This window comes from Papaver somniferum, chromosome 7 (genome assembly GCF_003573695.1).
Source record: "Papaver somniferum cultivar HN1 chromosome 7, ASM357369v1, whole genome shotgun sequence".
NCBI classification, from domain to species: Eukaryota; Viridiplantae; Streptophyta; class Magnoliopsida; order Ranunculales; family Papaveraceae; genus Papaver; species Papaver somniferum.
The window spans coordinates 143089458-143233636 of record NC_039364.1 but is presented as its reverse complement, the minus strand read 5'-3'; the positions used below and the strand labels follow the sequence as shown (position 1 = coordinate 143233636).

Sequence of the window (144179 nt, the reverse complement as noted above, 5' to 3'; positions counted from 1 at the left end):
AAGTTATTGCATGAAAGGACATGTAGGGACCACCCAATCGGTACGTGCAAAATGACGGCGTAACGGAAGTTTTTCTTCCAATCCTACCAAACGGTAGAATATGAAAGAAAAGGGGCAAATTGTGAATACCAATATTCTGCGGAGCACGTGTCACGATCTTAGTGGCCGCATACATGATTAACTGTGTATCCCTCGCTATACAGAGAAGCCCGAGTGACAATTGACACCTTCGCAGATCTACTTTACCCCGTCCCAAGGAAGGATGCCTCGACGGTTGAGATGAGAAGAGTAAAAGCCTAGTATACAAGGAAGCAACTGGCGAAGGGACAAAGGTAGATGAGATATCCAATCGGCATTAAATACACAAATCTCTTATCTACACGCATAATCAGAGCACGTGGAGAAAGGCTATGTGGCAGAACCTGGTTGGCATGAGCTGGCGGTGAACGAAGGTACAACCTATACTGAGGTTGGAAAGTTCTCGAAGGAATGTGGGTCAGCTGAGGTGGCAAGATTCAACAGGATGAAGCAGGCGGTGAGCGAAGGTACCATTTGTACGAAAGGTATATCAGCATACGATGGACCCAAAGGTATCTGAGATATACCTGGAGCAGAAGGGGCTATAAATACCAAGCCTCACCAACAAACTAAAGGCATTCAATATCTAGGAGAGAAGATCTAGTCTTAAGATTATACCTCTTTAATGTTTATAGCTTAAGTATTTACTTCAACTTGACTTCTCTCTATTACTTTGGGAAGCATTTAAGATCTTTGTAACCACCATACTTAATACAAAACAATCACTCATTATCCCGTGGATGTAGACAAATGTTGAACCACGTAATATCTTTTGTCTCATGATAACTTAGAAGCTCTTACATTATATTTATGTTCTTTGTTATTATTGTGATCTTGAGTACCTCGTATTACTTAGCATTATCAGTTCAACAGAGGTATCGATACTACTTAGCATCTGATCCTCTGAGCTGTATACATTACATAGACTACGGGAAAACGAGTAGTCACAATTTCTAAGGTAATTGTAAATAGAATGAAGCCTCTTATGGAAAAGATTATATCACCTTTCCAAGCAGATTATGTTTCAGGAAGACTAATCAGCGATAATACAGTGATAGCTCAAGAAATTATTCATTCAATGAAGAGGAAAAGGGGAGAAACAGGTTGGTTAGCACTGAAGCTAGACATGTCAAAAGCTTTTGATAGGTTAGAATGGCCTTTCTTAATCAAATTTCTTTCTTATTTTGGATTCAGTGAAGATTTATGTGACTTAATCTATCAATGCATCAGTACTACTACATTGTCAGTAATGCTCAATGGCTCATCGTGTGATGATTTCTCACTATCTAAAGGTATCAGACAAGGTGATCCACTTTCACCTTATCTTTTTATTCTTGCTATGGAGTTTCTCTCAAGACAACTCTCAACTGCTCAAATGGATAAAACTATTAAAGGTATTAAAGTGGCTGCTTTATCACCAGTCATTAATCATTTGCTTTTTGCAGATGATTGCTTGATCTTTACTCAAGCAAATCTCTCTTCTGTCAACAATTTACTTGAGCTATTACAAAACTTCAGTACACAATCTGCGCAAGTTATAAACTTTGAGAAAAATGCAGTTCATTTCAGCAAGAAAACTAAGCCTGAAGTAATAGAGACACTCAGACAAATTCTTGGAGTTAAAGCAATGAATTCTAAAGAAAGGTATCTAGGATCCCCACTTATTCTTGGTCATCCCAAACAAGAATCTTTCAAAAGTATTAAGGAGAATTTTGAAAACAGGTTTTCTACATGGTCTTCCATCTCTCTTTCTCAAGCAGGTAGAGGCACAATGATAAAGCATGTGATTAACTCTGTCCAATTTATCAGATGGGTAATTTTAAATTACCAGCAAATCTTCTATAACAGCTAACAAGTATTGGAAGAAAGTTTTTCTGGGGATACAACAACAATAGAGGGCACAATCCAACTGCATGGTTAAATGTTTGCAGACCTGCTGAAATGGGAGGATTAGCATTCAGAGATCTGGAGAAGCTCAACTTAGCCCTTCTCACTAAACTTGCATGGAGAATATGCAATGAACCTGATAACCTGATGTAAAGTTCTGGAAAGTAAATACTTCAAAATAGGAGATATTATCCATCAAAAATTTTCAGCTAAAAATTTTTCATACACTTGTAATGGCATTACTCAAGGTCTTATAATTGTTCAACAAAATTACTTCATGGAAATAAATAATGGTAGAAAGACCAGAATATGGAAGGATAGATGGATTCCTGGTATGAACCATCCTCCCATACCTATGAGTGAGCATTTTCGATTTTATAACAGGGTTGCAGAATTATTTCTTGAAGACTCAGCTCAATGGAATGTTGGTTTACTGGCTGTTTTATTTGATGCTGATACTTCCCTCGAGATCCAAAGTCTTTTTATTCATAACAGCAAGGAAGATCAAATGCTTTGGATGCCGGCAAAAGATGGCAAATTCTCAGTGAAGAGTACTTACAAGATGTTAACATACAATGACAGAGAAGCTCAAGTTCATGGAGTTACTGTGAAGAAGAGAGTGTGGAAAACTCTATGGAACTGTAAAGTTGCTCAGCGTATCAAACTCTTTGCTTGAAAATGCATAAGAGATATTCACTCAACTAAGTGCAGAAGGGCTATGTACAATGATGAGCTGGATACTATATGTGATATTTGTGGGGCTGCTGATGAGACTATGGGGCACATCTTATTTGATTGTATACATGCCGGAGATGTATGGCGAGGTATCAACATCAACATAGATGCTGTCAGAGCAACCTGCAACTCAGTTTCTGAATGGGTTCTCTGCTGCTAACTCAACTGTTGATGATAAATGGTTGTATTCCCTTATGACAGGCGCCTGGGTAATATGGAAGGACAGATGTGACGTTGTTTTCCAGGTAGTTACTCTAAATCCTCATAATACCGTGTATAGAAATAATTACCATCTTGCTTCTCATATGCATGCTAATGATAACTAGTTATACCCTGAACTCAATAGTAATATAGTATCTAGATGGAAACCACTTTTAAAAGGCTTTGTTAAGTTCAACGTTGATGGTTCTTTTATTCAGTGTACTAACCAGTTTGGAACTGGCGTTGTAATGCGTGATCATACAGGAAGCTGCCTTGGAGTTCAAGGAACTCAAGGAAGTGGAGCTTTAAACCTAAAAGTTGTGGAGTGCATGGTTGTACGTGAATTTTGCAATGGGCTAAGAAAATGCAGTTCACAAAGATCCAGATAGAGGCGGATGCTAAATTTGTTATTCAATCTATCAACAGTCGTTCACTCTTAATACAATGTGAGAATACGGATCTAATAGAAAAAATCAAACATTTGATCTCTAGTTTTAGTTCATGTACTTTTGATTTTGTCAGTCGTGATGATAACCAAGTAGTTGATGCCTTAGCTAAATCAGCCAGGGAATATGGTGTATCTTTTGAGAGTTTTAACAACTTTGAAACTTCTATATGTAGTCTCCTCACCGGAGACCAGAATTTCACTCATTAATAATAAATTATTCAGTTATCAAAAAAATAAATAATTGGTTTATGATCCTCTTTCTTAGGATAGTTAAAGGACATGATATATATGGATTCTTATGGATATTTGTATGCAAAATATGTATGTTATTATCTCATATCTTTCTTAACACAAACCGCAAGAGTTTCATGGATTCTTATGGACAATTTTTTTTATCACAACATGCTATGCTTTTCCACCACCACCACCACCACACACCACCACCACAACCAACACGTTGGATCACCGCCGCCACCACCAACCATCACCGTCACCGTCACCACCATCAGCGCCACACACCAACCACCACCGCCCACCGCTGCCATCACCAACCATCAACGCCACCACCACACCACACATACCAACCACCACCGCCACCACCCACCACCTCAACTTTTTTTCTTCTTTTTCTTCTTAAGGGAATCATGATGGCCTTGGTTTTTTCAAATATATTACTAATTTGTAATATACTTCAATTTTTAAAAATCCAACTACTAATAGGACAATCCATTACAATTCAGAATCATATATCTATAAGAATCTTAAAGATTCTTTAAAAAACATCACAAATCCATCAGATTCGGGTATAACTAATATATCTAATTTTATCTAGATAAATCTTGATCCAATACACCACCGTAAAATTAAGCGACCGACCATAGTAATTAGTTCAAGGAAATACCAATTGGTCCTAAGAATAATATATTAGAGAGAGTCTAGTCCAATTGACCTAGTCAATTGTCTGTTTGGTCCTATTTGGTAATATAAATTATAGTTTGGTCCTAAAAATTATAGTTTGGTCCTAGGGTGATGTCATGGATGATGTGAATGTCATTTTGTAGTGGCAAAAATACCCTTTTGGGACCATTACATCATCCATGACGTCACCATATGATATATATATAGTCAATTATCAAGAGAGAAGATATTATTTTCATATTTATTTTCATATTTATTTTCTCTCACCTCCGTATTTTCAGATATACTTTCTCTCTCCTCTTTTTTCTTCTCCTCCTGCTGCATAAACAATGAAGATTGTGTGAGTTCTAGGGTTTTGATTTTGCAGAGATGATGAATAGGATTTGCAGAGATGATAAACGTCATGAGTATATCAAGATGATGAACAAGACGACGATTTTTTGACAAAGATTTTGTGTTTTCTCCCTGTTTTGATGCTGTTTGTGGTTGAAGATGATGATGAACACGATGAAGATGATGAAAACGATGAAGATTTATGTTCTTCTTCGTCACTGCTGCTGCTACTGTTGAAGATGATGAATTTGATGAATTTCATCTTGAAATGAACTATGTTTTTCTCCCTATTTTGATGCAGTTGTGGTTGAAGATGATGATGAACACGATGAAGATGATGAAAACGACGAAGATTTATGTTCTTCTTCGTCACTGCTGCTGAAACTGTTGAAGATGATGAATTTGATGAACTTCATTCTTGAAATGAACTGTGTTTTCTTTAGAAGATGATGATGCAAACGAATGAAGATAATGAAGATCTTGATTTTGATGATAAAGATCTTGTTATTGACGATGATAAAGATGACGGCAATTTTGATGTTGATGTTGAAGATCTTGATTTTGTTGTTGAAGATCTTTGTTACTGATGTTTGCTGCTCGTGTTAAATACTGTTGAAGACGATGATGTTTTGTTGTTGCTGTTGAAGACGAAGAAGAAGATGAAGTTGATGATGCTGCAGTTCATTTTTATGGATGAACTCTATTTTTATCAGGAGTTCATTTATGGAATGAACTCTGATTTATGTAGGTTTTTATCAGCAGTTCATTATGACGAATGACCTCTGGTTTGTATAGGTTTTTATCAGGAGTTCATTTCTGGAATGAACTCTGCTTTATATGTTTTTTTATTAGGAGTTCATTTTATGGAATGAACTCTGTTTTTTATAGGTTTTTATATGGAGTTCATTTCTGGAATGAACTCTGTTTTTTTAGATTTTTATATGGAGTTCATTTCTGGAATGAACTCTGTTTTCTTAGGTGATTTCTGAAAAAATAAGTAGAAATTAGTAGGAGTTCATTTTAAAGAATAAACTGCTACAAAAAAAAACTAACACAGAAAGGTATTTTTGTCCAGTTAAATATTTTTAAATAATTATGGACCAAACAATAAAGGCGTTTGACCAAAGGACTAAACATATACGGGCCCAGCTATAAAAGGACCAAACGATATTTTTACCAAATTAGTTTTCACTGCAATTAATCTATAAAATCGAAATAACCAAGCATTGACATGCGCTTGGCCTTGGGAAATAATAACTCAACAGCAGGTGTCGGCTCCACGGTCCACTCGCGCCCATGAATCAAAGGTCATTGTCATTATTCACCTGCTCGTAGGATCCTGTAGCAATTACTCTAGAAGCACAAGGGTATTTTCGTTCCACGTTATCAGTACAGTAGTATTTTCGTCCTTGTCTAGATTTTTCTTTTTCTTTTTTCACCAACACTTTTCTCATCGCTCCCCCTTCTCAGAGTAGCGTAGCGATATATTAGCCTAATCCATGGCGGTTTCACGATAAATAATCAGAAAACCCTCAGTAAGAAATCTCAGTCATCTTACTGTATATTCTTCAAATCTGTATATGTTACTTCATTAATGTCATCAATCTATTTAATCTCTTCTTATATTCCAGAACTTTCATATTCAGGTAAAATATTTGTTATCATCTCAGATTTCTTAATTTTTTTCCTCCTTCGCTAAATTAGGGTTCCTTCTTATTTTAGTAAACATTATGTTTTCTGTCTGCATGTGGCCTCGTTAGTTTTTTGCTTCATTATTTAAGCTATTCGAAAAAATAAATTAGGGTTTCTTTGTGATTGTTCTGGGCAGCATTGTTTCTTCTGTTGGGATTTATTTTGTTATTTGTCGATAATGCATGCATGATTTATTTACCTTCTCTCGAGACGATCTTAACTACATTGTAAGTTTGTTATGTAAACTGGACAAAAATGTCTCTAAGGATGTGAGCTAGGTCAAAATGTTAGAGCTAGTTTGGGTATAGTGTTTTTTGGAAAGTTGTTTTTTGTTATCAGGATTAGCTTGTAAAGTGTTTTTGTTAGATAACAACTTCAATTGGAAATTATTCTGGGATAAGCTGTAGCTTTTATGTTTATGAGTTTGCTGTTTATTTATTTTTTTATTTTTATTTTTTTATGATTTGTGTTTTTGAATTATACTTGATTTGGTGTTTTATGGGAAGATGACCAAGGTAACACGTTCTGGTCGCATAATGAAGGGCGTGAATGATGAAAGCAGCTCTAAGCAACTTGCTGATAAAGGTGTAACATCAGGATCTCCATCGACAGATACAGTACTAGCTTTAAGAAGGTCGCCTAGAGACACAACTCCGAAGAAGCAGAGTCCAGCAAGTACTCCAAGTACAAAGAATTCAGAAAGAATCGAGAAAAATACTCCACAGACTACTCCAAGTAAGAGGAAATCTGAGCGACTGGAGAAACTAAATATGCCGAGCCCACTGAGAAGATCTGATAAAGATGGCAGAAACCATTCATTAAGTGTATCAGGTTCAAAGAACTCGGAGAATAGTTCCTTAGAAAACAGAAGTGAAGGGGAGCGAGAGAAAACTGAAGAAAATACCACAGTGAAGTCCAAAGATGTGAAGGGGAATGCCAGTAAGAAATTGAGTGCCGTTAAGTACAGGGCATCCTTGCTCAAGACCCAGGGCAAGAAGGATAAGAACTCAGGTATGGGAACCAAGTGAGAGAAAATAAGGATCAGTAGACTTTAGATCATCAAAGCTTGTTCCTTCTGGTTAGAAATGCATCCATTACCATACTTACTTTTATAGTGATGAGAAGTGTAATTGTAACAGTGCTTTATATCTTTCCGGTTTCTGCTCAACCTTCAAATATTTTGATCATTTTTTTTTGATTGATTTTTTTAGATAAGAAGCTTAAAGTGCTCAGTGATTTGCCTCAAGGGGTTAGCGAGGAAACAGGAGTTGGTTGTTCCATGAAGGTTGAGCATGGAGGTCATCGCGGTGGAGTAAAGGTTGGGGAAGTGAGAGAAAAACTACCCTCATGCTTGAACACTGTTGAGCTGTCTGGATCTAAAAGGATAAGGCTGGAAATGAGTTCCAATAGTGTCCCCCTGGATGATGGAGTGATCTGTGCTTCTGCTTCTGACCCTGTCCTTAAGGTTACTTTGTTCATGTCCTCGAACATATTGTGCCGCTGTCATTTTGATATCTGATGAGTCTTTGTCCTTTTACGCACTTTTGACATCTCCGGAAAAAACAAACTGCATCTTTTAGTTTTTGAAACTAAACTTTTTGTACTCGCACCATCTTCTTTTCGTTGTATGAAATAGCATGTAAGTTGTGTGCAGGCACCGATAGTCACAAGTCTCCAGAACGGTGAGATGTCAGAGAGTTGCATCCAAACGGATGGGTCTGAGAAAGATATTCATGCTGCCCCTCGAAGAAGCATTGATAATACAGAGACTGCAGAAGTTTGTGAGACGTCGCTTGAAGATCAAAGGTATCATATTTTCTTCTCATGCTATTTGCTTTTGTGATTGCAGTTTAACTAGAACTCTGTTGTAAAGGTATCTTCTTGATTATAGGAATCCTTGTTTCCGCTGATTAAATATCTATTATTTACTTTTAAATGGGATCTCCACTCTCTTCTTTCAGAAATCCTGCACTTGATCAAGTTGTTTTGCCTGCCAGAACCAAAAACTTAGTTCCTTCAGAACTAGAAGAGGTAAATACAATTTTCGAATGCATATTTGTAGACATTGCAGGTCTAAGTTTAGTTGATATTATATCAGTCCTGTCTGCGTTCTACATTTTGGATCTTATTTCTCCATCCCTTCTTAATTACGTTGTATCAGGACGGAAGGAACCTCAAAGCCAGGGTTTGCAGAGACCTAGCTGAAGAATGCTGCACGGATGTACAACTCATGAGTTCTCCCAGGATGACGTCAGTAGGAAGTGGTGATAATGTTTGTGTCAGCTGCAAGTTTGGTGGAACGCTCTTGTGGGTAACCTTTGCTCAGTTCATCTTCAGTTAATTTATTATCATTTCCTTGAATACTGAAATGTGAAACCAGAGACTTCTCACTGGCAAGTGAAGGACATTTGTAAAACAAGCAAATAAAAACACTGATCTTTGAACACTTTTTAGCACTGAAGTCTAAACTCGTGCTTACTGAGGCTTAACCTTCAGCTACACTGATATATGATACATATTGCTAAATCAAATGGTTTATCAATTACAGTGATTTTTTTGTCTCTATCCTCTCTCTTTTTAGTCATTAGTTGAAGTATTAGTTGACCTCATATTGTTACCGTGGTACACGATTAAAGTTTAGATTTCAATTCCTGATTGTAATTACTTAGGCATGTACCCTAATATATCAATATGAGATGCTTCTAGCAAGTAGGGACACCCTAGCCATACTTATAGGTGAACCATTATAGCTGGTTGGTTACAGATGTGTGGGCATTTTTCTTTTTTCTTTTCTCTTTTTCTCTTTTTTTTTTTTTTGTGATTAGCCATACTTAGTCGTGCTCAATATACATGTTTTTCTCATGTATTGCAGGTGTTGTGACGGTGAGGGTTGCAAAAAAAGCTACCATCTCAAATGTCTTGATCCACCCCTAAAGAATGTGCCAATTGGTGTTTGGCATTGTGTCTTCTGTGTTAAGAAGAAGGTGGAGTCAGGTGTGCATTCTCTATCTGGAGGAGTGGGGTCCATTTTGGATGCCAGAGAAGTGGAGTTAGCTGATTCTGAAGGTATGAATGTAACTAATCTTTTTTTGTTTCAATGAAATTTAGTTGCAATAATGAATTATAAGTAGAATCAGGTGTGCATTCTGATTCTAATTATAATTTATACGTTAATGGTCTACATAGTCTGGTTGTATTTTGCAATAATGAATGTGTGTTGCTGCACTAGGAGTTCAGAAGCAGTATTTGGTTAAGCATAGATGCCTTGCTCATGTTCACAACCGTTGGGTTCCAGAGAGTCAGCTTCTTCTTGAAGCTCCAGTTCTTGTTGGAAAGTTCAAGAAGAACCAGGTACTGTGATATTAAGTTACAGTTAAGTTTTTTTTTCCATGCAAATGAGGTTTTCATTTTGATAAATGGAGAGGCTAATGTTTCACTCGGTACACTACAATAAGAATCATCCTTGTATTAAAATTGTTGGCGGTGTATTTGTCTTGTTTCACCCTTCAGGTTGTAAGATGGAAACCAGAATGGGCTGTGCCACAACGCCTTCTTCGGAAGAGATTGTTAATGTCACCAAAGCAGCGGGCGGAGTATCTTGGGGGTAGTCATAGTGACATCTTATGCCACTTTGAGTGGTTTGTGAAATGGAGTGGTCTTGGTTATGATGATGCCACTTGGGAGTTGGAGAATGAACCATTTTTGAGGTCAGCCGAAGCTTTGAAGCTTATAAAGGATTATGAATGTCGCCTTGAGAAGGCAAAAATGGCATCTGACCCTACTAGGGCAGAAAAGGTGGGTCACGTCTTACTATGAAAATACTTTTCTACATGCATGACATGAATCACTTGTACAAATCATTTTCAATCCACCTAATCATAACTCTGTATTAGCATGAAATATGTTGCTTCTTACGTATTTAAAGCTGCCAAGGTACAGGTATTGCAGGAAAGGAGAGGTTCCTTCTTTAAATTGTTGGAGTTGCCAGGGGAGTGTGAACTTGGACTTGATAATGACCATCTATGTTCTGTGAACAAGCTTCGTGAGTATTGGCACAAGGGACAAAATGCTGTTTTTATGGAGGATCAGGTAGAAGTTACAAATGATGTATTTGCATCCTCATGTTCTCTCTGGTTTATCGATGGTGCTATGCTTGATGTTCAATGTTTTTCTTGTGTTTGTTGTTGTTAGTGGTTGTAAGCGCCACTCAGTTTCTGGGTTCCCGTTTATATATATCATACGTATATTATTGTAGGTTGAAAACATAAAAGAAAGTCTGTCTGCAGGAGTGGGTTAAACGAAATCGCTAAGCAGTCTTATCCTCCGAATTGTCTGTGTATATATATATATGTTAGACTGAAGATCTCTTATCAGGTGGATTCTACATTTGCTCACATTATAACCCAATTGGCCTGTCTGCAGGAGCGAGTTATTAGGGTGATCTTATTCATCCTATCCCTGCAGCCTGTTGTATGCCGGCCATTTCTTATTGTGTCCACTACCTCTGCCCTTTCTGCATGGGAAGCTGAATTCCTGCGCTTGGCACCGTCTCTCGATGTTATTGTTTACAGTGGAAGCAGAGATGCTCGGAAGAGCATACAAATGCTGGAGTTTTATGAGGAGGGTCGTTCTGTAATGTTTCAAGTACTTCTGTCATCTCTAGATACCATTGTTGAGGTACTGCAACAGAAAACTTGGTGATGCATTTACCTTGTTATTGTTTAAAATTGTTTTTGATACCTAAATGCAATACATATCTAGTATTTACTGTTGCAACTTAATGCCATGTCCAATATATGTACGCAGAGGGGTTTCACCGGGGCTTCTTTCATAGGTGAGATGTGTGGGATAGCTTACTTCTGTGATCTTTTTGCAGGATATAGAATCACTAAATCGTGTCAGTTGGGAAGCAATCATAGTTGATGAGTGTCAACTTTCCAAAGTGTCAAAATCTTTAGAGAATATTAAGTTGCTAACCACTTACTTTAAGCTTCTTCTTGTCAATGGCCCAATGAAGGTATCTATTTTGCTGTCCTTGTGCTGAATATTTGATGGTTCTTTCTTCAAAACCTATCACTGACTCGAGTGCAAATATTTTACAGGATAGCTTGGTTGATTACCGCCATTTGCTGTCTTTCCTTGGTTATGGAGATGATGGGGAAGGTATAAGTCATTGTAAGAATGATTCTAGCGATAGTATTGAGAAACTGAAGGAAAGGTTTGCATGGTTCGTTGCATCTGAACGTAAATCAGACTCATCTAAGTTTGTCGAATACTGGGTTCCTGTCAAGCTTTCCAGTGTGCAGCTTGAGCAGTATTGTTATACGCTACTCTCTAATTCAGCATTCCTTCGTTCATGTTCAAAAAGCTTTGACACTGTTGAGCTCCTTCGTAATGTTCTTATTTCTACCAGGAAGGTGAGGCCTACATCTGTTGCTGCAAGTGGGTGGTTTGTATGGATTTAGATCGTATCTATTGTTTCACTAATTAGTTGACTGCTGTTTCATTATTTTCACATGATTTTCTTCTATCTGCTGCAGCTATTAACTTATCATGATTACCAAGGTCTTTTACTTGCTGCTACTGTTAGGTTTTATGCATATTATTTCTTACATGGGATACTTTTGCAGTGTTGCGACCATCCGTATCTTGTGGATCCTACTTTGCAGAAAATGCTTACGAATGGTCTACCAGTGACCGAGTATTTGAATGTTGGAGTAAAAGCAAGTGGCAAGCTACAAGTACTTGATAAAATTCTTTCGGAGATTAAAAAGCAAGGCTTAAGAGTACTAATCCTTTTTCAGGTATAGCATATAATATCACCTCATTTACTATTTTCTGGGTTTACTGAATTTTCTGTGTTTATCCAGATATTTAGGATGTCATGTCCTTGCTTGTTGTATCGTTGTTTGTATAGGTTCCTTCGGGTCTCACTATAATGTGTTTCTCTAGGCATGTAAAAGCAGTTAAAAGTGTAAGTTGATATGTTCCGTTCGGATTCAATGCTGACTGGAACACAGACATTTTAGTTTGAATTTGAATTATTGTGGCACTTATAGAAATCTCCCCGATCTTTAATGGCTCAAGGTCCAGCTGACCGATTTTATTTGCTATGAACATGATAGAGATTACTGTAGAAGGGTGGTTGGTACCATTCTTGTAATTTCTCTTGTGAACGAGCATTACAAGCCGCCTCTCCCTGTGTTCCTGCTGTGTTTCTAGATTACATGTTTTATGATGTGGAAGCAAATTTTAGACTAAACAAGATACAATATACAGAATGTTCACGGAAAATATCACATTTTCTAAGTTTTAACCATATATAATCTCACTGTAATGTTTTTGATGCGGCAGTCAATTGTTGGCTCTGGCGGAATCTCTTTGGGGGACTTCTTGGATGATGTTGTGCGTCAGAGATTTGGTGAAGACTCCTATGAACGTGTTGATGGTGGGTTGGCCACATCAAAGAAGCAAGCAGCCATGAACAAGTTTAATGATAAGGAGAAAGGAAGGATTGTGTTTTTACTTGAGCGTCGTGCTTGCAACCCAAGCATTAAGCTGTCATCAGTTGATATTGTTATTCTGTATGATAGTGACTGGAGCCCGTATAATGATTTGAAAGTTCTACAGAGGATCACAATTGACTCACCACATGAGCAGTCAAAACTGTTCCGTTTGTATTCGTCGTCTACCTTGGAAGAAAAGGCTCTAATTCATGCTACGCAAGGGATGACCTTTGATAGCAATTTACAGAATTTAAATAATTCTACAATTCATATGTTGCTCAGATGGGGTGCTTCTCGTCTATTCAAAGAGTTGAAAGAGTTCCATGATTCTTCCCCATCCTCTGGTTCAATCACTTCTGATCAAGATGCTGATGGCGTCTTGAATCTAGTGAAGGAATTATTGGGTTCGCTACCTCAAGCTGCTGGCGGCACAAGTACAAACAATTCTTCAATTGTTGCAAAGGTTAAACAAACTGGGGGGATATACTCTAGCGATACTTGTTTACCTGATGAGCTGGAAATGCAGTCAACTGAAGCAGACCTGCCTCACGTCTTCTGGTCAAAACTACTTGAAAGGGAGACCCCTGAGTGGAGATATTTGTCGGCTGCATCCACATCCCAGAGATCCCGCAAACGAGTTCAATATTTTGATGGCTCACCAAAAAGGACAAGCCCTGACAATGATGATGTTACAAAGAAGAGGAGGAAACTTGTTAACGGTACCGCTGATGCGGCCACTCACAGAGCTCTGGTAGAAGATAAAAGAAAAATAGGTGGTGCGAACAAGGAAGGTAATTTATATATACCAGTCCTGTTGCAGCTGATTGCCCTGGGTGCAATGTAATGACAATTGTCGAGCTGTTTAAGAGTCTAGATGTTCTCTTTCCAGCTATTTGAAAATCTCAGAGCTAAAGGCAAGTTGTTTTTCTTCAGGAGCGTCTGGAACTCCAGCTGGTAACGGGTCTCATTTTCTGGCAAGTCCCACAGTTTCAACTGATGCTGCCCGTTTTCGCAATGTTAATGAAATCTCAAATGTACCTGCATGTTGTATGAGTGGACCTGAGAAAAGGAGCAAGTCCCTTAATGCACCCAAAGATCTTCACATCTTCTCGAAGCCAGATATTTCAGAACTTTGCAATATTCTACTGTTTCCGGTAGGCATCCCATCAACATAACTTTTTTCTCCCCCCCTGTACTCACTTCGGATATGACTCGTGACAAGAGAGCATGGTCGAGAAAAAACCTCGAGACACATGCCTCGTGGTAGTTTTCCATTAACATGATGAAGTACCATTTTATCCTGAAAATTCTTTGCCCTTAAGTAACACAGCAGTACAAGGGAAAAGCATGAAAAGAACACTCATATAAATGACATGTGTTTGTAAATATGTTGAAATTTCTTGTTGGTTAAGCAAGCACAGGACATTCTTGCATGGTGTTCCTGGATATGTAAAGTTCCCTTGGCCTGATTAATGGTATCAGGAGCACATGTCTTTCTAACTTTGTGCGCTGTTGTGAATGCAGGAGAATGTCAACAAGATGGCTGGAAGGTTTCTTGAATATATTATTGATAATAATCGAGTCAATCAGGAGCGAGTGACTCTTATACAGGCTTTCGAGATATCTGTGGTTAGATTCTTACTCTTCTACTAAATTCAGACTCTATCTAAATTTTCAGAGAACTCTTGGTCAGGGTGCACAATAGTCATGATGGATCATCTCATGTAGTCCTTTCTTTTGCATCCTTTATAGTGTACATAATGGTAACTTATGGTGGACATGTCATAGAGTAATGGTCAAAACTGCAATTTGATGTTACCTGTTTAAATTAATTTCTTTGAGGCGGTTAATCTATATCTGATCTGGATATGAACTTTAAGGTAGTAACTGTTGCCTTACTTGGCTAAAAGTTATGTTGTCCTGATAAGTTTATCAGATGCAGCTAACCCAGTGTGACTCAAGCTCTTTTGCCTAAAGTATCTAATTTGACGTAGCGTTCAATTTGCAGTGTTGGATAGCAGCTTCTTTGCTGAAACATAAGCTAGATCGGAAGGAAACACTTAAACTTGCAAAGCAGCATTTGAATTTTGAGTGTACGGAAGAAGAGGTTTTGGCTATCTATGATATGCTGCGGAAAAAGAAGAAATCGTTTTTACGTCAAACAGAAAATGTTAACCAGTCTACAGACGAACCTGCACGAGTTACAGATAATGTGAAACCCCATATGCATGCAAGGGCTCAATCAGAAATGCCTGGTCAGCAAGATCTGGAAGGAGGAGCGATCAGAGGAACTCCTCAAAGTCAACATAGTTCCAATGAATTTGTCCCCATCAAACAACTGGCAACCGACTCCGAAGAAGCTAATGGATCACCAAACAATGAAATCTCAAAGAGCATTTCTCTGGTTAGAAAGATTCACATGGAGAGGTGGCTAAAGCTCGTGGCTTACCAGACTAAGGAAAGTAAAGAGTTCGAGGAAGAAAGAGTTAAAATTGAGAAGGAACAAATAGCAACATTAGATAAAGTGCACAAATTTGAGTCGGCTCTTATTCGTCGTCTGCATCATCAAAATTCAGTTAGATTAGAGAAACTGAAGAAAGTAGATCAGGATTTTAACAGCAAAAAAGATGCTATCAAGAATCATATGGACGCGGAGCTAAAGAAACTTGAGTCATTACATCTGGCGGCCAAGAATGAAGAGACAAGGTTGAAGCATTACTGGGTGCGAGAAGCAAAATCTGGAAGGTCTGTGGATTCATTTTTGGCTCTGTCGCAGTCGTTGGATTCTAGATTCAAGCTGGTAACCGTGCAACTTAATGAACAAGGTCCTTCAAAAGAACCAATCACTGGTAGAGATAGCTCACCCAGACTCAACGACTTGGGAGTCACTGGGCCTTCTGGAACTGTTCGAGGTGAATCAATGGTAGACGGTATCACACCCACTGAAAGACCAGATAATTTTGTGAAGTCAACCTTGCAGTCCACTGATCCCCTCCAAAGTGTGCAGTCTAATGATGACACTTCAGTTACACAACCTAATGTGCAATTCCAGCTGGAGGATTTGGAGCGCTGTGAGCAAGGTCCTTCAGAGGAACCAGTTCTTGATAGAACTGGCTCACTTAGAGATAGTGCGATGGGAGATGTTGGGCCATCTGAAATTGTTCGAGGTCATGATAGCTCAGTTACCGACAGAACTGGTTCACTTAGACTTACTGAGATGGGAGTTGCTCAGTCTCCTGGAACTGTTCGAGGTCATGAACCAGTAGTAGTGGACTCCATAACCACTGATCCACTTCCGTGTGATCGATCTGAAGATGCCACCACAGCTTTTCTACGCGATATGCAATTTCCTATTGAAGGTTCAGAGATTAGTGGTCAAGGTCCTTCAAAAGAACCGGATGTTGCAAGAACTGGCTCACTTGGACCTAGTGAGGTGAGAGTTTCTGAGGTTCCCGAAACTATTAGTGGTTATGAACAGGTAGTAGAGGGAACATTACCTGCAGAGCAATTGCCAATGACTGCACCAGTTAACCCACCTTCTGCTACGCAATCGGAGTTGCCTACAGCCACTGTTTCACCTTCTGATCTTCTGGAGTGTAACCAGTCATATAATGACAATTCAGATTTTTCACATGCTGGGCCACTGCAAACGGCTGCACCAGCAAATCCACCCGGAGATCCCATCTTGGCCAACTCTTCCAGTCATGACACTTCAGTTCTTCCGCCTGCTTTGCAATTGGAGCTGCCTACACTCGTGGAAACACTGCCGTCTGAACAGTCTAGAGTTCCAACAGATCCCCCAGTTGGAAGTGGCACACGTGTATCAGATACTAGAAGCATGACTTCTTCCCGGACATCTCAGTCTCCGCTACCTCAGGACCCTCTTTGTTATGAACTGGCAAGAATTCGTAAAGAGGAGGAACAAGTTGTGAAGATCCACGAAGAATTGGTTAGTCAACTGTACCTTCTCCCAAGGGATGATATTCTTGTGCTTAAACTCCACAGATCAGTTATTTCAAGTAGATGATTTTTTAACTTTCTCATCCTGTATTTTGTGTGTAGAAAGTGCGGATCAATTCTGATTATGAGAAGGAGATGGAAGAGATTCATCGAAAGTACAACAAGTTAAATCACGATGCTGATACTGCATTAGCTCAGAAGAAGAAGTCAATTGACACAAATATTAGTAAAATTTTGATGAATAGGATGTTAGCCGAGGTGTTTAGGTTCAAATGTAGTGAAACTACTAGGGCTGCTGGGCCACTAGGATCACAGCCAGGTATATAGTTCCTCAGCGACCCTTACACTCATCACCAAGATCGTGTTTCCCGTTTGAAATATGTTACTTAGATATAGAGTTCGGCATTTCTTGTTGGTCCTACATGCATGTATACGGTTCTACGAATATTTCCAAAATATCAGATGCCTTTGCAGTGAGTTGTGGGTTATTTATTTGTCTTTTAATTTTATTTTCCACAAACTGAATTTAGAAACTTGGGATGCATTGAGACAAAATTGTTTAGGTCACAGCAGCATATGTTTGTATGCAGTATGATATTCAGCTCTTGACTCTTGTTTCCTTTTAACAGGAGGACACCAGGGACCATTACAGAACCACCAATTATTCCACTCGCCTTCTCAACAAAATTCTCAGAGATCTCCGACTGCAACCCCATGTACAACTATCCAATCACCTGTGCAGGTGGCTCGCCAATCATCAGCTACTTTCTTGAGCAATAACATGCCAGTCAGACCTCACTTCAGCACAGGAGGGGCTTTAACAAGTGTAAGCAGTCAAGTAGGATGCAGACAGTCACATGCCCCTCACCTGCAACCATTCAGACCTTCAACATCAATGTCAGCATCACCCAGTCTGCAACCACCCCATAACAGCACAATGTTGCCTGTACATCTTGGTAATCTTCCTGGTGGCAGTTCTTCAGGTCTGCAGGTCACCAGTCTCCCGGTTAACTATGGTGCAGGGTTTAATAGCAGCACCTATCCATCAGAAAGTGCAGGAACACATAATAATTCATCCTTAGTGATTGATACTATGATGAACGACTTCGACAACTTCGGCCTGTGTGGCGGCGGTGGCAGTATTAACCCTCAAAACCTATTACCTTCCATTCAAAGCATTGACCGATCTGACATGTTTGGTAGTCTAAATTCTAGTGATCTATGGGGTCCTGCAACAGCAGCAGCCCATGGAGAAGTTGTTTGCCTATCTGACGACGAGTGATCTCTACCCTTGTAAGTGAACGATATACTAACCCGAGGGGAGGAATAGAGGGTCCTGTTTGTAGTGTAAATATTAAAACTTGTCCCTTTTTCTCATCCTTCTTGACAGATTGCCTTTCTAATCAAAATGGTAGATTTTTTATGCATTGTTCTATGTAGGTTGTAGACGTGTGTATCGATATCTAACTAATGTATCAGTGAAACAAGAAATGATCTACATGTATTCGCCAGTTTCTCCATCATAGTCGGTAGGCGATCCGACTTTTGGAGTTAATGAGTCGGTTTAGTTATGGTAAGAGGTGGACGGTGGGTTGGGCTCAAGTTTGGTTGTGGTTGTGTAAAGGTCTATAAGAAGTTGGAGTCGGTGACATGCGCGATCTCCATTCTCTAGAATAAGAAGAGATTTGATAAGTAGCACCAAACTACATCAAGTCAAATCTTGTGGACACAGTCTATCTGCATATTTTACTAAAACTCATGAAGTCAAGTCGCGGACACAAGTTGTCTAGGCTCTAGATTAGAAAATGCATTCATTGGAAAAGAGTTAAGCTACAGAGTTTATATCCGATCCAATCCGGAATTACTAAAACCACTACTTAGTATTTCTATAATATCAGCAATTGTGCTATTTGGCTTAACACCATCTCTTTTTCCATTAATGGCAGATATAATATTCTGACAATTCCTGATTCCTTTATGCTAGTGCCTCGGCCTTCTCAGCATCTACGGCTCTACCCAGTTGGAATTCAGTTAGCTGTAAATATTACTGGCAAAAACATCACAACTTAACTGTTCGCTATCATGTCGATGCTTAAATTCAATCGCTAAGTATGTTGGTCTGACATAAAACAGTAAATCGGGTACATGTATGCAGATGCATTGGAGACTTTTCATACTTTTTTCTTTTTTTCTTTTTGAAAGTTTATATATTAAGACCAACAAAAAGATTACATGAGGTTGCTTTCCCTGTTGGCTACTCTTATCTCAGTGTTAGGAACTGAAATATGAGAATCTTCCGGCAGGGTGTTTCCTTTATATGGAATTACATTTAAAACCATAAAACTAACATCATAAGTTAAAGCAGAAACAAGATATTGTGGCATTAGTCTCATTGCTGATTGTAGTGGCCTTGATTTTTTGCCTGCTAAAACATCGGCTACTTTATTACTATTGCTATGACTGAAAATAAACCCAAAAAATGCTCACAAAACTATAGAATCCTTTGAGCTTCAGGTACGATAGTCTGACTTCTCCAATGAATTGTGTTGGTGTGACCTTGAGCAAAATCTGTAACTCCTTTGCATATCTCGCTATCCAAAAATCTTTATAGTTCATGATTGCTGCCCACTTAGCACCTTCAAGCAGGGTAATGCTTCTGCCTATTCGGGGCTGGAGGCATTGATGGTCCAAGATCCAGCTTGGATAGTTGTACCTGTTGCAGAATGAAAGATTAGTCCATATCATGCAATTTTATTTTCATCAATCCAAGAAGCATCAAAATTCAACTTGAGCTGATTCAAAATAGGAGGCAGTCAATTATTATTGTTGTGGTATGGTCCAATTTATGTTGGCTTTTCTTTTCTTTGTATAATTCCTACTAGAAATAACCCGTGTCGTCGGCAAGAGACGGAATAATTTTTGGTTATGATGATTTTACTAATTACTGCAAACTATGATAAGATTTAGTTTGTCCCATGAGAACTTGTAGCTATGAATACACTTGCAATTGATTAAAATAAAACTTTTTGGTAAAAATTACTGGGAAACTGTTTTATTTTCCCTTAGATAATTATTCGATCATTGTCCCAAAAATTGGTAGTCTTCGATACTGATTTGTGTTGTATCCAGACCATTATGTTGAATCTTCATTTGATGAGCAATAAATATAATTATATCCTCCTAAAATTCTTCCTCCATCGCTAGATTTGTCGTCATGTGTTCGTTATACATATGTCCTGGTAATTCCATTCCGGTGCATGTCATTATGCTATTATGGCATGTTTTGAGTGCTCCTGTCATATTTCGATATCCCTTGCGTACTTAATGAAACGAACCGGACATATCACGACCGTTTTTCTTATATTAAAACAACCGCTACATGATCAAACCTTAGATAAGTATACTCTTACAAATAATTGTTAAACTAAGATGTTTTAAAAGATTAACTTCCTCTTAAGATTTTAAATATTTTTTATGTTACATTTAAAGGACTTCTCCTACATATATGGTTGTTGTTGTTTTTTTTTATAAAATTTGAAATTAAAAATAAGGGTATTTGGTTTTTGGTACTCATGTTTTGACCAAAATCTGGGTTTGGTCTACCATTTGTCCAGCCTTTGCGTTTGATCTAAGGACCAACGTTGACCCTCGTTGACTCCGTTGAGTAGTAACGTGTTTAACTGTTGACTTGATTTACTTTGTATTTACCCTCAAAAATTATTATATATATTTTCGTTACATCCCTAAATCTAACCTTCATCTTTTTTTGTTTTTGACCACAGCCTTTCATCTTCTTTTCTGCTGCTACAGTTTACAAACCCAAAATCCATCGTATATAGTTTACCAAATCAAAAACTCCAAATCCCTAAATTGTAACCCTTGGTTAAACGATTCAAGTAGTATTTGAAGTTCTTTCAATCTCTCCCTTCCATTGAAATCTAATCATATTCCATTCATAATTCTCTGTATAAAGTAGTTCAATTGTTAAGGATTCTACAGGTAAGGCTTTTATACAAATTGAGTTAAACAGAGAAATGTTAATGGTGAATTCGTAGAAGAATATATATGGGTTCTTGTCGTTGTTTGAAATCAGAGAACAAAATGGATAGATTTTGAAGTTAGGGTCTTATGATGATGGTGGTGGCGGTTGCTGGTTAGATGGGTTCCATTTGATTGTGAATTAATGGAGTTTGTTTAGAAGAAATGGTGGTCATTGTTCCACCAAGGAACTGAATAAATTGGCTTCAGTCTGTAATGGTAATCCAGATTTCTTCATTAGCTTGACATTAGATCGGCCTGAACTCGGCCTGAGAAAGTCCTGTAAATCGCCAAAACTTGACCAAATCTCCACTCCGACGAGTCAACTCATAACCATCCACACTAAAACTCGGCCAAATCAAAAATTAAATCGTCTATAACCTTCCCTGATTTATCTTACCATTTTTCCAATTTCTGGGGCCCCTAGTAGTGAATACACAATAATTTAAAGGGTGCACAAAAAATAAACCAAGTCAAATGTTATACACGTCACCATATAACCGAGTCAACACGGTAAACGTTGGTCATATTACCAAACGCAAACGCTGGACAAATGTTAGACCAAACCCAGGTTTTGGTCAAAAACTGAATACCAAAAACCAAATAACCCTTAAAAATAAGCGGAGCACTCAAATAAATTTCAACATTGTTCAATTCGGACAGCGAAGTCGTCCGATTCTCAAGCTGGGTTGTTCCCGGTTCGCTCGCCGTTACTAAGGGAATCCTTGTAAGTTTCTTCTCCTCCGCTTATTGATATTAGGGCTGCACAGGAACCGTCCCGTCCCATGGAACCGTACCGGAACCGCAGGAACCGTACCGGTACCGTCCCGGAACCGTGATCATACGGGACAGGTACAAGTACCAAAAAGTGGTACCGTGCCTAGAGTAGGTACAAGTAACGGTTCTAGGCTATTCCCGTCCCGTCCCGTAGTACCGAGGATCTGTATCCGTTGATTTTAGGATTAAATCCTGGCCATTGATATTAGGGGTTATACCCTTTTCTTAGTCTCCATCGTATTCTCGGACATTCTCCTCGTTTCCTTCTCCTTCTTCCTTCTTCCCTCTCTCGTTTTTCAGTTTCCTCTCAGAGAAGAGAAGATTCCAAACTTTTAGTTTTGATTTCCTTTCCAACATCATCATCTGTATAAGACTTCAGTATCCATTTACGTAAATGGATCTGCTCTGAGGAACTGTTTTTCTTTTGTATCAACAAAGAGGTGAAGAATATGAAGATCGTTTAATCCTCTTTGTTCTTTGGTCTCTGTGTATTTTTTTTTTTGGGTTTATGTACTCTGAAGAACAAGGTTCATGTTCTAATAGATTTCGTTTTGAATAATACTGCAGTTGGAAGTAGAGAACGGAGATTTGAGGTCATCTGTCAGTGATAATTCTTCAGTTGCTACTGAAAATCGAGGTAAGATCATCTTTAATCTCTAGTTTTATGTTTTGGGTTCAATTTTGGTTTTTATTTATTTTCGATTTTGATTTTGATTTTGTATAAAACTAAGAAATCATGATAAGCTTCAGTTCTCTTCATCTTTCTATTTTTTTATTAAAATAAACTTATACCCAATCTCAAATTGTTTTCCAGATTAGCCTTTTCTCCCACTCTTTGTTCTTAAAAATGAATTCGGAGTTTCTGATCTAGTTTGGGACAGATTTATGATATTTTGAGGATTGTTGTTTTCTGTTCATAATGTTGTATTATTGGATAGTTTGTTACAAATTGAATTAGTTAACTGAGGTTATATGTGATTATGATGTTTATTGATAGGAAGTCTTTATGATAAATTATGTTTGGGTATGAATGAATTGAATTTTTTGTGAGAAACATATCTCAATTTCAGGCATTGCCATAAGTAAGTCCTTGTTATAATCTAAGGATGTGTAATTTATTTTGAAATTGAAAGAATGATCTGCAACATGGTTATGTGAAATTGGTTTTGAAATCCAGATTAGCTTTATGTAATTCCTTTGAATTTGTGGTGTTAACCAATAGTTTCTTTGAAGAAGATGGTGAACACTTTAACTTATGTTTACCCTTATCTGCTCTAAGATGCAGGTGGCCCTGCCCCTGTTTTGTTTAACACTTTAACTTTTGTTTTTCATTTCAGATGGATGCAAATACAACTCAAAGTGAAGCTGCAACTGAAATTGGTTCCTCTATTCACCCTACATCTGTACCTGCACCTTCTGCTGATGCTCAGCAAGCTGCACAATCTGCTCCAACCGAAGCTACAAATAATGCTGGTGATGTAGCCGCGAAGCCGAAATCCAATTCAAAAGTTTGGAATGAGTTTATAAAATTAAATGGGGAATGGGCAGAATGTAAGCATTGTAAGAAGAAATTGAAAGTCGGTAGTCAAAAGAATGGTACGTCTGGATTATGGAAACATTTGAAGCATTGCACCAAGAATCCTAATAAGAAGCAGGTGAAAGGACAACAATTATTGGTGGTTGAACCCCAAAAGCCAGGTGAGGATAGTAAATTAATTGCATCTAATTTCAGTCAAGAAGCGTGCAGAAGGGCTCTTGTTGTGTTTATCATTGTTGATGAGAAGCCATTCAGAATTGTTGAAGGCGAAGGGTTTAGGGCCTATTCGCAAATGTTGGAGCCTAGATTCAAAATTCCGAGTCGTATGACCATTTATAGGGATCTGTTACAACTCTATGTAGATGAGAAAATTACTTTGAAACGTTACTTTGCAGCTTCCAAAATGAGGGTGTCCTTGACAACTGACACATGGACTTCACCTAACAATTATAACTACATCTGTGTTACTATTCACTTTATTGATCAAAATTGGAAGTTACAAAAGAGAATCATAATGTTTTGTCAAATTGAAGGTCACACATGCAGTGATATTGGTCAAATGTTAGAAAGATGTTTATTGGATTGGGGTCTTGAGGATGTGTTTGGGGTTACTCTAGACAACGCCAGTGCTAATACGAAGGCAATTGAATATTTGAAGCAAAGTGTGATTGGTTGGACATCAGCTCCAATTAGAGCCGAATATTTGCACGTAAGTTAGTTTTTCTGATTTGTTCATTTCTAAATTCTAATATTTGCATGTGTATCTGTAATTTATCAATTTCAGTGTATGTGTACATTTCGTTTCAGTGTATGTGTACATTTACTAAGCCTAATATTTGCATGTGTAATCTAATATTTGCATGTGTATCTGTTCTTACCAGGTCAGATGTGCAGCTCATGTTCTTGCCATTGTGACAAAAGATGCAGTAAGACTCTACAATAAATCAATATGTAGGATCAGGTCAGTTATCAAATATGTAACTAGATCTCCTGCTAGGTTGAATAAGTTTAAATATTGTTGTGGTTTAGAAAAGATTGAATATAAGCAAGGTTTGATCCTGGATGTGAAAACTCGATGGAATAGCACTTATTTAATGTTAGAAGCTGCTGAAAAGTATGAAAAAGTTTTCAAAAGGTTAGAAAAGCATGATAGGGATTTTAGACAGAAGTACATATTTGAAGAATCTAGGAAAGATGCTTTACCTGATACTGATAATTATGACATGGAAATTGATAATGCTTTTGAGGATTACTCTAGTTCTGAATCTGAGGGGGAAGTTGATGAGGATTCTAATAGAAAAGGGAAGAAAAAGACGAACAATAAGAAGAAAAAGCCTCGTCAACATGCACCATATGAAGAGGATTGGAAATATGCCAGAGGTCTTCTGAAATGCTTGAAGATATTTTTCGATGCTACTGTAAGATTTTCTGCCTCCACACAAGTTACAACTCCTGGTTTCTTATGGGAAGTAGTACTCATCCATGAACAGTTAGTTGAGTTTAGAGATAATGCAACTAATGATCCATTTATTGCTCGTATGGCTGATATTATGTTTAGGAAGTACAATTTTTATTGGGGTGCTTATGAAAAGATGAATTCTGCCTTATTTTTTGCTCAATTGTTGGATCCACGAGAGAAGGAAAAGGTTTAGAATTTGCTCTTCATGTTTATATGCAAGACCTTGTTAGGGTTAATACAGTTATGAGGCAGTAAGCGGGCTTTAAGATTCTCTTTGAAGAATACAAGTCTTTTTCAGTAGTTAACGAGGGAGGTGCAAGTTCATCTAGTGGTGTTGTAGTTGACAACTCAGTTAGTGCTCAAATGTTGATCGATTTGCTACACTTCAGTCCGAAAGAAGGCACAAAAGAACCAATCGACCTGCTGAGGCAACAATAACAGAGTTGGATAGTCTTTAATGGAAGTGGTTTGATGAGTCTGAATCTGATGGAAACAATACAAGCAAGTCTAGTTTTGATATTCTGGCTTGGTGGCAGGCTAACAGTAGCAGGTATAAGATAATTTCATGTATGGCAAAGGATATATTAGCCATGCCAGTGTCTTCGGTTTCCTCTGAATCCGCTTTTAGCACCGGAAAGCGTGTGCTTAGTCCATGAAGAAGTTCTTTGTCTACAAGAACAGTTGAGGCTTTGCTCTGTTGTCAAAGCTGGTTAAGCAAACCCATTGATCTTGATCTTTTAGATGATTATGTACCAGATGATAACTCTAAGGATGAGGAAGGTAATATAAACTTTTCTTTGTTTGATTATGATTTATTTGAATCAGTGGTTCACTGAATATATATATATATATATATATATATATATATAAATTGTTGTTGCAGAGATCTTGGGTGTGGTTCAACTGTCAGAGGTCTTGGATGCTTGATGTTTGGAGTTGCAGGTCTTGGATGCTTGGTGTTTGGAGTCGCAACAAACTTATAGAAGGGGTCAATTACCAAAGCCGAAATATTGTTTTTTGCTTTGCTTTTTGTTTTTTCTATTTGAAGTTTTAAACAACGTTGTTGAATTTAGAAGTTTAAATATTTTTGTTAATGTATGAATTCAGGTCTTAAGAGTTAAGACTCTTAAAAGTTAAAGTTTTTAAGCTTAGAACTTTCAAGTATTTTTGCTTTTTTTTTACATAAGTAGATATGCTACGGGTAAAGAACCGGACCCGTCCCGTCCCGTCCCGAGTTAAACAGGTACAGGTCCCGTCCCGTACTACACAGGTACCGGTACAAGGTACAAAGTACAGGTACCGGCCATAAGGAGGTACAGGTACTGAGTTAGACAAAAACCCGTACCGTCCCGTCCCATGTGCAGCCCTAATTGATATGCTTAAATTCAGCGGGTAGTCCCGCTTGACCTGGGGTCGCAAATTGGGTGCCGTATTTATGGCCCGATGAGCTCCTTATGGTCCTTCACTGTAGGCACAACAAACACGGATTCATGAATGAAGAGAGACAACGAGTGTCGACCACCACGAATCGTGACGCTGGCCTCCCAGGGCCTGTGTTTAGACCGAACGCACTTTCAAGGCTCGGGGGTCAATCCCCGTCCCCATCCACTGCCCGATATCGATGTCGCCAGAAGGTACAAGGACACGAGTTGGAGGGGGCAACTCGGTGCGTGACGCCTAGGCAAGCGTGCCCTCGGCCCGAAGGCTTGGGGCTCAACTTGCGTTCAAAAACTCGATGGTTCACGGGGTTCTACAATTCACACCAAGTATCGCATTTCGCTACGTTCTTCATCGAAACGAGAACTGAGATATCCGTTGCCGAGAGTCGTTCGAAGATTGGATTTCGCGACACCTACCGCTGCATTTCTCCCACCGAGGCAGGAAAAAGAGAAGAGGCACGTTAGTATCCATTTGTTTTTTCCTTGGCGCTTACTGTGCCTTGGGTTCGTTTTTCGGCACGAAGATCTAATTATGAGGGAACTCAATCAATGCAAAGCTATTATGAAAAGCGATTACAACTCTTACATCCACCAAATGTCTCTTGCTAGGATGAAATTGGGATGATCGGATACGATGTTTGTCTCTCAAAATGTTATTTGACCGTCCAAGCTCAAAAACCCTTTCTGTTTTGTATTATAGATATAAGTAGAAGTTAGTGGGTGTATATAACTATATTGAAATTCATCTGTCAAACAATTAATCCGGCTATAACGAACTCAAAATTTGCTTTGTCACTGCAATCATACATCAGAGTATCTATTGTTTTTTAATAACTTAATTATGTGATTTTCTCTTTTCTCTTAGATTAGGTGGAAATTTTGTGAATTTTAAGAACTAGTTATCCTGTGAAAAGTTAAAACCATCAAAGATCAGCTCAGGTAGTATTGGCTGTTACCAACATCGTTGTCATATGGCATCCAAAACTTTGTGCTACAATCTTGGCTAATAATAATATCTTGCAGTTACTTTCTTTTAGTTGGCGTATCATATGGTTGTTGTCGCCAATTACACGATTAGCTTAGCGATTGAGCAAAGAAGCCAGATACTTGCGAGTGGCAGACTTGAGGGTCTGCTAGGACCCCTAGACTCTAACCCAACATGTTACCGCTACCACTTATACGTTTACAATCATTTAATTCCAACCGAAGTTAAGCAGGAGAATTATCATTTACATTGCAGCATTTGGAAGATAAGAAATTCCTTGGCACGTTTGGCTGCCCAAAATCACAGGATTCATATTCAATGTGGCTGTGGGATTTACGAATATAAATCCTACCTGTTTTGTGTCCTATCTCTCCTAAGGTTTGCTAGGATTTACAAATAGGAATCATGGGCTAAAATTTATCAGATTTTAGCGGTTTCCAAATTATTTTTTTTTTGATAAAGTGAGAATGATTTTACTGCTTAAGTAGAAGAAACATTAATGTCTCTTTCCAGGAGACTACAAATATCCTCAGAGAAGTTATTTAAAAGGTTTATATGAGTAGATGATTCTCTAACAGATCTTGCAACTGCATCAACTATTCTATTATCATCTCTACTAACAAAGGAAAAACTACAATGATTAAAACTGGTACTCAGACTCTTAATCTGCTTCAGAATGCTCATATTCTCCCACTGAATAAGATGAACATTATCAGTGATTGATTGAACTACTATCTTTGCATCAGCTTCTATGTGAATACTTGTGAACTGTTTTCTCGATCCCACAACAGAGCTTCTCGAATATCCATGCACTCTCCAGCCTCCGGACTTGGTGCTCCGTCTAAGTAGAATCCTATGATCCCTTCACAGGTTCCTGCATGAGTGCGTAAGACTATGCCAGTGCCAAGCGTGTTAGTTTGGGAGGATTCCATTGAGAGTGTGCAAATGAACTAACAATGCTTGTATTCATGGATGTGTCATGTAAATGTGAATGCAGGTGATATTGAACTCTATGCATGGTATTAAAAGGGTTAAGTTTTACTCCCTGAAAAACCTTGTCGCATCTGTCCTTCCATAGGATCCAAGCAGTTATCATTAGGGTGGCCAAACATCTGTCATCATCATTATGATTAATGTGTAAGAACCACTTATCAAACTCTCGGACACTGTCACAACTTCTTTGCACTTCATCAATATCAACATTGACCAATCTCCATACATCTCTTGCATGCCTACAATGAAACAAAATATGTTTCATTGTTTCTTCACTGTGACCACATATTGCACACTGAGAATCTATACTGGGGTTATATCGAGCCAGCCTACTCCTTGTGGGATGTGAATCATGAATGCATCTTCAAGCAAACAACCTAATTCTGTGTGATGTGTTACTCTTCCAAAGTCTTTTCCAGACATTGTTTTGAATAATCCTTCCATTTACCAAAGCCTCTGAAGTATTCATAGTGAGTTTTTTATAAGTACTTTTTACTGAAAATTTTCTATCTCTAGCAGGCATCTAAATCATGATGTCTTCCTTAGAAGTATCCAGAAATAAATTCCGCATTTTCTGAGAAGTATTACTGTCGAAAATCTGATTAAGAAGTTCCACATTCCAGTTGTTGGTGTTTGGAAGAATTAATTCATCAACATCTTGATAGAACCTATGAAGGTCATTAATTGGCTGAGAAGGTGTATTATCACCTGGAATCCACCTATCTAACCAGATTTTTGTTCTCTTCTCATTGTTTACTTCCATAAAATAGTTATGTTGAACAACCTGCAGTCCCTTGATAATTTCATTCCATGAATAAGAACAATTTTCTGCCTTACGATCTTGATGAAGTATATTTCCATGTTTGAAGTATTTACTGCTCATAATTTTTGTCCAAAGAGCTTCTGACTCAGTACATAATCTCCAAGCCAACTTAGTGAGTAAGGCTAAATTTAGTTTTTCAAGATCTCTGAATGACAACTCACCAAAATCTTTGAATTTGCACACCTTCTGCCATCCTATTGGATTGTATCCTCTATTAGAGTTATGACCCCAAAAGAACTTCCTCTGAATGGTTGAAAGTCTGTTGAGCAAATTAGTAGGGAGCTTAAAAGTGCCCATTTGGTAGACTAACAGTGAATTAAGAACATGTTTGATCATTGTAGATCTACCGGCTTTTGTGAGTGATGTAGAAGACCATGTAGAGTATCTATTTGAAAAATTCTCTTCAATGGCTTTAAATGCTTCTTGTTTTGAATGGCCTAGAAGTAAAGGAGATCCAAGATATCTTTCTTTGGAATTCATAGTTTTGACACCTAATATGTGTGTGAGAGTTTCAGTAACTTCAGGTTTGGTATTCTTGATGAAATGCACTGAGGATTTATCGAAATTGATCATTTGACCTGATTGTGTGTTGAAATTATGTAATAACTCCAAGAGGTTGTTAACTGATGAAAGATTTGCTTGAGTGAAAATCAAGCAGTCATATGCAAAAAGCAAATGATTGATGGCTGGAGAAATAGCAGCCACTTTAACACCTTGAATTGATTTATCTTGTTGAGCTGAAACAAGATGTCTTGAGAGAAATTCCATAGAAAGAATGAAAAGATATGGTGATAGTGACTCACCTTCTCTGATATCTCTTGTTGGTAGAAATTCTTCACTTGGAGATTCATTGAGCATAACTGACAGTGATTTCCAAATGTCACAGAGGTTCATTGTAACAACTAACCAATTACTCATAAATTATTGATCACAAAGATATGAAGATATACAAAAAGGTGAACAATTCTTTCATTTATAGTACCACTAGAAAAACAAAAAGTTCAAGATAAATATTTATAAAGTTCTCCCCGAGGAACAACATTTTTCCTTGGATACTTAGCAACATTTTAGAGTACTTACCCCAACCAAACTTATAAAGACAGGAGAAAAAGAAAATTGATCCGAATAATTAAAAAAAAACATAGAAAATAAATAAATAACAGATAAAACAATTCTTGAGACCTTCACATTTGAGAGACTATCTTCAGCTTTCTAAGGTTTTGCTCACCTCTTAACAGATGGGTAGTGGCGCACCATTCCATTCTTTAAGACAATTGAGAAGTGGATCAATCATCTTACCTTCACAAATAGCTGTAAACACCTTGTCAAATTCTTCTCCTGGTGAAGTAACTTTCTCTCCTGTTAATAACCCTGTCTTCAATTCTTCTCTAACAAACCTATACAGAGGATAAGACCTGCATTCCTTGATCCTGTTTGGGATTTCGGCAGTTCCGTTCTCGCATTTACTTCTCGTGTTCTCGACTTCTTTAGGCAAAAGGGTTTTCAATTCTTCTTCAAAGGCAGCAATTTTTTGGAAGATGGAAGTATTCAAGTTCTTCTCTGACTCAGCATTACCCAATGCATGCTCCACAAGAACTTGTCTTAGCTTTTGCATCAATGGGTATGTACCACTGCATGGATCATCAATGTAGGCAAAGACGTATTCACGGTCGACAACTTTAAGTAAATCTTTCTCGCAGAATCTTGATGGATGAAGTTCACCGTTGACACCCATGGTAAGCACTCTCTTAGCTACTTGGCTAACTGTATTCTTAACAGTCAACTTCAAGTTCTCTTCCAAATGCCTCAAGTCAATAGCTTGACAAAGCCCTACCAAGAATGTAGTCGACATCAACTTTAAAATGTCGACGGCTTCAGCTGTTTTCCTTGAAGAAATTAAGCCCAGAGAATTAACATCTTGATTATGTTGTTCTGCACTTTGAACATGATTAGTGACAGGATTAGCTAAAAACTGCATTTCAGAACAGTAGGAAGCCATTGCGATTTCGGCACCTTTGAAACCGTAGTCCAAACTTGGGTTTCTACCACCTGACAAATTTGAAGGCAACCCATTGTTGTAAAAATCATTGACAAGTTCAGAGAATTGAGCGAACAAAAGTTTACCAATTGCAGCAAGAGCCAATCTTGTGTTATCCATGGAAACACCAATTGGTGTACCTTGGAAATTACCACCATGAATAGCTTTGTTTCTGGAGACATCAATCAATGGGTTGTCATTAACTGAATTAATTTCTCTCTCAATTGATTTTGTGGATGATCGAATGACTTCAATTTGTGGACCTAACCATTGTGGTGAAGTTCTAAGTGCATATCTATCTTGTTTGGGCTTCTGTAATGGATCTTGTTCATGGACTTTTTTGGCTTCCTTAACATAAGCTGATCCATCTAGAATGTGTTCCATAATTGCTGCTGCTTCAATTTGACCAGGATGATGTTTCAGCTTGTGAGTCAGATGATCGGTAAACTCTGGTTTACCCTGCATTACTTCAGCAAAGATGGCTGAAATAACCTCAGATAAAACAGCTAAAATGTTTGCTTCAAACAATACCATTGAAGCTAATCCTGACCCTACAGCTGTACCGTTCACAAGTGCTAAACCTTCCTTGGGCTGCAACTCAAAGAACCCCTCGCTGATCCCTGCTTGCTTGAATGCTTCAGCTGGATTAAGTGATTCACCGTTGGGTCCCACTGCTTTTGAATTTGGTCTTCCGGTTAATAGCCCTGCTATGTATGATAAGGGGACTAAATCACCTGAAGCTGTAATGGTACCCCTTAACGGTAAACAAGGGGTGATGTTCTGATTAAGGAATTTTGTAATGGCTTCTAAGATTTCAAATCTGATCCCTGAGTACCCCTGAAGTAATGTGTTGATCCTTACTAACATTGCTGCTCTTGTTGTTGAGTGTGGTAAAGTATGTGTTGATTCTTTCCCATTTCCGAATATTCCAGCATTCAAGAATCTGAACGGTCAAAAAGAAACAACTATTAGTTTGGTAAATCTAACGGCTGACAGTTTCACTAGGAAGATTGATAGACAAGTGAGTAGGTATATAGACAAGTTGGGCCCACTAAGAGGTGTGTGGGCCCAGTAAAGATTGGGTTAGGTTAACATCTTATCTGTGCGTGAGAAACTTCCACCACTCTAGTTTTGTTACTCACGTCGTATTGCCACGTGTGTATACCGGAACAATAAAGACAATCAACCCGGAGGCAGTGAGTAGACTCGGTAAGATTATAGTACTAAACCAGTCTTGTATTTATCCAAAACAGGTATCAAACGCAAAACCAAAAAATACTAGAAATCTGACATAGAAACTGCTACGTACAAAAACGGACCCCTAAAAGCTGTATTTTCTTTTGGAATCTGTGCCGGCTAAATTGAGTAAAAAAAATACGAATGAGAATCTTGTTTGCTGTAGTAAAATCTAGCCATATTTATGAGACTCAATGAATTCTAGGCGTGCACATGATCTGGTGGAATAGTCAACAACTGAGTTGACTCACTAGACGCCATTTTCAAAATTTACTAAAATTACTGCTAAATGTGCCAAACGATTCAGAAACTTAAATATCTTCACTTAAATATCACCTAAGCCAACTTGATGTAAAAAAAAAAAAAAACGGAAACTTTTCATCCATTGGTTTATGGTGGCAGAACAAGTAACCAATCACCAAAACGCTATCTACCTTAGAAAAGGAAAGAAAATCTAAACGGACAAAAACTAACATTCTTTCGGAAACGATTCACAGAATCAAAGGGTCTGCCAGTTCTGTCTAAAATGAAAACAAAAAGAGCTGTTCACGAGTATCAAGGCGGGGGTACATATCCGATGGTTGAACCGTGTCGTAAAAGGCGTTGAACTGAGCGTAAAAAACTATTAAAGAATACAATAAATTTATTTACTTGTATTAAATAATAAAAAAAACTACTCACGAAAAGATCAAGACATTTATAAGAGAGAAAATAAATTCGTCATTAAATACCTTATAAGTTCCTTTTGAAGAGCACCTCCTTGTTTGGTTCTTCGATGAGAAGTAGCACCAAAACCAGTAGTAACCCCATAACTATCAGTGCCTTTATTCATGCTATCCATAACCCAATCACTACTAGCTTTAACACCAGCACGAGCAGACTCCGAAAGCTCGACTTTCACAGAACCAGCTTCTTGGACAGCAATAGCAGCAACTTGAGAAATTGTTAATGTTTCGCCACCTATTTTAATAATAGGATTACGGTATTCCTCAACCATGCGTTTCACTTCATCAAGGTGACTACCTTTTAATGACTCTGCTGCTAAACCCCAATTCAATGGATCCTTGTTTAGAGAAACATTTTCGATACAGATGGATGCTAATGATCCATTTCCATTGCTGTGACTGTGACCGTTTTGGTGGATTTTGGTATCCATTTGATCAAACTATAAGCTATATAATCAATGGGTTTTTTTTATAAGTGAGAAACAACGGAGATGAGATCAAGAACTTAGGAAGAATAGTTAGGTTTTGGTTTTTGTTTCGTAGAGAGAGAGAGAAGAGGAAATTTCTTTTCTGTAAGTTGGTTTTGGTGAGAGAGAATTTCCTGAGTCTTGTTTACCAGCTTTCGCTCCTTTAAATAGAGATTTCCTTCGTTTCATTTTGAGAGTTGGGTAGGAATAAGCAAAACGGGTTAGTTGAAAAACATTATTGATCGTTAGATGTTATTTTCAATTTAATGGTTAGGATGTTGAATACGTGGATGCCGTTTAGACGCGTGGTGTTCAAAACGCGCGTCATACTTTTATCTTGCTTTAAATTCCTTCCCGTTTTTTTATTTTCACTTTTTTCTTATTCTTCGTTTTTGTTGTTGAGACTTGAGACTTGAAAGATGAATTTGGGGTTTGGTTGGTAGGAAATTTGAACGAGAGTATTACGTCATTTGTGTGTGCGCGTCTAATTTCTGGATTACTAGCTTTCCTGATTTATTATTTTTGTGATTGACTATTTTCGGGGAACATTGCTTGATTACCTTTTATTTTCCTTTTTAAAGGTATCCCATGTAGGTATACTATATTACTGCTGTAGCAGTGCGGCGTCATCAACCGAACAAAAAGAACGATAACACTAAAAATCAACACAAATTAATGCCCGAAAAAATCTGATGGGGTGGTTTAAGTACAGACACGACTTACTCGTGGTTTCCAAATATAAGTAAGCTTACTTTCTATTTGTCCGAAAATTAAAAATCACATGCACTAAATGATCCTCCCATCAAAGGTTGATCAATCAATACGTGTTCCACAATGTAATGGTTTAACAATGCATTATTTCTCCAGTCATCAACACCACGGCTTCTCTCCACTTCTGATCTTACAATATTCATATCACCCGCAATACACAACGGACCAGTCCACCACCCTCTTGCTTCAACCATATCAGCCCAAAACTCCATACGAAAATTATAGTCACAAGGACTGTAAGAAACTTAAGGAGATTGAAGCATTCTCAAAATATTTTTTTTTGTAGCCAGGGATGTTATTCATGCGAATAACAAGGATAGTATTGTATTAGGCTAAAATATTAAAATCAATAAACAATAGAATGATATTTTCTCCAACTTTGTAGGGGATAGATTACAAGCTGAACCAGTAGTTTTAATTATCTATTTAAGCTAACGAAATTTCTTTTGCATCAATTTTTTTTTTTGGAATATTGTAAAAAAAGTGAAGGAAGTTCGGTTGTAATTACATTATGAACGTTTTCACCAATTACTATTTTGGGGAGACACAATCTACATCAAATGTACTAGATACTCGACTTGAAGAAGATTCTTATATACGAATTATTTGTGTAAAAAAATTGGAATCAGATATCACTCTATAGCCAACGTAATTTGTATTTTTCCCAATGATAAAACTAGTGTAGATTATCATATCTTTTGTAGCAGGGTTTTTGGATAATCTGATGAAAAAAGATCAAAAGATTCTCCCTCCTCCTCTCTCTCCCACTCATTCTTCTCCAACAACACCGTCAAGAACAATCCTTCTCTGAGCAGATTTCTTCATTATTATTCCCTCATTACCACTTGTATAAGCGGAGGGACCAATTCTCTCAGATTAAGAAACTTTAATTGATTTTATACATTTCTATGTTTTTTCTTGTTTTACCCTTAATTAGAGACATATATTCAATTGTGATGATTCCCAAGCAAATAAATAGGAGTAATATAAGTAAAAAACCGTTTTGAAATTCGGACTCCGCCTATATAGTGGTACAGGGAAAAATAGAAATTCCGCCTATATAATAGGTATGGAGGGAGTACTTGTTTTTTAGTTTAGTGTAGTTTTTATTAGGTTTCCTACTTATTTACACCGGTATGGTGGTTTTATCTACTCTTTTGAGGTTTATCTTCGATTTAATGACGATTCTTGGTTATTGGGTTGGGTTTTAAGATTAATAGTGATGCTCTTCATGCTCTACAACGACGAAATCTTCAACTTGATTATCTTCGGCGACGAAATCTTCATTGGAATCTACATCATCAACTTATCCGGCGACAGAATCTCCATAGATGGTCTTTTTGACGACGAAGCTTCATCACTAGTTATAAGAGATTTGAGCAAATCACTCCTACTTTGGGAGCACATCTTTTTGTAGGAGAAAAACAAACTAAATGGTTGGAAGTTAATCCTAGAAAAACCATCGCTCTTCCGATTTAATCGGATTTTATTCATACTTGTATTTGTCTTACTTCGATAATTCTTCTCTTTCTCTTGTCGGATTTCTCGATTTTGTACTTTTACGGTATGTTTTTGTTATTTTATATTCTCTTATTTTCGATTTTAAACTTATTGTAATCTCGAATTTTCGTTAATGAAAAGGTTCCTTGTTTAGTAAAAAAAAAAAGAGGGAGAAAAATTGTAACTTGTTATTATATTCATTGTTGATAAACATTTGTAAAAACTGTTTATGGAAATAAAATTGGATTTTGTGAACATCATGTGCAGTGCTTTTCCAATACTACGGTATCCTAATTAATTAAACTTTTCGACATTTAAAGCATTCTCGAAGTAATAAAAAGAAATAATGAAGAATTAAAAAACAATTATGACAAAATATTGCTAAATTTGAGTGCGACTGTCAATAAAATTGCTTCAAGAAAAAAATCCATAAAATGACACTAACATTTAGAGCTTGGCTAACTAATCATTAACTTCCATTCAAAAAAACAACAACTAATCATTAACTTGAAAATCCATACTTGGTTTCCAGCTTACCTAAGGAGCAGTGGAGCGCAGGCTCGTGGAATTAAGTTTAATTTGTTTAGGATTTTTGTACATGTAATACACAAGTGGGAATACACTTTTTTTTTCCTTTTTTGAAAAGGGGAATACACTTATACTTGGTATACTCCCTCTGTCTTTTTATTTTAGTATGTTTTGAAAAAGTCGAAAAGAAAATAAGGAGATCAAAGAATTTTCCAAAGCTATTCCTATTATTGTTGCAAATAGTGAAAAACATATAAAACTTATTAGAATTGTCTAAAATTGTTATTCCTAAGCTACTCCTGTTTCTGTTGCACAAAAAATAGAAAGTATTATGAGAAAATTTCTCTGGAATGATAACAAAGAGAAGAGAAAGATGAATTTGGCTAAGTGGAACAAGCTTTGCAGAACGAAGAAATTTGGTGGTTTGGGTATCGAGAGTTTAGTGCATATGATCAAAGCATTTTTATCCAAATGGCAGTGGAGATTTGCAACTGAAAAAGGGGTCTTATGGAGAGACACTACTGAAGAAAAGTATGGTGCTGATTTAAATGGTTGGTTTTCAAAAATTCCAAAAAATACATATGGCAGATCTTTGTGGAAAGGAATTATGAAATGTAACTCTTTTTTCAGAAGACATGTTAAATTCAAAGTGAAATCTGACAGTGGTGTTAATTTTTCGTTGGACACATGGTTGTTTGACATTCCTATGAGTATCAAATTTCCAAACTTGTTTGCTGTTCCGGAAGCAAAAACTTGAAGATTGCAGAGATCTTTGATGAAGAAGCACATATTTGGAGTCTTCAAATCCCAAGAAGAATAAATGCTGCAGTAAGAATGGAATTAAATGAATTACAAGAAATTCTCAATTCTTTTGTTCTTAACAGGAATGGTGAGGATGAAATTGTTTGGTCAATTGCTACTAGAGGTCAGTTCACTGTTAAATCTTCGTACGAAGCTCTTACTCACATTCCTGTAGATCAAGTAAACACTGACAGATTCAGATACATTTGGAAACAAAAGGTACCTCCAAAAATAAGATTCTTTCTCTGGACTCTTGCTCATAACAGCTTGCCATCAGAAGATATGTTAAGAAATAGAGGCATTGAGGTGGATCAGAAGTGTGTGTTTTTTGATAAGGATGAAACTGCCAGTCATGTTTTCTTGCAGTGTGAATTTGCAGGTAAAATATGGGCTCATTTTCAAGAGAAGCTTCATCGGAATTTCAATATGCCTTCAGATATTTTTACTATGCTTTACTCTTGGAATCTTTCTTTGAGTTCAAATCAGCAAAGTCAAATCTGGAACATGATTTCAGTAGCCGTTTTGTGGAGTATTTGGCTTGAAAGGAATGACAGAGTCTTTAACAATAAAGAGAGCAAAATGGTCGATCTGCAGCACAAGATCAAATATTTGCTTTTTACTCGGTGCCTTGTTTTCAAGAACCATGAATCTGCCAGCTTTAGAGATGTAATGAACAATTGGCCGCAACTTTATTTCGATTTTTTGTAACTTTAAGAGGTAGCTTGTTACTCTCTTATTTTTTCTTTCTCTTTGGTTTTTGTTGTAACCCTGAGTGTGGTACAAATCTTTTGTACCCTCTCCTTTTTTGATCAATAAACTCTTTCTTTACCGATCAAAAAAAAAATGTTAAATCTATTCTTAGTAGGAAGTGAAAACGAGAAAATCGAATTTATTTTGAAAACTTTAAAAAGAAAAGAAAATAAAAAATATTTTGAAAATGAATGGAGGTATACATGACAGATATGAAATAGATTTGTTTCAATTTTATGAAGAGATTTTAGATTGGGTGATATTAAAAATGATTTTGTAATTATTAAAAAATTGAAGGGCACATTTGATAGTTTGATGAGAAAATACAATTATAAACAGAAGCTGACTAGTATTTTAGGATAGACGAAATAAAATAGAGGACGAAAATAAAAAGACAAGAGAGTACAACATTGACTTTCACGTCTTTAAGGAAAGAAGATTATCTCGCCTCGATCAACCAATCCGACAAGTTTTCTTGCTCTTTTCTTTGTTAGTATTTTGTTTGTCGCATGAACATGATTTTTGAAAAACCGAAACCGTATTTTTTCCGACAGGATCACTAAAACAACCATTTTTTGATCATTCGTCGTACCAAATATTACTTCTACCATAATGGATGTTGAAAGTCGAATGATTCCGAGACTCAAGCACTTGTCACATTCTTCCCAAACTTCTAAACGAGAGTTGTCCTCAGCAGGCATATCAATTTCCTTTTCACTGCTAAATTTTTTCTCCATTATGCAGTTTTATTTTTTGAGTATCTCTGATCCACACGCGTTTAACAATAAATGCTTTCTTGGCTATTCTCAAAATTTGAATACCTAATCCACCACTTTTTTTGAACATAATTGGGCCAACCGATCAGAGGGCCTGAAGAGAGGAAGCCCCCTTTATGGCCACCTTTTTGTAAAATGAAACATAGTGCAAATGTGCAATTTGATAAAAATATTGGAAATGGTTTGGTGGTAGTCTTTGGGACATGAAAAACTAAAAATGCCTTTTCCTTTTAGTCCAATTATCATAACTCCTTATAGTGTATATCTTATTTCTCTTTACTTGACAATAATACCTTCCATCTTTTCCTATTATTGAATACATAGCCATTAAGCAATCAGGCGTGTGCCGCGTGTCAGGAAAAGTGATGCTTCCACGCCGTGGCAGGAAAATGACACTTTCACGCTGTTTCAGGAAAAGTAATACTCTAACCCCGTGTCACAAAAAATGACACATTCATCCAGTTTCAGGAAAAGTGATACTTTCATCCCGTTTCAGAAAAAATGATACTTTCACGTCGTGTCAGGCAAGAAAGGTGATACTTTCACCCCGTGTCAGGCAAGAAAAATGATACATTCACGTCGTGTCAGGAAAAGTTTTACATTCACGTCGTGTCAGGAAAAATCCACCCGATATCAGGAAAAATGATACTCACACCCTGTTTTAGCCCTCTCCACCGGGACAGCGGAATTCTAGTATTTTGATTCAAATCGTCCATGCCATCTTCTTCCCCCTTCCACTGCACCCCAAAAAAGATTTCTCATGAGTTTATTTTGTCTTTCGAACACAGGCAGGCAAGTGAAAAGGAAAACTGAAATCTCAATAAAAAAAAGTCTGCCAGTTCTGTTTTCTTTCAAATCTTTTGTGTGAAAAGACCAAACAGTCAAACTGATTAGTTCCATCCCAAACTGACTACTCGAGGTTTACACTGTCCGTGGCTGTGAATTGTGATGCTAAGAACTTGTTTGTTTGCAGCTGACTCGGCGTCTGAATCTGAGTCAACCCCTGACTCGGACCGAGTCAGCAGTCAGACCGTTTGTTTTCCATTTTGAGTCAGATCTGACTCGACCTCTGACTCAGACATAACCCCTAACTCGGACTCATTTGAGTCAGGTAACAAAATACCCCTGACTCATGGGACCAAACCACTGACTCACTTATTTCCGAGTCAGATGAGTCAGATCTGACTCAAAACAAACATATCGACTCAGATCCAGATGAGTCAGGTGATTTTACTCAGATCCAGATGATTCAGATCCAGACGACTCAGATGAGTCAGGAGTAAACAAACATGGTGTAACTCTAGCTGGGTTACAATCGTTTGCTCTCAGTCTTAATAGACAGATATGTAGTTTAGTTTACGTGTAGGGATCTTCATCCAATAGAACAAAGACGATAAATCATACATTCGTTCATGTGTCCCTCATGTTATTAGGCGCAAATCATACGTTAGTGCTACTCCGATTAACGATATAAATTGAAATTGTTGTACGATATTATCATTATTATAATTATTATTTTCTCCGTTAATTTTTAATAGGTCAGGTTTTATAAATAAATATTTCAAAAAAATAGGTCAGTTTCAAATGTTATTTTAATATTTTGGGACCATTTTTCTTTTAAGTTCTTTTGATGACAAGTGTTATGTGGACCATTTTACTTATTTCTTTGGCTGACAAATGTCATGGGAACCATTTCACTTCACTTCTTTTATTGACAAGTGTCTAAAGGATCACTTTCAATAATTAGTTCTCTTAATTTCCTTAATTTTCTCAAAAAAAAAAAACTGGCCTTTTAAAAGTAAGGGAGGGAGTATATTACCAATGCATGAGATCTCGTGGGGTTTCTAAGCCTCTCAGAAGTCAGAACAACTGGTCTTCCATACCAAATTAAGTATTCAGCCTCGTTTCAGTTTTGCCAGGATTGGGATAATGAGAAAGAACATGCCCATTAACGGAATGTCCATCAATTGTACTCGTAATTCTAGCCGTTCTATTTTATTACAATGCGACGCTGACCCATTCTAAGAAATTAAGGCTGGATGTTGAAGTAATCAATATAAGTGTCGTTAGGGAACCATCATCAACTGTTCTTAAATATTACTCGTATGCACAATGCTAGCATCGCACCAGCTTTCAAAACAGATTTTTATCGATTAACAGTAAAAGAAAAAACTAGCATCGCACCTGGCTCGTGCACACGTTGACAAATTGTAACAAAATTGTCGTATTTAGTGTACCCATTTGAGATTAATTTACTACCGTATCTCGAAATTCTCGAGCAATGTTATTATAATATTGCCTCGTGGACAGGACATGCAATGTGCACGGTTTTACTTTCGTAAAGCACAGGATTGTATGGAGTGATTGTATGCAGTTAAAAGTTGCAGAGTGGGGGAATATTAGTTAGATCCGTATAGACCAGTAGATAATGTAATGATGCGTGCTCAAGCTGCAGGATTCAAAATATCACAAAATTATGACCATGGTCCCTGTTCACCGCAAGTTGTTCTTATTCAAACGAGGGTCATTATTATATCTAGCGATATTTATAGGGCGTCCACCTACAAATCAACAACGGAGATTCCTGATCAGAATTTCAATGATAGGATTGTACATATAAACAATTGTTTGTTTTTGTTTCTTGACAAATGTTTATATGGTTGGGGCTGTTGCAGTGCATGCTCCGTTCCAGTTTGTAATTACGGTCTAACATTAGGGATGTACATGCTTCACGTAAGCACACCGTGGATATGGCTCAAGAATGTCAAAGTAACGCACTCAGCCTGCAGTCTAAACTGTTTTCCTTTTTATTTGTTTTTACCTTGGATGATAGATAATTTGCTGTCCATAACAATTTTGTCTAATACATTATTTGTTGTCTTTGAATTGATTGAAAAATAATAATATTTCTTATAGACAAATTAAAAAATACAAAATTAGTTAAAAAGATCAAAATCAACAATTTCTGCGTGAAAAGGACAAAAATATAAAAATAGCCAGGATTTAAACAGTTTCATCATACCCATTTTCAAATATTTTTTCTTATTTTTAATTTACATCAGGATGCATCCAGTTTCATCATTGTTATTTTTTAAGTTTAAGTCAGGATGGATCCAGTTTCATCCTTGCTATTTTTTTTTTTGTGTCCATTTCACCGAAACCATTTTGTACTCGTCCATTTGAACCGTGTTTTAAAAATACTTGGACAAATGACACATTTTCCGACTAAAATAATGAAATAGATTTTCATGACGGGATTTCACCGATCTTTTTCTTGATCAACTTATTTTTTTTCTAATTGTAACTCAAGAATAAAATAAAATCAAATAGACATAATAGTACAACGGTAAAGTCATCGGATGATCATATAAGTATCCTGAGTTCGAAACTCATCACACTTATTTCTTTATTGATTAAATATTGTTATATTGTGCATCAAAATAAGAAATCAGATACAAAAATTAGCAGAGCTTCGGAGCCTCATACTAGATGTGACATAAAAGCCAACAGAAACCAGAAGTAATAAGAACACAACATCAATAAATTCTATAGTTACTTTATCGATCAAATATTGTTATATTGTACATCAAAATAAGAAATCAAATACAAAAATTAACAAAGCTTCGGAGCCTCATAATAGATGTGACATAAAAGCCAACAAAAACCAGTAGTAATAAGAACACAACATCAATAAATTTTAGAGTTGTTCCTTCGTCTCGGCTTCAAGCATTAATTCATGACATAGACCGCTGGTCATTCTTACCTACAGTTTCAATGGATTTATTATCCACAAGCTTTCATGTAATGGAATATTAACAAGAACCCTTCACAATCTCGGAAAGTGTATCTGAGTTCGAAACTCGTCACACTTATTTCTTTATCGATCAAATATTGTTATGTTGTGCATCAAAATAAGAAATCAAATACAAAAATTAGCAAAGCTTCAGAGCCTCATACTAGGTGTGACATAAAAGCCAACAAACCAGTAGTAATAAGAACACAACATCAATAAATTCTAGAGTTGTTCCTTCGTCTCAGCTTCAAGCATAAATTCATGACATAGACCGCTGGTCATTCTTACCTGCCGTTTCAATGCTTTATTATCCACAAGCTTTCATGTAATGGAATATTAATAAGAACCCTTCATAATCTCGGACAGTGTATATGGTTCTACCTTTGCTTTAGCAACCGACATCCACGGTTTTTATGTGATAATCAGAATTACTCATTCAATTTATGTATTCCCTTCGTTTCAAAAAGACTGTCCGCTTTGACTTTATCAAAATATTAAAGAGACCACAGTATTTTACTTGGCTACCCTTAGTTACTTATCTATTTTATTTTAATAAAAATGCTAGCAATAGAAACTACCTAAAATTGTTACGAGGATAATAAATACGAAATATAAAAGAAAAATTAAAATATATCGAACTTATGGAGTATAAACTTTATAAGAAATTTAATTTTTGGAGCCAAATGTATATTTTCTTAAAAGGAATGAAGGATATATTTGTTTCTTAATTATAAAAATTTCTTTAATATTTTAGATTCGGCCAGGTTAAAAATGAATTTAAGAAAATAAAAAATTTAAGGGTATATTCGAGAGTTCATCGGAAAAATATGACTATAAAAAAGCTGGACACAATTTTGAAACTGACGAAAATGGAATAAAGGAGAGTCTTTTTGAAACGGAGAGAGTAGAAAATATGGCCTTCCACTTTGTATATTTGTACCACAACTCTATTTGATATTGGGGATAATAAAAAATAGTCATATAATTAAGACCCAACTAACATAATACGTACGCTGCTACAAACAATTTATGTCTTTAGAACGATCGTCCACTAGATGATACTCCTCCAAAACCTAATTAACTTAAGCCACCCATCTTCATCTCCTTCTCATTGTTTGTCGCCGTTTTTTTTCCTTTCTTTTTCTCTTTACAATGGTGATTTAGTGAAATGGATCGATTTCAAGTGAAGATTTTGTTCAACTATTAGTGTTAGAGCACTGCTCGGTCGAACTAGCAAGTTTTGTTATCTCAAGCTTGTTGTCAGTGTTAGTTGTACAAAATTATCTCAGACATCACTGAATAACCCTCAAAAAATTGAAGACTGAAGATCAAACAAAGACATTTGAAGAATTTCATCGACAAAGAAGTATGTGAGCTAAACCACCCTATTTACACACGACATTACCATTCTATCTTTATGAGACTATGTCGTATGATTTTTAGTACAATCAAAAAAAAAATTCAAATCAAGTTTTTCTTGTTGAATATCTCGAAATATGATTCAATCAATGGGTGTTCATAGATCCTTAGAAATCTTAGTCAAGAACAATTTATCGTTTAAGAACTATTTTTGTTTCAAGTTGATCATTTGAATGTTTCAAATATATGGCGATTTAAAATGCTTCAAATCATTGAAAAAAAGTTTTCACGACTACTGAGATTCTAGACATAAGGTAGGTACGCATATCCAAGTCAGCTGAGTTTCGGAACAAGGTAGGTAAGCATACCCAATACGCGTACCCTAGTCAACTGAGTTCCAGAGCAAGGCAGATACGCAGAGCCAATATGCGTACCCTAAGGTTCTAAGTTCGTGTAAAGGGGGTGGTACACATTACAAGTACCCCAAGGGCCTGAATTCGTGAAAGACCAGAGGTATGCATACCTAGTATGCGTACCCCGACAGTCTGAGTTCATTGACTTGTCCACTACGTTTTCCCATACACATACCTACCCATCACAAACCAACCAGATGCACATAAATTATTTTCAAAAAATATGTTTGGCATTGCTACAACTCTCATAAATACTTCAAAGACAATTTTATTCACTGAATCACTCTGTGTTTGTAAATCGTGGTTTAGGTATTGAGTGTCATTGAACACGATTACGTTTATACGTCCATATGACATATTTTTCATGAACTATCATTGTACACGGTTCCAATACCCTTAACAATAGTATATATTCTTTTATGTAGTTTCAAGAAAAACTTATCACATACTTACATGAATTCCTAATAAGAATTTCATGTAAGTATTTGCTTGAATACCAAGTTATCCTACTTTTAATTCAAAGCTACTCATAGTCTCGTAAGTCTATAAATAGAGAGACTCAAATAATTGGGAATTCCAATCAATAGCGGAACCAGCATATTTATTTTTGGGAGGGGGAGGGGGGATTTTTTTTCTTCCATACTAGACTATTAGTACTGTTATTTAGCATATAAGAGAACGACAGATTTTATCGCAGAAAATGCAGCAACGTTACTTCAGTGGATGTCAGATCAACCATTCCTTAATCAACCCGCATTTCTAAGATGTCAATGAACTGGTCAGATGGCGAAAAAAATACATTTCAACTGATCCTTTTTTGGAAACCTTCATTACTTATCGGCTAAATAGAACACTATCAGTGCAAAAATGTTTTCATATATATAATATGTATGTAGTAGCAGTCAGGTTGATTCAAATATACCAAAACCAGATTTACCAACAAAACCCATTAACTAATATTTAGATCATCACTTATTCCTCTAGTCGTACTTTTCGTTCTTTTAGATAAATAAACAAATCAATTACCCCATCAATACTGATTTTTCGGGCAAGGATACTTTCAGCGCATACCATCATGCAATGCCTCTACCCGTCTCAAGATCATTTTGAGTATCCATTTCTACAACTTCTTCATGTTCAAAGTTACATCTGGTACTTCATCATTTACAACATTTGATGGAGATGAAAATGGAGCACTACTAATTGATTCTTCTTCTCTTTAAGTTATTTGACTAGACTGAGGTGTGAAATATGTTTTCGTAGTAATTCTCCCTCGCTCAGCCGGCCCTTGACGAAGAGTGGTGTAAATATCACCTGTACTGTAATCATAAGAAAGTTCAAATTTGTATCACATAACAACAATTTTAACATAATAAAATCAAGTTCTTACATAAGAATTTAAAATTTTATTCAAATAGCAAGATATATTATTAACATAATTGACAATTCTAAGGAAACCCAAACCCTGAAAGTTACTTATGAACATCACCATGAATGATCCTAACAATTTTAACAAAGTAAAACCAAATTCATACATAAGAAAGTTAAAATTTCATTCAAATAGCAAGTTACACTATTAGCACAATTCTAAGAAAACCCAAACCCTAGAAAATACTTACAAGATTCCTTGGTAGGGACAAATTGATTAATTCAATAATCTACTTCTAGTAGACTAGCTACTTGTAACATGATTACTGATTACATCATCTTCAGAAAATCACAAACCCTCCATCAAAATCAAACCCGACACCCTTGAAAAAAGTGAATATCATATCATTAAGTTCTTTCTTCAATTTGTAACTGTAAAACCTAATTAACTAAAGTCTAAAGTGAAACAAAGTAAGAAATTCCTTACCTGATATCTAAAGAAATTGGATCTTGAGAAAAAGTTGCATTCAGATAATCAATTTTAGCAAATAAAATGCTAAACTCTCTGTCTCTTTAGTCTTTCCTATCATGTGTTTCCCTTTCTCTCACTTTTTAGTTTTTACTTCTTTTTGCTTTACCTTTCTATTTCATTCATTTTAATTTGCAGACGTAAAATATGACGTGTGTGAACTAAAAACTATGACCTTGTGGACCAAACCATTGGAGCTGGTGGACTAAATTTGTAATTTTTACTTTCTATAGGGAAAAATTACTAGTCTGTTAAGGTTTTGGAATAAAGGGGGTGGGGGATATAAACCGGGTTGGTCCACCCTTCCTTCCACCCTTCATTCTGATTTCTGAAAATTTTGTGTCCTAGTTGCTTGTAGAGTCGTCCTTTGTTAACCTAGGTCTCCTCTGAGAAACATAATTAGGTTTACGACTTAAAGACTTCACTTAGGGATTCGTGAAGCCATGTCTGACTATCTTTACCTTGATATTTCGTGTATCTTGATCTTGTTCTAATTGATTTTCGAGATTAATTTTCGTCAATTTTCAATCATGAACGAGATAGATAGAAATTGCAAAGTTCTCTTCGTCTCAGATTTTGTGATTCCTAAGGTAGGTCTATGTCAAAGACCCTTGAGAAATATGTATGAAGAGTTTTTCTCATTCTTTTCCAAAATCATTATGTCTGACCTGACTTCACGAATCCCTATGTGAAGTCTTTAATTCGTAACCTTGAGTAAAGTTCACGAAGAACCTATATTATGGAGTATGACCCTATCTTAGCAACTAGGACACATAAGTTCCATGGATTAAGAAATCTTGTTGCAAGAGTCTCTTTATTCATATATTTTCAAGGCTCTAGGTAACTTTGAATTCAGGCTAAGATAACTTGAGATCCACACAAACACTTTCCCAGTTTTGATGAAATTCTTATTAGGAATTCATGTAAGCATGTGAGAAGTCCGCTTGAAATTACACAATGGAATATATCGTATGGTCTAGGGTTTTGGAATCGTGTATGATAACTCGTGTTTGCAAGTATGCCTTTTGAGATTTTAAGTGTAAGTGGTATTTATTAACAGTCAAGACTTAAACCGTGATTCCCAAACACATAGTGATTTAGTGAACAAAGTTGTCTTGGATACGCATATGTAACACCCAGAATTTTTAGGAAGGCATGCTCAAAGATGCGTCATGGCTTGAGATGAAGCATCATATCAAGTTTCTGTTCTGTAAGAGGTACATTGGCCTAGCACCAAGTAGCCGCATTTCGAAGGAATATTAGCAAAAGGGCAATATCACGCTAAAGTAGCGCATTATGTTGGGCATATTGGTCAAGGCCAATATGGCACCAAGAGGGTGCACGCTTCAATCTACAGTAACCTAGAGTCAATCATAGTGCATTAGGGTAAGCTATATTGCCCAAAGTCCAATCTCGTATCAAATGGTGCATTAGGCCAGTTGGATAGATGGATTTGAGCAAAGTTAGTGCTAACATAGCACACTACCATGTCATTAGCCTAGGGACAATATTGTATCACTGTGTTGCATTAGGCCAGAGCAATCTGGTTTAGGAAATGTTAAGCCATTATGGCCGGGCATTGGATTTGGCATGTGGGCCAGAAGTGAACGTACAACAATTAAAGCCAGTTATTAGGAGAAACATGGCAACGACCATGAATAATGAAGGAAGCACCTCCAAAATGGACTCGGTGAATGACACTTTCCTCCCCAGCTCTAAGTTGTAAAAATGTTACATATATAGGTAGGGGTAGTTGGTCGAAGGTGCATATACGGACCATGCACCAAGTAAGCTTTATAGCTTATCCGAAAGGGCACAAATGATGGTTAGGCCTCATTTATAGCTGCATAGCCTTTCCAATGGGCATATGATACGAATGCATCACCATGTCATGTCTCAGACTAATATGCACAACCTTTGTGTATATTTGACGGAATAGCTTATACGAACTATGCCATTATTAGTATTGCTTAGCCACGGTCTTGCAACCCGAGTTGGTTTAAGTTGCTATCCCTTAGAGGATGAACTACACTCAGCGCTTCATACCTTTAGAGTATGGAAGGTCATGTAGGCAGCCGCAATGAGTTGAAGCATTGCCAGTCAAGTACTTTGTGGCTCATATCATCTAATAGCGAGATGATTATGGCATATTGGCCTCTCATATCATCTGGCTCGATATTGCGATGCAAGAAATTATTATGTCCAAACGTGATGAGGCAAGTTGCATTCCATTCTTTGGATGCTTATACTTCATATCAAGGTGTTCGACGTAGGCATGTACAGATGACGCATTGGGCATGGACAGGAAACTAAGCCACAAAATATGCAAGTTAGTGGAGCTTGCATAAGCTTAGGGAAAATTCATCATGAGCATGATTAATGCACCCTTTGAACGAGAGATACAAGTGCATGCTCTCAGAAATGCGTAAGCTAAGTAAAGAAGTGGAATTAGGCGTAAAATGGCCCACGAGTAAGTTCAAGGCATCTATTCCTAGAAGGAACTCGAGATCCAGTGATTCATGAATTAATGCATCGGCGGTAACCTCTATGGATTTAACCCTTTGCAGAACAAGGGCTAAGTTGGAACGGTGTGGAAGCTAAGTTAGATGTATCATGCTTGTTGAGCATGTTTGTAAGAGAAAATGAACGTGCATTTGTTTAATTTTAAGGCATGGTTAGTAACATCAGAGTGGTGCACCGGGGAAGCTATGCGTTGCACGCCCAGGTGGTCTAGCTGCATTTTTTCGGTCCATTACATCATACCTATGGGAAGTCCTCGAACTCACGCTGTTGAGGTACAAGTACCAGGTATGTGTACCCTTATCCATTCACAAATTCAGATCCCAAGGGTACGCGTACCTCTCTCCCATTAACGAACTTAGAACCATCGGGTACGCATACTAGGTGTACGTACATCTCCCACTTTCAGAATCCATACCACTAGGGTATGCGTAGTGAGCATACCTACCTTGTGTCCAGAATTCGGTCTATTATGAAAAATCTCTTTAGATGATTCGAAACATTCCCTATCGCCACAGATAATATTTATTGGTTGAGCAATTTCCAGATGATGAACTTGAAACAAAAATAATTCATGAACAATAAATTGATGTTATTAACCAAAATTGTTAAGGATCTAATTACAATCATTGTTTGAATTATATTTCGAGTGGTTTATCAAGACAAGCTTGACTCAAAATTTCTTCTTTGCAATATGAAATCAACTAAATTCATATGACATAGTCTCATAAGATAAAATGGTAAATTCCGTGATTAAATAGGATGGTTCAGTCATTACACATCTCTTTGTCGATGAAGTTCTCCAAACATCTTAGTTTGTTCTTCTGACTTTAATCTTCGGAGGTTATTCAGTGGTTTATGATACTCAACTAGCATACTGTAATTCTACTATTAAATTTGACTTTAATAAACTAGAAATCAAGATATAGTTTTGTGTGTCTAACATTGACAACAAGCTTGAGATAGTAAAATTTGCGAGCTTTAACACTCACTTTAACTACATATAATATGAAATAAAAAGTAAAAAATAATAGATTCAACAATTGCTTTGAAGATTCAGAAGATAAGATATAGAGCTATGGCGAGTTGAAGAATCATGGGTTTATGTTCAATTGAAGTTCTGAATTTGTTTTGGAGATGAAATGAGAACTAGGGTCGCTGAATTGGTTTCGAGATTCAATCAAAGATGAATTTTATGTTTTAGTAGGGTGATTTGAGATGGGTATTAAGGGATTAAACGAATTAGGGTTTAGAATTGAAGAATAACTCGAAAAGGATAGTTAGGGTTTGAGCAGTGATTCTGAAGTTCAAGATGAAGTTGATTGAAGCTGAGCTATGCTGGCAGTGAAGACTGAATTGATCTAAGAGATTAGGGTTTGTCTTAAGTAATATTTTATTCTATCGATTGGATTGAACCTCAGTTATTATGTTGTTTTATTAGAACTTAAGTATGTATTGAATTAGACAGCAATGTGAAGAATAAGAGAATCCATAGAACTGCTATTAAAGTATTTTTAGTAGCAGGTGGAGAAAATAAGAAAGCTAAGAAGGGTGATTATACTTTAGATGAGTTGTGATGCAAGCTGAGATGATGTTGAGTTATGAAATATTCCTGTAGGTGCTTGCAACTGAGTATGTTGGTGTTATGTTATTGAACTGGTGATCTTATGAAGCTCAGAATTTAGTTTGGTTGGAATGGAGTTGTTATTGATTTGAGTTGCATATGTGATAATTGAGGCAGGTGGTATGTGATAATTGAGCTTTGCTCAGCTGGTAATGGTGGTAAGCTTTAGGTGTGGCTGCTGGGTATGTGATGGAGATATAATTCTGGTATAGGGTTGTGTTTGATTGGTGTTACATGTATGAATGATAGAAGAGTTGTAGTCACAGTGTAGTGGTGTTGATAGCGCAGAGCATCGTGGTTGGAATTAATAATGGAACATAGTTTGAGTTAGGCTAGGTGGATGTGCAGTTGAGTTGTGCTCAACTAACATTAGTGGAACTGTTGCAGTCTGTGATTACGAATGAAAGTTTAACAACTGCAGTTGGGTGTTTGGGATTCTAGTAGTGTGGTTGCTAGTATTGAGGTTGCAATTGAATTACAGGCCAGAAGTTGGTAATGTTATAGTTGTTGGAAGTAAAAGGTTGCTGATAAGATGGTTGAGCTGAAGTTGATCTTAATGATGCTATGGGAATGGTCTTAGTAAAATCCTGCAATTGCAGATTAAGGCAATTAAGTTGGTCTTTTAATTATATTTGTATTATAAGTTTGATTGAAGCGACTATATAAAGATTTGGTAGAGTTGATATGTTAATGAAGTGGAGTTGAAATGAAGCCTTGGAATGAAGGAATAGTTGCTCAGCTTGAGCTTAGCTTAGTGTGTTGATTTTTGTGATGGACCATTATGGTGCAGTTCAGTTTTTGTCATGTGCAATGGTTCAGGTTTGAACAATTGGCCTATCTGACTGAAATTATTCAGTCTGACTCGAATTTGTTTTTGTCTGACTCAGTATCTTACCGAGTTGAATCGTGCTGACTCACCATGGTCCCTGTCTTGACCTTAGCTGACTCAGTTGACCGATTTAGACTTGACCATTTGACCAGGACTTGACCTTGACTGGACGTTTACCGTTAATTGACCCTTTGATTGTTATTGACCGTTAGACGACTCTTGTGGACTGGACCTTAGATTAATGGGCTGGTTTGATAGACTTGGGCATGAGGCTAGTTCCCTATTTTCGATGCATTGGACCACTTATGGTCCGAATTAGCCTTTGGTTCCTTCTACAAAGTTGTATATATTCATAAAACCTATCAAATGGACTATAAAACCCACCTAATTGAATTAGTAAACCTTTAGATGTGTTATAGGTATAGAATGAAAGAGATGTAAAACCTTAAATGGGCTTAGAACCATTAGATAGTTCATTTAGCACAAAACTAGAGATTTATATGAAATTATGTTATGAACCTTGTCTGAGCCTATTGGCTGCATTCTTGGAGTGCTTGTGTGATTAACAGTTAGTCTATATTAACAACGATCGATTCAAAGGATGAGCCAGTGGATTGAGGATCTCGAGGTAGGCATGTCATGTCATCAAATCAGGTGGGAACTCTGTAACCTTCTTGTAATCATTAAGTTTACGTTAACTGCGAGCATGATGAGTCTTTGTTATCCGTGGGCATGTTCTTATGCATCTGAATGAATATGTTGTATGATATGTGTTTTGTAGCTAGTTCCCTCGCGATGAGTGTTTGTGTTTTCCCAACAACTGATTGTTAAGTTAAGTATGCCGATAAGCCATCCGGTTGAATATTATGTTAGTAGGGCGGTACGCCCGTCTGTAATATTATTATAACTATTTCTTTTAGTAGAGCGCTACGCCATCGGTTTTAATGTTATTGCTTATTAAGATGGTAAGGCGGCACGCCATCTGTCGGCAATAGTATCTAGTAGGGCGATACGCCATCCGTCTTGGTATTATATACACTATTTTATTTGAAGAAAATTACTCATGTGCATATTATGCTTGTTTGTATAATTTTTTGCTTCTTGATGCGTGAATTGCTGAATGCTTAGATTCATTAGTCTTTCTATCAGTTATTGTTTAACTTTATTACTGTGAAGCGTGTTAGTGATTACATGAGAGTTATTTGTTTCCATTGGGTACCCCTTTGGGATGATGTGCTCACTTGTTCCCACTTTAATTTTCAGTAATTAGAATAAATGGAGCGTTCGAATATAGCCATTTCGTAGCTTAGAGATTTATCGAATCTAGTGTTGTTGTGCATCTTTTACTACATGTATTCTTTCTTATTCTGTAAACAACACATCAATATATTCTTCGAACTCGATTTTTTTTTATTTATTTAATATCAGAGAGTTTGGGCTTTGTTATTAGCACTTTCTGTAATTATGATTCTTAAAATCGGTAATCTAGTTTTGATGCTTCAATTAGGTTGTAATCCTATCAGCTAAGCAGGTTTAGTATTTGGGGCGTCACAATACATATAACACTTTAGGATTTAAACTGCCTAAAAATAGCAATAAAGTATTTTATAAGATGATGAAGCAGTTTTCAGGAAACGTTGAAATGACTCCTTGTGACAGTATCCACGGTCATCTTTTAGTCTATCTCAAAATTAAAGTTTTCCATCTTTAAACTCCTCGCCAACTTGATTGCTTTTCATAAAACTGAACTCTCAACCTTTTCCGAATTTATTGATCCATTCACGTGGATAAATTTTGTTCATAGGCATGTTTTGCAAAATTCTTGGATACATATTATCACGATTTTTTCTTGATCCAAGTCTTGTGATATTAGGATCGTTATTTCCTTGACCATCAGTAAGGCTTCTGACCCCACTGATCACAATTTCAGGATTATGAGCTTTATTTTGAAAAAATCTCTAACATTTTTTATTTCATATAACGTAAGCAATATAATTTAGATATAATATGACTTTTATAGTTATCTTCAAACCAATCCACTCCACGAGAGTCTGTTGTTGATGACTATGTCTTTCCAATAGAGCAAACCACACAACTCTTAAAAGTTTATCTCGAAAACCAAGTGAGCAGTGAGAAGGATATTACTGTATCCATATTTTTGACCGCAAAAAAGATTCTTTTATTAGTGAGAAGGATATTACTAAGATACTTCTAAAGAAAATATATGATTCTTGGTACAGTTGGCAGTTTCTTGATTTTCTTCGTCTTCTCTTCATACCATGATTAGAATTGTTACTGGTGTATTTTTCCTTATATTTTTTTTTGTGTGCAGCCTTCACAAAGTAAAGGCTATTCCTTTTCAATGTCCAAATTAGTCCGTCACCACGCTACAAATGAATGCTAACGCAAGATGTGTCTTGCAACTTCAGTGTGAAAATCTCGTGAATAAGAGACAAGTTTCATCGAGTATTATTGTTGTTCAAGAGTTGCTTAACTTTGACATAACTATGATGATTTACTGCATTAACATTATGTTTTTGAGCATGCTTCAATTTAGGGATCCACTTGCCACGCGATATCTTTATTGTTTCACCATTGTCAATATTGCCAAAATTCTATTTTTTTAGATGAAATTCATTTCCGTACCGATGCTTTTCCAGGCCCAAAAAGAGTCAGACATATTATAATGATTACATCACTACCAGGGAAGTACTTGACATCTAGTGTTTTTTCCCACTCATTTTCATATCTAACATAACACCTCATTTTGTTAACAAAGCTCTACTGGAGCAATGAAGATCTATAATAATACCTAAACCCTTTTATTCTTTATGTTTGCAAAGATTTCTCCAAGAAATAAGTGTTATTGCTTTTTTCCTAACAACTCCTTATTATAGCATTAGGTAGCTAAAAACACTCAGACGAGATTGGACAAGAATAGAGTTTAAGACATCTTTTATCAAAACTGATCTTCCAGCTTGAGAAAAATTAGATCCTGCCATCGAAAAGTTTAGATCCCATTTTTTAAATAAATTTGAAATCGACACGCTTTTAATTTCGTTTATGAAAAAAGGAAGATATACATTTTTCTCTTGTGTGTCCATTTGGTCACTTGAAATATACTTGCAAGGTCTTGACAAACAAAAGGATCAAAAATCTTACCGGAATAAATAAAAGATTTGATGTAGTTTGTAAATTTACCCGAGCAAGCACTAAACCAACAAGATATAAAAGAAATTTCTAGTTTGAGGTAGGTTAGCCATATAAAATAAATTGCATATTCAATGCTGCTCTCCGTTTAGCTAACAAAATTGTCGAGAACTTAGTCTCCCCTTTTATCCCCATATAACTAGCGATTTCGTCTCCACCACCATGGACGCATTAGTTTGTTTTCCAAGAGATGCATAGACTATTAAAACTCTCCATCCATTAGCTTTCGCTCTAAAAAATATCAAATTCGGAGTAGCATGAGTCTATATTTGTTTCTCTTCTAACTAATAATTTCAAAATGAAAAGACTAATTCCATGTTCGTTTGGAAGTTTTTTCTCGTTAATTCATCCCAAAAATCAATATGGTTGAAAGTGTTCCATCAAAAATCTTAATCAACTGACATATTATCATAAATCAATTACCTTACCTATAACTTAGTAGAAATATATTTCATAAATTAATGATGGTTTTTCATAAATTAATGATTGTTATTATTGTCAAATAGGTATACAAGCATAAAAAAAACATATAATGTTTGCTAAACCACCAATGCGTATCGTTCAAAATAGTCGTGCTATCACTACCAGAGTATACCAGTCACCACCCATCACCAACCTCCTTTCCATCTCTTTGAACATTTCTCTATCTCTACAACTTCACTTCAGGGTGGTAGGTGAGAGTGAGACAAACACACAATGGTCGATATGGATAGTGGTTATGGTGGCACAATATAGATGGATATATGCTATTTGGATATTCTAATGACTAATTTTGCCACTAAAGCATTAGGAAATACGAAGGAGAAAATTTTGACAGTTCTATCTGGTGTTAGGTATGCCCAAGCGGAAAAGATCCTTGCACTTTTTATCATGGTCGAGTCAACCATTTCACCCCACCTCATATTTGGTAGTTCTAATTTCTCCCCCACTGAGTTTCTTGATAGTACTGCTTGGTGTTAGGTACACCCAAATTGTGGTGAAATATTTGTGTGCTATATGCATAATGGTCAACCATTTCAGCTTACCAAAAAAAAGTAGCCAAGTGCATGTGTTGTAATCATTTGCGGGGCGAGTAATGCTGGGAGAAACAAGCCTTCCAATCTCGAGTGGCTCGTTATCATAAAAAATGAACCCTATTATTGGGTATGCAGGAGAGAGATTTTGGGGCTACTAAATGGAAACAAATGGTATAAGGGATCGTATTTATGCAAAAGTTTACAAATACCCTCACTAATTTTAATTTATTCCCGTTTTATCCTCTCATTAACAACCTAATCTAATAAATAAAAAATAAAAAACAGAAAATCATTAAAACAGAGAAAAAAACCCGTCCCCCTCACTCACTTATTTCTTTTCATTCTTCTTCTTCTTTCAGTTTTCTTTCTTCTTCTTTTCTTCTTCCATTCTTCGTTGTTCAACGATTAATCGTGGATTCTAAAAAAAAATCTTCGTCCATTAAACTCATTCTATAAAACCATGAAACCTAAGGAAATTTTAGGTTAAGCTTCATTGAATCAACCTCCTTCTGAAGCAGAGAAACCAACTTCATCAAATGAAGATGAAACTGAAGATCAAGAAGAAGTGAATGAAGGAGATGCACCAGCCGCGTGAATCCTGATATGACAACAATAAGGTACGAATTTCAAAACCCACTCTTTATCTAAGCGTTTTGTTGATTATTCTGTTGGTTTTGAAAATTTTAGGTCTGAAAAAACAGTTTCTGAAACTGCTTACGGCTGGGAGTTCTTGTATTCCCAGCCGTAAATAGGTCTTATGGTTGGGATTGTTTGTTTTCCCAACCGTTTATATGTTACACGGTTGGGATATGGTATAACTCCCAGCCGTTTGTATGATTTACGGTTGGGACATCTTAGAATTCCCAGCCGTAATATAGTCGATGCATACGAGATGGAGAAATCCTATCCGCAACAAGTGGTATACGGCCAGGTTATTCCTACCCGTATATTCTCCTGTGTTCGAATTTTTTTCAGCGGTAATATTTACGTCTCGGTCGTTCTGTCCGTAACCTTGTTTCGGCTGGATCGCTTATTTAGTTTCCCAAGCCGTTTATGTGTCACGGCTTGGAGTTTTCTAGCCGTTTTTATTACGGCTAGATCGATTACTAATCTTCCCATCCATTATGTTTGTTGCGTCTTGGTCAATCCAATTTTCCTAGTTGTTTTGCTTGTCACCGTTCGGTTGTGTTAAAATTTCCCAGCCATTTTTGCTTATCTACTATTGGTTTTTGGTCTTGTTTGTTTTTGAACAGAGGAAAAGAAAAGAAGAAGAAAAAATCACAAAAAGTAACACCTCGTAATGACCCGACTCCGCAACCTCGTCACGCAAAACCATTGAGTGCAAACGCAAGGAATGCAAGTGGATTTGTGACTTTTGGAGAAAATGAAAGTGGAGGAGATGGAGTTGGAATTACTGGAGGAACTGAAGTTGGAGTTGCTGGAGGAAATGAAATTGGATTTTTTAGAGGAACTGAAGTTGGATTTGTTAGAGGAACTGAAGTTGCTGTTACTGGAGGAACTGAAGTTAGCACTTCTAGTGGTGGTGGAAATGAAGGTGTACTTGTTGTTACCGGAGGAACTGAAGTTGGCACTTCTAGCGGTGCTGTTATTGATAAAGGTAAATCCGTAGTTGAGGAGGACAAGAAGGAGGGAAAGAAGAAGTATCCACCAAAAGAAACGGAAAGACAAGTAATTGATGCTATGGTGCCTTTACCTCCCAAGAGGAATGAGAGACTTTGGGGTGAGGCAATAGATCGTTCTGTCTTGATTGGCTACACGTCTTCATGGGCTGCTAGGGTTTGTGGCACAAAGGTAATAAATCAAATTACATATACCATTATATTCATTTTGTTATGGATTATTAATTTTACAACCAATTTTTTTTTTATAGTTCCCGGATAAAGCGGTTCCTAAACTAAAGCACCAATAAGCAAGGTTTTGGTCGTTGGACAAGGAGCATTCAGATGTGATAGCTTTGGTAAAAGCTTCGGGGTTATGGTCTGGAATCGAGGCTTTGCAGAAGACATATGATGTTGTGACATTTTGTGGTTTTAGAGAAAGATTTTGGCCCGAAACAAGGACTTTTCACCTCACATTCGGCGAGATGACTATCACTCCGGATGACGTAAAGCAAATCACTGGTCTAGCTTTGGAAGGAAAGGCTGTGTCTGAGGGTTTCAACAATTCTATGCCCTTTGACGAGATTTGTACCTTGGCGAAGAAATTTCTTGGGTGGGGTAAAGATGAAGCGGAAGAAGAGTTTGAGATAGGGTATGGAGCATCGCCTAGAGCTAAAAGGAAAGTTAGTGCACCAGGAGAAATAAGTGAAGCAGTTAATATGTCAAGGAAGATTAATTTGGTTCGTCTGAAGGAAAAGTTTGGGGATTCTGATACCAAGACTAGGAATGGATTGGTGGTAATGGACGCAAAAAGAGCTAGACATACGACTATAGCTTAGTTGTTGCATGCTCTTGGGACTGTCTTTTTCCCCGATTTCTAAGGAAATAAGGTAAATGCTTGTTATTTGCAGTGGTTGAAGACTCCCAGTCTTGATCCGCAAACAAATGAGGTACCTAGGTACTCATGGGCCACCGCCCTCCTTGCTGATGTGTTGGAATGTGTTTGCAAAGCTTCTAGATGGAACGAAACACAAATTAGGGGATGTGTTGCTCTTACCCAGGTATCTTTTTGTTTTAATATAATGAATGTTTATTTGTTTTACTTTTATATATTGACGTACTCATGTCTTATTAACAATAATTTTATTTTTTCGACGTAATCATGGGCTTACGACCATTTTAAAAGCTTGAGGCCTACTCGGGATAGAAAATGGCCCCTGGAAAAACCTACAGGAGGAAGATACCCTTTTGGAGGGATCCAACACAAGGCTAAAGAGACGGAAATGAAGGAGATGAGGAAAAAGTTGGATGCTTTGACAATCGAAGATGTGGCTTTTGATCCATATTTGAAGCTTGATGAAGATGGAGAAGATGAAGTTGGTGATAGAGTATTTTCCGATGTAGCGATCTATAGGGGACATTTGTTTCACGTAACTGGGTTTGTCATTTTAGATCCTCGTAGAACGCTCCGCCAAATCGGTATTGTCCAGAAAATTATACCTGCAGAAACTCCTTTTTAAACTGAGCATAACCACCTCCCAATTTAAGGACAAAGATGTCAAATTGAACTATGAAAATGCACCGTCGATCGAGTATTGGAATGCTCGCTCCCAAGAAGTAAACCAAATGAGTAGAAGACTCCTTGAAGCTTCTCATGGGACTTCCGAAGAGGATGCGAATTACATGGAATGGTATCGAGAGCGGGCTCATCCTTATGTGGAAAATTTGGACCCGGAGGCGCAGAGACATTTCAAGAATGCAGAGAAATAGATTTCAAAATCAAAGGCATCAATGAATGAAGAAGATGATTGGGAGAAGATGGTGGTACGTACACTACTAATTATGTTTGTATATGTTGTTTTTTTTAATTGTCTATGAATAATTAGAGTATCTGTGTTTGATATGAAAAAAATAGGTCGAACGAGTTAATTGGGTGGCCAATGACATCACCCGTATGATTAATTTGGGTGAAGAGTTAACGGTAGCTGAACTAAGATTAATGCGGAATCGAGTTAAAGGAATAATTATCCCTGAGAAAGGAGGTTTATATCCTGATGAAGCGGAACGGAAAGGAGAACTAAAAGGGATAGGTCTCCTTCTTCTAGCGACGACTAGGACACTCCTCCTGGTGACCAAGTTCAATCTAAGGAAGATCGAGGTGGTAGAGGTGAAAAAGGTCGAGGTGCAAAAGGTGGCCGTGCTGGAACAAGTGCAAAAGTTAGCCGTGATGGAACAAGTGCTCAAGGTGGACGTGGTGGAGGTAAAAAGACTCCAATTCAACGCGGCAGCGGTCGAGGTAAAAAATCTAGAGTTATAGAACAAGTTGTGGAACCTGAGAAATAAGACGATTTGGATGAGTTTATGCGCACTTCGGAGGAGGGATCAAGTGAAAGTGAATGACTATTTACTCGCTTTTTATTATATTACTTCATGGATCTTTTATTATCTAAGACTTTGTCTATTTACTATTTTTGTTGTTTGGTTATGGATTTGGATGGATGAATTTTTATAACTTTGCATTTATGAATGAATGTTATTCTTTCCATTTGTCTAATCTAAGAAAATTGAGGAAAAAATTAAGTACAACCAATTTTTTGTGCACTTTCGGCTAGGTCGATCCTTCACATAACCTGACCGAAAGTACATATAATTCTTGTCAAATAAAATTGTACAGAATTTCGGTTGGAAAGTCCCCGCCGTTATACAGAAACGGCTAGGAAAACGAACCGTAGCAATGTTACGGTCAGGAAATACCCAGCTGTGTGTAGATGGGGAAAAACGATTTGCTGGTTTTTACGGAGTTGAAGAGACTACCGTGCGGAGACTCTTTGAACCGAGCGAAATGTTGAACCTCACACAGATGCACTGCAAGAAGGGAATGCTTTGAGTTCGAGAGATCAATCTGTAGGACACCGGCCTAAACCAAGACAATGGTCGTTCCATAGTAAATTCGGTCACAAGAGATGATGGGTTGATCTGTAGGAGGGAAGCTGAGAAATGTGTGAGATCGATGGTGATCAAAAATTGTAGGTGTGTGTATTCTGCGTAGGAAAGTTCCGAATGATTGAATTTACTCAGTTGAGAGTGATTGCTCAGACGGTGAGTTCGTGTAGACGAAAGATTGTTTGTATGAACTTGTCGAGAAATTCTTGTGTAGACGAATGTTGTCCTTTTCAATCATGATTCAGAGGCCTTCTATATTGCTTAATTGAAAACACCATGATCCCATGAAGTGTGACAGTTGCTGAAGTCAAAGAGTGGGGAAGTGGGAAGTCGTGTCAAAACCAGTTACTCTTCGTGCGGAGACTTGGTTAATTTCCCATCCACTACTTTGCTAACTCCTCCAACTGATTGCACGACTTGCTCACATTCTCATCGTGTGTATGAACACACGTGCCATAGACCGCCAGACCAAAATCCTAGTTAATATCCCCCATGTGACACGATTGATGTCTCGTGATTGTGGAGTCAGTTGCTGACTTTATGGGACGATGAGTCCTTGTATTGCTGACTTGAACATGATTTGCAAATGTTCTCAGACTCATGAGTTGAACATGTCTGTTGAGACAAGGTATCATTTATCGAATATATGTTGATAACTTAAGTCGAGCAAACTGTGCTGGATTGTTGAATATTGATAGTTGAACCAATATTCCTTAGTCTGAGCAAATATTGCTAGTCTGAGCAAATATTGCTTATCTGAGCAAATGTTGCTCATCTGATGAATTGTTGGTGGCAGAACCAAATAAAAAATTAATTTAAAATACTAGTGGCTAGGCCAAGCATAATAATAATAAAGGTGTTGATCACGGGATCATCATAAAATTATTTGTGTTTGAATCTGCTCAGAATCATGTTGTTGCAGAGCTCTGGATTCGAAACCCTAATTTTGATCAATTGATGATTTATTTAAAATCAATCACAGAGTGAAGGAGGGACCGGCTACATGGGATGACTAGTCGACCATGTAATGCCCAGATGCTCGGATGAGCAAAAATATCAAAGTCTCCTGAAGACCCATTGGTGAAAAGATGATTAAATGCTGGTTTAATCATTTATTAAAATAATTCTCGTGTGAGCGTTAGGTGATGAAACCTGGTCATGAAGGGATGAGGGACCGACCAAGAGGGTATGAGACCGTCCCTTGGTGGTCGTGGGACCAATTGATAGTCATTTGAGCAAACCCCGAGCTGTTTGAAAAGAGTTAAGACCTAATATGAGCAATTAAGCAAATTAGGTTAAAATTGTTAAAACGCGTGGGACCGGCTATTTGCAAGCCTTAGCGCCAGACTTGGTCGGTCAAGGGGACATGTCCATGTCATCATAATGTCCGTGTCTCAGTACTGAGAGTTTCGATATTTTCTGATGCGCGTTTGAACGACATTTTGAGAAAATATGAAGAATTCAGGGTTTCGCTGAAACTGGGGAATCTTCATGAGATGATGAAAAATAACTAATAAAATAGGAGATATGCAAGGTATGGGACCGGCTACGGCTAGGGCATGGCCGACCAGCTAGCAAACCCGGTCCCACATTCACCTTTCCCAATTTTATATAATTTTATGTATTTTCCCTGATGTGTGAGAAATATCATGAAACTGGGGAATTTCATGAAGTTAGAGAATTTCCATGAGATCATGGAAATAATAAAAAATAATAGGGAGTCGTGAAGTGTGGGACCGGCTATGGCCAAAGAATGGTCGGCCGGCCAAAGGGCCCGTCCGAAGGCACTTTTCCCAATTTTATAGTATTTTTCATGATTTTAGGGAAATATCATAAAACCAAGGAGTTTGTTGAAACCGAGGAATTTGTTGAAATTAAGGAGTTTCCATGAGATGAGGGAAACATAAAAAATAATAATAATAAAGTAAAGGACGTGTGGGACTGGCTAGGGCATGGCCGGCCGGCTAGGGGCCGGTCCCACGAGTTTTCCCTAATTTTATATTATTTTTCACGGGTTTAGGAAAATATCATGAAATCAGGGAGTTTTCATGTAACGAAGGATATTTTCTCAAATGAAGAGATTTTCATGAAATCAAGGAAAATAATGAAAATATGATAAAATGTAAAATTGGGCGTGGGACTGGCCACGACACGACCGGCCGGCCGGTGGGCCCAGTCCCCTAACGCCTCAAATAATATTTTAATATTTAGTATTTTTCTTCCTGTTTTGCATAGGTTCATCATTCCTTCGTGTTTTGGAATGCTCGTTTGCGCATTCAGGTGCTCGTTTGTGCATTATTGCTGAGTACACTTGCACCATTTTAATCAGGGCTTACTCGATAGCTGCTCAGATGTCCTAACCCATGGAATTCTGCTGGGAAGAACCACAAATTGAAGTGATGAAATATTACGAAAAATCATAGAATATTGTTGAATATTCAGTTAATGATTATAGATAATTAACTGTTGGCTCTATACTAGCAGGCATGCTGTCTAGGAGCATTAATTATCTGAGAATTGAGAGATATGAGCTTGTTGAAATGTCATCTCTCTCCTATATAGTCAGCGAAAACGTTGTTGCATCCTGAAAACGTTGTTGCTTTATACTAGAAGGCATGCTGTCTAGGAGCCGTCCAATCTTTTGATTCTATATAGAAATAATTACTGATATTGCTCAGTATTCATGAGATGTGCCGTTTCCTTAGCTGAGAGACTACACATCTACATATACTCTGAGAGACAGCCTTCTCAATCAGAGATTTTATGGCATGAGCTTTCATGCTTCAATGAGAGACATGAGCCTCATTACTCATCTGATTGCCGGTTTTACGATTCTAACCCTTGTCGAAAATCCACCATCTACACTGTGTATCGCACTGGAGACTCAAAAATTAAATCAGTCTTCGTTACGGCTACATTTCCGCGCCGTGTATTTTTTTTTTTGCGGTTAGAACTTCTAACCGTAATTCTGACATAAATTTACAACTCTGATTTACGGCTTGGTCGACATTTGAAGTTCCTGGCCATAAATATTTATATGGTGGGGATTTCCTAGTCGTATGTCACTCTGATAACCCAAAAAAAACAATGACTCCTTGTTGCGGCTATATAACCAGGCCGTAATCCTGACAAAAATTAACAACTATTATTTACGACCCGAAATACCTAGCCGTAAATCTGACACACCACAAATCCTGCAGGTTTGTACAGAATTACGGCTCGGTATACCATGCATTTTCCTAGCCATAAATACCTATAATTTTGAATACCACATCATATCGGCTAGTTTTTCGAATTTTGAAAAAATAGATTCGTTTGAAGATCGATCTATAGAAGGTTCTAGCTTCTCAACCACTTATTTAAACTTGAAATAACTCCATCTCCATATAACCACCCATTCCAAATGAAAATCACACCTTCTACACTAATAATCTCTACTAAAACTCCTACAAACTCAATGCAATGTACTCAAAGGATAAATCCAACTTTACTTTGGATGAAGACTTATCTCTTTGCCAAAATTTTGTGCTATGCTATACAAAGAAGGGAGAAGAACGAAAAAAATTGTGGTGTACCAAGTCAATCTTATTGGAAAAAGATTTTTGAAAATTTTTGTAGTCAAACAGGCAACACTATCAAACGCGATGGGATTGAATTGTATCTTCGATTCTCAAACATACGCAAAAAAGTGGAAGAGTATATGGCTTTACTTCGTATATGCAAGCAACTTCGACTTAGAGGTGAGACTGATGAAGAAGTCGTAGCTCAAGCTAACAAGGAATGGAAAAAATGGAAAGGTTATAATTTCAACTTCGAAGCTCAAATGACCATCATCAAAGATTTCTTGATACATCGGAAGGGATGTTATTAAAACCAACTTTCTAATAGCGATATATTAAGTATGTAATGAGTTTTATTTTGGTCTAGTTAATGAAAGTATTAGTAATTTTCAATCGTATTAAGAATTCATGTTGAATCAGAAAATTTCTAAACTTTCAAATCTAATTACGGACAGGAAATTTATGTAAACCCAGCCGTAATGCAGACTCAGGTTATATTGGGAAGAATAACGGCCAGAAGTTCATAAAATCTCATCTGTTTTATGTGTTCACGGCTGGGAGTTCCTAATATCCCAACCGTTTTATTTTATTTTCGGCCGGGTCGACACATTTTACCCAGCCGTAACAGTAGAAAATTCCAGATATTTTCTAGATTTTTGACGGATTTGAATTGATAAAATTGATGTTGGGAATTGATTATAAGGTTATCTTGAGTTTTGTGATGAAGGGTTTCATCATTTTTCTTCAAAATTTTTCAAAAAAAATCACCAAAATCACCATTTTTCCTTCTTCAAAACTCAATAAAATCAAGTTTTGATTTGCAAAAGATTAATATTTTGATTAGTCTAATCGATTCACTAAGACTGATTAGTTAGCTTAATTAATTTAATTAGCACTAATCAAATTAAAGGTAGATTAGACATTACAAAAATAAGATAGATAAGGGGTTCTATGAGTTGTTATATCATGACCCCATCAAGCCCCAGAAAAACCCATCGCAGTTCTAAAAAATAATTCACTTCCTCTACTAGAGACTTTTATCTCGACTTTAATGGTCGTTCTTGGTTATTATGGGTGTTAAATTACTTGAGATGCATCGATCTTCATCATTTTTATCTCCGACGACGGAATCTACACTGGAATCTTCATCTTTAGATTATCCGGCGACGGAATCTTCAACAATGGTGTTTTTGACGACGGAATTTACATCACAAGTTTTAAGAGATTTGGGAAAATCACTCCAACTTTAGGAGCATTTCTTTATGAAAAAGAAAAACACACAAAATGGTTGGGATTTAATTACGAAAAAACCATTCTTCCATCGATTTAATCGGTTCTTATTCATGTTTTTATTCGTCATGTTCCGTTAATCCTTCTCTTTCTCTTGTCGAATTTTTCGGTATTATACTCTTGTTATTTTATATTATCTTATTTTACATTTTAAACCCAATGTAAAATGGAGGCACTGATACCTTACATGCGAACCATGCTCGTCATCCTGCGAGGTACGATAAGACACATAAGCACGCATGCTTGTTTCCAAGGTTTCGTCATTATATGCATTCAGCACGGATATATGAAATGATAAACAAATTAGTTTGTTTCAGTGTTCTGACTACTGTAGTACTGTTCCGTGGATACATCACCTCTTAAAAAATATATAAAACAAATCACGTTGTCTTGAAAATCTTGATTCTCCGGTCATCCGTAGAATTATGTGTTGGTCGTAGTTCAGTTGATCTGACCAAAACAAGTTGACTTTTAATTAGGGGCTGGAGTAAGCGAGTGGATCGCACGTTTTAATACATGAAGCCGTCTTCTTTGTGAGGGGACTAATGAGGAGGCTATTTGAGAAAGCTTTATTTCAAAAAAAAAGAAAAAAAAACATAAACAAGAGTCCAATGCAAATACATTATAGTGCATTTAGAATCTCAACTATAAAAAATGTGGCCGGCTGATTGCCCAGAGTCCGTCACTATTACGGACGCCATTTTTAAAGGTGACTAGATTAATTAGTATATTAGGTAATTTAGTGAGTACGTCAGTACTAAACTAACACACCACAATGGGAGCTTGGACTTATTCATCAGCCTGTTTGGTGAGTGCTGCTGCTGACCAGCACTTTTTCCATCTTTTTTTTCAACAACCCACTCTTACCAAAACCATCCAATATTAATATTATCCTTAATAAGTTGAATTACAAAGTGATTTCAACCTAGGAAAGCAAGCCTTGTTTTCATTTCCGTGGCCATTCATACTACCTAACTTGGCAATGGATTTCTAAGGAACTTATGTGGACATGCTCGGTTGTACACTTGTCATTTTGACCTTGTACATTTATTGCTGGGCAAAGTTCCCAGTTATGTGTTTGGAAGACAGAAGGAATCGCGATACTACCGCATCCAGTCTATTTTTGGTAGGTCAAAGACGTCAAAGTCATAGAAATGGGGTCAGCTGGCTCAAGTAAAATAGATTGGTGTCATGGAGAGACATTATTACGAGACGTAAATAGCACGTTACAGGCAAACAAACGATCATATTCACTGCAGGGACATGCCAGATCCATATCAAAGTAATTTTTTATTCAAAACTAGTGACAAAACCTCTAGGTGAACAAACTAGTGATAAGAAAAAACCGGTCATATTATTTCTACCAAATAAAAACCGTTTCATATAAAACTGGGACAAAAACCCCAAGTCAAACGATAATGAGCAAATTTAACTTTTTTTATTTTAAAAAAACCCAAATGTACCCTTTTATCTTTTCTTCTTCTTCTTCTCTGATTTATTCTTTCCTCCGTCTCCTTCTCCCACCACCTTCATCACCAGCAGCAACAATGGATCTCCACGAGAAGAACGACGCTGATTCAAGAGATGAAGAATTCGAGAGACGTTTTCTCTCAATCATTAGTTCATTCATTTCCCTAAAACTGAGAAAAGAAAGAGAAAGCAGCAGCCGCTGCTGTTAAATCCGAGAGACCAGATCGAGACGCTGATTGAGAAATTGAGAAGGAAATAAGATTTGAGATGATGTTCATAGAGCGTAGAGAGGAAGAATCAGCAAAAAACTGTTGCTAGAATTTATTGAGATCGAGAAACAATGAAGAAATTAGGGTTTATGTTCTGATGCTGAGCTGTGGCTGCATTTGATTCAAGAATACAGATAAAGACATATGGAGAGTTGGGTTTGGTGCTGTTTAAGAAGACCTGTTGTTGTTTATCTCAGAGATGAAGAAGAAATTGATGAAATCAGGGTTTCGATTTGAATCTCCAAACGAAGAACAAGAAGGGAATTGGGTCTGTCGATAAGAGCAGAATCAAACAAGAAATTGGTGATGTTAATCTCAGAAGACCTGTTGGGTTTGGTGAACAAGTTGTTGCTGGTTGGCCTTCTTGGCTTAGTGTTGTTGCTCTGAAGCTATTCATGGTTGGATTCCTCATCGTGCTGAAAGTTTCGAGAAATTGGAAAAGGTAAGGGTTTTTTCTTCTTCTTTTGTTATTTTGCTACGATTTTTTATTGTTCTTGAATTGCTCATTTCTGGTCTAATTTGTGTCTTTATACATCGGAATGTTGAAGTGGATTAGTACGTCGACAAGGTATTTTTGTATTTGTTCATGTGCTGCAATTATGTGAATACTGCAATTTTCTGACTGTATCTTTAGATTGGACAAGGTACATACAACAGTGTTTTCTGAGCACGAGAGCTTGCAACTGGGAGGATGCTTGCCTTAAAGAAAGTTCGGTTCGATAACTTTGAGCCAGAAAGTGTGAGATTTATGTCGCGGGAAATAATGATTCTCCGCAAACTGGAGGGACTAATTACTTCTAGAATGTCAACTAGTGTATATCTTGTTTTCGAGTACACGGAACATGATATTGCTGGTTTATCATCTTGTCCTGACATCAAGTTCAGTGAATCACAGGTTCGTATATATGGAACTCTGGATGTGTGTTCTAGTACTCGGGAATTACCAATGTTAAAGGGTTTGATTTGTTCATGTTGTGTAGGTTAAATGCTATATGCATCAACTACTATCTGGCCTTGAACACTGTCATTCAAGAGGTATAATGCACAGAGATATCAAGGGATCCAACCTTCTTGTTAGTGATGATGGAGCTCTGAAGATAGCTGATTTTGGCCTGGCAAATTTTGTTAGTGTCGGGCACATTCAACCATTAACTAGTCGAGGTGTTACTTTATGGTATCGGCCTCCTGAACTTTTGCTTGGATCCACCAGTTATGGGCAATCTGTTGATCTATGGAGTGTTGGTTGTTTATTCTGTTGATATGCTGTGTGTTTGACTCAAAGGGTTCAGGTTGCTGATGTGGTTGATTGGGTCTGTGGTGTTCAATACCAACTCGCAGATGGAAGGAAATGGAGTATGATAGGAGCAGTTGTTGTTGCTTAAATGAAAGGGTTGCAGGAAGTGGTTTTAGGATGATCTCGGAAGCAGAGGAAGGACAGAATTTGTTGGAGAAGGCAGTAAAGAAGTGCAACAGAAGTTACAGGAAAGTATGAGAGGCAGTGCTGTTGTTATTGCAACAGAAGTGCAATGCAGGGAAAGAGGTTCAGGTGATGGCAGTGATTGCAGGTCAGCTGAATGAGTTGGCGTTGCTACAATGTAGAGAAGGAATGAAGCTGGTGATATGTTGTTGTTGTAGAGAATGTGCAAGAAGTCGAGCTGAATTTGCAGAGAAGCTTATGCTGTAAGCAGTGATAATGGCAGTTACATCATTGATTTGTGATTGGGGTTTTGTCGCATATTGTTCAGGCCAGAGTATAAGGAGAAACGAGGGTTTCCGCTACAGATTAGTGAAATTCAGTGAAAGAGCTGGACATGGGAAGAGTTAAGATCTATCTGAGCTGAGATACAAGATGGATGGTTTGATTTGGGTTCAGCTGATTAATGGAAGGATCAACAAGGGAGTAGATGCATGTGCAGTGACTGGTGCAGGTGGTGTTAGCTCAAGTGCAGGATTGTGCAGTTGCAGCATTGGTGGTGACTGAGCTAGCCGTGTTACAGGTGGTTGTGGTCATGATAACTAGATAAAGATGGTGATGTGTTGGGGTTGCTTGCAATTGAGATTTTGAGTACAAGACTGAGCCATGAAAGAAGAAAACAAGGTCGTGTGCTGGTGGAATTGTAAACAAAAGAGCAAGGCAGGGAAGCTAATATGATGCTGGTTGAATTTTTGCTGGTCTCTGAGCATCAAGGAAGCAGTATTATTGTTACCGAGCTGCTGTAACGCAGCAAGACTCTGCAATGTAATGAAGGTGTTGCAAGTAAGAACTGATGGTGCTGATGAGTTCGTGCTGAAGAGAATGGAAGATTGCGGTTGCGGATGTTGCACCTAGAGGACAGAGAAGTTGGTTTGTTGGTGGCAATGGATTGAAGAGGATATGGAGCAATAATGCACATTTGCACCTGAACTGAAGGGAGATGCCGCTATTGCCGAGAGAAAATGAAGTTGCATGAACTGAAATGGCAGCTGTTAGTGTGATGATGAAACCAAAATCGGTTTCATCGTATTTCAACGACGTATTTCTATCCATGAACATGTATAATACCTCTTATAATTCTTCTTGCAGGTGAATTCTCACGAAACCAAGATGAAACCAAAATCGGTTTCATCGTATTTATGATGAAACCAAAATTGGTTTCATCTAATTTTTTGGGTGGTGGTGGGCGGTCGTGGTGCTGGTGGCGGTGCGGCGGGTGTTGGCGGTGGTGCTGACTGATAGCGGTGATGATGCAATTGCTCAGTATCGGTGGCGGCGGTAGTCGGAGACGGCGGCGGTAATCGGAGGGGGCGGCGGCGGTGGTGGTCAGAGGTGGCGACGGCGGCGGTTGTCGGTGGTGGTGGTGGTGGGCGACGGCGGAGGTGGTCGGCGGTGGTGGTCGGTGGTGGTGGTTGGCGGAGGTGGTCGGTGGTGGTGGTCGGTGGCGGTGGTTGGTGGCGGTGGTCGGCGGTGGTGCAATGGTAGTTGGCGGCAGTGGTGGCGGCGGCGGCGGTTGACGGCAGCGGCCGCGGTGGTGGGTGACGACGGTGGTGGTTGACGGCGGTGGTGGTCGGCGGTGGCGCTGTTGCTGGTGATTTGTTGTTGGTGATGGTAATAGTATATTTAAAAGTGGGATTGATTTTTGTTTTTGTTGAAGCGATTTAAATATTAGAAGGATAGTTTAGACAGTTTATGATATTTGGGGTTTTTGTATCACTTTTGTTTGGATGAGTTTTTTGTGATGGGTTATAACCCCTTTGGGGTTATAACGGGCGGAGCGTTTTTTATTTCGTGATATTTTTTGTATATACGTTACAGATTTGACATTCTAAACTTTCTGTGAACTCGAGTGACGTGGAATAAGAGGGAACAGGAGGGTTGGTTTGAGTCAAAAAGTGGTGTGGAGGTTGCCACATTGATCTTGAATCCTAGTGGTTGGTGTTCTAGTACGTAATAGTAATAGTAATACCAATACCAATACCAATACCAATACCAATATACCCAATACCATAATTAATGTGAGAGGAAAGTCGAGAGAGGGCATAGAGACACTACTAGATCCACTCCACACATGCCACTGTTTACTTGTCTCAGCTCTGTGTCACTGGTAAACCATCATACCTTTAGAGACTTAACAATAAATCGCATTCTCCATTTGGAACTACCTCTCTATCACCAACCCCGACTATTCATGATTTACTTCTTCAAAAAGAAAAAACACCTACGGAATAACTATTCGTGATGATTTCAACTATTTACCACCCACACTTTTTCTAATTGCCACCTTCATCAAAACTTTTAAAGTAAATCTATTTTTTCATTATCCTTTTTCCCATATATCACCTATAAAAATCAAATTAATTTTGACTATAGATATTAATATTTTAACTTGTCTTCTTCTCCATTGATTTCAGCTTTCACTTACAATCCATTAAAAAAGTATGTAACCCCGAGTAAGAATTTTGTTTAATTAGTAAACCATCACGTTTAAATTTACTAATCCTTTAGCTTTTATCAATTAATTCATCAAGAAAATTCAACGATTTAATTGGCAAAACCAATATAATGGAAGTTTCCATGATTAAAGTATGTTTGTGCCATAATACTAATCCCATACAAATGTCTCAAGACTAAAAGTTATTGAGGTTTTAAACAAAAACGGCGACACCTAGGAACTGGATGAGGTTAAAACAATAGAACACTTGATTAATTGGAACAAAATCTTTATCAAGTAAATGTTAATTACTTGTGAAGCTGGAGCTAATGTGATTAAAGATACGCAACCAGAAGACGTAAGAGCAATTTTTGGCATTGAGAGTGATTTTGATCAGGAAGAAGAAGAACAAGATACTAAGTGGACTAATAATCACGAAAAAAAATCTTCAAATCATTCATAGATGAACCTAATAGTCGTTCAGTAATTATCGACTGAAACACCCACAAATCGTCCATTCATGGACGATTAGTTCATCTGTTTCTATTTATGTTTTTATAATAGCTGTATTCTTTCAAAATCCAATCAACCATTCTAAAACAAGATGACCCAAAGTGAACAACTAATTTTTCATCATAATCGTACAAACAAAATCAAATTTAAATATCATAATCGTACAAACAAAATCAAATTTAAATATGAATTTTATATGTAACGGCACATTCAAAATTATAATTAGGTTTAGTTTTGCCTTTTTTGGGTTTTGATTTTGCTGGGATATTAAAACAAAATACTATGAGTGAAGATGGTAATCGGTGGGAGAGATGGAGTAGAAGAAGGTGTCCCGTGGGAGATTATCTTTTAAATTAGCAGGGTGTTAGTCCTCAAGGGAGTTGGGGAAGTTGAGTGTAGTTGTGTTTTTTCCCGTTAGTCGTGAGGGAGTTCGAGGGAGTCTTTTAAAATCCCCGTTAGTCGTGGGAGAGTTTAGAAGAGTCTCCCCAACTCCCTAAAAAACCCCGTTAGTCGTGGGGGAGTTTGAAAGAAACTCTTAAACTCCCTGTTAGTGGTAAAAATTAGAATGATAGGGAGTTTTTTTTTTTTGGGAGTTCTGGGGAGTTCTAGGGAGTTTGTAGTGTATTTTTGCCTCACTCCAAATCTCTCAAAAAAGTAGAGATTTTGGGAGAGTCTCTCAAACTCCCTACACTCAACACACCAAACTCTCTCAAACTCCCAATACTCTCTTACAATCCCTCAAAATCCCCAAGATTCAAAATACATTAAACTCCCTCCAACTCACTCGTGGACTAACCCCCTTTTGGTTGGGTTTTGGGCGATTTTATTGTTAGGTATACATAAAAGTCAAAAAGTAGTATGAGAAAAGATATGGGTGGCAAATATGATAAGTAGGGGTGACATATAATGAGGGTGGCAAATAGGAAAAGTGCGGGTGGAAAATAGATGGAACCTCCTTCATGATTTATCTATATTATAAGGCACAATGGTGTTTTCCCACATCGACGGTTATCTACAGTTTGGACACATAAAAGACGGTCCAGATCGTCTGATTATTAAGGTTTGGGATATGCAATTTAGAGACAATGTTGTTTTACTACATCGACGACTATCCATAATTTGGACACATAAAGAACGATCCAGATCGAGAAGCTATCGAGAAGGACGGTTACACATAGGGGTGTAAATAATACCCGAAAATACTCGGCCTGCCTGTACCCGCCCGAGCCCGCCTGTACCCTAAGTAGCCCAAAGCCTGTTATGCCCCGTCATGGGCCACCCGGCCTGGTCTGGATTAATTTATTGGGCGGTCTCGGGCTTTGCAATTAATTATGATGCCCGGACTGATACCCGGCCTGGTGCCCGGCCTGAAAACCTTCTATGTGCCATTAATCATTTAATATCCTCTTAAAAAGACTTAAAAGTTACCATTTTACAGTTGTCAATTTTGTGTCAAGAAAAATTAAATATATACTTGTTTTTACTTATAATTAACTTTTTCAAAACATTAATGGTAATATATTTTCTTATTAGAAATTTTATTGTACTCTAATTAATTATTTATTATAGGCTATAATTAAAAGTTTGTCATTGTAATTTAAATATAAAATAATACTATCACTTACGGTATGCAATGTTAGAAAGGAAAGGATATTATATTAAAATTAAATAAATTTAATTGCAAGACTGGAAAAATAAATTTAATACCATTCATTTGAAAATTTGAACTTAAAAAATAAGAAAAAAAATTCAAAATAGTGGTCTCTCTGGCCCGATCTGGCCTGCCCGTATAAAAAATGGGCTTCAGGCGGTCTTTGGGTAGCAAATTATCATCTTTTGCCCGGCCTGTCCGGCCTGAATTTGTTTACGGGCTCACAAATATTAAGCCTGGCCTGCCCGACCTATCTTAGTTTTTGGGCCGGGTGGCCTGGCCTGCCCGAATTTACACCCCTAGTTACACATTAGGTAATTAATGAAAAATGTTAACAAATATATTTTTTCCTTTATATATTTATAATAGACAAATATATTTAGTCATTTAATGGACGGTTACGGTTAGGCAATAAGTGAAAAATGTTAACAAATATACTATTTTCTTTATGTTAATGATAATGATGGATCCCTAAAATATTTTTTTTTCTTTATGTTAATGATCATCTTCAAGAGAAAATGATACATCGGTTACAGATACGGCTGGATTATCAAATAATATCAACTTTTAGCGTTAATATTCATTTCAATTTCATATTCATTCAAATACCAAAGCCGCTACAGATTCCTATTTGATCCCCATAATCATTCAAACCCTACACCCAGATTTCCAGAATTTTCTCCTAAAAATATTTTAGGCTTTACTGCATACCAAGGGTTTAGCCTATATAAAGCTCACGATGATTTCCAAACCGTTCATATTCGTTTCCCAAATCTAGAGCAAACGTAGAAAATACCATACCATTAATTTTGGTGACCACTCCTGCTGCTGCACGCCTCTTGCTCGAATACAAAAAAAATACCAGGTAATGTTTCCACTTTGTTTGGTTCAGTCTATTTTGATTTGACTACAGGAAAAAGAAAGAAGGATTGATAATCCAGGACTCTCATTCAAACCGTGCAGACGTCACTAATGGCGAGCCAAATCACATGTAGCCCCTACAAGACTGTTCCGTGTAGCTCCTCCACCACTGTTCCAAGAAGCACCTACAAGAGCTTCAAGCAGCTGGCTGATATGGCGGAAGGTGAAAACTGGATGACGAGAGTCATGAGTTCCCGAACATGGAATGAAGTGGACTTCTTGGGGACCAATGAGGTCCAAACATTCGATCTCTTGATGATAGACGAAAATGTAAGTAACACCAATTTACAAGTTCTGGACACCATCACAACTTTGTCAGGCCATACCTCCAAATATTTATCTATCGTTTTTACGCAAATACATTATTTAAAAGTTATCTCACAAAAACATCTGGCTGATATGTTTCAAGCAGTTGCTGATATGCAAAAGTTATCGACTTCAAATATGCATCTAACATTCATATAATATACAGATTACGGCTTAGGATGGAGTTCGAGGATGGGAATGGAAAAGCATGGTTCGAGGCGTCTGACGGAGTTGCGGAGGATTTAGTCAACCTGACTTCAGAAACAATACTGAGAATGAAGCAGGTAATTTTTCAACATTTATACAATTTTTGTTAGATTCTTACGAAAATGTATGTTGCAAAACAATCATTGATAAAATGCAAGAGGGAGCAATAACAAAGATATATGAGATGTTGTACTGAGTGCTGGGCATAGAGATCGACTTCCATATTAAGCTTGCCTCAAAAAACAATGAATTCCCATATAGAATGTACACGGTACAGAAAATTAACAGACCCTTGATTGGTGGGGCTAGACAGGATGCGGCAGAAAACATAATACAGGTAAACAACTTATTAAACTAAATAAAGCAACAATTTGTCGTGTGCAAATACCATAAGTAACAATTTTTCTTTTATGCAGACTGAAGATCCATTTGAAAATGATTCGGAAACAAATTGCGGAGGCTATGAAAGCGAACAAACAACACCTTATGACGAAGAATCAAGTGACTAGAACGAAAATTAAGGGTCCGACTATGCGGTGGCTGGATTTAACAAGGGTAGAAGCTAAAAAGAATATGGTTCAACGGTCAAGCTTCCGCATGGAAACTTCACAAGAAAATTTAGAGTATCATGTTTAGTTGTATGGTTTCGAAATTATGTTTGCCAATATCTTTAATATAAATAATGAGATAAAAATATTATCACGAGATAATTTAAATATCATGTTTAACATTATGGGCGATTTTGCAAATAGTTTGTATTTCTTTGATTACTATCAATGACGGGAGTCCGATTTGAAAATTTGTGTTTCCGACAAATATTTTAGTTATTATGATCATATCTTTCAACTTCATGGACAGTTCCTGAAATTCTATGCATGCAACATACAAAATAAAATACATTAATTTCCTGTCATAAGTTTTAAAAACATATAAAACGCATTAGCAACGATTTTTTTAAAAAATAAATTAACAAACCCATCCTTCTCCACACTACAACCTTTATAAAGATTCCCCTGAATTAAGGTAATTACAAATTAACTATATTTGGAAGCAGAAATCATTCATAACCATTAAGGATTCCCAAAAATTGCTCCTTAAAATCCCTCTTACCTACTATATATATAAATTTTGCATTTATTTTGTGATACCAATGGTTTGGCCTATATAAGCTCAAGAGAGTTTCCATTAGGATCACATTCCTTCGTCAGATTTCTGATTCACAAACTAAAAAAAAAATCAATGGGAATCACCACAAGTATTTTTCTCCAGCTTTAGGTTTATAAAATGTGTTAGATACAAAATGTTTTAACTATGTCTGATTAATCTTGTTACTTTGTTTAAACAATGGAGAACACGCTGATGGCGAGCAAAGAAGTGGACCTTTTTGCACAGAGACAATTGGAAAGCGACGGAGAATGGGAGAAATGCCTAGAAGAGGCGTCGTTGATGAAGACCAGGTACCAACTACGACGACTTTTTTGTATCATACTTACTCAGTGTAGCCCAGAGAAACCGGAAATGCTGTGGGAAAATTTTGGACCGGATATGTGCGATGATCTCAAACACATGCTGACGGCACGGTATGGAATAAAAACTCCAACGAAGGAAAAAATTCTAGATTACGGGTTACATCTTTTGGAGAAATCACTAAAAAAGGTTGGAAAAGAACTTAAAAGGGATTTCAGCTCTATGCCTCAACCGACCGGTAACTGGAGCAAGGAAAATTGAGAAAGGAAAAGTAGGAGGAAATTTCACTGAAATTTGGGAGCGAATAAACATCATCTTAGGACGGAGAATCAGGTGACAGGAGCGAAAATCAGGTGTCCGACTGGGCAGTAGTTGAAAATATCTTCCGTATGTAAACTTCATTGAAAAAAGAAAAGATATTATGTTTAATGGTTCTTTTCCCCATATTTTAGTGATTATGATCATATCAGTCAATGTCATGGATACATTTTGAAATCCTTGCATGCAAGATACAAATTAAGACACAAGAATTTCTCTTAGTGATTATCTTTAAAACCACCTACTCTTAATAACATGGAAGAATTTAAAGCCACCTACTCTTACAGAATTCAGATTTATTTAAGATGCATTGTTATTTGATCGAGCCAAATACGTGGAGTGAGTATCTGTAAGGATTACAAAAAAAATTAAAAAGAAAATCACACTCCACAAGAGCAATAATAATCCCGTGCCGTAACGGCACGGATCATATCGTAATCTATATTATAGGAGATAAGGGTGTTTTTCCACATCCACGGTTATCCACATTTCAGATATATAAAGAACAGTCCAAATTAAGCCAATACCATGTATTTTACTTAGGGCTGTCAATGGGTACCCATTACTCGGTACTGGACCCGCTAGATTAGGGTCCAGTTCTGGGTCCTAGAGTTGGATCCATTAGCAATTTAGGACCCGACGGGTAATTATTCAATTGTACCCGAATGTTAATGGGTCCAAACGGGTAATACCCGACAGGTAATGAGTACCCGGTTATTTATCATTTTATTCATCTTTTTAGCAAATTTATAGGTATTTTGCTAGTTTCGACTTTGATTTTTTTTTTCATTTTTTCCTTACATTTAATCTTTATTTAGCACATTAATAAAGAAATAATAATAAATTTTTATAAAAATAATATAGATTCGAGTTAAAAAATAAAGAAAGAAATTAAGTTTTTAAGATTTTCTTTATAGTTTTTTTAATACCCAACGGGTACCCGGAATCGGCGGGTACCCGGGACTTTAAACGCGTCCGGTTATGGGTCCACAAATTTAGGAACCGGAACCGATCTTTATAAGTAAGGTCCGGCTAGTGATACCCGGAAGGACCCGGACCCATTGACAACCCTAGTTTTACTATATATGGTGAGAAAAAGTGTTTTTTATCCCGTGGATAGATTTATATTTTGACTATATAAACGACGGTCACGATTGAGGCACCGAATACATCATTACACTCTTACACGCCCTAAATCACATTCTTCCTCTTTTTCCTCTTTGCATTCAATAACCCAGACGTTTCTCTTCTCCTTCCGAATAAAATGTAATAATTTTTGTCATTCAATGGACAGCCGTTTCTCTTCTCCTTTCTCTTTAGATAGATTATGATATAGACTATCAGAGACTCTATTTTCCTCTCTCAAGATGCATATTTAATTAGGATGTTCAAACCTTCCAAGCTCCAATTCTACTCTCATGGTTGCTTTTACTAGAGCTATTTGTCGTCCAGGACCAGGTAAAGACTTTTCTTCTTTCCTTTTTCTTTTTGGCTCAATTTTTACTTCATTTCTTAACTGATCGTTGAACTTTGATTGTACAGAAGGTTTGGGTTTTTCGATTCGAGATCACTTTTCATCTTTAATTTAGGGTTATAGATTTACGATTATGTATTCAATATATCATTTTTCAGCATCTCTTTATGCAGACGGTTCTTATATTTTCTTTTGTTAGTTCATCGTTATTATTTTTTCCACTATGTATTTACGTTATTTTTTTCATTTTGATTTCATTTTGAAATGTAAGAATAAAATTTGTCAGTCAGTGGAAAAAGCATTAACATCCATGCTAACGAGTAATTTGTAAAATTTCTCAGTTTTCAATTGGGTTTTCTTTGAGTTCATGAATTGTGATAGTTTCTTTTTTAGGATTGTTCAGATGGAAGTGTTGCCACCTGCGCTTGGCTCTACATCAGAATCACCCTGTATTTTCGATGGAGCAACAAGGTTAAACGATATTTTTTTTCTCTATCTCACTCTCTTTGGGATTTGGGGACAAGCATTGTCGGACTCTGAATTTTTCCTTTTGCTCTTCATTCTGGAAGGTTGTATATTTCTTATGCTCAGGATATATCAGTCAAGAAACTGTATGTTTAGTGCATGCTCTTTCTATAATTCTGTTTAGGAGTTAACCCCGTTGAGGTAGCAGATAATCTACCACTTAAACAATTTATCATTATATTTTTTATTTTGGATTCCAGAGGTGTAGGGATTGCAAGAAAAGATCGATATGGTATCAATTGATCTAATAAATAGGACAAATTTTAAACACAATATGGGTGTTCGCATAGCTTTTAGGTGTAAATTATACCCATTACTCTCTGCTTTTTTTGGCTAAGACATTCTGGTGATTCCACTCATTACTTCGTGAGTTTCATATTCATCCCAATTTCTATCTCTAGAAGATTTGCCACCACTTATTTGTTGAAAGGTCTACACATTAAACATCTTTTAGTTTGTCCATATTCGTTAATTCCTATTATAATTTATGTGCAGGATTGAACATATACAAAAGAAAGCACATTAAAGAGTTGGAACCAACTCATGGGTAAAGTAGGGCGCTTGCTATCCTGGACCAGCTCTTTGGTAAAGCTTTCATTTTAGTTTTAAGATTCTCAATGTTCACTATTTTTGTTGGGTAATGATAACTTTTATATCGTTCACCTTTTGCCATTCATTAGTTTTTGTTAGCTACAAAATTTGGAATATGTTAATTGTGGGGTTATGTTTTTCTGTAAATTCAATCTCTTTACGTCATTTGCAATAGATATGCCAATTGAAGTCGGCGATTATGGATCCTGTCATCCTTCAATGTGTACATTCGAAGAAGGTTGGGAAGTTGCAGAGGTGCTTGATCGATATGTAAGTGTTGTTTGTTTTTACTTAACAACTTACCAGTATATGGATGTGAGAACATTATTGGCAACATTGTCAGGTTGTGTTGGGTTTTCTTTTCTTGCTGTTAATATCGAACATGTGTTATATTATTCATTAGCACCTGTAGGTGATGCCATTAGAGGCGTTTCTAGCAAGTCCATTCGACCCATGTTCGAAACATAAGCTCATGGTCCCATTTTCATTAGCACCTGTTGGTGATTACCTTGAATGAATTTTAAGCCGCTCACTTGCTCTTTTTGGTACCGGTTTGCAGTTACACTTCATCTCATCTCATTTCTTTTTGTTCTACAACCCACCTTTCCAAGCGTATATATTTGGGGGTACAATTACTCTTAATTGTTTTCAACATTTTGAACTTTCTCCATATGAAATCATCAGTTTTTCTTTTATACTACTGTCATCTATGTTAGGTTAGTTTTGAGTTTTTTTATATGAATCAGAAATGGGTCTGAATATATCAGTTTGACCGAAATTCCTTTGTATAATTTCATCGTTGTTGAAAATTGGTTTACGTCTGCCTTTTGGTTTGTTCAGATTTTTTTCATTATGTGGTTCTAAGAAATTATGTTTTCTTTTATCAAAAAGCATCGGGAGAGTTACTGAAATCATTTTTTTTTCAATTTATATGCTGATAAAAAGACAATGTGGTAATTGGTTGGATATGAGTGGATAAGAGTTTTGTTTATATGTCTAGATTTAACCCATCTTACGATTTTTACAGATTTGAGAGATTCAGGAGCAGAAGATGGTGTGCAAATGGAATTCCTATTTGTTATTGTTTTAATGTAGGTGTATTTTGTGCCTTAAAAATCATATGAAGTGTATAGGCTATACACTTTAGAACGTGCATAAATGAGCCTTATGGTAGTGCAAAGACTTTGAGAACTCTTGCTTATTTTTGGAATGTATACAACAGTTTCCATTCTTCAAAGTATCAGAATAACTATGATAACTAATAATTCTAACATTTTTTTTTGTTCGTAAAACCAAGTCGGCAGGTCGGATGTGAAAAACTATTGTTTCTTCAGTAACATGATCCATACTTCATTGCTTTATCAATGCCTGCCTGCATATTTCAACTGTTTCAGTAATAGATTTTGTTGCGTCTTTTATCTTCACGCCAAATGTTTTTTTAGTTTTAACCTAGATAAGGAGCCTTTGGAATATACAGACTACATAGAAGGGAATCATAAAACAAACTTATATAAAAAGGGATTGAAAACAATATGTTCAATTTAGATTTTTGATACAAATTCTGTGTTGGTGGAAAAATAGTTTAGGTTTACTATCTCCCTGTATAAAACACAAAGCCGACATATAACCAAGTGATGTAAAGCTGTGGATTTAACAATGCCACAATGCAATGAAGGATCGGCTAAACCGAATATAGTACCAAATAGGTGGGCAAGACAGGAGAGAAGCGATGAAATAAGTGCGGATATAAAAGTGAAGCGCGCTCCTACCTTGGACTTTTATCATTTTAAACCAAATTTTGTAATCTCTTTTTTTCCCTCATATCCACTAACGGATGAACATCCAACGCAAAAAAATATATGTGGCATCTATTTGAACTTTGGTATATCTTGAACTTTTGGTATATCTTGAACTAAACATTGAAAAAAAACCACTTAAGAATTTAATAAAATCACACTCAGATGTAAAAACAACAACAAAACAAGTTGAGATTTGAACAATAGAAACAAATAAGAGATTGTGATACAAAATAATTTAAACAGAAGTTAATTCAATAAGTAAACTTAAGTCATGCTTAATAAGTAAGATCCGTATAAGTCAATAATTAAGTAAACTTAAGTGATGCTTAATAAGTAAGGTCCGAAATCTCTATTTCCAACAACATATTTAATCCCGTGCCGTAAATATCCTAGTCTACCACACGGCATAACATTCCTCATGCCATATATGAGCATCCTCTCAATGATATTTTCCATCCTTTTTAAAAAAATAGGTTTGAAATGTTTTCCAAAAAAAAAAAAAAAAACCAATCATTTAGAAAAAGAATTTCATGTTTTTTTCTAATTTATAATTAAGAAAAACATTACCACTTTGATTTTTTAAAGAAGAGGAAAGATACCTTCACACTTTTATTCTCACACTACCTCACACATTGGATGTAGTTTTGTGAATAATACCAAACTTTAATGAATTTGAAGTTAATATCCTAGGATCATGTTCCTCTTACCAAGTTTTAATGCTTACCATAAATAAGCACATTCCGAAATATAAAACCTCACAATCGACCGATCTTAATCTCAATGGCTAAAAATTAGTTGATTTTCAACGGCTCATTTTCAAAGTAGTAGATGGTGGTGTTATACGTCTCGTATTACGCTCAATTTCGGTAGGAAAGTCGAGCTTTGTAATAGGAACATAACCCCAAAATATTAGCTTCAAATCCGTTACGGTTTGGTTTTTATTCGCAAAAATCGCATCCAACGTGTGAGATAGTGTAAGAATAAAAGTGTGAGTGGATCCTTCCTTTTTTTTTTTTTTAATAAGAAAAATAGAAATTTTATTAATAAAGAAGAATTACATAGATTCCCTTTGGATACATTGCAATATCCAAGCAGGGAGGGAGTTCAACCATTCTTCCTTAGAAATTATGTCTCTTCCATGTTTTGCAATCTTACGAGCAACATGGTTAACATCTCTAAGCACATGTGTGCATTTACAACTATCAAAAAAATTCAAAATATTTCAATAATCAATAATCAAGTTTCTCGCGGTCCATTTTATTGAATCTAATCTACCATTTAAAGCATTAATAACGTTCAAACACCTCCAGATGCACATTCCAATATCCTTTTCGCCTTGCACATAGTGCATCCTCCAGTGGAGCTTTTGCTTCGGCTTGTTCCGGGTCTAATGGCTTAGTCTTGCAACATCTAGCGCCATCTGAACTACCTGAAAAATTCCTACTTATTAGTCCAATACCCACTGATTTAGTAAGATCATCAAAGGAAGCATCACAATTTATCTTTATAAAAGGATCTTCAGGTTTCTGCCACTCTCCAGTGACTTACATGATATTAGGATTTATGTTTATGGCAATTGAAAGTGCCACTCTGTTCCAATCAATATAATCAATTTTAATCTCTCCTCTTTAAAGAAAAGAAAAAGGAGAGTTAAATGATCTCAAATTTGTTAAAAGAGAGATGTGGCCTCCTAATGTGGATAATGTAGTAATCTTAGAACATTTAACTTTGCTTTTCTGAAACAAACCTATTTTTTGACACCTTACTTATTTTTTGAAACGAAGAGAGTAGCATTTAAGACCCGCATCTAAAATAAATTCATCTCCAATAATAGGTCCTATAAAATAGGAATGATGAAATATTAAATTTGAAGGTTTTAAAGAAAGTCTCAACCAGGCTTTCAATTAGACCTCCGTGTTATTATTTTAACTATTTTTTATTTATTAATTACAAATAAAAAATTTCTAAACTAATAGGGAAAAAAGACCACTTTTATTCTTTATCCACTTTTATTCGGTTGAACCCACCAAGCGTTGATATGTCAAGTTTGATTGTCATATTTTAGTGAATCAAAACTCATTTAAAGAGTCGTTTGAAATGCTAGAGTCAACTTCGTATAGGTTAGCTTGAAAGTATTAGGATATGAGACATTACAAGTATTACGTGAAGACTTGAAGAATGTGAAGAAGTAAGGAGCTACAACGACAACATCATCCTTCCTCTTGAGGTTAGTAATATTTGACTTGAACCGTTTCATTCCCTAGTGTATCTTTCAAGTCGTGCATATTGAAAACATAAATGCGAAGCTATGAATGATTATACTCTAGTTAAACGTAGTATTAAGGAATACGATACGAAGTATAACGCTTATCTTTTGAACTTCGTATATAAGACATCGACATAATCGTTTGAATGTGTTAGAGCATTGCTCGAACAAACTTGTATGTGTTGCTATCTCAAGCATGTTTGTCAATGTTAGTGATCAAAACTATACGTCTTGATTTCTAGTCTATTATAGCTAAGTCACGGACTAGGATAGAAAGTATAGTTGAGCTCAAGGACTTCATGGCGATTCATCATACAAGTAGAAGAACTACTCAAGGAACCGGTGGAACTTCTCGACAAAAAGGTATGTGAAGACTTGAACTTATCTATCACTCAAAAGCCTATCTACTCTATCTCCTACTTCTTGAGACAAAAAGTCGTATGCTATATATATAGACTTTATTATAAACATTTGGTATTTCGAACCGACTATACCTCGCCTATCTATATCTCGAAATATGTGTTTGTAAGATTTTTGTTTCGATCAAGTTTATCTTTACCTAGTATGTTTCAATCATCTTGAAAATTGCTTTGACGAGAAATGGTGTAACAACTATATAACGTCCTATAAGAATGTTTTAATGATTGGAATGACAGTTTAGATAACATAACCAATCATGGACATAAGTATTGTTATGGAAATACATATGTGCATAAGTCCTATCCCTTGAACCAAAGTTTGCGAACTTTGTTGATCAAGAGAAACCGAAAGAATGGCTTGTTGCCAAGCCCGCGAACTGCCGAACTTCTCATCCCGAGAAATTCTGCTGGAGTTGACAAACTAGTTGCGTAAGTACCAGTCTGCGAATCGGCGGAAGGTCTTTTGCCTAGATTTTCTGCTGGAGTTTGCAAACTCTGACCGGTTGCTTAAGTCCGCGAACCTAGTGTGCGAACTTAAGAAGGTTATATATATCTGAAGATGATTTCTGAACTTAAACTTATATAAACTAAGGAATGCATTATGCAAACCGTGGCTATAAAGTTCATGAATCGATTCAAGTGAATCAAATCATCTTTGCTTCAATTGTGTCTTGTGTAGTTACATAAGATTTCCTTGCAATTGAACAACTCTCTAACTAGTTCATATTGAAGTCATTTGAACTAGTTATGGTGAAGAAGAACATGGTTGATATGAAATGCTCATATGGATAACCTTTGGTTAACTATTGTTGAACCAACAATGTACACGTTTGGGTACGGTTACACAGACCTAGAAGCGTACATGTCAAGTGTGTGTAACAAGCTAAGTTTTCGATCTAACGGTTGAGAAATATTAGCTTGAATCTAAATCAGGTTTTTATCTAAGGGTGGATATTGATTGCTTTGTTACCAAGGCAAAACCCTGATTTGAAAGACTATATAAAGGAGACATCTAGCCTTGTGCAAAACTAATCCTCACACCTTACGTGTGATACTAGTTTACGTGCTAGAGTCGTTTCACCTTTAACCTTTGGTTTTCTTCTTCTAAAACCAGGTTAACGACTTAATTGGGATTGTGAAGCCAGATCGATACTACTTTTATCGTAGTTGTGTGATCTGATCTTGCATCTTCTATCGTACGAGTACAATCAGATTGATTGGCTTGAGATTGATATCTCCGATAGGCAAGATATAAAAAGTAATCACAAACATCTTCGTCATATTGTCTGTGATTCCGCAACATCTTGTTTCACTACCACGATTAAGATTGTTGTGAGGTGATTGATAACTGTAGGCTGTTCTTCGGGAATATAAAACCGGATTATCAATTGGTTCCCGTTCACCTTGATTATTATCGAAAGACGGAACAAAATCTTTAGGGTTTATCTGTGGGAGACAGATTGATCCTTTGATAGACTTGTCTGCGTGAGACAGATTTTTTTATTGTCAAAGCCTGCGATTTTGGGTCGTAGCAACTCTTAGTTGTGGGTGAGATCCGCTAAGAGAATCAAGTGCGCAGTATCCCGCTGGGATCAGAGGCGTAGGGAGTACAACTGTACCTTGGATCAGTGGGAGACTAATTGGGGTTCAACTACAGTCCAGTCCGAAGTTAGCTTGGAGTATTTTAGTGTCTGTAGCGGCTTAATACAAGTGTGTTCAATCTGGACTGGGACCCGAGGTTTTTCTGCATTTGCGGTTTCCTCGTTGACAAAATTTCTGGTGTCTATGTTATTTCATTTTCCGCATTATATTTTTTTATCTTTATAATTGAAAAAATACATGTTGTGCGTTAGATCATCAATTTGAGTAATCCAACCTTTGGTTGTTGATTGTCATTGATTGATCCTTGGATATTGGTCTTTGGTACCATCCAAGTTATTCCTTGTATTTGATTAGAACTCGCAGTTCCTGCTTGAGTAAATAAAATCAAGAGAGAGATATAAACTCATCGATATACTTTTAATTGATTGAGTCTTGTTGATTCTCTTAAAAGTATATTCAAGTTTGTCCATACAGATTGCTAAGCGAAATATTGGGTGGTGGTGTTAGACCCCGCTTTTTTCAGAATGCTATTGTGGTTATGTATGGGTATGAGGTGAAGATTTCGTCATTGGAAATAATGTTTTACATTCATTTAAAGGAAGTACATTCATGAACTTTTTTTGTGAATCGAAAGGGAAATCGCTAGGCTTATTGGTATTTGTTACTCATTGCAAATATTTTGAATTACCAATGTGTGTATTTAGTATAACCGCTCATGACTTGCTTATGTTCTTGGTAAAACTATTCACAAGGCCTGATTTTTGTATTGGTATTACTTTTATTAGTGAAACCGATCTTAAGTGATCACCTGAGATGGTATGATCGATTTATTGTAATTGGTATGACCAACTCTAGTCATTGGGGAACCGATCCTAGTAAGAGATGCAACCGATCACAAAAGGGGAATCGATACTTGTAAGAGGTGCAACAAGTTTCTAGTTATTGGGAACAGATCCTATGAACATGTGCAACACGTTTTTAGTTGTTGGGAACCGATCCATGGACATGTGCACAAAATACAAGCTAGATACCATATATATGTGGGAACCGATCCTAGTACCTAGTCAACCAAGTTTTGGAAACTAGCGTGACTAATCCTAGTACCCACATGGAGGTAGAACCGAAACTTGTTTTGGTAGAACCGTGAAACCCATGTTTGATGATTTGATAGGATAATCAATCACATAGTTCTTGGAAGTCAGATGAACCAATTCTAAACTTGTTTGGAAGTGTGGCAAATCGGTTCCAAGATTGTAAGTATGAAAAAGGACTTACAAAGTAAAGATGTCGACATACTTTTAACATGTGAAGTAACACTTATCTTTTATTGTTCAAAGATATTCCTTAATAGCTAAAGGAGAATCCCAGATCGAAATAAGTTAAGAATCTTTTAATTAGGTTTTTAGTTTTGCATATCTTTAGAAAATAAAAATTAGTAATGTGCATTTACTAGTTGGAGATTTTCTAAGAGATTTTCAGTCAATATTTGGACAAAGCATTTCCAGGAATTATGGAAATCGAATTTGGAAATATATTGCATATCTTGAGCATATTTTCGGTTTTGGAAATTCCTTGGTGTCCAAACTTCCTTGGTCTATAAATATTGAAGTTTGTATTTCGAGCAAACTAATCCTCAGAGCCAGCAAAACTACCTAGTTGTGTTGTTACTGGTGGAGCCGCCTATTCGGAGAGGAAAGTAACCTAATTAGGAGAAATCTCTTACGGCCGCTCGATTTAAAGACTTCTTTGGGATTGAGAAGCTCTATTAGTATCGTTGGTGGTAAAGTAGATAATTGCGGTTTATTATTAGTTTTCGATTGATTTGATTGACTAACAGTTGTTGAACTTTGATTGCACCTAGTTTGTTTATGCTTGAGAATCTTCTCTTCTGATATAAGATTCACTCAAACTAGACGAAGTTTCGACGGGGATCTGTAGACTGTTTGTAGATCTAAAGACGTCTTGTGATAATCCATTGTTAACAGGCTCCGTTTTGTGTGTGATTGATCACAAGAGATTCAAGTTGATTATGTGCAGGTGTTTATTGAAGATATAAGAATATTTGAAGACGAAAAAGATTTCTGATATGGGTTCATAATCTTTGGCACAATACTTGTTTCGGCTGGAAAAGGATCCAACTATAATCGGTTTATATTTGTGATAGATTTGATTGATTAGTTGAGTAGATCGGCATCAATACAATTCTTTGTGATTCAAAGTATTGATTGCAAAATCTTGACAATTACTTTGGTAGTTGTTACTAGATATATCTAATGACCTGACAAAGGAGTTTATTGGGATAAAAGAAAGAGCATTTGTCGAACTCATATCACTTGATTGAAAAGAGTTGTTACCGAACAGATTTTCTGTTCCTTTACTGTTTGGAATACGAACCAAAGGAAATGTTCCAAGTGCGTGACTTATTAACAAGTTGGAGGCTCAGGGATACAGACGGAACTAGGTGAACTATATGTTTAGTTGCTTTGTCTCAACTATACGAAGTTAGTTTAGATTTTTTATAGCGGCTTAATCCCGAGATTATTCAATTCTGGACAAGGTCTCAAGGTTTTTCTGCATTTTCCGTTTCCTCGTTAACAAAATCTTGATGTGTCTTTTACTTTTCTATTTCCGCAATTATAATTGTTTTATTATAATTAGAATTAAAATACACAAACGTTAATTCCTATTTACTTGATAGCAATCCTATTGTGTTTGGTTAAGTCCGAACCTTTTATCAAGTAAACATACTTCATTGTTGTATTGTCTCGATCTTGTATCCGTAGTCAATCACGCAAGTTATCTTGTTGTCGTATTGTCTCGATCTCGTATCCGTAGACGATCACATGAAGTGTGAACCGATTAGTTGTATTGTCTCGACTCAGTCCATAGACAATCACTTTCGGAGAAAGGACTTATAGGTGGAAAATTTTAGATTTAGGTATATTGGGGTACCCTCGTCTTTGCATCCTCCTTCTTGAATGAGACTCGTCTTCGAGTTGTATGGGAAAATCATAAGTTCATTGTCACCATGAAAAGTGAAAATCTCTTGCACATTAAATGTGTTTGAAATATTCCAGTCACTTGGTAGATCAATAAGATACGCATTATCACTGATCTTCTTTGAAACCTTGAATGCACATACTTCTTCATCTTGCTTTTGTTGTAAGTTCCCACAAGAAATCTTTCCTTTCGCAGGTGGATCATTACTAACTCTCCTTCTTTGAAAGTCTTCAGTATCTTGGGTTTGTCAACATCTTTTTTTATACTTTGAATTAGACTTTTCCAGCTTAGTATTTACTGAATTGTGTAGTTCAGTAGCCTTGTCCACAAAAGAATCTCCAGCAACACTTCTAATCTGAGTGTTGGGTAATACCACCAAGTCAAGTGTATGATTGGGAACCTTAGAGTATACAATCTCAAATGGAGTTATTCCTAAAGAACGGTTGACAGAAGTATTGAAAGCAAACTCCATATGAGGTAGAAAAATATCCCACTGCTTGCTATTGTCCATGCACTTAGCTCGAATGAGATTACCAAGTGAGCGATTCACTACTTCTGTTTGGTCATCAGTTTGTGGATATGAAGTGGTGCTAAACTGTAAGGCAGTCCCCAAATGCATTCATAGAGTCTTCCAAAAGTAGCTTAAGAACTTAGTATCTCTGTCATAAGTGATGGATTTTGGAACTCCATGTAGTCGTACTATTTCTTTGAAAAATAAGGCAGCGACAATCGATGCATCAGTGGACTTTTTGCAGGCAATAAAATGAGTCAGCTTAGAATATCGATCAACTACGACCATTACAGAATTATTACCTCTAACAGTACGAGGTAAACCAAGTATAAAATCCATGCTCACATCAACCCAAGGTGCACCAGGAACTGGTAATGGAGTATATAGTCCTGTATTTTGAATTGTACCCTTAGCTCTCTGACATACCATGCACTTTTGTACAAATTTTTGTACGTCGCGTTTCAAAGAAGGCCAATAAAATCTTTCTTCAACAAGTGCGATGGTTTTATCTCTTCCAGAATGACCACCAAGACCACTACCATGTAATTCACGCATAAGATGTAAACGTAAAGAACCTTGCGGAATACATAAACGATTATCTTTAAAAAGAAAGCCATCTTGTATGAGAAAATCATCAACTTCATCACTTTGAGAACTGCATAATCTCCATAATTTACTGAAATCTTCATCTTCTGGATAGATATCTTTGATGTAATCAAATGCAAAACTCTCATTACGAAATGTGGTTAACAAATGACTTATTCTACTTGGAGCATCTGAAACTTGATTCAACTTACCACTTTTGTGCTTCACAAAGAAGGTATATTTGTTGATTGTACGTAGCTAGCCATCGATCATGCATTCTGTTAACTTTAGCATAAGTATTCAAAAATTTCAGTGCATGGTTGTCAGTATTGACAACAAATTCTCTATGTATCAAATAAGTATGCCACTGCTTGAGATCCTGGAAAAGAGCAAGTAGCTCTAATTCATAGGTAGAACACTTCTTCTGTGCATCTGAATTTTTTTCACTGTGATATGCTACTGGATAATACATATACACTTCTTCCATTGGTACATTAGATAATACAAATGGCATGACAATCCATTCATATAATCCTTCACACGTCTTGAATGCTATCTTCCATTCATCTCCTTCTCGAATTCGTATTTGATGATATCCACTACGTAAGTCCAATTTTGTGAAGATAATAGAACCCGAAGTAAGTCAATCATGTCATCAATACGAGATATATGAAATCTATAAGGAATTGTGATTCGATTTAATTCTCTACAGTCGATACACATCCTCCATCCACCATCTTTCTTGCTAACTAAGAAAGTAGGGCTAGCATAAGGGTTGTTGCTAGGTGTAATTAAGCTTTTTTGAAGTAAATCATTCAATTATCCTTGCAAAATCTCATGTTCAGCAGGACTCAACCTGTAGTGTGCTTGATTAGGTAGAGAGGCTCTTGGAATAAAATCAAGACAATGCTGAATATTCTTTAATGGTGGTAATGTAGTTGCCAACTCATCTGGAAATAAAACACTATATTGAGATAACAAGGGTTGAACCTTGTCAGGTAACTCAATCATAGGTTTAGATTCTTCATGGGAGTGCAAAGAATGTTGTTGCCGTAAAGAATGAACAATAGTGGCTACAATAGCACTGGTTTTGTCTTCACAAAACTCTCGAATAACTGCAGTTGATTTTTATGGACAAATAATTTTTGTCCTCCCATTATGATCGAAGTATAAGTATTTTCGAAACCATTCTGTACTACTTGAAGATCGTACTGCTAGGGGCGACCAAGAAGAAGATGTGTTGCAGTCATATCAATAACATCGCATAAAACTGAATCTTCATAGCCTTCAAACGTGAAAGTCACATAGCATTGATGAGTGATATCTTGAGTACTTGATTTATTAACCCATCTAACAGAGTAAGGTACTGGATGAGGATGTACTGGTAGACCGAGATTTTTAACCACGTGAGCAACAATATAATTATCGACACTTCCACCATCAACTATCATATTACAAATCTTACCACCAATATAACACTTTGATCTCAAGATACTGTGGCTTTGAGAAGGGCATGGTTGTGTAAGAAAAAGTGGACGAATCATACCAATAAAATCGCCTTCATCTTGAGTTGCAGGTGAATCTTCTTCATCGAGTTCATTATAATCATCATTGACTTCACTAATGAACTGAGTATCGCCAATAAAAGCATTGAGTTTCCGATATTCACTAGAAGTGTGACCAGGTTGTTGACATTTATTACACTTGTCTCCCCGAAATTTGGCATAAACATTAATGTTCTTTTGTTATGGTGGAAAATGTTGTTGATTTCTGGGAGGAAAACGAGTTCCAGAAGTAGTAGTAGCTCGATTTTGTTGGAATTGAGTCTGTTGATCAGCTTGAATCTCCATTGGAGTGGGAAAAATAGGTGCAGTATTCAAAGGAGGTGATTATAAGGTGTGATAGTGTCTGGTGGATGATATGCATGTTAACATCATCCTGATATGAAGACTTTGAATAATACATTGGAGTAGTTTCTTGATAATAACCTGGAGATGAAGTATTAGTTCTGTAATTACCTTGATAACGACCTTGTCTAGGTTGAGAAATCTTAGCTGAACGAAGAAGACGATGTTCAACTTTAATCGCCTGTTGGATAGCTTCAACCATGGTGAATACTGGTTGAACCATTCCATATTGAATCAGATTATTCAATCCTTCTATAAATCTTGCTACTGGTTGTTCCTATGAATCATGCAGTTGATTACGAGCAATAAGATTATAGAATTCTGCTAGGTATTCATCGACTAACCGTGTTCCTTGTTTACAGTTTTGAAGTTTAACAAATAATTGTTGTTTGTAATTTAGAGGAAGAAATTTAGCTCGCAGTAACTTGCGCATTCGATCCCAAGTGAGAATAGGAGGTTAGAGTTAACTCTGTCCTCACATAATTTTTCCCACCAAACAACAACATCTCCTTTAAGCTTATATGCAACAAGCCTAGCTTATTTGATGATGATGGTTTTTTAGATTCATCCAGGAGCTTTAAAGTTTCTTCATCTTCAATCAGAGTAGTTACAAACTTGTCTAAAATCATATAAATATCTTCAAGCTTCTTTTCAGAACTTGGAACTGATTAAAGCAAGTTTTCTCTAACTTTGTTAGGTTATCTGAAGATGTAGCAATATTTGTATTAATTTTAGTTATACCAGCATTACTAGCAGTGGTAATTGTAGTAATAAGATTGGTAAGCTTGGTAATAGCAGTGTCAAAAGTTTCTTGAGTAACGTTGCCAGCCATAGAGGTAAATCTCTCTGTTTTTTTTTTTTCCCGATAATAGCGTTGCGGAAGCGATTAAAACAAGATCTAGTAAAAGATGAAAAACCTAACTAAGCGGATGATACCAATTGATGAGGTATAAGGAAAAAAAAGCCATGCAGAGTTGTTAAAGGTAAACAAAGAAAATAATTGAGCAAGAAGAAGAAGAAACAGAGAAAATAGAGGAAGAAGAAGATAGTTTTAATAATAATCGATTGTTAATCAACTGTGTCTAACACAAAAACAAAACTAGCCTTTATATAGGCTTAAGCAAATAACTAAACCAGAAAACGTAAAACGAAAAGGAAAACTAAAAGAGTCCTAAAATAAGGAAAGACATAAACTAGGCAAACGTAAAAGTTAAGCGTCTATGTGGAATCTTCAGGAACATGTATATGCCCTGCATCATCCTATCTCAATGGGAAATGTCATACCTTTGAGTGCAGTTTGAACCAATGATTTACATAATTGGAAGTAACCAGTTAGGTTTACGACGAAACCTAGAAATTGGATCCAATACATTTCTTATATACCCGTGGGTGCTATATAGGATTTTGATCAGTTTTCAGATCATTCATTTTCCTGGGAAATTTTAAATTGATCCACAAATTAATTCATAGAAATAATATTGTTAAGGACCGTTGAACATCTATTGCTTGAATCATATTTCGAGATATTTTGTCAAGACAAGATTGACTCGAAATTTCTTCATTTCAAGCCACCAAAAACAAAAATCATCGGCTTTCTTTGTTTCTTCTAACGTGTAAATTTAAGAACTTAAACACAAATCAAGTTAGGTAAATATGAATAATACATATACCTATCATGAGTACTTCACATTTGAGCTATTATCTCTTCACTAATGGTAGATGATGTATCCGCAATATGTATCATTATCATGTCTTGAGAGTTCTACCCAATGTAGTTAATTCCGGATTCCGGTTCGACCGAGACACTAGGACAACTTTATCTCGGGGAGATTCTCGGTGAGGTTCTCGGTGAAATCTCAGAGTAACTACCTAAAATTCGTTTTGAATGTTATACATATAGTATGTATATCAAGCGTTATTTAAACATTTTTCACACATAATTGTGTGTAAATACCACCAATTTATTAAAATATAAACAAGTCTTAAAAAATAATAGCAAACTGTAGATCCATACCAATTTTAAAAACTTCAACCAAGTTTCCGGCTAATTCCGACCGAGTCATCCGAGATTCAACCAAAAATTCCGGACAATTCCGGCCAAATTCCGTCTCGGAGGAATTAAGCATTTCGCTACCTTGGGAGACGAAACCGGAATTTTCGGCCAGATTGACTACATTGGTTCTACCCAGAATCTAAGTTTATATATCAACATTATGATTAGATATATCATCTAGCGCATATCCTTCTTAGATTGTTATGCAGAAATTTCATGGATCTTGTTCTCGTCTCTTGTAGGAGTCAGATAACAGGGAGAACTCTACAAAGAGCATAAGAAGTGTTGATACCCACATCGAGTCATTAAAATTTGGACTCACACGCGATGTGGTACACCTTGAGTCAAATAAAACTATATTGACACTTTTAATTAAGGTGCATAGAAAACAATTATGACAACCAAAATGGGTTTTTCTTGACATAAACCAATTCAAGTAAAAGGTTGTGTAACCTCTTAAACATGGACTCATCTGTTTGGAGCATTGGCTCAACATGGTAGAGATAATAATTATTGTCTTCAAAACATTGGGTTTTTAACTTCAAGTAAGTGTTCAAACAATTAATCATGATTATACTCGGGTTTCCATCAAACACTTAGCGTAAAGTAAGAGTACGAATAACAAAAACAAGTGTTTTTGGTAATAATAAATCAAGGCATCAAGCATATAATAATGAAATCATAAAGCTTGCTCAAGTTTTTAGACATATCTTTTTAGAAGAACCCAATCATGAATCCTAGGACTTTACCAAATATTCAACATCTTACCCAACATGATACGTGCGCCTCAATTCTTGTGCTTCCTCACCATCTTTCTTACTATAACATTTCTTGGTGAAGGTACACTTCCAACACAATTAAGTTGTGTTGAGGTGAACAATGTCTTGCTGACCACAGGCGATTGAAAAAAACTTTTCCGTATCTATGGATTTTTCACCATCTATAGTTTTTGGCTTTGTTTGCCTCTTTTTCCATATATTTTTGCGTTTCACCTTTGGATTATCATAAAAGGGATCACTTTTAGAACCCTTCAAATCTATATCCAGCTTTCCCTGGAGATTTTTATCTTCTAAAATTATTCTGCCTTTTCCATTGTCATGGAAATTTCTGGGAGATCATTCCTCCTGGCACTCAATGCACCATTGATATTCTTTGGGACCGTTGATGGTGGATTTTCAATAAAGGTCAAAATCGTAAAATCATGATACTGCATGTTTCTGACACGGCTTCAGGAACGCATGTGACGATTCATATTTTACGAGTCATGATGCAAATGTCACACGAAAGGCCTCCCCGGAGCGTTCGATGTTGCTCATTCATCATGACCTCTATGTAGAATAACATAATTGGGCGGTTCTCCGTATGATTGAGAATTTAAACGCCTTCAGGACGTCGGTGACACTTGTTGTTCCCTGACTACATAGAGAGACCCACCTCTACATACAAGAACGATTGGGCAGTCCTCCTACATAATTGTTTTTTGAGAGGGAAAAACGCCTTCAGGACGTCGGTGACACTCACTGTTCCATGACTATGTAGAGAGACCATGTATAGATTCAGACGGCTCTCCATACATAATTTTTAAGAGGGCTAAACTCCTTCAGGATGTCGGCAACACTCGTTGTTCCCTGACTATGCACCTTTCAGAACGGGTATGACGCTTTAACTGGCTAATATCCTTCTACAATGTATTAATTCTACTGTGACATTCACAACTGAATTCCTAGAAGATAATCTATTTTATCTCATTACTCCGATTCCATGGATGAATCCACGGCCGATCCCATGGAATGGTCATAGATAATTATTTTATCTCATTATTCCGATTTCATGATCGAATCCACAGTTGATCTCATGGAATAGTAATAGGTAATTTTATTACTCCGATTCTATGGTCGAATCCACGATCCCATAGGATGGTAATGTAACCACTCATTTTATTACTCTGGTTCTATGGTCAAATCCACGATCCCATAGAACGGTAATACCCATTTTATTTATTCTGAATCCATGGTCGAATCCACGGCTGATCCTGAAAAAGCGGGGGTCTAACAACACCACCCAATATTTTGCTTAGCAATCTGTATGGAATAACTCCGAAATACTTTCTAGAGAATCAACTAGATAGTCAGACTCAATCTAAGTAGAAGTATCTCAAGGAGTTAATATCTCTCTCTTGTTTTGATTTACTCGAGCTAATAGAAATCAGCGAGTCCTTAATCAAACACAAGGAATAACTTGGATGGTACCAAAGACCAATATCCAAGGATCAATCAATGACAATCAACAACCAAAGGTTGGATTATTCTAATTGATGATCTAACACACAACCGGTATTATTTCAATTACAAAGATAAAACAATATAATGCGGAAATTTAAATAACACAGACACCAGAAATTTTGTTAACGAGGAAACCGCAAATGCAGAAAAACCCCGGGACCTAGTCCAGATCGATCACACACAGTATTAAGCCGCTACAGACACTAGCCTACTCCAGGCTAACTTCGGAGTGGACTATAGTTGAACCCCAATCACTCTCCCACCGATCCAAGGTACAGTTGTACTCCCTACGCCTCTGATCCCAAGAGGATACTGCGCACTTGATTCCCTTAGCTGATCTCACCCACAACTAAGAGTTGCTACGACCCAAAATCACAGACTTTGATAATAAAAAAATCTGTCTCACACAAACAAGTCTATCAAGGGATCAATTTGTCTCTCACGGATAAACCCTAAAGGTTTTGTTCCGTCTTTTGATAATAATCAAGGTGAACAGGAACCAATTAATAATCCGGTCTTATACTCCCGAAGAACATCCTAGAGTTATCAATCACCTCATAACAATCTTAATCGTACGGTAGCGAAACAAGATGTTGTGGAATCACAAACAATGAGACGAAGATGTTTGTGATTACTTTTTATTTCTTGCCTATCAGAGATATCAATCTCAAGCCAATCAATATGATTGTACTCGGACGATAGAAGATGCAAGATCATATCACACAACTACGATAAAGTAGTATCGGTCTGGCTTCACAATCCCAATGAAGTCTTTAGGTCGTTAACCTGGTTTTAGAATAAGAAAACCAAAGGTTAAAGGAGAAACGACTCTAGCACGAAAACTAATATCACACATAAGGTGTGGGGATTAGTTTTGCACAAGGCTAGATGTCTCCTTTATATAGTCTTTCAATTCAGGGTTTTGCCTTGGTTACAAAGCAATCAATATCCACCGTTAGATGAAAACCTGATTTAGATTCAAGCTAATATTTCTCAACCGTTAGATCAAAAACTTAGCTTGTTAAACACACTTGACATGTACGCTTATAGGTTTATGTAACGGTACCAAACGTGTACGTTGTTGGTTCAACAATAGTTAACCAAATGGTTAGCCATATGAGCATTTCATATCAACCATGTTCTTCTTCACCATAACTAGTTCAAATGACTTCAAGACAAACTAGTTAGAGAGTTGTTCAATTGCAAGGATATCTCATGTACTACACAAGACACAATTGAAACAAAGATGATTCGATTCACATGAATCGGCTCATGAACTTTATAGCCAAGGTTTGCATACTGCATTCCTTAGTAATTTAAGTTTCATATTCAGAGCACATCGTTAGATCATAACCCACTCAAGTTCGTAAACAAGTTCGCGGACTTAAGGCAACCGAGCAGAGTTTCCAAACTCAGCAGAAAATCTCGGCAAGGAGACTTTCGCCAGTTCGCGGACTTGTACTCACGCAAACGAATTTGAAACTCCAGCAGAAATTCTCGGGAAGAGAACTTCCGTCAGTTTGCGGACTTGGAAAAGCCAATTCCACCGGTTTCTCTTGATCAACAAAGTTCGCAAACTTTGGTTCAAGGAATAGGACTTATGCACATATGTGTTTCAACAACAATACTTATGTCCATCATTGGTTATTTAATTTGAACTCTCATTCTAATCATTGAAACATTCTTAGAGGACGTTATATAGTTGTTACACCATTTCTCGTCAAAGAAATTTTCAAGATGATTGAAACGTACTAGGTAAAGATAAACTTGATCGAAGCGAAAAGCTTACCAACACATATTTCGAGATATAGATAGGCGAGGTATACTCGGCTCGAAATACCAAATGTGTATAATAAAGTCTATATATATAGCAGAGATAGAGTAGATAGACTTTTGAGTGATAGATAAGTTCAAGTCTTCACATACCTTTTTGTCGAGAAGTTCCACCGGTTCCTTGAGTATTTCTTCTACTTGTATGATGAATCTCCATGAAGTCCTTGAGCTCAACTAAACTTTCTATCCTAGTCTGAGACTTAGCTACAATAGACTAGAAATCAAGAGTTATAGTTTTGATCACTAACATTCACAAACATGCTTGAGATAGCAACGCATGCGAGGTCGACCGAGCAATGCTCTAACAATCTCCCCTTTGTCAATTTTAGTGACAAAACTATCAATACACATGGAATACAAAAAAGATAAAGAAACCTCAGTGGCTCCTATTCCATAGTCTAATCTTCAACATTCCTCGAAATCTTCGTTACTTACAAGTACTCCAATGATCCCAAAGGTTGTAAGTTTAGCATCACCGTTGTTGAAGATCCATAGCTATAACAATGACAAAGCATCGGTCTCGATCATTGTTATACAGTGTCAAAGTCCAATTGCATCACAACTTCAACAATAATACTATGGTGATATGTATCACTCCCCCTTAGTCAATACTCCATCTCACATGGAAACCACTCCCTCTTACACAATGATCCGAAAGCCATATGTATTTGTAGTGTGAACTACATATTAATTCTCTCCCTTTTTTGTCAATAAAATTGGCAAAGGTACAAGAACGGGATCATAATGAAATTTCCGAAAGAGACATTTCATGACTAAAAGAAAAAAAATACATACCAACTAATTTAGATGCAATCATAAAGCCGAAGATAAATGAATTCATCAAGGAGTTTAAAGATACAAGGTAACCCCTCTAAAATTCCACATCCGTACACCCCTCAAGATATGACCATTAAGCACAAGTTCAAAAGAACTCTCTCCCATTTGATGTCATTCCCGAAAGAACAACAAGAACTACCTTAATTTCGAAAGAAACAAAGGATTTTTATTGGACACCAAAACCATAAGAATGATTTTTATATCCAAAACTCAATCAAATTCAACACAAAGTGATCAATTCATTTGATTATGCTCAACATAAGAAAACTTACGGAACATATGACTAACATAACCATTAGAAAATGATTAGGATAGCCGTTCATATACTCAACACAAGGAAACTTATGGAATATATGAATACTCAACTAGACTAATTACAAGAGAACCCATAATTAATCTAATTGGAATACACAATTAAACTAATTACAAAAGTAATCAATTTAATTGTCAATTGTTTTGCTCGGCACAAGTAAACTTATGGAGCAATAACTAAATAACCAAACAAGATGATTAATTTAGTTCATAATGCTCAACATAAAGTACCTTACGGAACAACCAACAAAGCCAAAAATAATCAACTTTGTTGTATCGTGCCCAACATAAGACACATTACAGAGCCTCACAGTATTACATAATATATGGATCAAGGATGATCAATACTGTGGAAAACACAAGGATTCATTCTATCTTCCATCACTATTTGCATAACGATAATAATAGACATAATCCTTGAAAACAAAAGATTTTAACCTATCTTCCATCAATAATTGACAATATAGGCTTAATTTTTGTATATGTCAAAAGTCCATTCATTCTTTTACCAGTACGTGAATGCCGATCACAAACGACTTTACTTTTGACAAAGTATGGGACAACCATAGTTCACGGACGTAAACACCAATATCCCATAACAAATCGCAATATCACAAAATCATAAAGATTAATACTGCAAAAATATCTTTTTAATATTTTTAGAAAATAACCCCAAATCTAAAAAATAAAAGATGAAAAACATAATCGCTATGTGTAGTCACAATCGTTGCTATTCAAAGCACTAGTTATTCTTCCAACTAAGCCAAAAAGAAGACATACTAGGAAACAAAAATAAAACAAAAACTCAGTTTTCCTTGATAATTTCATACCTCTGAAATGGTCCATCGAGATAGGAATCACTGATATCCTTGATCTTTTTGACCGTAGAGACCCCATGTTCATGAGTGAGAACATTAGTTTTTCGATCAATAATACGAGAAAAATGTCGAGCCTTAGCGCAGTCAAGAATAACTTTCTCCTGATTCCTAATCAAGATGTTCTGAGTACCAAGGATTTTTGTTTGACCATCAATAAGCTGGTTTATCTGCAGTTGAAGGTTAGCAAGTTCATTCTTTACATCATTCTGAACGAGAATTAAATCCTTGAAAGATTCTCCAATCCAAGAGTTATACTCTTTCCTTTCAAGCATCTTCTTCAGAATAAACTCTTGAGCAGAATCACTTCCTTTGAGATCATCCTCTATAGTAGGGTTAGCTTCTTCTTTGGGAACAGTTTCCACTAGGTTCCTTTCTGAAGATTAATGAACGCATATACAAGATATATATATATGCTCAAGTGTACACCCTAGATAGAAACCTTAGAGTTCCTTGGGGGGATATGGATGTTCGTGGACTAAGCCATACGCCAAAAACTGGACCCACTCAGGAAAACTGCATACTATGTTGCTTTCCAAATCAACCCAACCAGAAGGGTCACAGTGATTAAAGAAATACTAAGAGATCACATCATAAACCACACAACAGATGACAATTAGCTAAATACTTGAGCATCTCTCAAACATCATCCTTGTGTCTCTCAAGTTAGATACAAAAATGGAACTCTTCTACTACTAGGTAGCAGAGGGAGACATAGTCTCACCATAGGTATTGAGAGGATAGTCGTGATTTCCACCTGGATATCTGATCTCAGCATTTCTTGTCTTCCCATGGTAGTTTCCATTTTTAGGGAGATTTATCATAGCTCTTCCTGAAAGCTCAAAAGCAGGAGCTTTCTGATTACTGAGTCTAGGACCTCTAGAAATCGGTTCAGGAGGATTTTTCAAGATGGGTTTCCAAACTCTAGACTTAGATTTACCAGAAACGTTCTTATAAGCACATGTCATGCTTTCATTAGCAGCATAAGAATTTAAACCACTAGAATGCACAGAAGTCCTGTAATGATTCCAAGGAAAGATATCATTTTTATAAGCTGTCTGGTTTCTTGTGAGCATGAGGTTCACTGCAGTAGTCGACTGACTATTTATTTCATTGACAGTGGAAAGAAGAAAATTACGAAGTTTAGAGATTTGTTTCTTCCTGGAAAAACAACGGATATCATAGTGATTCCCTTTTCCACAGAAAGTACAGGTTCGTGGAGAAGACGCGATAGACGATATCTTTACAGCCCTGTGAGAAGATTATAAGTTATATAAACTTTTCTCGACACAATCTTCTTTTGGAGGATATTTCTTCATGTACTGTATGTCAGAGGAACAATTGGAATATAAGAATTTTTCCTTAAGACAGAGTTTTCCTTTTCCAAGGTCATACACTGTTCATGGGCTCGTGAAAGTGATGCATCTAGATTTTCTTTTTCAATACGAAGTTCGTCAAGATCATATGAATGTGTCTTGATCAAACGTTTTTCTCTAATTGAGCCTTCTTTGATAATCTTTTCAATATCACAAATCTTTTCACTCTGTAGACTATTCTCTTGAAGAAGTTTCTCAATATCCTTAGAGAATGACTCAATAATGTTATAGAGTACACGTTCTCGATCAATAGAATTTTCAAATTCATCGATGAGTTGATCATGATTCTGAAGATCAACAAACTCGGTCGCATTTTTTGCGATTCTGGTGAGCTCCAATTCAGCTTTTGCCATTGTGTCCAATGTCTCATTGGAGGAAGAGTGATCAACACAAGATGAGACAATCTTTCTACCCCAGGATTCGGAAGAATCAACTAAGGAGAAATCATTTGAGGTATTCAAAAGACAACTGAGATAGTTGAAAGCTTTAGGAGGAATCTTGGTATGCGTAAGAGATTCTGTCCTCAGACTCAGATTGCTACAAACACATACTTGTAAGGTATTTAACGTGTTTGCCTGCTCTGATACCAATTGAAAAAGCGGGGGTCTAACAACACCACCCAATATTTCGCTTAGAAATCTGTATGGACTAACTCTGAAATACTTTCTAGAGAATCAACTAGACAGTCAAACTCAATCTAAGTGGAAGTATCTCAAGGAGTTACTATCTCTCTCTTGTTTTGATTTACTCAAGCTAATAGAAATCAGTGAGTCCTTAATCAAAAACAAGGAATAACTTGGATGGTACCAAAGGCCAATATCCAAGGATCAATCAATGACAATCAACAACCAAAAGTTGGATTATTCTAATTGATGATCTAACACACAACCTGTATTATTTCGATTATAAAGATAAAATAATATAATGCGGAAATTTAAATAACACAGACACCAGAAATTTTGTTAACGAGGAAACCGCAAATGCAGAAAAACCCCGGGACCTAGTCCAGATTGAACACACACTGTATTAAGCCGCTCCAGACACTAATCTACTCCAATCCAACTTTGGATTGGACTGTAGTTGAACCCCAATCAGTCTTCCACCGATCCAAGGTACAGTTGTACTCCATACGCCTCTGATCCCAGCAGGATACTGCGCACTTGATTCCTTAGATGATCTCACCCACAACTAAGAGTTTCTACGACCCAAAATCGCAGGCTTTGACAATAAACAAATCTGTCTCACAAAGACAAATCTATCAAAGGATCAATCTGTCTGTCACAGATAAACCCTAAAGGTTTTGTTCCGTATTTTGATAATAATCAAGGTGAACAGGAACCAATTGATAATCCGGTCTTATATTCCTGAAGAACATCCTAGAGTTATCAATCACCTCACAACAATCTTAATCGTATGGTAGCGAAACATGATATTGTGGAATCATAAAAAATGAGACGAAGATGTTTGTGATTACTTTTTATATCTTTCCTATCGGAGATATCAATCTCAAGCCAATCAATCTGATTGTACTCGTACGATATAAGATGCAAGATCAGATCAGACAACTACGATAAAGTAGTATCGGTCTGGCTTCACAATCCCAATGAAGTTTTTAAGTCGTTAACCTGGTTTTAGAAGATGAAAACCAAAGGTTAAAGGAGAAACGATTCTAGCACGCAAACTAGTATCACACGTAAGGTGTGGGGATTATTTTTGCACAAGGCTAGATGTCTCCTTTATATAGTCTTTCAAATCAGGGTTTTTCCTTGGTTACAAAGAAATCAATATCCACCGTTAGATGAAAACCTGATTTAGATTCAAGCTAATATTTCTCAACCGTTAGATCGAAAACTTAGCTTGTTACACACACTTAACATGTACGCTTCTAGGTTTGTGTAACCGTACCTAAAAGTGTACATTGTTGGTTCAACAATAGTTAACCAAATGGTTAGCCATATGAGCATTTCATATAAACCATGTTTTTCTTTACCATAACTAGTTCAAATGACTTCAAGATGAACTAGTTAGAGAGTTGTTCAATTGCAAGGAAATCTCATGTACTACACAAGACACAATTGAAACAAAGATGATTCGATTCACACGAATCGGCTCATGAACTTTATGGCCACGGTTTGCATACTGCATTCCTTAGTAATTTAAGTTTCATATTCAGAGCACATCTTTAGATCATAACCCACTCAAGTTCGCAAACAAGTTCGTGGGATTAAGGCAACCGGGGCAGAGTTTCCAAATTCAGCAGAAAATCTCAGCAAGGAGACTTTCTCCAGTTCGCTGACTTGTACTCACGCAAACGAATTTGAAACTCCAGCAGAAATTCTCGGGAAGAGAACTTCCGTCAGTTCGCGGACTTGGCAAAGCCAATTCCACCGGTTTCTCTTGAACAACAAAGTTCGCAAACTTTGGTTCAAGGAATAGGAATTATGCACATATGTGTTTCCACAACAATATTTATGTCCATCATTGGTTATGTAATCTAAACTCTCATTCCAATCATTGAAGCATTCTTATAGGACGTTATTTAGTTGTTACACCATATATCATCAAAGCAATTTTCAAGATGATTGAAACGTACTAGGTAAAGATAAACTTGATCGAAGCGAAAAGCCTACCAACACATATTTCGAGATATAGATAGGCGAGGTATACTCGGCTCGAAATACCAAATGTGTATAATAAAGTCTATATATATAGCATACGACTTTTTGTCTCAAGAAGTAGGAGATAGAGTAGATAGACTTTTGAGTGATAGATAAGTTCAAGTCTTCACATACCTTTTTGTCGAGAAGTTCCATCGGTTCCTTGAGTATTTCTTCTACTTGTATGATGAATCTCCATGAAGTCCTTGAGCTCAATTACACTTTCTATCCTAGTCCGAGACTTAGCTATAATAGACTAGAAATCAAGACTTATAGTTTTGATCACTAATATTGAAAAACATGCTTGAGATAGAAACGCATGCGAGGTCGAACGAGCAATGCTCTAACAGATCCTATGGATTGATAATAAATAACTACTCACCTTTATTACTCAGTTTCATGAGCCATTCTCCACTGAATTCCATAAATTAGTAATAAATACTCAATTACCGGGCATCTGGACCATCACTGAGTAAGCCCCAAGAAAATGGTGCAAGTGTACTCGACAATGCACGCACGAGCATTCAAAAGTATGGACAAGGGAGGAATTTGACACAAAATAGGAGAGAGAAAATAAAAATATTAAAATAATAAAGAAGCGCCCAGGGAACGGGCCTACCGACCGCCGGTCATGCCCTAGCCGTGGACGGTCCCATGCCTCTTCCATTATTTTTTCTTATTTGATTATCTTCATAAACTCATGAAAACTCCTTGATTCAGTCAACTTTCCTGGTTTGAGCAAAACTCATGGTTTCTCCATATTTTCACGGTTTCATGAAAAATAATAAAAAATTGGGAAAGGTGTAGTGGGACCGGGATGCTTGGCCGTCAGGCCATCCCCTAGCCTTGGCCGGTCCTACATCTTGCAATCCCTTATTTTCACAAATATTATTTTCCTCGTTTCATGAAACTCCTCCGTTTGAGCAAAAAACCCTGGTTTCTTCATATTTTCTCAAATATTGCTCAAACCATGAAAAAGCCAAAAAGTCAAATGGTCACATGACCGACTAGGATATTCACTGAAAAATATTAAAATATTATTGTTATTTTAATATTGATCAAATGAGCAAAATTCTACTTGCTCATTCGAGCAAAATCGAGAATTTCAGTCAAAGATCAAACTCTTCTGAAAATCCAAAAAATTGCTCGAATGCACATCAGAAAATATCAAAACTCTCAGGACTGATACACGGCATTATGTGACACGGGCATGCTTCCTTGACCGACCATGGCCGGCCCTAAGGCTTGCAAAGAGCCGGCCCCACACATTCTTATGATTTTGACCTAATTTGCTCAGTTGCTCGTATTGAGTCCAAACTCTTTCCAACCAACTTGGAATTTGCTCAAACGACCATCCGCTGGTCCCACTACAACCAAGGGCCGGTTTCATTCCCTCTTGGTTGGTCCCTCACTTTTCCATAATTAGGTTTTATCACCTAATGCTTAATCGAGCACTACTTCAAAAAATGATGAAACCGACATTTAATCGTCATTCTTTCACCAACTGGCCAACTAAGGACCCTGGTGCACACTCACTCGAGCACTTGGGCCCCACATGGACGTCCATCATTCCATGTGGTCAGTCTCTCCCTCACTCATGACCTATTTTCAGCAATTCATCAATTTACGAACAATTGATCAAAAATTAGGGTTTCGAATAAACGCTCCACAAATCACCATTCTGAGCGAGTTCAAACACTAGTAAATTTATTTTGATTCAGCAATCAACATCTGGATTAATCGTATAATGTTTGGTAGTATACTAATATTTTATTGGGTCACGTTCAAGGTAGTTAATATCGCGTATCGGTATCGTATCGGTCGGGTCCTATACACATATACAAATGATAATATATGTTTTTACGAAATGCTAGTTGGCTCCCTATTCTCCACCTCCCTATTCACCTCCCTATAATCTAAGCCACACATCTATATCGAGATTCGCATTCGCGTTCAGGTGCGGTTCACCATTCCCCTAATGTGGGGTTTAGATTGTAGGGAGGAGAATAGGGAGGTGGAGAATAGCACTGCCGTTTCAAATAATTATAAAACCATAGTAAAAAATAGTAAGAATCATACACATATCTCAAATTTCCAAAATACAAGGTGGTTTATTAGAGTTTCTACAATAGTTATTGTGTGTGTTTCTTATTTGGCAACATAAATAAGACATTCTCAATCTTTTTTTCTTAAATAATAGGGAGAGAAAAAAATCCATCTCCAACGGTATTGCATGTAACATCTTTTTTTAATTAGAATAAAATTTTATTTTTCATAATTAAGATTTTATTAGAGTTAAAAATATTTAATTAATATATTAAAGTCAATTCAATTAAGTAAAAGCTGACTAGGATGGTAGACAATGTCAAGGGGAATGTCTAAAACTAGACATTCACTTTGACAATGTCTACCCAAAGTCATCTATACATTGGTTTAAGACGTCAGGGTTGGAGATGATTTTAGAAAAAATGGATGTGTATCCTAGGTGGATTTTGACATTTATCTCCACATGCATGCCATTGGAGAAGCTCTTAGCCAATGTTGTGATTGTTGTCCCATTCTGCAGTAAATCTGTTTTGGTATCTTTCATATTTATCTTTTATATTTCTCTGCCTTGCAATCGGAATATGGTTTCCATCTTATATCCTACCATATAGTCATTGATTCTATATTATAAATATATTAGGGATTTTTACCTTCTCCATTGACATTGTACTTGTCTGTAAATACTTGATGCATGTTGATTAAAAATTTATTCACGAAACCGATATTATCGGTTTACAAGTAAAACCGATATATCGGTCTGTACTGTCCTGTACAACCGATAATATCATGTCGTCTTTGTATCGCCGATATTTTCGATAACGTATAGGTATTTTCCGATATTCGATAAAAACCTGTAATATCAGCCTGTACAACCAATATTGACTACCTTGGTCACGTTACTAATAAATAATCCGCCGAATTGAGCAATACTTGCTCTTTATTAATATTTTATTGGGTCACGTTACTAATAAATAATCCACCGAATTGAGCAATACTTGCTCAGTTGCTCGAATATTGATCCAACTATCAATATTCAGTAATTTATCAATATTCAGTGATTCGTCGAATTGAGCAGTACTTGCTCAGTTGATCGAATATTGATCCAACTATAAATATTCAGTAATTCGTTGAATCGAGCAATACTTTCTCAGTTGCTCGAATTTACAGTATTTGCTCAGACGAGCAATATCAACATAAGAACTGCACATATGTTCAATCCATAAATCACTGAGCATTCGTCACTCATGCTCAATTCAACAAAACTTAGACTCATTGTATAATCAAGTCAACAACTGAATAATCAAATACACATCTGCTTTGCAGAATCCACGTTCGTGAGACATCAATCACATCATATGAGGGGATATCGATTAGGGTTTTGGTCTGGCATCCTACGGTACGTGGATTCATCCACGATGAGAAATGTGATTAAGTTGTGCAAATGGTTGAAGGAGTTAGCAAAGTAATGGGTGGATGGTTAACCAAGTCTCTGCACGACTTGGAACTGGTTTCACCACGATTTCCCACTTTCCCACTCTTTCACTCAAGAAACCGTCACACTTACATGGATCAATGTGTTTATTCTGAAAATATAAATAAACCTCTGGATCCATGATTGAAACAAGACAATTTTCGAGTCATCACTCTCAAGAATTCCATCAATCGACCATAACTTACTTTGAACTCAACAGTTCAAAGAAAACTTGTAGAAACCTTCAACACATCCACAATCCTTGATCATCATTGATCCCACATAATTCTCAGCTTCCCTCCTACAGATCAACCCATCTCCCTCTTTGTGACCGAATTGACTCTGGAACGACCATTGACTTGGTTTAGATCGGAGTCCTACATATTGATCTCTCGAATCTAAGCACTCCCTTTGCATTGTATCTGTGTGAGGTTGAGCAGTTTGCTCGGGTGAGGAGTTTCGACAACACGTCCGTCTCTTCAATTCCCTAAAAAAAACGGCAAATCGTTTTTTCCCATCTGCAGATTAGCGACCACAGTGGGAGATTAATCTCTCGGTTTGAATCTCAACTTTCACAAAATGGCTGGTTTTAGGTCTGGGTTAGTTACAAACACAAACGATGCTAGCACTAGCAACACTGGCGGTACTCCAGAAACTGCTCCTGCTCCCAACAACGACACTAGTAATACCACTCCTCCTCCTCAAACCAACATTGGAGACAATCCTCTCTTTAGCCGGCATCCCGAAGAACTCAGAGAAAATCCTCCCACCATAGTTGATCTCATGAAGGTTCAAGAAGTTTTCGCCAAAAATCAAACTGATATGGCCAATACTCAGAAAGAACTATGCAATTATCTTAAAACTCTCATCGACAAAATCTCAGAGAAAACTAAGAAAGGGTCGGAGAAAGGAAAAGCCAAAGAAACAGATCCTGAAATTTCAGCAATCCATATGGTGGATGATAATGAAGCCAGCAAAGCTGCAGAAAATCCACCAGAGAAGGAGTCTGCAGGTTTTATCACTCACGAAGATCTGGAGCGCTTCATCGAAGCTCGAGGAAAATATAAGGAACCATCTATCCATCGTCATCAACCGCCATATCCTGCTGCTACACAAAGAATCCCTCTCCCAAAAGGCTACACTTATCCAACGTTCACACTGTACAACAGAAGTGGGAACGCTCGAGAACATGTTTCTCGATTGCTGGAGGCACTAGGAGAGCACGAACACAAGCATGTTGTCCGTCTGAAAGAATTCTCAAAATCTCTAACGGGCCGAGCATATACCTGGTACAACAACACTGCACATGGGAGCATCGCTAACTGGGGAGCAATGGTTAACGCCTTTTACAGGAAATACTTCTTCGTCTCTGAGCAGATTACTCTTTCTGACTTATGAAGGAAGGCTCAGAAGAGTACTGAACACCCGAATGAATATGTGAAGAGGTTCAGAACTCAAGCTTTGGATTGTCACGACCCTAATGTCACCGAACAACAATTGGTGGACTTATGCATCAACGGGATGATCCCCGTTTACAGAGCTTTGCTGGAAAATATCTGATTCCAAACCTTTTCAGAACATCACGAAGCGTCCAAGCGATCGGAAACTACCGCTCCAGCCTTACTGGAAAGAACATAAATCATCAAAGCCGAGGAGCCGCGAGACACTCGAAATAGAACCATGCACCTGATCAACAAACAATACAATGTTCAACCTTCCATGAATGTTGCCGAATGGATCAAAAGAAAAGCTGATGCGCAACAACATAAGAATGCTCCTCCAACGTCTACGAAAGCACCAAACAAGGACAACCAAACTCGAAACTCACAAGCGCCGGCTCAACGTCAGCATAATGATCAGGAAGTACCAGATTTTTCTTTTCTTATTGAAGAGGTGATCAAGTTACTGTAAGTCTGGATCCAAGATGGTGCGATCAACTTACCTCCCGTCAAGAGAGAGCCGACAGACGAGGAAGTGGAGAATCCGCGTTACTGTTGCTTTCATAGGTATGTCAGTCATCCGACCAGTGATGCAGAACTCTGAAAAGCATATTCAAGGAAAAGGTCGATTCAGGAGAACTGGGGACTGAAGGAGTACACAATAATCCTCTCCCAATCCGAATCTTTACGTTCTCTGAACCACCAGTCAAAGAAGCAGTTCAATCATTGATCGAGCATGCTTTAGAATTGTTGTATCTGTCAAAGGCTCAAAGGATGGACATGTTTTCGGCTCTGAACCATATATTGTCCGAGAAACGACTGTCAATCCAAGAAACACACCCTGAGCCTCCAGTCACTGACAAAGAGATGTATGACTGGGGACTTCTCACCATAGTGCACCTGAAAGGAAATGAATTCAAGCGAGCACTGGTCGATGTTGGTACTGCTTCCAATATCATCCCTTTGAAAACTCTCAGAGCTGCAGGCATCACTCGACAAGAATCCACTCATGCTCCCGTCACAATCAGAGACCATGAAGGAGTCTCCAGAGATGCTTATGGTTACATCATTCTCAAAATGAAAACTGGCTCGACTTGGGCAGAAACCAAATTTCACATAATTAGGGATTACCCAGAATATGATATGATCCTTGTACGAACATGGATTCATGCTGAAAAGGTAACTCCAACATATTCAGTTGCACATTTCTCTGTTGAAGAAAGCTCCGACTCAAAAGAAAGGTCCGACTCAGAAGAAATAAAGGACACTCCATCATTTGAGCATCTAGAGAAGGTTCAAGCCCTGATAGGAATTACACAAAAACCTGAAGAGAGCGTACATGAATTCGTCAGAAGATTCCGCACTCAGGCAAGCATTATTCATCCCCATGCGTCTATATTATCAACTTTCAAACATGCTACCCTGGTCCGGGGACTCAATTTTACTCATAACCAAGCTCTCACCAAACGTTATGAGTGGTTAGTATCGCCTCAGCAATATTACACCAAATGGTTAGAAGCAGAGCCTCTCCGAATCCAACATCTTACTAACACGGTCATTGCTAGAATAATGACCCAGCAATATAATAAATATCCTAGGCACTCTCCCTTGCATGAGTGTCCACATGTGCCGCATTATTGGAAAGCTCCACCGACATGGAATCCCACTACAAGAGGAATTTCGAACTAGCAGAAGATATTCAGGGCACGAGCAACCGAGCCAAACAAATTTCATGAAGGGGATCTAGTTCTCAAGGCAACTAAGCGCAACTTTCATTCCACGAGAAGCTATAATTGGGAAGGACCTTTTATGGTCGCTAAATCCATAGTTGGAGGATACTACAAGCTGATCAACACAGATGGAAGGACCATACCAGTGATACAAGAGAATTGGATCAAAGCCTTTGACGCCTGAGACATTCAGCGTTTATTCGCTCAAGACATGAGCAACTGTTCGAAACACCCACCTCATTTTAGGTTTTTCTTTTACCTGTATTTTCAATTTCTCCAAAACGTTTGCAGTTCTTGCATTCAGTATTTGAATTCAGCAATTTATCAAAGTTCTTTTATTTTATTTAAAAAAGAAAATCTCTATCAAACCCAAAATCCAAAAGAAAATCCTCAATCATTCACTCACCCACCAATCAAAAAAAAAAATCAAAATCAAAATGAAATCTCACATCTCTCAGAAGTTCAAGGTTCAAGATATTATGGAAAGGTAAACTAAAGGAAGCCGTCAAAGTAATATTTCTGCTTTTCTGCATTCTCCAAGACTTGCTAAGACGCCTTCTCCAACTCCAGCTTTTCAATCAATTCAGCAGTCTTAGTCATTATCTCCACCACAACATCACTGGTAAAAGGTATATTTTTATCTACTGCATCCTTGATGGTGTTGATTTTCTGACGAAGCCGCTTCAAGTTAAAGCTGAGTTCTTCAGATTTTTTCAAGTTGTACTCCCAATCAAAGAGTACATCTTGAGTAACAGTGCTTCTAGCCTGGTCCGTATATCATCAATGACACACAAGATAGTTCCTACTTGCATCGTCAAGAAGTAACTGAGATTGAGATCTCTTTCGATGACAATGTGACCATACATCTTCCACAACTTCTCATACAGAGCAGCATACCCTATGTGAGCGCTAAATCCACCAACTGATATGTGGTATGGGAGTGACTCACCGAATGGAGGATCACAAACAATCCCTATATTAGGGTATTTGTGCACTATTATATGGTTCTAAATCATTGAAGCAACTTCAACGGTCATGGCAACATCTTCCTCTGGAACAGTCTCCTCTACTCTCGGCTCAGTTTCTTCCATCACTGAAGCAAAAACGACTGAAGTCTCGTTCTCCTCCACAACTTCAGTAGCAATGTTCTCATGAACCTTAGGTGAATAGATGGTGATGCCACCACTTTGATTCGCCGCATTGTTCAAATCAGCATCATTGGTTCCATTATTCTCAACTTCGACATTCGACGCCTAATGTGAAGATTACATGAGATTAGAGAAATCCAAGTGTGGGAACCAAAGTCAGTCATAAAATATAGAATGTAAGTGAACTAAAATTATCTAAGTTCTTTACTACACATTAAAGATATGAACAAATAGTATAGAAGTCATGAAACACGTTTTCCAACAAGCCCGTCTGAAGAGATTTTACGCTTCCCTATGTAAGACGATGAAATGGGAGTAATTGGTGAGGAATCTAAGTTTGATTTATATACCATTATCTTTGTATGGATGTTCTATACAACATATCAAAATTTCATATCAATTGGATAAACTAGCGAAAAGATGTGACCAAAACATCGAACTACATGCCAGCTGAAAACATTCTGAAGGTCTCCTGGAAGTTTACTGTTTCACTGGTTTCGACCTCTAAACATGCTCAAAACTTAAAAATCTCCTTCACTAAAGCTTGGAAATTTCCTGGGCATAAGGATACATGTGTAGATCGCGAAAATATGACATCGGATGAAGATTTTATGGCGTTTTGCTAAAACGCTGAGTTCTGAATTTTCTGGTGACGTATTTTGACAAAACTTTTCATTTATTCACGGGAATTCTCATCTAATCATCAAAAAATCAGCAATATTATACTTCCATGAAGAGAATACGAAATTGATACTTACTTGAGGAGTTTCCAAGTCATTCGAAGAATTAATATGGTCGGCATCAACGATGGGAGCGCCATTATCTCCATTTGGTCCCAATTCTTGAGAATTCTCTTTTTCACCACCATTCAAAGACGAATGAATGGCATGGCCTTATTGGTTTTCCACAATAATTTACTCCTGTATATATCAGCAATAATCATTATTATTTTATTCAAGAAGTGTCATAATTAACTATTCAAAGGAGTACTTACATCAACTTCATCTTCATCGCTGGATTCGTGAGTTGTTGGCTGAGAAAGATGGAGACCGTCAATACGTGATGGAGCAAAATTCTGGAACAACAACAAAAATTGGTTTCATGATCCTAATTATACAGGCTAAGAAAAAGTCCCGGTAGAAGGAGTATTAAGAACTCACCAAAGAAGCGACTGAGGACTGCACATTATTCGGTATCATCCTATAATTCGTCCTACTTCTGCTTTCTCCACCCTGTGGACTTTCTTGCACTTCTGAGAATTCTACATGAATTTGGGATCTCACAGCATGACCATCCTACAATAAAGTTAATGAAACAATTAAGGTGTGATTATCATGCCTTTACCAAAACCGTAAGAAAAATATTAACCTGTGAACATTCTGGAGGTGTTTTTCTTTTGCACCACTAGAAAGATGCTTCAACCTTGGTCGATCAGATATCACATCAGCAGGAGAAAACTCTCGTCCCAGAGATTTAACATCCGTCGCAAACTTATACAAGCGTTCAAGTTGCCGCCAGAAGTCTACATAACCCGGAGTTGCATAAGTAGCTCGGACATAACAAGGAAACAAATAATCATTTCCTTCCACATGTGTGCAATCAAAATGGGCCTTCAGATACTCAATCGATGGCTTATTTATTCGACGACCCGGGGTCAAGACCCATTTGTTGAGCTGCTCTATCAATGTTATATTCTTCCACCTGGAAGTTTCCGTGCATTACCGACATTAAATATCCGGGGTGCAACTCAGCATAAAAGATTTTTCTCCATTACTCTGATTGGTACCAGATTTCAATATGATATTTCTTTCAGCAGTATTGAAAGTGATCAATTGCGAGAAGAGCGGAGGAACCGACACCCAGTGGCGAAAATCAAATTCATACTCGATATCTAAAACACTGGTGAGACGTATCTTATGTTGTGGTTGCTTTGTGAACCAACGCATAATCCTGGCATTATCTTTTTTAAGGAAAGCATGACGAGTGTCGGCATTTGGTCCTTGCAAGGCGCTACGAGGAATCGACGCATACTTCTCAAAGTTCTGCCACATCAAAGCTTGGAGGAACATAATATTAGCATATGTTTCAATCTTCATGAAGCCGTTGGAAACACTGGAGTCTATGACTAAAGAGTCTAAATTGGAAAACAGTGAACCCAAAAACAGACTTCCGATAGGAAGTTTCTCACCTTTAGCCATTCTTATGGCAAAAGGAATCACAAATGACTTTAAAAAAATGTCCACTGTCTTCAAGAACGTCTCTGGAGAGCCACAAACATAAGAAAGCAACAATGATTAAGGTACCATCAACAGGTTCTTCAGGAACCTCATCCCTCGTCCACCAGTATTTCAACCATTGAGCATAGCAAGTTTTGGGCGACTTGTTGAATTCATGCATTGTGGTTTCCAATAGGTCAGATATCACATTCTCCTCTGCTGAAATCTCTTCAGGGAAATTACCAGTAATTGGGAGATGCAATAAAGCAACTACATCTTCTAAAGTGATGGTTAGTTCTCCCCACTGCATATGAAAGTATGAGTAGCAACTCACCAGCGAGCAAGCAAATCCACCATACCTGGTATGTCGTGATGAATGAATAAATCCCCAGTAGCTTGAATAGCTCGTGTCACCTGTGCACGATCCAGCATGGTCCTTACACGACTATGACCCAACATATGCCTTGCCCATCCATAGAAATGCGCCAGAGGATTTCGAGAAAGCTTAAGTTCCACATGTGAACCCAAATAGTGTCTCCCACTCAAACAAAACCTAATTATTGCTTGAGGAAACACTAACTTGTTCTGAGTAGTACTCCTGGGATTTATGAGCAGCCGAAACGAGGAACCTGAGGGACGCTTTTCGAGCCTATACAGAAACACGAAGAATTCATCATCAGTATTTTGGATGTTCTTGATTTTAGGAGTTTCCTATTTCTCCCTGGAAGTCCAAAAATCATCATTTCTGGAAGAATCATCATCTCTGGAAGACGCGTCTGTAGAAACATCCTCTCCGGAAGTTTCCTCTCTAGAAACATCATCTTCAGAAGCGCTACCACGGGAATCAGTCATCTTTGCGAATTTGCTATGACATCCATGCACAAATTTCATCAACGCAATGGAATTAAGGCAACCGAGTAATTATGATGCTCACATCAGCCTCTACAAAAATGGTAATCCTTAACTCTTACCTATTTACGGTTTCACGAACTTAGTGATAACAACGTAAAACTCTGAAAACTTGCTCATTTCTTCAAACCTGCAAAAACGAGCAAAATTTATCATTCAAGAGTCGACACTGACTTTTCATGAAACCATGAACAAATCACATAAACTCTTCATGTGAACATTCCATGATTTTATGCCGCAAACACACAACATAAAATCATAAAATACAATTGTTTATCTCTAACAATTACTAGAAAATTGTTATTTGATTTTTAGCAAAAAATTTAATTTTTTTTTCTCTTTTTACGTGAGTTAATAATATATATAAAAAAAAACTTATTTTTGCTCAAATGAGCATTTTTTTGTGAAACGAGGGTGTTTCTATTTTTATGAAGGTCCACATATTCCAAATAAAATTTTAGAAGTTCACCAATAAATTTTATCATAAGGTGGTCTATTTCAAAAACCTCTTTGATACCAAGGATTATTATTTATCGTTTTGACTAGCGAACGAATGTTCCTAAAAGTATTTGGAATCCTATGCTTTGAAAAATAAATTTTGTTCTCATGAAACCTCATAAATAAAATTTTATCTACTGTAATTAAACCTTGTCTATTTAAAATATATATATATCTCTTTCATATTAGGGATTACCACTCGTTTCTTAAACTATCGAACGAACGAGCATATATATATTTTCAAAAACAAAAAATTTCCATTAAACCTACGGATGCATGCAACTATAGGATTTTGTTTTGAACAACTCATCAAAGTATAGCAGTCGGAAAAAAAAACTTACCTGTTAACGGGCGCCGGAAGTTGGCCGGCGGTGGGTGGAACGCCGGAGACGACTGGAGCTCCGGCGAACAAAAAAAATAATCTTGCTCGTGAAGAAGAGAAAGAAAGGGAGCTGGTCGGTCACTAATTTTTTTTTTTTTTTTTTTTTTTTTTTTTAGGGTTACTTCCCTTTTATACCAATTTATTTCCAAAACCTAATAAAATAAGGATTCTCTTTTAAGGCTCGGGCCCGTAAGTCCTAAACCGACCAGAACTGAGCCTCCGGGCGTCCAAAACAGCAGTGCCTCATCTCTCCGTGCTCACGGGATGACACTCTATCATACTATCAGGGTCCTCATCTGAATATTTTCTCGTACATGACACCATTGGAGTAAAATCGGGGATTCTGAAAATACCTTTGTACAACTGAGTTCAACCACCGATCTTGTCGACTGAAAATCAATATCTAATGCTTACCGCAGAATATGAATGTCCCTCACTAAGCAGGGGACTTAATTTTAATGGTGAATTTTCAACAAAAGCCAAAATTGTAAAATCATGATACTGCATGTTTCTGGCACGACTTCAGGAACGCATGTGACGATTCATATTTTACGAGCCATGATGCATATGTCACTCGAAAGGCCTCCCCGGAGCGTTCGATGCTGCTCATTTTATCATGACCTCTATGTAGAATAACATAATTGGACGGTTCTCCGTATGATTGAGAACTTAAACGTATTCAGGACATCGGTGACACTCGCTGTTCCCTGACTACGTAGAAGAATGATTGGGCGGTCCTCCTACATAATTGTTTGTTAAGAGGGAAAAACGCCTTCAGGACGTCGGTGACACTCATTGTTCTCTGACTATGTAGAGAGACCGTGTATAAATTCAGGTGGCTCTCTATACATAATTGTTGAGAGGGATAAACTCCTTCAGGACGTCGGCAACACTCGTTGTTCCCTAACTATGCACTTTCCAGAACGGGTATGACGCTTTAACTGGCTAATATCCCTTCTAAAATAGATTAATTCTACCGTGACATTCACCACTAAATTCCTAGAAGATAATCTATTTTATATCATTACTCCGATTACATGGTCGAATCCACGACCGATCCCATGTAATGGTAATAGATAATTATTTTATCTCATTGTTCTGATTTCATGATTGAATCCACGGCTGATCTCATGGAATGGTAATATATAATTTTATTACTCCGATTCTATGGTCGAATCCACGATCCCACGATCCCTCCGACCGGCCGGCCATGCCCTAGCCGTGGCCGGTCATATGCCTCTTCCATTATTTTTCCTTATTTTATTATCTTCATAAACTCATGAAAACTCCTTGATTCAGTCAACTTTCTTGGTTTGAGCAAAACTCATGGTTTCTCCATATTTTCACAGTTTCATGAAAAATAATAAAAAATAGGGAAAGGTGTCGTGGGACCGGGATGCTTGGCCGGCCGGCCATGCCCTATCCGTGGCCGGTCCCACACCTTGCAATCCCTTATTTTCACAAATATTATTTTCCTCGTTTCATGAAACTCCTCCGTTTGAGCAAAAATCCCTGGTTTCTTCATATTTTCTCAAATATTGCTCAAATCATGAAAAATCCAAAAAGTCAAATGGTCACATGACCGACTAGGCTATTCACAGAAAATATTAAAATATTATTTTAATATTGATCGAACGAGCAAAATTCTACTTGCTCATTCGAGCAAAATCGAGAATTTCAGTCAAAGATCAAACTCTTCTGAAAATCCAAAATATTGCTAAAAAGCACATCAGAAAATATCAAAACTCACAGGACTGAGAAACTGGCATTATGGTGACACGAGCATGCTTCCTTGACCGACCAAGGCTAGACCTAAGGCTTGCAAAGAGCCGGTCCCACACATTCTTATGATTTTGACCTAATTTGCTCAATTGCTCATATTGGGTCCAAACTCTTTCCAACCAACTTGGAATTTGCTCAAACGACCATCCGCTGGTCCCACGACCACCAAGGGACGGTTTCATGCCCTCTTGGTCGGTCCCTCACTTTTCCATAATTAGGTTTTATTACCTAATGCTCAATCGAGCACTACTTCAATAAATGATGAAACCAGCATTTAATCATCATTCTTTCACCAACTGGCCAACTAAGGGCCCTGGTGCACGGTCACTCGAGCACTTGGAAGCCACATGGACGTCCATCATTCCATGTGGTCTGTCCCTCCGTCACTCATGACCTATTTTCATCAATTCATCAATTGACGAACGATTGATCAAAAATTAGGGTTTCGAATAAACGCTCCACAAATCACCATTCTGAGCGAGTTCAAACATTAATAAATTTATGTTGATTCAACAATCAACATATGGATTAATCGTATAATGTTTGGTATCCTTCTAATATTTTAATTAATATTTCATTGGGTTCGTACCAATAAATAATCCACCGAATTGAGCAATACTTGCTCAGTTACTCGAATATTGATCCAACTATAAATATTCAGTAATTTATCAATATTCAGTGATTCGTCGAATTGAGCAATACTTGCTCAGTTGCTCGAATATTGATCCAACTATCAATATTCAATAATTCTTCGACTCGAGCAATACTTGCTCAGTTGCTCGAATTTACAGTATTTGCTCAGACGAGCAATATCAACATAAGAACTGCACGTACGTTCAATCCATAAATCACTGAGCATTCGTCACTCATGCTCAATTCAACAAAACTTAGACTCGTTGTCTAATCAAGTAAACAACTGACGAATCAAATACACGTCTGCTTTGCAGACTCCACGTTCGTGAGACATCAATCAGATCAGATGGGGGGATATCAATTAGGGTTTTGGTCTGGCGGCCTACGACACGTGGATTCATCCACGGTGAGAAATGTGAGTAAGTTGTGCAAATGGTTGAAGAAGTTAGCAAAGTAGTGGATGGACGGTTAGCTAAGTCTCTGCACGACCTGGAACTGGTTTCACCACGATTTCCCACTTTCCCACTCTTTCACTCAAGAAATCGTCACACTTACAGGGATCAATGTGTTTATTCTAACAATATAAATAAGTCTTTGGATCCATGATTGAAACAAGAAATTTTTTTGAGTTATCACTCTCAGGAATTCCATCAATCGACCAGAACTTACTTTAAACTCAACAGTTCACAGAAAACTTGCAGAAACCTTCAACACATCCACAATCCTTGATCATCATTGATCCCACACAATTCTCATCTTCTCTCCTAAAGTTCAACCCATCTCCCTCTTTGTGACCAAATTGACTCTGGAACGACCATTGACTTGGTTTATGCCGGAGTCCTACAGATTGATCTCTCGAATCTAAGCACTTCCTTTGCTGTGCATCTGTGTGAGGTTGAGCAGTTTGCTCGGTTGAGGAGTTTCGACGACACGTCCGTCTCTTCAATTCCCTAAAAAATCAGCAAATCGTTTTTCCCATCTACATGGACCCACATCTGAGTGCATTTAGGAACAAACAGAACCTTCTTCCCACTCTCTTCATGAATTCTCAGGGGAGAATTGGATTGACTATTCTCTTGCAAGTTAGTTTATCTACAATTGAGAGCATAGTATCTTGTCTTCGTCTTTACAAAGTTATCCTTTTGATAATCATTACGATTGTGAAAAGGCTTCGTATGACGTTTATAAACAAAGCAAGGTTTATCACGACACTAATTTCTTTGCCTAAAGTTTGGACGTTTATAACCTATAATGTCAAGGGGATTAGACTTAACATATGATCTAGGTTTGATCACTTTTTGTGATGCCCAAATAAGAACATCCTGAAGTTTCTTATTCCTTGTGCGAAAACGACATCCCCTTTGCAGGTGACCTTTATTTACCCAATGATAGCAAACATAAGGAATGTTTTTACCGGGATGCGTGTGTACTATCTTTGGAATTTGATAGACTTTGATCTTTCGAACATTAACTTCCGGTGAAGGGTTTTCACTTTTGACTTCATTGGAATCCTTTGGTTGAGAAGAATCACTGGCCTTGAAATTTTTTACTTCTTTGCTAGTACGTGGAGCATCTATTCCCTTATAGCTCAATCCTCGTGTATCACGACGATTTTTTACTTGCTCCTAGCATTGTGGTTAACTTGTTCGAGCTAGTATTGAACTTTTTCAAGTCCTCTTCAAACTTCTTGATTTTATCAAGAGCAGTAGCTAGATCAGCCTCAAGGAGTTTTTCTCGAGAGATATACACACTTTCTCTGTCTATAAAAGTAATTTGTAGAGAGTTAATTCTTTCTTCAGAATCTGCAAGTTTCTCTTTTAACGAAAATAAATCATGACGAAGATTATGACATTCAAGTGACTAACTACTTAGGTCTTCTTCACGATCTCTAAGGATCGAATCGTTATGGTGATTCCGACCATAAAGACCTCCGTAAATCCTTCTCAATTTCTTTTTTTCTCGACAGAGAGGAGTTAGCATAAGTGTAAGACAAGAATTCATCAACTTTTTCTTTGCCAATGGTTTTAACATCCTTACATACTCTGAGATTTCCTCATCTACATCTCTATCAATATCTGAATCTCCTTCATCGGAAAGTTCATCCAACTGTTTTCCTAGGTGTGTTTCCAAGTCATCAACAATTTTTACATCATTAACAAGAGAAGCTTTTCTACTAGATTCATGCAAGGTGATTTCATGTGGATGTTTAGATATTGAATTATATGCGACAGTTCCTGGAGGTGTTACGTTCAAACTTTCAACAAAATCAAATATGGTGTGTTCCATATTCGGTAATATGTCTATAGGTCATATCGCTACAAATACAAACTTATTAAGTCTTTACAGTGTTTGCATGCTCTGATACCAATTGAAAACGCATGGGGTACCAAGTACACCACCAACTTCTTCGTTTGGACCTATAAGACAAAACCTAATACATTAACAAGCAGACCAACTTAATGACCCTTGAAAAATATGTATATAGGGTCTATCTTTCTTGCACAATCAGTAGTTTAGATCAAAGATTCGTGAACCTGATTGTATACAAGAACTCTTGAACGATCTCAAAAATCAATATCCAAGAACAATCTAGTATGTACTGGAACACTATATGAACCGAATACAATTTTAAAAACTGTATCGAATCACTTGCTGTTACTTTTATTATTTAAACACAAATATAATGCGGAATTAGAAAGTAAAGAAGGACATAGAGAAATTTTGATAACGAGGAAACCGCAATAACAGAAATACCCCGGGACCTTGTCCAGATTTGAACACAAGTTGTTACACCAAATTCCTAACAAAACACCAATTCTCTTTAGGAATTCCTCCTATAAATATTTTAGCAGAACACCAATTCTGTTTAAAAGCTCTCTTGAAATATTCTGGCAGAACACCAGTTCTTTTCAGAAGCTACTCTCGAAAATCTTCTAACAGAATACCAATTCTCTTTAGAAGTTATACTTGAAAAATTCTCTAGAAGAACGTTAGTTCTCTTTAGAAGATGTTAAAACACCATTAATACTTTTTGATATTTTGTTTTCACAAAATACTAGTTTGATTTCCCTTTAGATATGAATCAAGGTTTTAGAAATCTTGTGTTTGTGAACAATTACTTGGTAAAAGTAATATCAAAACAAGCTTGTAGATTATGGCTTATTATACTCTTCAAAACTGAAAGAGAAACCTAATTATTCTACAACAAGAACAACTAGAATAAATCTAGAGATATCTTGTTAAAACTTCTTAAGGAATATATGATACACCTTAATTGAAGTTTTCTTTCTAGTTCATATTTCGACCAACTAGTGTCAGTATACAATCGTGAACTGAAATATATAAAATCTAGGGTTTATGATCAACAATCCTTGAATGGCCTTATATCATAAGAAAATGACCTTAGAATGGACAAGAATTATTGAATTAACCTAGATTACAAGTTGCGTAACTATCAAGAAGATTATTACTAACTCATGCTTTGTGATCCCCAAAACGAAGTCTTATTGTCTCACTCTTGTTATCGAAGAACAAAAGTACTGAAAAATAACCTTATGAAGCTTACACCAATTTTCCAAGGGATGATTTCTGTAGCTTACATGAACCTGTTATTTATAGTGAACGGTTGCTTGAAATCTAAGCAAGTTCGTGAGCTATTTTCTTTTACAAAGACTCTCCTTATTTTGAGAGTCTCTCCTAAGTTACAACTCTTGCATAAATAATTAAATAAATAATTATTTTAGCATAAATTATACTTTTGTAAAATAAGTTACAATTTAATTTAGGAATGAGTTTTAAAACATCACACACACTTTAATATGGTAATCAATTGTGTGTGGAAGAATAGTCATCTTGCATAGATAAGGAAACATCAAAAACTTGGCCAAAAAAAGGGATCTAGTCATACTTTCATGCTCAAGTTCGTGAACCTCTACAAACAGTTCGTGGAGCGTTTCCTATTCACGAAGTGCGACACTTAATAAGTGGTACTTTAATAAATAACTCATAACTTCTTCGTTATAACTCGGAATTGAGTGATTCTTGGCTCGTTGAATTCATATGCTCATTCACTACAACATGAGAACCTTTCCATGGGTAAAAGTCATTGTCACTAAAGTCATGGCTCAAATATCCTCAAGTTATATTTACCGTCATAGGAATTATTTCCATAGAGTGAGCAATTGTTTCGATAGATTAGAAAGGTAGAACTACAAGAGTTCCAAATGAAATAAGTAACCACATACCTCTTGTTTATGAAGTTATCAAAATTTATTCGTTTGATATTCAGTCTTCAATCTTCGAGGGTGATGTCTGATACTCAACTACCAAATTCTAACATAATCGGAGACTTGACTTTAGTAGACTAGCTAGAAATCAAGATATAGTTTTGATCATCTAATATTGACAACAAGCTTGAGAAATCAAAACTTGTGGGTTCAACCGAGCAATGCTCTAACGCTATTAAAAACTTCTTGATCCTAAAGAAGACTTTAAACGAAGGCGACACAAGATGTTACACCTAATAAGCTTACTCCTATATCTTAACAAGTTGGCCTATACAGTCACTTAAATAGCGTGTCAATGGATGAGTTTCTAAGAATACAAACTCCAATATATATAGTGTTATGACCAAGACTTGAGTGGAAGACAAGGTATTACCAAATGTTAAAACCCTTAAGATCCGTAATGAATGTTCATCTCTAAATTTAGCAAAATACCGATTGTATTCCAACCATAAACCGAAATCACTCGTAGTTGAAAACTAACATTAGCTAGCACACATCCATGTACTTTAATGTTATAGTAATAGTAATTAAAGATATGCAAATCTGTGGAATATGGTAAGCATATATTTTAGATATCTAAAGATATTGAAAATTTTCAGTTTTAGGGCGATGCCTTAATATAAAAGGAAAATACTTGAACACTAAGATATTATGGTTTAGCACATGCTCAAACCACTATGTCGACATTATATGAACATTCTGAATATAACCAGAAATTTCCACAAAAGCCCACACAATAGTAAACATTTCGAAAACACAAGTTTCGGCCAGACATATGGGTGGTCCTAACCAAAGTAGTTAATATCGTGTATCAGTATCGTATGGGGAGTGCGATACACCTAGACAAAAGATTATATCGGGTTTATAGTGATACACAATCAACTTTGTAATTCTATAATTTATAGGTAGAGGTGTATTATGTTATTCAAGAATATAATGGAAGACATTTATAATGTAAAAACATCGATTAAACAAGTTTTCACTTGATAACCTGATATTCTCGGACATAGAATTTGTATAAGAGGAAAAATTGAAACAAAAGTCAATAAGATATTGTTAATAAATACATTTTTATCCTTATCGACATTATCCGCTGACAGTGCTACCGATATGTAGGTACGATATGACTGATACAACTGATATAATCGTAATATTCATGTATCACCGATATTTTGCGTATCATCTAGGTAAAAGGCGATACATGATAAATTCCGATATTATCGTCAGGTACGACCGATATTAACTATATTGGTCTTAACTTAGATCCTTGCTAGGTATCGGTATATACATAGATTCTTAGGATCGGTCCTAGTTGAGATCCTTGTGAGGGATCTGTCCTAGTAGAGAACCTTACATGGAATCTAATCGGAGAATAGGTCTTTATTAGGGATCGGTCCTTAGAAAAGATCATTAAATTATCTTTTCAACCATGAAACAAATTTTGCGAGTCTACTCCCTTGAAATTTGTAGTTAAACATAATTCCGAGGTATGAATTCATTCGGAAGTTCAACAAACTAAATAATAACGAATTATCAATTAGTGTTATGCCGATTCTACGAAATCCATAAATAGACTATACTACGTAATTCCATATACTTAAGTTATAGAAAAAACTAATATGTAATTCCTCGATACCTTGATCATAATATAATGACCAAGCCACCAATACTAAAGTCATCGAAAACAAACATTTTTTCGTATGTTATATTTTCAATAAGTACCGACTCGAAAGAACAAATAATAGAAATGGAACAAATAAAATCCGTTGTTAGTGACCTAAAACTGAAGGATAATGTCAGTCGATGCCGATACATCTTCGGATTCTTCATGAGTAACAAGAACAAGTCTTAATATTTGTATGTTCCTAGTCTAACAAAATAAAGTTAAATCTACTAATCAAATCAAATGATTTCAATTTTTGGAAATAAATTTGACAACGAAACTTGATATACGGCAATGTTTAATGGGTTTAACCGAACAATGCTCTAACATAACTGACATCTCAAATTGCTCAAAAATGCACCTAATGTTGTGCTTCTCAATGAATGCAGAAGTATATGAGGATTTGCTTCCCTCATCTATACTATCCTTGTCATAGCTATATCGTCCTTGTCATAGTAAAGACTACCAACAATTTCAAACAACTAAGATTGTTGTACATAAAAGAAGCTAGTCAGTGTAGATAGCCATTGCTTAGCTCTCTGACCAGTTGTTCTAGCTAAATTCAAGGATAAAGCAACATATTGCAATTCAGCTTGCTTCCTGACTACTACACATCTTCGTTACATAACACAATAATTCTCCTAAATTATGAAGTACATCAATATTAAGCTCACATCTTCATCACATAATACAATATATTTTTTTCTAAACTATGAAGTACATCAATATTAAGCTCTTGACTATCAAGTTGATATTACCAAAGTAACTTTCTATCGATTCTAATGAACAATTTAAGTGCTTAAAGTTATTTTGGTCATATAAAGCCTGGCTTCCCAATAAAAGCGTGATACTTTTAGGGGCGACCCCAAAAAGACTAGGGACGATTTTTTTTATTCCCAATTCATAGATAAGGTTATGGGATGTCCTAAATGTTAGTAGAATACCTTAATGCCCTTTAATAATAAGAAGTAAAATAACTGTTTTTAGAATCCGATTATTGGTAATATAATCGGTAGTTAAAAAACATACAGAGACTACCGATTGATATGAATTTCTGCTAAATGCGTATTTGGGACCACTATTAATCGGAAGTTAATGATAAATACATTTACTGTCAATTATAGGATACTGTAAAATTCAAAAAAAATGATTTTTGCAAAATCTTATTTTGGGACAACTCTATATTCGGTAGTTATATGAACTATTTTGACTATCGAATATGCTTGGATATTGGAAAAGAGAGCCACTGTATAATCGGAAGTCAGGATAACTTCACTTACTATCGAATATAGGCTCAACCAAATTCAAAAAATAGAGGATCTTTGCAAAATCTCATTTCGGGGCTACTATATATTCGGTAGTTATATGAACTATTTTGACTACCGAATATGGTTGGATATTTGCAAGTATAATCGGAAGTCAGGATAACTTCATTTACTACCGATTATAGGCTCAACCAAAATTCAAAAAATAGAGGATTTTGACAAAATCTCATTTTGGGGCCACCCTATATTCGGTAGTTATATGAACTATCTCGATTATGGTTGGATTTTGGCAAAGAGGTCTACTGTATAATCAGAAGTCAGGATAACTTCATTTTCTACCTATTGTAGGCTCAACCAAAATTCAAAAAATAGAGAATTTTTGCAAAATATCTTTTGGGGCTATTCTATATTCGAAGTTAAATAACCTAAATTCACTACCTATTATGGTAGCATTTTTGCCAAAGGTCTACTTTAATCGGAAGACAAGATAACTTTATTTCCTACCGATTATAGGATAATCAAAATTCAAAAGATAGAGGATTTTATTTTGCGGATACTTTATATTCGGAAGTTTTATAAACTAAATTGACTCCCGATTGTGAATTAACTTCCCGATTATAAAGTTATCTACCGATTGTGAAGGATAGTTTGACCATTAAAAAACGTCAGATTAGGGATGACTACATTTTATGTTTGGATGACCTTTTTTGTTTGTTTTATACGTCGCCCCTAATTCTTTTGGAGTCACCCCTAAAAATGCTAGGAATAAAAGTTAAGACTACCCCACCAAATTTAGGGTTGATCCCCAAAATGTAACTGTCTAATCCCAAGAATAACCACCCAAATATCTGTTTTCATAGGCTTTAAGCTTCAGAAACTTTACTTCTATCACAAACATAATCTACAACAAAGATTTTCATTTTTCTCGAATTAAAATAGTAGAACACAGGATGAGTTGATAATTTCTTCCTCGTTGTGTTGACCTAGTCAACGCCATAAAACAAGTCAACGATAACAAGAAGAGATGAAAAACCAAAGACTATTCAGTAATACACAATATGGAGATCTTTAGTTGTCATTTTTCTATACATGAGGCTTCACTGTTGGATCTTGGTCTTCAGTTTGTATCTGGGCTTGTTGAATAGGAGGGGGAGGTGCAGGATATGCCATTGGAACTGCAGTAATTGTTTCCTCTCTACCTCTTGCCCTACCTATAAGGTAGCAAGCAATGGCTATGATAAGTACCAAAAGTATCAATGGCAACGATAAGACCACCACATAACCCATCTTAATTACAAGCTGAACGTCAACACACTTCTGCAACATAATAAGGCATCACCGCTTATAATAATGAGACCAAACATGATCGAAGTCATAAATTAAATCACTAAAATGTATTACTTGCACAAAATTCATTGAACTACATGAGAGTCTCAATTAACTTCCTCTGTTTCACAAAGATAAGTATCATTGAAAGGTATCTAAATTAACATTACTCCGAGCGTTCACGTTTTTGCTTCAGCGAGTGATTACACTATAACATGCGTGTGATGTGAACTTCTCCCACAAGAAAGTGAGCAGATTCTTAAGATGGTTGCAGTTCCAATTGTAACACGACCTTAATAAACACTATCTATTTTTCTCTACAGGGATTCAGGGCATGAATTTGTTGAAGGAAATGTATAGGTAGGCAAGACTTCCTTGTACATGGGATGATATATTAATGAGGATTGTTGTACTTGTCCCACTATGTATTAAAAGCATTGGAAAATACAGTTAGATAAGTAGGTTACAGCCAACTAAACAAAAAAGGCTTCAATCTTAATTACCAAACTCAGAAAGAGAATGTGCTGATCAAGGATGATATCTATCCTCTGCAGAAGCCAGAAGGCCTTACCAATGATGTAACCCTAAGTCTATATATTTATCATCCATGAAAAGACAATTCCTTTCTTTGTTTTTATGATTCACAGTCATTTATGATGACAATGATGATTCTTGCCCTGTCCATCTCGTTCTATAGTTTATTCTCTCATTTAAGAGTTTTCTACTTTCTTGCATATAGCTTACAAACCAATTAGCATGAGATATGCGCATGCATGACCTACTTCTACTGCTGCAACATTAATACAGAGACGTGGCTTGCCATACCACCGCTGCCCACTGCCCCTCCCACCCCCACCCCCTGCAACTGCATATTTATTTATGCAGTTCCAAAGGGAGCCAGTCATGATCGATATTATTGTGGTAAAAACATGCAGCTGGTGTTATAGTAACGGATGGTAATCTACGCGCCAACACCATCATTTTCATCCTACGCCAGTAGCACGTAAATTTCGAAGAAAAATGTACAGCCTAGTCTCTGAGATACACAATCAATATGTTTTCGTACTATGAGTGTGTACAGTGTACTTCCTTTCCCTAATTCACAACTAACTCTAGTTTCAATTCTGCTCCACAGAATTTCTGTTCCACTGAAATTGAGTGTGCTATGATTTCCAGGCTGCACTTCATATAACTAAGTTATTAACTAATTTTACAGAAAAAGAAAAAGAAAAAGAAAAAATAAGGGAGTTTTGTATTGATGATTATCACCTACCTCTTTATACGAGAAACACCAAAAACAGGCTACTAACTGAATGATGATGATGCTGTAACTTTGATGGAGTCTCTAGCATGTACAATCTCTTCTCAGTTTTAGGAATATAAATCAGAATTGTTACTATTACTAGAGAGGCATAAATAAAAGAGCAGAGTTCATCAAATAAAGAAATAAAATGTGGAATATTCTAGTCTAATCTCAGACTGTAAGTGGACAATTTGCCACGTCCACGAAATTTCTCCCCTAGCAAATAGCAATATCGTGTCGACTCTAGGCCTCGGTCCCTTTACAGCTTCTAACTTTAAAGCACAGTACTCTGTACTTGGATCCTTGAAAGGCCCGTAGCGTTTTCTAGCCTAAAGTTTGATTCGTTTTGAGTTGTATGACGCTTATCGCTAGATATCTGACCAAAGAAACATGTCTAAACGCAAACCATTTAGTACATTCAGACAACCTTTTTCAAATTATGTTGCCACAAGAATTGCCTTGAAGTCAAGGTTAAGAAATAGGATCATTTTCTTGAGAATTAGGGATGACTTTATGAGCATTGACCTGTTAAAACGAAATGAATGGAGCTAGAGTTGCATCATTATTTGCCTGCCAACCTTACGCAAGTGAACCTGACATTCTGAACCGTGTTGTCTCTTTTTCTTATAGGATGATTTACACAATGAAGAGGTCATCCTCTACACAAGTTTAGCCCTTGGATCCTCTCCAGAAAAGCTACAGTACATGTAAAAATATATAAAGATTGAAAAAAATTTGAGGGCCCTCCATGAGGGGTGAGATCCCCTTGAAGCAATGGTTTGGTTGATCAATCGCCAGCGCTGCTAGTACTACAAGGGATAAGCTGATGGAATGGGTATTTTCCGTAGTGACCCACCAGATCCACCACCGTCATTGGCGGTTCCAGCTGCTTTGCTAGTGAGGCGGCGTTTGTAACGCTTGAGGACTGATGCCAAGTTCTCCTTCCCTTTTGGGAAAGCAACATCGCCTGCTGCAGTTCCTGTACGGCCCTTTCGACAGGAGACGGCAATCTCAACGTCCTTGATTATGTCAAGGAGTGCACTCGCAGTAGTGCATTTCCCTTTGTTACCCGGTTTTGCAGCTGGTGGGGGTAAAACTCCATTCTGCAGTGGCGAGTTAGATCTCTTAACATGAGACATTGGAGTTTGAAGACACGAGCAAGGTGTCTGCGGGATTCTGGGCTTAGAAAATGCTGGATCAAGAATTCCCTAAATGCAAAAAAAAGCAATGACGTAAGGTTATACACGAAAAACAAAAATATTAGTTGGCGAATTTCGAACATATTACAAAGCACAAACTAAAAGTACTCCAAGTTCAACCATAGACCCCATCAAGCTCACTGTTGGTGGCTTTCCACCTCCACAAATAAGATGTTGGGGTGTGCCCCCAGTCAAAAGTGGCTTTCTATAAATGTTATTTGTTTTTCCTAATTCTAAAATCGGATGCATCCAGGATTCAGGCAGTTCATGGCTCTAACAGCAAGACACCATTTGACTCATATTAATGGCGTCTTCATACGAGTTGACAAGTGAAATGATAGTAAATAAAAGTAAACGAGTGGGCAGTGAGTTTTACCTGAAGCCGGTTGAGAACATAAGTATATTTTCCCCATAACTCTGGGCGACTTTCCATAAGTGATAGCTCTAGAATCCGATGAATGCACCAAACTCCAAAACTCACTAATAGGTCAACTCGCCATATACATGAGTCTCCACAGTGAGGAAGTGGGTAACCCAGAATTGCGGCAAGACCGGCATCCTCATTCTTCAAAGAACTGAACTTTTTATCGGACGACATACTGAGAGACTCATTGATCTGATGCAGCTGGTTGGCCTCCTTAGTTTCAGTTTCATAATTAAGTTTCTCTGTCACAGCAACTCGATCAATCAAATCCTCGTCAGCCCCACCATTAAGTCTAAACAACCATTCAGACCCTTCCAATTTCAAGAGCTTCACGACGCAGAATCTAAAAGACAGAAGCATTTTGGATTCCAGCTCTGCATGAAGAGTGACTGACGGCACGACTAAACTTGGCTGCCTTCCCATTACTTCCTTCCCCAGAATCCCCACCATAGGGCTTCTTCCCTCCATGCCAAATAACTGCTCAGAAGGTTGTCTAGACCAAAGTGATCTAGCATCTAATTTTAAACTCGGGTCTATGAAGAAAGGATCTTTGTAGAGCTTTGGGGGAGAGAGTTCATCATACCCTGAAGGAACTCCTGGCCGGAAACCGGAATTAGAATAAACGGATTTTTCGTAAGCCACTCTACCAGCAGGTGGGCCGAACCCAGGAGGACCACCCAACTGAGAGATCCTCTCAACCACATTCGAATCCCTGTGGGGACGTACAAGCCCTTTAATGTCCGGCAAGCTATGGTACTTCTTCGTATGCGCAGTAGAGCCAGCATTCTCACCAGGTCCAATTGATGAAGGATTGTTGAAAGGCCTATCCGTTTGCATCGTGCTACCTCTGGACAACACAGGGGTCTGAGTAATAGATGCATATCCAGAACTAATCCTGTTTTGAGGAATCTGCCCTATAGTACTACTATGAGGGTCTATGTAGTTTGCACGGGTAAAAGGTGAGGATGACAAGGATTTAGCCGTTGGGGAATCCAGTATAGTGTTCAAGGGATCTGAATTTCTGTCTGTTGCCATTCTATTGAGATAGGATGCCATTTGATTACCATGCACAGTTGCTGGCTGATAATTCCGGCTTTCAGAGGGTGGTGGCAGGCGCAAACTAGAGTAACGCTTCTCACTGGAGTCGTACATACTCCTGGAGGAATTTTGGACAAGATCATCAAGCAACTGCATTCGAGTAGATAATGTGGATCCCGTTTGAAGTCCATATGGTGACTCTACGGTACATGGCATCCTCTGCTGCCTGGGAGAATCATATAGACTTGAGTTTGTTAAATATGGTGACCCTCTATCTGATGACGAGGGGAAATATCCAGAAGATCCGGTAGTGACAACATCCACTCTTAGAGAAGATGCAGCCAAATTTGCATTTGCATCTGTACCAAACAACATGTCCAGTTTTTTTGCCCTTGCTTCTGGAGTTGACTGCCCATGGTGATCATACAACTGCCCCCAGAACTCATCAAGAATAGCAGCTAACTGTTTCCTAGCAGCACGACCCAATCCAGATAATCTTGATAGGCTTCCAGGTCCATTACCACCATCATCTGTTTTCCCACTGAGACTTCTAAATGATCCTGAACCCTCGGAGGTCAAAGCACGCCCATTCCCTGAAGGCCCTTTAGATGATTGCTCATGCTCCCAGGTATCCCCCTCATCCTCATCCTTTACACTTTGCACATCACTACCTGTTTCCCCACTATTTTCAACAGGCTCTGCAGAGACGATCTTCTGCAAGGTATCATTGTCCGGTGATCCCATGATTGAAACCTTCTTGTCTACAATTTCAACAGTTGCCAAACCAACCTCGGGAGTCTTAGATTCTTCTAATTCACGTATTTGAGAACAGCGGGCTGTAACTTTGATATCCTCAATTTTAGACACATGTAGTTCCTGATCTGTCTCCATAATGGCTTCGGGTAACTCGAAATCATATTCCACGACTGAAGTGTCTGAGTAACCTTCTACAGACCTCTCCTGTGTTAGTTCTTCTGCTACAGTCTCCCCGCGATATACAAGCTTATTAAAATCATCTTCTGTAGCCTCTAAAGATGACTCAGGGAGATTGTTATGCAATTCCCAGTTCCATGCTTGTGCATCTGGTCCGAGAGTTGCAGACTTTAATGGTGTAGCTGCTAGCCAAAGCATCAGAACAAGTGATGCAGAAGCAGTTAAGAGAAGAAGAATGTAAGGAAGAGATGTACTGCTTCCCATGCTCCATTTCAAGGCACCTACCCACTCACTATTTCCAAACAACAACTCTACAGCGAAGATAATATTTAACCCAAGCATCCCAATCAACGTAATCAATGCTGAGAACTCCAAAAACTGGGACATTTTATAAATACCCATTATAGATCTCGACGAGGCCACTCGGAATAGGGGAACCACAGAGGACGGTAACATCATAGCCAGCACTACTTGAGTAAAAATAAGTAGCTGATACAATCCTTCAGCCCCTGAACTCCATGAGCACCAAAGAGCCAGAACAACAGCAAGAATTCTAACTGCAGCACGATGAACCCAAACTGGAGCATCCATCTTAAGCAAATCATTCAAAACAACTCGCCCACCAAGTTCCCATGTTAAGCCGGTGATATGACTCGAAACGAACAGAATCAGGAAAAAGGCAAAAGGTACCACTGGACTCCCAAATACCTATGAGAGAATCAGGAAAGAAATAAGATATTTCACCATGGAGTATAAATATGTTAAAAAACAAAAAACAAAAAACAAAAAAAAAACAAAAAAAAAAAGAAAGAAAGAAATTTACAAGCTATATTGTGCGTAAAATCCAAAACTATACAAGTTTGACTGTGGATAGCTTGCTCATACAAGTTTGATACCTGATCCATTAGCAGAAGTACATCCTGAAATGTAAGCACGACAAGGCCTGCACTGTGAAAAACAGCTGCTGCTGAGCTCATGAACACATAATTCACTAAAAAAATACCACTGAAGACGCACACGATGGCAAAGAAATGGTCATGACACAAGGTACTCTTGGACACATTGGGTGGTCCTAGATTCTGTTGCTGCTGCTGCATGGAAAATGATCAGTGTTTAGTTATTTGACAAAATAATTAAATAAAGGAAAAAGTAGAGAGCGATAATGTCCTTTAGTACCCCGTAAAACACTGGAAAACAAAATATAACAGGGGGAACTTCCGACTTCAATGTGTTTCAAGAAACACAGTTAAAATGAAACTGAAACCTACATTGTCTTAACAGTGAGCAAACAATATATAGTAAGACTGCAGACGAGGAGATGCATAGAGTTGCTGCTAGATTTGAATAGTGTTTCCTCTAAACTTACTGAATGAACAGGAATAAATAATTAACTTCGTAAAAACATTTCAGATTTGGAACCGACTCTGCTGTGCCAGCAACATATACAGAGATGGGTAGTAACAGGATGTCAACCGAAAATATCGAGACAAAAGAAATAAAAGTACCTGTACAGCGAATGAGTGGAGATAAAAGTTGTGAGGCATGATATTTGCTCCGAGAAGACCCATGAGGGCGAATGCACTCTCCCCACTTAATCTAGTCAGCATCCCATTCAGGACAAGTGGGATTTCAGGCTGACTAATGAGCACTCCAAGAACGTAACTGAGTAATATAAAGCCTGCTGCACTTACAAAAAAAAATTCTGCCTTGCCTTTTTCCTGAGCAATCAAGTAACAATTATTAAGAAATGAGTAGTGAGAGGATTACTTCCCATGCTAGTAAAAATGATTAATGACCGCACGTACCAAAAGAGCATTGAGAAGTGGAAATAGGAAAGCATCAGTTGCCGCAAAAATTAGAGAAACAAACAGATTCACTCCGAAGAGAAGGTTAAGCCCATGTGCAATTCCCAAAACCTAGTACGGGGGAATACAAAAAATGTGTTAAGAAACTGAAAGATGTTTCGTTTACTTTGTACAGTGCATTTTTTTTTTGCTCAGAACTCTAGCAACATCATTTCAGAACAAGATGTACAACTAAGAGAGTAGGAGCAGGGAAGCTACCATAGTCAGGTCCAAGACAAGCACTGAAAGCTCTGCTTGAACACCCAAAAATACGCATGTAGACTTGTCATATTCCTCACTGCAGATCTTTTAGAGCAAACAGAAACAAATAGAACAGTGAGTGAGAAACACGAAGTAATCATTTATTTTTATTCAAATATAACAGTGATACAATTTTCAGTAGTTAAACAGAAGTTTTTAAACCGTACTGAAAACTGAAACAGAAGAAAGGTCCCAGCGAGTTTGAGTTATGTATGGAAAAATAGAAGTATCTGCACCTGTGCAAGATTCTTTCCAGTAACGATACCAATACGAGCTGCGAGATACTGACAAAAGATAGCAGCTAAATTGAAAATAAGTAGCAGTAACACCAGATCAAACCCAAATCTAGAGCCCCCCTCCACTGCTGCAGACCACTTTCCTGGGTCAATATATCCCATAGAAATCAGAAGAACTGGTCCTAGAGCTGGGAATAGCCGAGGAGCAATGCCCGGCATCTGATTCCCACCGGCACCATCGGCTTCCATCTTAACGAACGTGTAGAGCTGAATTACCAACACCCAGAGAAATACAGAAAATAATATATGGCTTCTATGTAACTAACAAACTTTCTAAAGTATTAGGTTTGGCAAATCACATGTTGATATGAATTTTGATTAGCTGGGATGCGTGAAAGCACCCCTTCAGAACCCAATTAGCAGGACATCAGTGATTAATACGGTTAAGCATCTTCACAAGTAGGTGCTGTAATGTCATAGCCTGACTATGTATATCCATCAAACAGAACTGACTGTAAACGCGTACACAAAGGCTTGATATAATTAATTCCAGCCGTCCAAACTCAGGAAAGTCAAAATCTACCAACTTCTCCTAAGAAATCAATTTCTAGAAAATTTCTTTAGTACACTAACTGGGATCAGCAAGACTGTAACAGAAACCTAAAAGCAGTTGTACTGCTTACATATTTGTCCATAGATAAGTTAAATTCCCTTTCCGATTTTGTCTGTATTCTTCTCAACCCTTCTGAATAAGAAAACCATCGGCAGCTTGACTTGTATTGCACTATTCCAATCATGCATATACCAGGCACTCCTTCAAAACCATCAAAATAGGTTTGACCAATTGCTGTAATCAGTAATCACCAGTTGCTTCGTCGTGGCAGTACCTGCAGTATGAAATTTGTTCACGTTGAATAAAGCAGGAAAATTATGATTGTTATTCCACAGCACTAAACTGAATTACAGAACAAACTGTAAAGAAAACAATTCAAATTTGTGCAAATGAAGATGCAAGGAGCAAATATAGCTACACTGGATACAGATTCACCAGATGAACCCTGGCACAAACAAGCTCATCAAATTCTCCACGGTTCTCCACAACACATGATTCTTAAATGAAGAGTAAACAGTGAAGCTAGCTAACACATAAATCTGATGAGACTCCTGTACTGAATTCTAACTAATTTCATAAGAACTAGATCAGCTCAACAATTGAAAAAAACATCAAAATCCAAAAAAATGCAATAGAAATTCTAACTAATTTGATGGAAAATAGATAAATAAATCAGATTCATTAAAGTTTAAGAGTACCTAGGTAACAATCAACATCAAAAGCCCCAAAACGGATGAAAAGAAGAAAACAGTTAATAGTGATTGAAAGAAAAAAAGTCCTAACGGATCTGAAATGGAAAAAGCTGTTGTGAGTGTATTAATTGATAAGATTCAAAGCGATAATAACTCAAACTTATTACTTCATCATCATCAACCATAATAATTGGAAAAGAAAATAATTTAGGGTTCGAGAAATAAAAAGACTTACCTTTTTAGGGTTTTCTTTTAAGTTGCTGTTGATCCTATTGGGAAGTAGAAAGAAAGAAAGAAAGAAAGAAAACCAGTGAGTGGGAGAGAGACTTTAAAGTCCCCTTTTTCTTAACAAGTAGTGAGAGAAACAAAAACAAATAAGAATTTATTTTAATTTTTTTATCTCTGGGTTTTTGATGATGATGATCAAAGTGGGAGGGAGGGACAGTTAACGAATTGAGGCTTCACAACATGTTGTTTTTGATAAATGGCACTTTCTCTTTTACGCACTCCGTTTGTTTGTATTTATTTGTGTGAAAGAAATAGGTAGCAAAGAAGAAGAAGATAGATTTGGATATGATCGGGTTTTCCTATTCGTTTTTAAGTTAAAATTTAGTATTTTTTTTCCCGACAATGAGAGAAAAATCCTTATCTACAAAACTATTGTTCAGCTGCACATCTTTACTTCTGTTGCTGACGCCCCTCCGTGGAAAGGTTTTTGATGCATATTCCTTGAGATTCCAAGTTAATTTTTTGGGGTATGGACAACATGTGTGCTGCTATCTTCTTTTCTTTCTACTTTGATGCCTAACAATAACAGTACCAACTCTCATTGGGAGCAAATTCTATGTCAAGGAGTGACTCCTTCAAAGTGAATTAATGTGGCCTAATTTGGCTCACTATTCGTATTAAAGGATTCCCCTGTTTTACTCGTAGCATGTTTGGATAAAAAGTGTTTTAATCTAATTTCAGTTTTATTTCGTCAAGAACTCATATTACCCGCGGATAACATGTCAACGGTTCACTTAGGTTCAAAAGAAAGAAGGATAAAAGTTACGTGCCCAGGATGCATACCCTTTTGGTTAAAAAAAATAAAAACTTTAAACTGATTTTTCTTTTCTTTTAAATTAACCGAATCAATTAGATGTCGTTTATAGTTTTTGATGCTGCTAAATGCTCTCGCAGTGCACAAGAAAAAATGAATTCCCTTGTTTATATTTCATTACTTCCCTTGGTGGTGGGAAAATGCTACTTCACTCCTCACTGTTAAGTGTTAATATGTTTGGAAATGGATTTTTGTTATATGGTTTCCTCTAATGGGTTCTAGTGCACATTGTTAATAGGGATCCCAATATTCATCTCTTTTCACCCATAATATAGGCAAGCTAGATCCCTTTATTTCACCAGTCTCTTCAACGCAAACAAAAATATTCTAGAAGATGGGCATGAAAAAGGGTCCAAATATTGCAAAGAAAGATAAATATGTGTCAGAATGAAAAGGATTCATTCGGAAACCGGTGTAGTGTGCAGCAATGGAAGTTTTGAAGGGAGTAATAACCGGAATTTTTGAACGGAGAAGTGAAAATTCTAGTAGTTGTCCATCCTTTCGTCGAGAACTCGTATCTAAACATTACCGGATAAAGTTCCAGAGTTGCCACTGGGGGCTACTAATCATCCAGCGGATCAATGATAATTTCCCATAGAACATGGTTAAGTAGCCAGAAAAAGAGCCATAAAGTTAAAGCCTATTTTGAAGCAAAACCATGATAAAATTTTGTTATTAAACTGGTTGACTGTCTTCATTTTACCGCTGATACCAACTCATCTAATGACAACGGACCTTAAAATTAGTGAGTGTACAAGAAACATTTAAAATTTTGCAACCGAAATGTAAGATCAACATCACACCGGCAAATGTGACATTGATTTGCATTTATTGGTGTAAAACATCTCAAGTCATATTCAAGGCCTTATTCCTTCCACCCCTTCCCATACCGGATCCATAAAATCACACTAATGCTTCTTCTACCTATCCACACTTGAAGAAGGACCATAATTATACTGTATATGCTAGCAACAAGTTCTCAGTCTAGTCATGGGATCTCTTTCATCACCAGTTGGTCGGGTACATTAAAGGATTAAGTGGAAAAATGTCCCAATTTGGACTACAACGTTGTGAAAATGTCCCAGACGTTAGGCAAAAGATCAAAATGCCCCAATCCGTTACTTTTTCCTATAATAGTCAAAATGGGGCATTTTGATCACTCTTGACTGGTCAACGGTGTTGTGAAATGTCTGTTTTGCCCTTAGACAGAAATATCGCCCGACTTGCTGTCACACGTGTGCTAAAAAATTCATAACACGTGTAGACTTCAAACTGATGACACGCGTGCAATGTAAACTGGCAACACGTGGAAAGTGATGAACACGTAGACTTGAATGACACGTGGCTGAGACACATGTACCACCCGTGTGGTTCGCACGAATACTTCAATTCTTATCTTCAACCTTGGTCATGTTTGAGCCACAGAAATCAAAATACAGACAGAGATAGAGAGGGATACAGAGAGAGATCGAGTGACAGAGAGATCGAGAGACAGAGAGATCGAGATACAGACGTTAACCCAGTGAAGATAGATGCGGAGAAGATAAGAATCACGTTTCTTAACCCAGTGAAGAACAGGTAAACTTTTAACCCTAAATTTGTTTGGGTTTTACGATTTAGGGTTTTCGAAACATTGTGAAACTGGTAACTGTGATTAGGTTTCAAAGAGAAGAAATGATATTAGGGTTTCAGAGAGAATCAATGAAATTAGGGTTTGAAAGATAATAAATGAAATTAGGATTTCAGGGAAACAAAATTGGGTTTTAGTGAAGCAAATTTTTGGTTTGAATAAATTTAATTAGGGTTTGAATAAAACGAAATTAGGGATTGTATTTTTGGGTTATTGAATTTTTAGCAGATGATTTAGGGTTGTTTCTAACTCTCTTTCTAATTAGGGTTTGAAAGAAACGAAATTGGGGATTATAATTGGGGGTTTTCCATTTTTAGGGGATAAGAAATTGACGAATTTCTGTGTATCTTTGTCTATTTTGGTAACTGTTGATTACTGTGAAACTGATTATTGTTTCATTTTTTTTAAATGTTTCAGAATGGGTAGTGAGGATAGGAATTTCTGGATTACAGATGTAGGCAAGAGGTTTAAGGACCTTTATTGTTTTGGTTGTAAAGCTGGTACCAGTGGAGAAGCTTTCATGGCTATGCTAAAGAGCAGGTTGGTGAATGAACAGGGTATGAATTCTGCACTAGAACTGTTTTTATTTGATGATGATAATGGGAATGCATATGATAAGTGTGAAACATAGGAGAGTTTTATTTCATTTTGGAATAAAGGGAAACCAGGTAAAGACAATTTGGTAAGACTGTGGTTCACTGTAGTTATTCCTACAATTACACATTGGGGTTTTGTTTGTAATATTGCTCGTGTTAGTGGGGTAAGTGGTGTGACTGATTTTATGAGTCCAGTGAAGAAGAAAAATGTTAGTAAAAGGGTTGAGGTTAGGAGGAGTCCAAGACTTAATAAGACTGCTAGTGTTAGTGGGCTAAGTGATATGAGACCAACAAGACTTGATTTTGTGCATGAAGACCCAGTTGTTTCTACACAAGCATCTGTTGCAGAAAACCCAGTGCATGAAGCACAAGTTAATGCTACACAAGCATCTGTTGCAGACAACCAAGTACAGGGGAATGAAGATGATGACCAGGTGAATTTACCTAATCTACAATCAGATGACTGTCATCCTAATGATAGGCCTGATTTTTTGTTTGAGGAACATAATGAGGAAGAGGTAAGTGGAGATGAAACTGGAGATGAAAGTGAAGAGGAAAGTGAAGATGAAGAAACACAAGAAAAGTACAATTATGAAGATTGGGTTTCTATGTGTGCTAGAGGTATAGATATTGATAATGAGATTGATGATTGTAATAAAGATTTCAATGTAGGTGGGTTTTATGAAGAGCAGAGTGCACCAGTAAATGCTACTTCAGATGAAGAAGTTCCCAGATATGATGTCACTCAAGAGGAAGAAGCTAAGTGGAAAAAAGATTTTGGTGAGCATTTAAAAGAACCACAGCGTCTAGAAATGATAAATGAAGATGTTCCTGAGGTTGTACCTGGTGAAATAAGTAGTGGAATGGCTTTTGGAAACATGCAAGATTACAAGGATCAAGGGAATATGCAGTGTTGAAACATAGTGATTTTAAGGTGAAGAAGGCAGATAAGAAGAGACACTATTCTTATTGTACTTACAAGGATACCCAAAATTGTGCTTGGATGGTGAATGTAAGAAAGTTACCAGATGAAGACGATCCAACAGTCACAGTTAGAGAATGCAACACAGAACACACCTGTAAGAATCCGAATGAAGACTAAAACAGGAAATGCAATGCAAAATTTGTAGCCAAGTATTTGTTGAAGACAATGGATGTTGCTTCACCAGTGGACAAGGAAGCTGATATAGCTAACAAGATCATTAGACCTCGGTTGCAAACTGACATACCAAAATGGGTTGCTATAATGCAAGGGTATGATTTTGATGCTTGTTTTGGTTCCCTTGTGTTTGTTTATTTGATAACCTTGTGGTATGTTGGAAATGCTAATTTTTTTTTTTTTGTGTGTACACAGAAATTGGTGCTAGAAGAAAGGAATGGAATATTTGAGAGTTCTTACACAAAAGCACCACAATTGGTCACAGCTGCTACTTCATTGAACCCAAATAGCATTGGTCATTTCAGTTGGTCCAAAGAGGGTCAAGATAACAGGTTTGAGAGTGTCATTGTGGCCTATGATGCACAGATCAAAGGTTTTTTTCATGGTTGTAGATTGGTTATTGGCTTAGATGGAGCTCACCTGAATGGTAAGCTAGGTGGTGTGATGCTTTCAGCAGTTGGTATAGATGGCCAGAATGGGGTATTTCCTATATGTGTGATGATTTGTATGAGTGAAACTGAAGAAAATTGGTTTATGATGTTAAAATAATTGAGAAAAAGGATACCTGATATGCCTGGACTAACTTTTATTTCTGATATAATGAACGTTCATTCTTTCAGTCAAGCCTTATTGCATCAAATGAATTAACTTAGACACCTATTTTCTAGGAGGCCATGCAAGAAATTGCAGAGATAAGTTCAGCTGCATATCAATACCTGATTGATGCAGAGCCTAAGTCTTGGGCAAGGTCATGGTTTCCTCATGATGTTGCTTGTGAGCAAATCTACTCTAACTTTTCAGAAAGTTTTAATAACATGGACCTGAAATTCAGAGACAAGCCTCTCACTCAATTGATCGATATGTACACACATTTGGTGATGGTGCTGTTTTCAAATAGAAGAAAGCTTGCTGCAACTTGGCAAGCTGGTGACCTTGTTCCTGCTGGGAAAGATCTCATTAAGGTGATGTGTGATCTTAGAGGTAACTATGAATGTGAACCTTCTGTAGAGCGCAAAGTGTATGAGGTTACTAACAAAGCTACTAGCAAAGTGTTTGTTGTTCGGGTGGAAGAACAATCTTGTACATGTCGACAATGGCAATTGAGGAAGTTCCCCTGCATAGATGGTGTAGTCGCATTGTTTAAATTGAATCCTGATTGGTCCATGTGAGTAAATTTACTACACCTAAATAGTTGAATGTGGTTATGCAATAAATGTATGATGAGTGATTGGATCAATTATATGTGCAGGTACTGCAGTAAATACTACACAGTAGACTACTATAGGACCACCTACTCATGGTCAATAACACCATTGGGAGACATTGATGAGTATCCCAATAAGGTTTGATAACCATAAATTTCTTTCAAATGCTTTAACTTTTTCCATTGTCTGTTTTCAAGTATTCTTGTTTTGAGAATCTTTTCAATGAATAATATTATCTACTTTTATCCTTTTACTTTATTGTATTATTATTTTTTCATTATTCTCTAGATCTGTGCATTTAAAGTATACTAACCCTAACCTTATTTCTTTTGCAGACTGTTATCAATATTATACATCCACACAGATTGAGAGATAAGGGAAGACCTTGTGTCAAAAGAAAGAAGTCCTGGTATGAGAAGAACAAGCCGCGCAAAAGAGTAACAAAGTGCAGTGTATGTAAAGGTATTGATCATAACATTCTAACCTGTCAAGGTCCTCCAGTTGGATCCAACCCCAAGAAGAAAGGAGTGAGAATGGAGTGTTCTGTTAATGGGGATGAGTTCTGTATTACTGCTGCACCAACAAAGAAGATGAGGAAGGCCTTTTCTGCACCAAATACTGCATCAACATCTGCATCAAAGAAAGCAACATCATATGCATCAAAGAAAGCAACATCATCTGCATCAAAGAAATCAGCTGAGGTACCACCATTGTCAAAAGGAAAAACTGCATCAACATCTGCATCAAAGAAATCAACAACATCCTCCTCCACTGTTTAACCAGACTGCATCAAAGGAAGGTAACACATCCATCTACTTCTTCTACACCTTCATCTGCCTGTTTTAACCAGACTTATCATGGTACTGTTAATATTTCTAGCCAAACAATCAACATTTCTGAGCCACCATCAAAAAGGGTTAGAAAGCCTAACTCTAAATATCAGTAATGTCAGAAATAATAGTACTCAGTTCTGTTTTATGAATGGTGACAATATTTTGTTACATTGCTTTTGTTTACATACATTAACTTCTAATTCTGCATTTTACCTTCACTTTGTCTTTAAATTGTGCACAAATTTGATCTTCAGAATTATAATATTGCTTTTGTTTTTCCACAAAGATAACATCAGACACCCATTGGAAATATTCACACTTTTTGCATTTTAGGTAGCCAATACCATAATTCCATGATGTTTGAGCTATGTTTAACATCCTCACCTTAGTTGAATTGCATTTGGGGTTGATACAAGGAGTATATGACCAAGGACAATCAACAAATTTGTGATCACCAACACAAGCTTTACAACCTCCTTTGTACTGAGGTGTCATGGTTTTAATAGCATCATCAAACCATTCGAAGTATGGACACATAGGATTAAAGCAAGAGAAAGAATTTCTTCCCTGAATTAGCACCTTCTTTGACCTTTAAAAGTTTCTGAATACCATTACAAGGAACTAATTTACACCTACTTTAGATCCAAGGACAATCAATTGATTGATGATTATTTTCGTTGCACATCTCACATTCCTGCAAATTAAGTAAAAATTAAAGTAAGATGGATAAGATACTCACCCCTTAACTATGTTCTTCTTTGAAAAAATCTTGAAATTGCTCTTACCATTTTCATTTTCTCACTTGAGCTAGCAGACATTTTGAAGAAAAAAAACCAATATACTGATTTAAGGTTGTGAAAATTCCCCATTTATATAAGTCAGGCGAGACAAGAAAGTGATTGTTATTACAACGGTCGGAATCTACAACGGTCGGATTTAAAACGTTCGAAATCTGTAGTCGTTGATTTGAACTCATGTGACACGTGTTGCAATCTTAGATTGTAGGACACGGTGGTCATTCTCTTAAAAAAACCCATTGTTGTAAATATAACAACCAAATCTCCAGCCGTCCAACTAAAAAAATAGCCACGTGTCGCAATCCTAGTTAACAGGACATGCTGGTCATTTTAGAAAAAAAAACATCCATTTAAGTAAATATAACCACTTCATATCTGGCCGTCCAATTTTAGTCTAGCCACGTGTCGCAATCTAACTAAATGTGGCACATGGTTAAGTAGTCACGTGCTTGTGGGGCATTTTGACAGAAGGGTACAAATGATATTTATTTACACGTGCGGGGCCACACGCTTACTGTTTAGACCACTTAACCATGTCAGACGGAAAACATAACAGATTGGGGCATTTTAATTCCGTTTTGGGACATTTTGATCTTTTGCCTAACGTCTGGGACATTTTCACAACGTTGTAGTCCAAATTGGGGCATTTTGCCACTTAACCCTACATTAAAAGATGATCCAAATTCCAAACTATCACGGTATTATCTAAAAAAAATTCTAAGACCGGCATTACACCATCCTAAAGAATGCTATCAAACTGCTTGTTACATCGCATTACACAGCATCGAATTACATAGCATTACTCCACCGTGGTATTTTATGGAAATTGAACCGGGATTTCATCGAATTACATAGCATTACTCCACCGTGGTATTTTATGGAAATTGAACCGGGATTTAAACTGATGTTCACATGTATCTGTCTTGGCATGTTTCAGTATCGTCATCGCTTGTTCAACCATTAGCAGCTAGGGTTCAATATTCGTCGATGACCTCAAAGGAACCAGTGTCTCTTCACATCCATGAATAACTTAAATCCGTGTGGTTTTCTTGTCACCAACGATTTTCTGCATAAACATACTGTATTTCGGTAGTCAAACTTGGGAGTCTTCCTTGGATTTCTCTTACTCCGTTGGTAATGTCTTAAAGATTTTCACTTCCTTCCATAAACGCAGGAATAAAATTTGTGGAGAGGAAGAGATCGATTGAATCAAACTGGAAACATCGGAATAAGAGAAGGAACGCATTCATTATTGTCAACGAGGAGGGTGGTAGTATTCCTTAATTCCTTTGCTTGCGCCGGTGGGTGCTTTTATAAATTATTTCTTCCTAAAGTTTAGGACCACTTGGTACCCTTTGTTTGTACGATTTCTTATGTGTCCATAGTTTATTGGAGCATCGATTATGAATCAGCAGTAGATTCCCTAGACAACGAATCCTTAGTAAACGAGAGTATTGTAATGATGAATTTTGTGCAATCGAAAAATAGTTGTAGGATTTTGTGGAAGAGGGCAGGGGACAACAAATGCTTTGCTTCCAGCGCCAAGGAAGAGATTGCCGTGTGCAATCTCATTTTTGCCATATTCCCGTAGCCTATGCACATGTTAAAATAGTTGTATTTCTTTTTATCTCTCTTGCTTTGTTTGCCCTTGTAAGATCATCCGCAGTCATGGGACTGATGCGGCAAATATACATACCGAGTGGTAGTGGAAATGCTCAAAAGTGTTTATATGCATTGCATGGTAAAAACCATGCGGTATATTTACTGTAACTCGGAGAAGATTAAAGAATTCTATTATTGGGACCGTAAACTCTACCATTTGGGGACTTCATACGATTTTAATATCCTAAATGTGGATAGGGTAGTTAATCCGTATGAAAAGCCAAATTTATCCTTACACATAAATTACTTATAATCTAACTAGCTCAGCCGGTCATCTCCATTCCATAAAAATTTGATGCGTTCCAGGAAGTCCCAGATTCGAGTTTTCATTGGCGTAATATTGTAGAATTTGACATGGAAGGTCGAGATAGCTTGCTCCACTTGCGACATAATCAGCCTCCCTATCCGCTTCGGCTTCCTTGGTTGGTTCCTCATGAGGCTCGAAGGTAGGCTAGCACGACAACCGGTTAAAGCAATGTGTTGTTGGAGCATAACTTGTTAGGCTTACAACTAGTTTCTTGTAACAATAGTCTTTATCCAATAATAATAATAATAAAAAAAATCCAATTTAAAAAAACAAAAACAAATTAAATCTACTTCATCTTCTTCTCCTTCTCTTCCTTCATAAATCATGAAGATAATTTCATCCTGATGAAGATGATGATCATGAAAATAAATTAAATCTATTATCCTTATTTCTTCTTTTCGTCTTCTCCATTGCATCGTGATTCTCCATTACATTGTGATAAAAATGTTGATCATAAAAAAACCTAAACCTATTATTATTCTTCCTCTCTTCTTCTTTTTCTTCTTTTCCATCGCATTGTGATGAATACGATGATCATAAAATTAAAAAAAAAAAACTAAGAAAACCCGTTTTTGCTTTTGAATGGCCAAAATATTCGATTTGATGAAGTTCGGATTAAAACAAAAACAGTTTTTGGAACTGTTTAAGGTTGGGAGTTCTTATTTTCTCAACCGTAAATCATATATTACGTGCCGGAAAATAGGAATTCCTATCCGTTAAGTGGGTATACGGTTGGGAAATTTTAATTCATAGGGTATTTAAGTGTTCACGGTTAAGGTTTCCTAGTCTCCTAAGTAATTATCTACTTTCGGATAGGTTTTCCAGATGAGGTTGCACTTCCGTCTGGGTTTCCCAACCGGAAGTACAAGATACAGTTGGGAAAACCTAGCCTAAAGTTGTTCTGATATTAAAAAAAAAAAAGGTTTAGTTACGACCAGATTTTCCAAGCCATTACTCGTACTTCCGGCTAGGAGTTCTTTATTCCGCAACCGTAAAGTGTCGGTTACAGCTGGAATGTAATGTTTTCCCATCCCTAAATACTAGAAGAAAAAAATTAAATTCTTAGCGTACTTTGATGGATTAGAAGCAACAAAATCGTAATGAGAGTTAAGTTAAAGGTGTTTATGGATATTTTGAGTGTAT

At 37.0% G+C, this 144179-nt stretch overlaps 4 protein-coding genes, 3 long non-coding RNA genes, 1 other non-coding gene and 1 pseudogene across 14 annotated transcripts; 3 read left to right on the top strand and 6 right to left on the bottom strand.

The window, feature by feature from the left end:
* The first annotated feature begins 6029 nt into the window (after positions 1–6029).
* Positions 6030–18193, top strand: LOC113298634 (helicase protein MOM1-like). 4 transcript variants are annotated; one of them, XM_026547428.1, is made up of 20 exons: positions 6030–6246; positions 6835–7303; positions 7504–7757; positions 7947–8098; positions 8254–8323; positions 8454–8599; positions 9165–9358; positions 9522–9643; positions 9803–10087; positions 10232–10381; positions 10715–10969; positions 11169–11309; positions 11395–11709; positions 11923–12096; positions 12647–13589; positions 13732–13952; positions 14323–14427; positions 14807–16747; positions 16861–17077; positions 17388–18193. In XM_026547428.1, exons 2-20 carry the CDS (start codon positions 7063–7065, stop codon positions 18038–18040), a joined length of 6579 nt encoding a protein of 2192 aa, XP_026403213.1. In that variant the 5' UTR covers positions 6030–6246; positions 6835–7062; the 3' UTR covers positions 18041–18193. The 4 variants fall into 4 exon arrangements, with proteins under 4 accessions (XP_026403213.1, XP_026403211.1, XP_026403214.1 ...); XM_026547426.1 differs by having other exon boundaries at positions 6799–7303; XM_026547429.1 differs by having other exon boundaries at positions 6047–6135.
* An 8047-nt stretch (positions 18194–26240) lies between these two features.
* Positions 26241–26396, bottom strand: LOC113300703. Its single transcript, XR_003335900.1, has one exon. It is a non-coding gene; the product is annotated as a 5.8S ribosomal RNA (ribosomal RNA).
* Positions 26397–29754: 3358 nt separating this feature from the next.
* LOC113298633 (phenylalanine ammonia-lyase 1) lies at positions 29755–33420 on the bottom strand. The gene is made up of 2 exons (XM_026547425.1): positions 32815–33420; positions 29755–31790 (listed from the first exon to the last, which is right to left on the bottom strand). Exons 1-2 carry the CDS (start codon positions 33237–33239, stop codon positions 30041–30043), a joined length of 2175 nt encoding a protein of 724 aa, XP_026403210.1. The 5' UTR covers positions 33240–33420; the 3' UTR covers positions 29755–30040.
* Positions 33421–44824: 11404 nt separating this feature from the next.
* On the bottom strand, positions 44825–45947 carry LOC113293030. The gene is made up of 3 exons (XR_003332008.1): positions 45822–45947; positions 45586–45717; positions 44825–45285 (listed from the first exon to the last, which is right to left on the bottom strand). It is a non-coding gene; the product is annotated as an uncharacterized LOC113293030 (long non-coding RNA).
* Positions 45948–58680: 12733 nt separating this feature from the next.
* Positions 58681–68013, top strand: LOC113295330 (annotated as a pseudogene).
* An 8674-nt stretch (positions 68014–76687) lies between these two features.
* Positions 76688–79386, top strand: LOC113298632. 2 transcript variants are annotated; one of them, XR_003334305.1, is made up of 5 exons: positions 76688–76962; positions 77382–77449; positions 77999–78088; positions 78270–78364; positions 79122–79386. It is a non-coding gene; the product is annotated as an uncharacterized LOC113298632 (long non-coding RNA). The 2 variants fall into 2 exon arrangements; XR_003334304.1 differs by having other exon boundaries at positions 77372–77449.
* Positions 79387–81179: 1793 nt separating this feature from the next.
* On the bottom strand, positions 81180–88763 carry LOC113295329. Its single transcript, XM_026543673.1, has 5 exons — positions 88489–88763; positions 87881–88346; positions 87447–87775; positions 81442–81519; positions 81180–81333 (listed from the first exon to the last, which is right to left on the bottom strand). Exons 1-5 carry the CDS (start codon positions 88761–88763, stop codon positions 81180–81182), a joined length of 1302 nt encoding a protein of 433 aa, XP_026399458.1.
* A 35996-nt stretch (positions 88764–124759) lies between these two features.
* On the bottom strand, positions 124760–126669 carry LOC113298631. Its single transcript, XR_003334303.1, has 2 exons — positions 126476–126669; positions 124760–125193 (listed from the first exon to the last, which is right to left on the bottom strand). It is a non-coding gene; the product is annotated as an uncharacterized LOC113298631 (long non-coding RNA).
* Positions 126670–127046: 377 nt separating this feature from the next.
* Positions 127047–134321, bottom strand: LOC113298630 (ethylene-insensitive protein 2-like). 3 transcript variants are annotated; one of them, XM_026547420.1, is made up of 9 exons: positions 133981–134321; positions 133752–133840; positions 132441–133327; positions 132163–132249; positions 131905–132015; positions 131605–131817; positions 130996–131190; positions 128081–130807; positions 127047–127713 (listed from the first exon to the last, which is right to left on the bottom strand). In XM_026547420.1, the coding sequence occupies exons 3-9, from the start codon at positions 132687–132689 to the stop codon at positions 127315–127317; spliced, it is 3981 nt and encodes a 1326-aa protein (XP_026403205.1). In that variant the 5' UTR covers positions 132690–133327; positions 133752–133840; positions 133981–134321; the 3' UTR covers positions 127047–127314. The 3 variants fall into 3 exon arrangements, with proteins under 3 accessions (XP_026403205.1, XP_026403204.1, XP_026403206.1); XM_026547419.1 differs by lacking the exon at positions 133752–133840; XM_026547421.1 differs by lacking the exon at positions 133752–133840 and having other exon boundaries at positions 130996–131187.
* Positions 134322–144179: the final 9858 nt, after the last annotated feature.

Coding starts and splice junctions, on each gene's coding strand:
- LOC113298633 (XM_026547425.1), bottom strand. CDS start 33,239: ATGGATACCAAAATCCACCAAAACGGTCACAGTCACAGCAATGGAAAT. Junction 31,791..32,814: donor CTTCAAAAGGAACTTATAAG/GTATTTAATGAC, acceptor TTGACCGTTCAG/ATTCTTGAATGCTGGAATAT.
- LOC113298630 (XM_026547420.1), bottom strand. CDS start 132,689: ATGGAAGCCGATGGTGCCGGTGGGAATCAGATGCCGGGCATTGCTCCT. Junction 132,250..132,440: donor CTGGAAAGAATCTTGCACAG/GTGCAGATACTT, acceptor TTGCTCTAAAAG/ATCTGCAGTGAGGAATATGA. Junction 131,818..131,904: donor CACTTCTCAATGCTCTTTTG/GTACGTGCGGTC, acceptor TTGATTGCTCAG/GAAAAAGGCAAGGCAGAATT.
- LOC113295329 (XM_026543673.1), bottom strand. CDS start 88,763: ATGGAAGAAGTGTATATGTATTATCCAGTAGCATATCACAGTGAAAAA. Junction 88,347..88,488: donor CTTTGTGAAGCACAAAAGTG/GTAAGTTGAATC, acceptor GAGATTATGCAG/TTCTCAAAGTGATGAAGTTG. Junction 87,776..87,880: donor CCTTATTTTTCAAAGAAATA/GTACGACTACAT, acceptor ACTGCCTTACAG/TTTAGCACCACTTCATATCC.
- LOC113298634 (XM_026547426.1), top strand. CDS start 6,799: ATGACCAAGGTAACACGTTCTGGTCGCATAATGAAGGGCGTGAATGAT. Junction 8,099..8,253: donor ACGTCGCTTGAAGATCAAAG/GTATCATATTTT, acceptor CTCTTCTTTCAG/AAATCCTGCACTTGATCAAG. Junction 9,359..9,521: donor GGAGTTAGCTGATTCTGAAG/GTATGAATGTAA, acceptor TTGCTGCACTAG/GAGTTCAGAAGCAGTATTTG.